Source organism: Fundulus heteroclitus, chromosome 21 (assembly GCF_011125445.2).
Source record: "Fundulus heteroclitus isolate FHET01 chromosome 21, MU-UCD_Fhet_4.1, whole genome shotgun sequence".
Taxonomy (NCBI): Eukaryota; Metazoa; Chordata; class Actinopteri; order Cyprinodontiformes; family Fundulidae; genus Fundulus; species Fundulus heteroclitus.
The window spans coordinates 34,872,678-35,016,856 of record NC_046381.1 but is presented as its reverse complement, the minus strand read 5'-3'; the positions used below and the strand labels follow the sequence as shown (position 1 = coordinate 35,016,856).

Sequence of the window (144,179 nt, the reverse complement as noted above, 5' to 3'; positions counted from 1 at the left end):
TCCCCCAAAGTGCCTGCTGGCGGTGGTCAGAGGGTCCGGTGGTGTCACTGGATGGCCCAGGGCAGCTGTGGCTACTAACATAGCTCACCACCGTCAGGGTGTGAATGACTGTAGTGTGAAGCGCTTTGGGACTTGATAAAGCGCCATACAGGTACAAACCATTTACCTTTCCTTTCAGAAAAATACAAATCTGATTAATTAAAATCTAAATCTGAAAAGGGGTCTGAATATTTGTGGACTTAAATATATGTTGCTTAGTTTATCTCGTAACCTGGGTAAATCTAGGAGCAAAATACAATAAGGGCTGAGTTTGAAACAATTTTCAGATGTCGCCACAAGACACAACTTTTTTCGATGAATGTTCTGCCGTTGTTTAGCGGTTAGAAAGAATCAGCCAGTTCATTTAACTCAAAAGGTCTTTTCATTCAGAATATAACATTATTATTACCGTTAAAGAGAATGGTCTGCCTTGATATGAAAATGCACACAGCTTGCACCATTTTTCCATTTAAACCTTCAAGTTGAACTCTGAAATTCAGCTGAAAAGTAGTTCTACGTTTTTCGATCAACCCTGGACCTTGGATGGGTTAATTAGGCATGAGTTCATGCAGGGGATTTCTGGTACTTGAAAACATTAGCTAACAGACTATTTGGTTGATTAAAAAATATATATCAACTTCTCTTCAGGTAATTCAGACAGATTTTTTGTTGGGCCAAATCTGCAGTCAGTAATAGCGGTTAAAAAGCTTTTTCCTGAGGCAGTGGCACAGCCAGAAGTGTCATTACAAATCAAGAACTTGGAGCTGAATCGATGGCTGCAGACTTGCTGACAACGGCATACCTACAGTGCTGTACTCTATGAACTACAACACCCGCTTTCCTCTACGTTGCTGTTGTGCTGGGTTGAATTGCTGAAACTCTGTCCTGTGACTTCTCAGGGACCTCCTGGAGCTCTTGGAGCAGAGGGCAGGCAAGGAGAGAAGGGCGCCAAGGTAAGGAAATCCATCCGCTCTTTGCTCGGCAGAGTCAACTCAGCTGAATGGTTTAACCTCCATTGCAGAGTACATGGGAATGTACGGATACGTCTTATTGCAGTAAAATGAAGTTCTGCTGGTTGCTCTTTGGTTCTGTGCCCTGAGCAAAGAGAAACAATTTTACGGGTTTTTAGTGTAGCCGTCATTCTGTGTTATTTTGCTCCAAAGTTAGGTGACATTGAGCTGTGATTTGTCCAAGCAATGTCTTATTTTCATCAGGGTGGAAATCTATACATATGTTGTTTTCAGAATCAATTACCGTCAGCTGGCACAGGCAGCACAATCCATCCCCTTATTGCTGCCGCCGTGGCTACTTGAGTCTGAACGTAATTATTTCCAGCAAAGTGTAATTAAAATGGGAATAGTTTTGTGATCCTTCTGTACGCTTACTGGTTAATTTAATGCTTACTGGTTAATTTAATATTTGCGTTGCGTGAAAGCCTCTCAATATGAAAAGGGTTGTAGATATTGAAATAATCTTAATGATCTGAAACAGAGAGCTGTGCAGCTGTATCCAGCCGGAGAAGGAAAACCTGTGAAACCGTGTTTAGAGCTTTGCTGTAAACCTCTAATCTCCACCTACTTCTCAGCCAAGACTTGATTTACTGTGACTTTTGTCCACGTACTTTCTTTTTATTCAGAGCTAAAGCATCTATTATTATGCCTGTTCTGAGCCGTATTTAAAGCAGATATTCTTTTAGACCCTCGCTTACATGATGGCAATTGCCTTACATGCAAACTGCACTGCTATTTCAAACTCTGCAGGCTGCGACTGAACTGATAAAAAGTACTCTGAAGCTCTGAGAGGCTACAATGCACAGTTGACAACAACATACCGAAATTGTTAATGGGTTGTAGATTTCTGAGGCCATCACACACGCCGTCTTTTATCTGCATTGCTTCATTATCGTCTGTTATTTTGTTCCACCTTCATATTTAGATTGAACATTTTAAATTCCAGCTGTTTAGCTACTTTATTTGGTAAATGATTTGAGAAGTGAAGACGTTATAGTTGTGTCCTGTTCGCTCACATTAAAAACATTTATATACATGTTTACATGTCTTAGTTTGATTATTTTCCCCCATATCCACATAAAGGGTGAAGCAGGTGCTGAGGGCCCAGCTGGTAAAACAGGACCTGTTGGCCCCCAAGGACCTCCTGGGAAGCCAGGTCCAGAGGGTCTGCGTGGAATCCCTGGTCCTGTGGTAAGTCACTGCAGCATCATGATGTTTGCAGGCTAATGATGCCTTGTAAAACTACTCATGACCCTTGAATGTGACTTACATTTTGTCATGGTACAAATGCAAATTCTAGTGTATAAAATGGGGATTGTGTCTAACAGACCAATGAAAAGGTATCGAAATACATATAATATGTTTTTAAACAATTTTACAAGTGTATATGGACCCATACACCCCAATCCTCCAAAGCATAATCCAGTAAAACCAGTCCAAGTGTGTGCCTCACTCTTTCGATGTCTTAAAACTTTTAAAAACCACACATCGTTTCTCTTAGCTAGTTTCTCCTGTGAAATGCCAACAAAACACATTGAAGTTTGTGGTTGAGACGTGACAAACTCTGGGAAAAAGATCTTTTCCAATGAAAGCTGTTGGAAGGCGCTGCAGACGGCGAGCGGCACTCTCACAGAGGCGTGCACAGGCCAACTGAGGCACACACCTACAGTGCACACACACACACATAAAATCACTGCTAAGGTATGATGATAGACTTCATGGAATAATCAATACTCCCATTTGGCTTATACTTTAGTTTTACTTGTTTATTCCAGCACACTTTTTCTCCCTGTTTGGGCTATTAATCATCGAGTTGCTCAGAGGAAATCAATGGCGGAGCGGTGAAAATGCAGCAGCCCATAATGCTCTCTACAATTTAATGTTTTTTCACAGGGTGAACAAGGGCTGCCCGGTGCCCCAGGACAGGATGGTCCACCAGGTCCAATGGTAAGTATTCAGAGTCAGTCCTGCCTTCTCTCCCTGTCCGGATTTATTTATTACCAGACTTCTTCTCTCTCTTTAGTGAACTTTAGAACCCAGCGTTCGCACCGTACCGCAACTCGCGCAATTTGGCCCCTGCTGACGTCATATTTTATGGATGTGTCTTGTCTCATTTTATTAAATTAGTTTTGTCACACTCCCCTTTTCCATCTGCACCTTTTCTTCTTAGAGTGCTTTTCTAATTGCTCTGATTGATTTTTCTGAGTGAAATAAAAATTTCAACGCGTCTGTCACGCAGGGCCCTCCGGGTCTTCCAGGCTTGAAAGGTGACCCTGGCTCCAAAGGTGAAAAGGTGAGTCTCTTCTCCCCCCCCCCCCCTTTTTATTTGTGCATCCGATTGCAAGCTTGTTGCATTTTTTGAATCCGAGAAAAGCCCGGCATTATTTACAGGACCCTCTATGCAGCAGTGTGGCTCAGACTGTAGTCTGCAGGGTTACATCAGGCGAACAGCACTGGTGCTTCTGTGTTTTATTTTAGTATAATTGTGTATTATTTGAACAATCTCGAAAAAAAAAATGAATTCACTTTTTGTCTTAGCTCCTGAAAAAGAAAACGTTCTCGCTGGGGATGAAAAAGCAGCGGAATATGATGTATCACTCCAATCTGTCCAATCTTTCTATTTTCTTTGCTCCCACTGTCACATTTGCTGGTGAAGAATAACTGCTAAGGATATTCAGACAGGGCACATTACTCTATCTAAATTGCCTCCCACGCCCTGACATGATGGCTTGAGAGAAACTATTTGAAAGCACGCAACAGACTGTGTGTGTGTGTATGTGTGTGTGTGTGTGTGTGTGTGTGCGCGTGTGTGGGCTACATTTTTAATGCGGCTGAATCTCGTCGCCCGGCTGGAGATTGCTTATTTCAAAACTCCTTACATCCGTGCGGTGAAACGACCTTTGCATTTGCTGAGAGGTTCTTTCGTATGAGTTGCAGAAGCGACCCTCCCAGTTGACCTGCTTAAACTGGGATGGCAGGTTCAGATAAATCCCTGGCAGCGCGACGTAGATGTATTACTCTGCTGACATTTCTCGTCGATTTGACTGTCTTGTGTGTGCGCATGTTTGTCTTCACCCTGCAGGGTCACCCGGGTCTGATTGGTCTGATTGGACCCCCCGGAGAGCAAGGAGAGAAGGGAGATCGAGGTCTTCCCGGGCCCCAGGGTTCTCCTGGTGGCAAAGGTGACTCTGTAAGTGCCGTTCGGCCTTCACCTCATACCAATGCTCATCCCATTTGTCCTTTCGCTGTGGCCAAAGGTGTCGCCACGGTCGCTGTTGTTTGAGCTCGTGCTGCATAGCTAAGCCCTGCTGATGCATGGCTAGGCTCTGCAGCCTGCATCCTCTCACTTACTGCTGTAGAAAACAGAAGCAAAAGCTTCGATTGGTTCAACCTCTGGTCAGGTGCGGCTGAAAACGCAGGCACTGCAGTGCTTTATTGTCTCTGTCTCTGCCACTGTTTTTGGACCACCTTCAGAGTGAGTATAACTATTAAAACCAATCAGAATTTATAATCTGCAGATTTTGTAAAGCTTTGACCTGCCGATATCAGTTTTAGCCAATACAGATATTTCGCTTTAGACGCCCTAATACCAAAAGAAATAAGGACAGCATTGCTGTTATTTTTCTTGCCATCCTGCTTACAAACAATCGTTAATCTTTTATATTTTAAATAATTATTTTTTATTACCGTCTAAAAAGTTATCTAGCTGACATTTTGAACTGTCTTGAGTATTTTATGTTAGCGAACAGTACATTTAGCACAGCTAGGATTATTTAAACCACAGTATGGGTGTTATCCCGCCAACAAAAACGTAGATTTCATCTTAACGCTGAGATTTCCAGAAGGTTGCAGACATTTCCAAATCCAGTTCGTTCCATGACAGACGCACGTTATTTCTCCTTTGTTTTTTGTTCTGGCTTTTTCACAGCCAGAACGCACTGGACCCATGTTGGAGAAAACGGAATAAAACAGAGAAATAATTCTCGCATCTCTGGGCTTCCTCTGACTTTAAAAAAAAATAGCTAACTGTGAGTCTTCAGTCGATAATGACGTCTGCAACAAAGAGTCTCGTTGTCAGCGTGGCGTGGTAGCCCATGGTGCATTCATGGATCACAAAAGGATCTGACTTTTGAGTTTCCGAACATCCGGTCACCACATGAGGGCAGGGCTTTGAACCGATTTTTTTCCCCAATCGGTTCGTTCCGAACAGAAACGAAATTATAACGTTTCCGATTATGAGTTCCACCAATAAATGGACGTTCCCGAACCGGTTAAAACAAAAAAAATACTGTTCCCAGAACGGTTAATTTCGCGTTCCTTTAGTTTGACAAATATAGATATTGATATTGTGTTTGGAATGAGCGTTTTACTTAACGATGGATCGTAATTTACCTCTTATTTAAGATGTGTAGCTCTAGTGGAGACACCTCTCTCTCTCCAATCAGTCAGCGAATGTGTGATGTGATGTCACACAGGAAGTGAACCTCAGCCGTCATGGTAACGTGCGCAGGAAAATAATAACTTTTTTTTAGTTAGTTAATTAGGCAACGAAAACTTTGAGGAACGAAATAAAACCGATATTAACCTGTTACCATTATTTTTAAATAAGTGTTCCAGTTCCAGAACATAAAAAATAAAAAACGTTTCAGGTTTCATTTCTGTTCCCTGTAAAATACAAAAAGTTCCCGGTTTTCGTTTTCGTTCCTTGAACCGGTTCAAAGCCCTGCATGAGGGCCAATGAAGCTAAAAAAACATTCAGTTTTGGAAACCTGCTTTTCTTTCTGTCCTTCACTAACTTACTTAGCTAAAGTTTAGCTCTGCATAGTTTAAATAATTAATGTAAATGTTTACTTTATCATTTTTCTATCCTCCAAGCTGTTTATTTTTCTTTTGTCTTCTCACAGGCTTGCCGATTTCTCTGTAGGCAACTCTGTAGTCCATATGCTCCTTTACAGCATGTGTTATGATTGTGAATACTTTCTGTCTGTTAAATGTTTTGCTGAAATATTCTCACACCGTATGGATTGCTTTAAACTAGTAATAGGTTCTTTCAAAGACACAGCACAGAAACTGACATAGTTTTTTTCTCCCATCCCCTTCAATGAGAAGTGACGCTGAAAGCAGGCAAACCTCTGGTCTAACAGCGGCCTTGGTCCATTTTTATATAAACCTCGCGTAATGACTGAAAAGGGAACTTAGTCTGGCCTTTCTCTGTTATTTAAAGCGATGTATTAGACTGAGATGTAGGTTTATGAATGCAACATGTTCTCTTTTGTCAAAGGGCTGGAGGACCGTTTATTCAGGTGGTTGTTTTTATTTTCGAACCTGATAGAAAGTCCTGTTTTATTTGGGTTGACTTGATAAGATAATGACCTCAGTGATTCACATAAAACCAGCATGTCATTAGGGTTGCTTTTGCCTTCTTTTTACGAGTACTAACATTCATTCATCGTCCCCGTTCGTGCTGTTTTTCCGTAACTAGCTCTTGTTATAAAAAGCCTCTGAAACCTGTATTTGTTTCACATCCACTAATGAATCTTTTGATTTCGTTAGGGTATGGGTGGAGCTGCTGGTCCTCTTGGTCCTCCCGGTCCCCCTGGTCTACCTGTATGTATTATACCTAATAAAATGTGTTTATGTTTCCGTCCCTGATTGAATGACCTTTCTAAATTTCTAAATTAATGCATGTAATACAGGGTCCTCAAGGTCCTAAAGGAGCGAAGGGTTCAAGTGTAAGTACAAAAATGTTACTTATAACACACACACACATATATATATATATATATATATATATATATATATATATATATATATATATATATATATATATATATATATATATATATATATATAAAACCAGGTAGTTTTCAATCTAGCTTGGATAAGACATTGTACCTATGTTGTTGCTTTTTTCTCAGGGTCCTGCTGGTCCAAAAGGAGACACTGGTTCAATAGGTCCTCCTGGTCCTCCTGTAAGTGTTTCTTAAAGGGGTTTAGTACCTCCTGTGATTGCATAAGTTAAAATGATCCCATCCACACGAGGCGAAGATGTAAACCTAACCATTTTGTATGAAATCAGGGCCCACCGGGTGAGGTTGTCCAGCCCCTTCCCATTCAGTCGCCCAAGAAGACCAAGCGCTCCAGTGACATGCAGTCGGACGCCGCTGGCGCCTTCATGGATTATGGCGAAGGCATGGAGACCATCTTTGGCTCGCTCAACAACCTCAAACAGGACATCGAACGCATGAAATACCCCATGGGCACACAAAACAACCCAGCCAGAACATGCAAAGACCTCCAGCTTTGCCACCCTGAGTTCCCCGATGGTAAGCTTAAATCATGCATCCAAGCCATGGGTTTTGGTATAAAGCACCAATTAAAACACTGGGTTTAAATCTTTGCCTTAAGTTGGAGGAGGAACACAATATTCTATGTTGGACCTACATGTTCATATCAATGTGGATACATGCCTGTTTTAGTAGCTCTTTGCTCTTATGATACTTTAATTATAAGAACGAAAATCTTCCACGTCAGCTTAAAAAATATGACCCTGAAACCCAAGTGTCTTTTCCTTGGTATTTTAGGTTTTTCCCTAAATCTTCTGGTAAAATCATCAGCCCCATTGTTGTCAGTGTTTTTGATGTTTTTTTGTAGTTGTCAGCAGCAACTGTGCTTATAGACAAAGCCATATGTAGGCTATGGATTGGTTGAATTATAGTCATTCTGAATAGAACACTAAAGCTTTCATGCCCTCTGAACTTTTTCACGTTGCATCACATTACAACCACAACTTTGTAGGTACTTTACTCGGATTTTATGGGACAGAAAAGCACAACGAGGCTTATACTTGTCTATTACACTTTTCAATACAGCTTAAGTTCAATAAGATCAGATGGAGAGCATATTTAAACATTCAGGATTCAAGTTTTGTTACAGATTCTTAATTGGATCTAGGTCTGGACCAATGTAGCACATACAAATGCTTAAATTTAAATTCAGACATTCTATGTTAGCTCTGGCTCTATGGTTCACACTGCCGCCTAAAGTGACCCAATTCCAATTTTTTTGTCCATATGCGACCTGTATCTGATCTTTTCATGACAATCTGAACAACACAGATCGGATTTTTTCAAATGCGACCCAGGGCGCTTGGATATGTGGTCCTGAATCCGATACATATCTGATCTTTTCAAATGTGACCTGTGTCTGTACGCATTTATCCGACCTGTACATCACCGATACTCGACAAACGTCACTATTCTGCGTCCTGCTGTGCAGTAGCGGGAAGAAAGACGACACCCATAGCGGACTACAATGAGGAGAGCAGTCAATGGAGGGAAAGCTCCGGTTAGAAAATAAATTAATGACCCCAAAATGAGTGCCAGCATTATAACCCATGTTTACTTCCGCAAACACTGAGCATAATTGTTACGTGTTACGTAATCGTGTCCTCGAGTGCGCATGCGGGACACTTAGGTGGAACGCATTCAGTTCCCACAGGAGATCACATACAAGTGGCATACATTTGGAAATGTGAACGGACACGCATAAAAAATCCGATTTCACAAAACAATCGGAATTGAGCATCAAGACCTGCAGTGTGAACGTAGCCTAAGTTTAGTGTCATTGTGATCCTGGAAGGTTCACAATGACACTAAAATATGCAAGAAATCCCTTCATACATATTTTTACTATCCCTCACAGTTTAATGTGGGCTAAATTGATTTATCATCATTATCTATGGAGATGAGATGAACGGGATAGTTAAGTATTCTTGGTTCTCTTCAGGTGAATACTGGATTGATCCGAACCAAGGCTGCTCTGGGGATTCCTTCAAAGTCTACTGTAACTTCACTGCTGGGGGCGAAACCTGCATCTATCCAGATAAAAAATCCAACGGGGTAAGTGATTTTAGCTTTATAATGTCACTAAGCTCATCAAATAATAGGCATTTGGGTGTACATACATGTCATACAGTAGTTATCAGAGAAGGATTTGTTTTAACCAGGAGAGATTTTTATTTTATTTTTTGCAAACTTCCGAATGTTTCCTCTTTTGCATTGTGAAGATTATTAGAAAGCAAAACAAAGACACCTTTATTTTGTTCCTGCATAATACAGTCATATTTTACCCTAAAGGCTGTGCTATCACACAACAAATTATTTTCATGTTTTCTTGATGATTGATTGCAAGTTCTAATACCCATGATAATGTCCACATTCTCCACACACTGATGTGTTTTGTTTTGTTGCCTGCAGGTCAGAATATCCTCGTGGCCTAAGGAGGTTCCAGGTTCATGGTTCAGTGAATTTAAGCGTGGTAAAATAGTGAGTGTTTTTAGTCTTTCATCCGTCTCCCCCTGCTCTCAGCACACTTCAGTCTGTGCTTCATCTTCTGTGTTGGTCTTGCATTCTCTAAGTGCCTGCAATGGTACTTCGAGTTTATTAGCAGCTTCCAACTGGTTTTCACACAGTAATATCCCCATTTTCATTATGAGCCAGTGACCAAAGGTTGCTATGCTTCAAGGGAGCCTAAACTTTGCATTTTTTTTTTTGCCATTTTTCATATTCTAGACAGAGGCTGAACATGAGATCTGGACAAGAGGCAATTTGAAGGGTTTATGTGCTTTTATCAGTATATTTCCAATTATAGTTAAAAACTGGCCTTTTGACAGTACTTTCTTCATGTAGTATGAAAGTCAGAGCTTGATATTCCCCTTCAGGTTGGCATATAGCTTCATGACCATAGAGAAATTTATATTGTTTTTTTGTTTTTTTAGTACAATGTTGAATGTCAACCAGTTCATGCTGTCACTGAACTGAAAGAGTTTTTCATACCTATAGCATACCCTTACAAAGGTCATGTATCACTCAGAGGGAGGCGTAGGGTCAGTTGATGCACTGGTTCTGTAGAAGCATTCAGAGACAAACATGTGCTGTCATACGGTTTATTTTTTTAGATAAAATGTTTGTTAAAGTGAATTTCATTAGAGCGGTTGAGGAACTATAAGGTCAAATTTATCTGCAAATGTGATAATCTTGAGTAAAAAAAAAAACAAAAGAAAAAAAACAGTGTCACATTATTTCTAGAATAGTTTATAGATTAAAAACTAAAACGGATGGATTGTTGTAATTAGAAACTTTGTAATTATTCCTACAGCTATTAAAATGACATAGTATTGATTATTACAAATGTAATAACTGTATCTATAACAATAATCAGTTGTTTCAGTTCTGACACATCAACTACTAAAATACAGAATAAACACCCATCAGAACAGCAAAAATATAACCTAGTTTTGCTGTTCTGCTACCTATAGATTAACATAAGCATAAAAAGCTGGTATTAGCTGGTTGATTGGCTGAGCATGTAAGTTATCTGTTCAGGTAGCCAGACTGCAGTTCGCTGCCTAATAGACATAATGCTTGTATTATCAATTAGTGATGGTACTTTTTTAGTTCTACACTGACTGTTCTAAATATCTGAAATGTTTAGAAACAACTAAATTATTTCTAATTATTGTTTGGTTGTGTTTGATTATAAAAAAACATGGTATCTTTTTTTATATGTCTACTTAATTACTATATTTTAAATGTCAGCCATTAGACTATAGTTATTCATATTATGAAAATCAAGATGTGGACCTCTACAGGCCAGTCAGGGCAAATTAGCAGATGCAGTCCTGAATGAGGAGTTTGGATGCCATTCTCTTAGACCAGGCATGTCCAAAGTGAGGCCCGGGGGCCATTTGTTGGCCCTGCACTGATTTTGGGTGGGCCCCCAACTGCATTTCAAGGAACATTTGGTCCACCAGCACAGGTGGCTGATGCAGATGGAAGCTTTTAGTTTTTAATTAGGGCAAAATTATTACAGAAAATGTAAGATCTCACGAGTGAAAATGTTAAGTACAACACAAAGTATTCACTTTTTAATAAACACACTTTTGACATTCTCTTTAATTTAATAGTAACATCTATCCAATGACATTTAATTACTCGAATGCAGACTTTGGTGCTTTAAAATCGGCTCAAATAATGTTCTTTCATTGCTAGACCAAAATAAGTTCAGATTATTATTGTTAAATAGATAAGCAAAACCCTTTTTTATTACTTTTGGATCTACAATGATTTACACATTGATTTCCTACAGAAAATCTGACTCATTTATTTAAAATGATCAAATTTTGTAGAGCAGGTAAAAAATTACAAAATTTGTTTGGTTCAAAAAAATTTGATAAATGTTTTGACCCTTGAGCTCCTTTGACTTGACAGTTTTGGCCCAGGTACCAGTTTGGACACCCCTGCCTATAACTCTCTATGATGTTCTTCAAACCTCTTTAAAACCATGTTTGTACAGTGGCACATAACCCCTAAGACCACTACCAGGTATATATCGATCTCCATGTGCTTGGTTCATGCAAAAGCAGCAACCTCAGGGGTGTTAGGACCTATAAACTCATTATTTGTTAGCCAAAGGCACCTTCTCCAATGGTTTTCCAGTCTAGTTGTGAGATCCATGTAAAAACTGTTGGCAAAGTTCTGGGAGTGCGGCGATCGTCTGGGGTACCCTGACTGTTCTGGGTCTATACAGCCTCTTAGCGCGCTGATTGTGTTGGCAAAACAAGACAAAGAGCGGTGGACTAAATGATCGGAAATCTTTCTTTAATATTCATAACAAGCAGTTTATTCTCATCAATGAGATTGTTCTCTATGTACTTCACTGAAGATCAGATGTCATGTTCCTGTCATCAAATCTGTGGTTGTCTCTCACCGGAATACTTAGTAGATACTAGCCTTCGTGTACAGAAAAACCTTGAAAAGTTTCAGGAGAGCTTTATGTTTTATTCTAAAGGGCACTTAGGCACTCAGTTTGCTCTTTCCAACAAAGAAACTTTTAGCAGATGCGATGTTTCATCTGATCTGCGTGCAGAAGTCAACGGGGAAACATTTTTTCTATATTGCCAGTTTAAATAAAGTCGTCATTGAACCTTTTTTTTCATGAAAAACAGGATGAATCCAAGCTCTTAGATGTTTTGTTTTACTGGTTTCATTTCACGGCTAATGTGCACCCTATCCTGCACTTATGTGGTGCTTTACAGACAAGACAGACGTGGCCTTCGTGGCAAGCAAACATCGATCTAAAATATTGAAACACTTTTCTGCATTGATGTTGCAATTGCAGAAGACTAAATAAGGTTTTAGCCAAACAACTAAAACACAGTCACAGAACCTGGTGGTGTGGATGCATTCCAAGTGCATCTCAATGTTTGAGAATACTGTCTCATCTACAAGTTATTTCAGTCATTTATTTCAGAAGTGACACTTGTGTGTTATATCCCTTCATTAAAAACAGAGTGACATCTATCAAGAGAATATCCATTACTATGGCTTAACAGTAACGCAACCCCTCATTCACTTTCTCAGGAAATAAGAATATTAGTACATTAAAATAAAATACAGTTTTACTGACTCTGGATTTGAACACCAGCAGATGACATGGCTCCCAAAATCTGTCTCTATATTTTTAATCCAGACTTTGTGACATTGATTTCTAAATTTAATAAAGATTCCCTCCCATCTGAAAAGAGTTGGGGGACTTTTTTTTAACCACACAGTTTTCGTTTCAAACTAAATCAAGGGTATTCATGAGCTGTTGACCACCATCTTACAAACAGAATTAAACACTTAAAGTGGAGCTATTTAAAATGAGTTTCAGATTTATATTTTAAATCAATAAATGTACTGTATTGTTTTTCTTACTCTTCCTTTAAGCAATCAAAGTCAAACTGTGAAAATCCTTAAGCTGATATTCGTTGTCTTATCTTGTTTCCTTGTGCTCCCTGGTAGTTTTCCTATGTGGACGCTGATGGAAACTCGATCAACATGGTACAGATGACCTTCCTCAGACTACTGACAGCCTCAGCCAGGCAAAACTTCACCTACAACTGCCACCAGTCTGTGGCGTGGTACGACGCGTCCAGCAACAGCTACGACAAGGCGCTGCGGTTCCTGGGCGCCAACGATGAGGAGATGTCTTACGACAATAACCCTTACATTCAGGCCATCTCAGATGGATGTTCGGTAAGCAGTGTTCATAAATAAAATTGTCGTTCCTGAATGCAGAGCAAATAGAATTTGTGTTTTGGGTAGTAGTGACACACTGCTCAGTTTCCAATCCTAGTTTCCAAGTTTTTGGAAAGCTTTGACTGGCCGATTTCAATCTTAGCCAATTCTGGTTTCTCTAAAAGTATTCTCATATAGGAAGACAGAACAGCCTTCTTGCCATGAGCGGTCATTAATTTAATATACATTAGGAAGGGAAGAAACCTACTGTTTGAGAGAGCAACCACTGTAAAACAAGGTTTTCCTGTTATTTTAAGACAAACACAAAAATTATTATATTTAGGCAACTTTCTTTGAACCGGCAGAAGAAGAAGAAGATTCCTTGTTGGGTTTTTTTGCCATCACCAAAGAAATGTGGAAAACAAGTGAACAGATGTGCCATGTTTGACCGCATAATACCACCATAGTTGAACAGGGCAAATACTGTGTATTGGTTCAACATATGCCTTAAGAAACATGTCATCTCAAGGCACTTTACAAAGTCAAATCATATTATACAGATTGGTCAAAATGTCCTGATCCAATCTGTATAATCAGATTGAATTTGACTTTGTAAAGTGCCTTGAGATGACATGTTTCATGAATTGGTGCTATATAAATAAAATTTAATTGAATTGAATTGAATTGAAACTGTAATATCTAGTCTTTTTCTGTTTGGTGAACACAGTTTCCTTTCCAATTAACTAATCCCATTACCCAGTCAGGCCAAATCAAACAGAAACCTTCCATCTTCCCGATCCAGCTCTAAACAGTAGTATCGCCTTCATCAGTGTGGTTTAAAGCAACTAAGTAACTCAAAACACAAATTACACTTTGGACTGGGTCCTCTGTTAATTTGTTGTTCATACATCATTTTTCTTTTTTGTAAGAATTTTACCCTTTTTCCTGAGTACTTTAAAAACCCAGCAGAAGCAAAACATAATTAAGTCATGCTTTTACCATGAGGTGAACATTTGCCTTTCAAATAAACATTAAGGGGCTCGTAAGTGTTTCATCTTGTCAATGCCAGCCTAACAGAGCTATTATTCCTGAATGAATGGAATAGCATGGAAAAGCTGTGTAGCTAATGCCGGCTGATAACTGTGAAAAGAACTCTTTGTCTTGTACCTTTTTTGGCAGTTTATGTTCTTGCTCAGGTATGTTAGACGTGAAGAGATTGCTCTCTAATCTTGATTTCCAAGCGAAAGGATTTGTGATTATTCCTGTAGATTCTTCACAAATCAGTTGGCGTTAAAAAGTTTTTTTTTTTTGTGTCATTTTCTGTCTTGTTGCAGACGAGAAACGGCTATGGAAAGACTGTAATGGAGATCAACACTCCCAAAATTGATCAGGTTCCAATCGTCGATGTCATGTTGACTGATTTCGGGGACCCGAACCAGAAGTTTGGGTTTGAAGTTGGACCCGTCTGCTTTCTTGGATAAACAAAGAAAAATAAAACAAAGGACTCGATGAGGACAGCAAATAAAGTCAAGCCAGGACATCCTGGGTGCCACAAAACCCCCCATTTAAAGCCCCCCCCCACCCTTTTCTATGCCACATGCAAGTTTTGAATGAGAGTTGGCGTAGCAAACATGTCTTTCCATGTATGCGCGTGTCATCCAGGAAAGGCTTGTTGCCCTTGTAGGGCTCGAACCACATGACTAAAGCACGTTACGGAAAGAAGGTGAAGGACATCGGAGCGCGTGGCAGGGGAGGAGGAGTCGGAGGTGACCAAGAGGCAGGGTCTGGTGACATGAGGTGAAACAGAGCTCTTCACTCAATTCTCCAGGTGCTGTACGAAAACAACAATGGTGCTTGATCAACAAAGAAAAAAAAAAAACACACAAAAGTATATTGTGGTGCTAAGAAAGAAGGTGTATTTTGATAATTATAAAAAGTGTAATTATTATTTTGTACAATACTGTTATTTCTAAATCCACTTTCAAAACTTGCATGTGTATCAGAACCTTCTTTGGGCTCAAACATATACAGAGTAAGTTAAATCCATCATTGCTTCCGGTTTCTTGTCATTTCACCTCTACATTCTGTGTTTTTCATGAAGCAAATAAAAATGAGCATTTAAATAATCCATTGGCAAATTAGACTGAATGCCCCATTGTATATACTGACTTTCCAAAGCTTGAGGTTTTTGTTGTTTTAGTCTTGTGATTGTAGATGAAACAACTGCATATATCACACCAGCACAAATACGGCAACATCTCCCACTAATGTTGTGATCCTGTGCTCCTAGAAGGCAATTACGTCCTCCATTTTCCTTTTATTTAATTATATTTTTGTTTTGTTTTTTTTTCAGTTTCACTTTTTTTGACTGGCTTTTGCTTTGGTTGCATACCTCAGACTTTCTCGATAACCTTTAAAAAGCAAGGATTCTATGCCCTGTATATACCCTGATTAAGCAAATAAATTTATATATTTTGGGTGGGGATATTTTTTAAAACAGAGAAAAGCCTAAACTGTTTAACATCCACTGTTCAGATCCTTCTGTGAATGCAATGAGAAGCCCTTGCAGCAACCAATTTTTGTTACTAAAACGAGAAAATGTTTTATTGTGCTGTTTTTTTTTTAGTTCATTTAAATATTAAAAATGGATTTTAAACAATAGTGAGCCAAATGTCTCAGTTGTGTGTAAAAGATTTAGAACAACTCCTTAATTTATTTTATATATATATATATATATATATATATATATATATATATATATATATATATATATTAAAATGCACACACACACACACATTTCTTTGCTACAGGCTGGATAGCCAATTGTAATATCCACATTTGATTTAAATATCCTTGTATTTGATGCTTATTTTATGTGTTCTATATAACATGTGCACAGAGACCTCCATGGACATCTTATTCTCCCATTCAGATTTAAAAGAAATCCCCAAGGCTCGTCATGTACAGAAGGTACAAAGTTTGCAGTAAGTGTGGTTAAGTGTTGTGAGACAATTCTGGAATATTTCACAAACTTTCAAGTCACTTTTTTATATATGAAAACAAAGAAAGTTTTAAGCCAAAACTATATCTGATGTGTGGGTTGGAAAAAGTAGAGAACAAATCTTCTGGGAATTACTTCAATAGGGAACAACAAAAAATAATAGGCACAGAAGGCAGATACTTCTTGTAGATGTCTTAAATAAGAGTGTTTGAAGGGAGAGAGCAATGCAAACAGTGTGGGAAACCTGTTTGTGATTAAATTCCTGCTCTCCTTCACTTCGTACATAGGAGGCCAAATCGTCATACATATTACTGGAGCACTGAGCGTGTACAGCAGTTCGCAAGCAGCCTCCAGATTTGCTTATCTTTTTCCAACATTCTCTCACATTAAACACAAACTTCAGAGTATTGTATTTAGATTTGATGTTATTTAAAAAATTGCTCATCTGCTTGGGTTTTCACACACAAAATCGCGCTGGTTTAAAGTGGGTGGTTGCAAAAAGAGAAAATCTCCATTGCGTGCATTAGAATGTCTCATAGACATCAGAGGTAATGCAAGACTGTGCACGCAGACACAGGCAACTTTCAACCAAAGAGTCCAGACTGGCTGAGAACAGGGACTGGTAGAGGCAGAGCACATGACGACGGATCAGATGAGAAGAGACGTTCTGACAGTGAATGGATGACAAAGGCAGGTATATGTAGGCAGGTGAACAGGTGTGCAGGGTTGACAGTGATTGCTGGAAGCAGGTGGAGCTGATGTGGGCTAATTGACTGGTGGCTGAGCTGATTGGACAGTGGCTGATGGCTGAGAGGGGACAGGCTGATAGGATGATGGCTTTGAGGTGAAGGTAGATTAAGAAAAGTCCAAAACAAGACAAATAAAAACCTAAATCATGACACAGAGATCCTTTCTGTGATAAAAAATATAAGGTGTCACTTATCTCCCACTTCACATTTATGTACTAAATGTCTTGGTACATTAAATACAATCCCACTAAAAGATATTAGTTTTTGGATGAAAGTATTTTTGCAAGTTCTCACATACTATATAAGAGACACAAACGAACCATTTCTTTGCTTCCAGTCATCGCTAAACTTGAGTTTTAATGAGCGGTATTTCACAGGAAGAGGTTAAATGGTCCTGTACCACATTTGTTTATGCGAAAAGATTTGTGACCATGATTCTGAGACCTGCGCAAATGTAACAATGAAGTGAGTAAGTAAAGCTCATAGGTTTACGTTTCGTATCCTTTTGGTAATTATCCGGGCAAGCAGTGAAAAGGAGCATCTGCATTTATTGGGAGTTGGTTTGTTGATTCCTCAGCAGTGATTGGTCCTTGAAAGTCCAGGCGAGATCATTTAGAATATTTATCTGCAGTCAAATCTTGTAAATAAATAAAAAAGAAAGACGATTTCTCATTAGATACCACACATGCACAGCTGCATTTCTGCTGAGATTTATTGACACACACCAGCTATGTTTACATGCACAAACATTCACGATTGAATTGAAATGTATTTGGATTAAAAAACAAAAAATAATCGGATTGTGCCATTTGTATGGGCACATGATTAATTAATCTGATCATAATGTGTGTTTATATACACCTGACTTTTTTCAGAATACAACCACTCTGACTTCCACAGTTAGCAAATTTCCCTAAAAAACACTCAAGAACAAAAAATAGTAAACAAAGTAGTATCATTTTTTTTTGTGTCTTCCGAGCACCATCACTGGACTTGAACCAGGTTCTAATTACAGTTGAAATGTTACTGAACAAAACAAATGTTTTAGCTCTTTTAATGTTTCAAATAGAAAGGTTGTATCGGGAGCCCCAACAGTTTAGCTTCCTGACGTATTTCCGCCACTCAATAACACGGAAATATGTAACGTTTACGTTGGGCGCGCATGCACACTCAGGTCAGTTTGCCACATTCGGAATAACTTGATCCTGACAAGCGTTTACATGTAAATCTATGAGATTATCAATCGGCATAAACCATTTTATTCGCAATACAATTTTATTCCGATCGGCCCTTTATTCTGATAATTTTTGTCCATGTAAATGTACTACAGACTCTATTGACTATCTACAGTATGTGGCTTCTGAGGGCAACAGGGTGCACTATATATATATATATATATATATATATATATATATATGACATGGCAATTTTGAATATAATGTTTACATTGTTATATATATATATATATATATATATATATATATATATATATATACACACACATACTATTTAGTATTCAGTTCTCCTGAGTCTCCTGAGAGATATCGGTGGTCTACGGCATCTTGAAAGGACTGACCACTATCCTTTCATTTTCTTGCTGAGAGACTGAGAAGACGTCCGGATAATGGCAATCGGCATGTGTGTGTGTGTGTGTGAAGCCAAAATATAATAGAGGCTGCATTTTCTTTTATCTGCTGGGCTTTGCAGCAAAGCAACGAAGGAGAACGATTGTGTGGAACGGCACACACAAAGAAAACAATCAAGAAAAGGCTCGGCCGTAACTTCACAAGAGAATCAATCAATCTGCAATCTACACTGCTTCCAACCTGCTTTGGAGTCCTTTTACAAACACCTTGTTTGACTCAAGAGATTACTGCTGTCTTTTATCTTTGTTTTTATGCACTCAGTTCAATCAGTTTATTAAAATGAGGCAATCAAACTTCCCAGAGTTGTTCTGAAAGATCGTTGTAATGATGTCCTGGATTATCATATAAATGCAACTTTTGTGACATTTGCTGCTGTAAACGCTGTTTGGTAGGCTACACAGACAGGATGTCCTTCCCTATTACCAAATGAACAGACCACCCACCCCTCACTGGATGACCCTTAAATGATTATTTGGTCCTCTATTAAAGAAGGTTCCATAACAATAGCATGAAAGGCCACTTTTTTATTCCTTTTATGAGCCATAATAAGGCGTTATGGAGAAAACACTCCACTAAAATCTGAAAAGGAGTCCTACGTTCTCGTAATATAGTGTTTTTTTATGCAACAATACATTGTGAATTAGTTTTACTTCTTGCTGGTTACCATGCGAATCTCTGTGCTTCATCATTGAAGCAATTTCTTTTTTAAGCTCTACAACCGACACCATCAAGCTCACTTAAGGTGCTGTGGTTGAAATATAGCCAAAGTGTAGCTACAGCCAAGCTCCCAATTATTCAAACAACTTGTAGATTTATATCAAATGTAACCATTTAAATTCACCCACAGGTTTTTTTCTCCCTGGAAGTAATATTAATGTTTTAGAGCGACCCAAAGCAGAGTCCTGACTTGAATCTGATGGAGAATCTGTGGAGAAACCTGGGAAACGTGCAAAAAGCTGCTTGGTGATAATGAGAAGGGCTCAACTGTTTTAATGCTAATAAAGGTTTTTCTATTGATTTATTGAGATGGGTAGACATAATTTCTGACATGACAATTTTGAATATAATGTTAACATTGTTGTATCATCTCTAGATATAGATGCCTTTCCCATCAGAAACAAACATGTCAAGCAGGAAAATCATTTTGAAAGTTAATCTGATTGGGAAATGAGGAACTTTGGGCTTAACGTTAGTTAATTTCTATAGAATGGGAAGCCACTTTATTGTGTATCTCCTATTGCAGAAATGAATGGGAAGGTTGACTGAACAGCAACTTTATTCCTCTGCAACACCAGACAAAAACAGATCGCACACCCTCACAAGGATGACTTACAAACCCCCTTTAGGTTAATATCTATGTAATCCTAAGTGATGATGGCAGACATACTAAGGGTTTTACCTTTAGGTATCCTTTATCATGGGGAAAGCACCAGAAAGACGACATCAAAATGTGTTTGATCTTTTAACTTATTAATAGGTTTGTGTTTCATTTGTTTTTTTTTATCATGATTTATGGTATACAGTTCCAATCAGACTTTTCAATACAGCTGTTATTTGGATCCTTGCAGAACTTTAATGTTGGCCTTCCAAATGTTTTGATGTGTGTTTGAGATCGTTGACCTGTTGAAACACACAGTGGTGTCTAGGTTTTAACCGCTGACCAATGAGTTGAGGGAATGTTTAGGAACATGTCATTTCACCCATATCACTCATTACGATACTGCCACCACCATGCTTATGAGATGGTGAAGTGTTCTTAGGTCTGACAGCATCACCTCAACATACTTCTTCTCAGGCAGCTCAGTCTTGTTTGCCCATTAAACAAATGGCTTGTCCATGTAGGCAGCAGCAAGGTTCACTCATACTTGAGTCGATCTTTCCTTGGTTGGCGACGGCACACCCTCCGTCAACGGTAGAGAAAAACTCACTTCATTGGGAAAAGTGACACTGGTGTTTGAGTAGTTTCCAGTTTGTTGTTGAACATCTTAACCGGTTTCCTCTCATCTGAATATGATGGATTTGGGTCAGATGGATGACACAAACACAAAATTGGATCTTCCAGCAAGATAATAATCCTAAATACACCTTATATCCTTGAACAAACTCTTTTTTTGGTTAAGCTTTTAAATTGAGTTCATACAACTAAAGTCAACTAATTGGAATGAGCTTGACCATTTCTGACTGGTAAAATGGTCAAATCTTGGTATTTATGCACAAAAAATACATTCATGTCCATTTTCTGGCACTTATTAAAATACATTTGACAATTTTTTTATAACTTTCAGTCCCATTAACTTTGCAGGGTGGACAATTGCTTGAATCCATGCTTTATCTCACAAAAACGGCAAAAAATAGATGATCTGTGACCTACAGTTTGGTCATACTGAAAGGTGCTTTTCATGAAGATTTCATGTTTTTAGAACTGCCACTGAGGTAATGGAGAAATCACTGTGCTGACACGTCTGCACGCTGGCTCCCAGCCTGTTTTTCACTGAAATAATTAGCATGTCTGTATTTCAGTGTCATCCATGCATGATGTCATTTTGTCTATTCATAATTAGACATAAGCAAAAGCTGAAAAGGGTCTAAATGTCAGGAGCACACACACACACAGCTCGCGGAGCTAAACGCTTGAGGTCGAAGGCCCACTGAGTCACACCAAGTTTGCTGTTAATTATGCTCCGCATACTTATTTTGTTTTTAAGGTTTAACAGGATTAATGTCTTTCGTGATGGGCGGTAATGAAGGCAGTTTAGGTAAAGGAGCACTATTAGAGACATTTAGCAGACTGTTAGTCAGAGTAGCATATTCTGATTGGAAGAAGTCATTACATCCTCACAGAGTGGTCCGCTTTGCACAACAGACTGCAAAGGAAGACGGACAGATGGATGGATGGATGGATGGATGGATGGATGGATGGATGGATGGATGGATGGATGGATGGATGGATGGATGGACAGAAGATAAGATAAAATAAGATAGTCTTTATTGATTTCACAATGGAGAAATTCACTTGCCACATCGGCTCATACAAGAAGGTGCAGAGTAGGAATGGTGTATTTAGTTATATACATTGAATCTTCATATATACAATGGATCAAAAGAATACAAAAGAAATAGGAATGGGCATATTGTGTCTTATTTACATTCATTGTGATCTATCTATATATATATCAATATATATAAACATATATACATACTTATATATATACATATACCTATATGCCTACATACATATGTACCTACACGTATATATGTGCATATACATACATGCATACATGAAGGACATTCATCTTTCTAATCAGCTTGTTTCTTATGAAATGTTCATATTTATCATGTATTTAATTGGACCGGGGAAACTCTGTTACCTTTTCCATACTTATCCAGACCATAAACACACTTGAATGAAATTCCAGGCTTATTTTACAGAGCCACGGTGAAGCACCTTCAGTGACATTAAAACCACCGTACTCCTGTGCCGTTAGGAACACTGTTTACCTTTTGTTGACCACAGTGCTTCTGATTGAATAAAAACCTCCTCACACCAACCCTAGGATCAGCCAGTTCCTTCAGACACACAAATGTTTCCCCACAACACTCTCTCTCATAGTCTCTGCTTTCCATATTTCAAACTCCCTTCTATGTAATCCCCTTATCGTCCTCCCCTTTACAGAAGCAACTCTTTCTCCCAGCTGGGAGCCCCTCCACTCGCCGCCAGATGTATTCTTCATTTTTCTATTCCTGCATGATTCGCCAAGCCAAAGCAGCATATTAGGCATGCAGGCAGAGTGCTCAGTCAGCAAAACCTAGGAATCGAGAGGTAATCATTTTAAACACGATCTTGACTTTAAGTTCTGTGCGGCCCTCGGAGAGGGACCGAGCCAATCTGAACAATACTCCGTATGCCAAGTAAGCACTAAAGAACGATCCTGCTTTCTGACTCCATGGACAACCGTGTGTACGGATGTAATCGGCTCCGAGCCCTTCTTTGTGTTCCAGTTAATTAGCAGACAGCGCCGTGATGTTGCCCAACCCTCCAGAGAAGATGAAGGGACTGATGAGCTGCTGCAGGGACCCATGGAGCCGAAACTGGTGCCAAGAGCATCTGTGCATCTCGTTTGTCTTCAATGGGAGTTGAGCTTTCAGATGCAGTCAGGTGTTGCAGTTCATTCTCTCTTAGAACAGGGAAAAATTGGGCGTCTAATGGGGAAAAAAATAAATCGTTAAGAAACGCAGGCACGTGCGCAGAAATTAGTGAGGGCAGGAGCCCGAACGAGATAAAGGGAACCCATCTGCAAGTTTATTCATGAAATAAAACAAAAAAACTAGGGTATATTTATGCTTTTGTAGTCTCTTCTTGGCATCATGCTGCAAAATTTGTAAATGAAACAAACCAATGTTGTGCCAGGCATAACAACCTAGAGTGACTTACTGAATCTTCAAAAAAGCTGCACGCAGCATCCATTATTTTTCTGTTTTCAGTCGAAGATTTAAACGAATAATACACCATTTAAAAAAATAATATACCTCACCAAACCATAGCTCGACTTTTGACCTACCTTTTATTTCAAATTAGAAACCTACTTTGGTTAGTTAATGTTAACAACGGATCTATATTTATGCTTAAAAAATTAAATAGACAGGTAAATAACATTTTCTCATTTATTCATCATTTTTCGTTTGCTGCTCTATATCATATCATTATGTTTTGCCTCCTGCATGTGTTAGTTTGTAATGTTAATTACCTAGCAAAATGAATCCGCACCTGTTAAAACTGAAATGCTTGAACTCCTTGACTAGAGATGACTTTTCCTACACAGAAAAGAGTTTTGGCCCGGAGGCTGTAATTATATTTACTGTATGTTTGATTCTGTTTTCAACACTTTTTTTGTGAGAGCTACTTGACATTCTCCTGCAAAATGTTTGTGGTCAGGCTCTTTGTGGTGGGCTTTCACATCAAAATAATTAACATTGTATTTGACAGGAAATGGGGGGCCCGTCTATCCTTTTCTACTCTTACTGAGCCTGCAAAACCCTTAGGCAATGTACATTAGGCATCACATAAATGAATACATAAACTCTCATGATTATCAATAACTCTGAACTCATCTGTAATCTATCCTTTTGCTTACCTCTTAACCGAGGTTATCTCACCTGCTGCAGTTCACTCTCGAGCACAAAGGCAACTGTGAACAATGTGTGGACCTAACACCACAGATCTGAGTTATGTGAAATATAATTTACATACCATATTCGTTATTTGTCATTGCAAAATACATTCCAAATTGTCCTCTGCATTTAATTCAGGAAGCAATGGGGCTAAGGGTCTTGCTCAGGGACCCAGAGAGCAGTCTGTGGAATCAAACTGGGGAACCTGTACCTGTGCCCTGCTCTAACCACTAGGCCACCAGTCCCCAGGTTCATTGGGGAACATGAAGTGTTTATACATGTATCTCACACAAAGAGTGACAGACAGGCAGAAGCTCAAAAGCCGTTCTAGTGTGCATGAATAATGAGCCTGGGAGGCTCAAATATGAATCATTCGCCGGCTGTATCAGTGGAGGTGGAGTTGTGGTGGGAGAGCTGAAGCAGGTAAGCTTCTGATATTAAAAAAACAGGCTCCAAAACTGAGGAAGCTTGTGAAAAGACAGCCTCGTTCTCATTGGCAACACAACATGGTGGAATATGAAAACCTCTGTCTGTCTTCATTCCTTTTACCATGAGTGCTTGTTTGCACTTTTATTCCACCTCTCTCAGGTGGAGTTTAATCTGACCTTGACACGATGTACACAGCAAAGAAAAGCTACGATGTGGGATCCTTGACCTTAAATATGCATTAATTTTTAAAATGCACATAGAAAATAGAACTGTTGATATGAACATATTATAAGACTTTTTGCATGTCAACATTTCTGTGATTGTTAGTGATGACTGTATTGCGTAGGAAAGATTAATTCTGACTTTCACCTGCATAAAATACATATGCAGATGTTTATACATCAAGCAATTGCCAATTTTGTTTTCATTTACAATTATATTGATTTTCTAGTGTTGCTGTTGTCTATCTGTCCATTCTCCGCACTTGACTGATATTCATAGCGTTGTGGTTAGGCTAATGCCTATATCCAGACGTTATTGGTCCTCAAAAATAGGGTGCATTGTGCCCAGGATAAAGGAACAATTTACATAGATAACACAGCCTAAGGTCAGATACACAGAACCATCAACAAACATCGTCATGTCACAGATCAAAATGGTTCTAACTCCCACACAGAAATGCTCCGAACTTGATCGGACATAAAGGTTGCCTTTCACCAGCTCTCACAGAGGGATGGAAAAGCTGTGAAATCAGCTTCTTACCAATACCAACTAAACTCTCAGACTTTTCCTCTAAGCCTCAAACTTCAGACGACAGTCAGAGAACAGTGTAAAAAGACGCCAAGCCTGCCTCTGCCTGCTCAAATGTTGTGTTGTTGCATGTTGCTCTCAAGTGCATCCAAAACTGGGAGGGCTGAAAGAGAGGCACCTGGCACAGTCCACACCCCCCCCTCCTGACAACAGAACCTTCCGTGGCGCACTGAGCCTTCTTGTATCCATTTCCTTGTTGGTGCAAGCCACTGATCTCTTCTCTGAACGTTTTGGATGTCTCTCAGGACTTTATCACATTTTAAACATATAGAGAAGCATTGCCTTCGACAGTAATCACCCCAAGTGCAATAATGAGGGGTGAAGTTGACGGTTTGCTTTCTAAATGAGCATTCATGTCTGAGATGGAATCATTTTGATATTTTGGCTCTAAATGATAAATCGACTGAACTTATAAAGCATTTTTCCAGTCATAGTGACCACTCATAGCGCTTTACACTAGAGACACATTCCTAACCCTAACCCAATTAAACATACATTCATTCACTGATACACCAGTTGACACCGTTTATCTATAGATGACGCAGTTTGGATATGTACGGCCTTTTTATGGGTGTTAACCTAAACTCCTTTATAATGTTTGAATGATGAGCAATCGGGGCTTCTTGCCGATCTAGAGCCCATCAGCGCTGATGTGTTTGTAACCATTTCTCTGACTGTGGTAGATTAAATAATCTGAAATATGCTTTATGCTTTCCAGAGTTTTGCATCTTAAGTGGTCTCAAAGTGGTGGTCGCCGATTAAGGGTAAAAACGGGCCGGGTCCATAGAGGATTTAACAAACCAATACGCAGATGTGTAGGCAACCTGGGGTTGAGTGCCTTGCCTAGGGACACATCGAAAGGGGCAGCTGGAATTGAACCCGCAACCTTCCGATTGCAAGACGACTGCTCTACCCACAGTCGCCCCTGTCGCCTATAGTAGACTTTGAACGTGGAATTTAGTGCTGAGTTTGGATAAAATCCTTTTGACCCTAGTTTTATAACTTGTTTATTGCAAACACGTGAACAATTATTGATGTTTCCAGTAAATCTGGTTTGCAGTAGTCAGTTCTGAAGGTTTGTAGTTGCAACTGTTCCCCAAACTGCTGACAGACTCATAAAACGATTGGGGTAATAGGGGTAATACCTTTTATTATCGTTAAACAATCATCTATCACTGATCAGTTGGGTCATCGATGACTAAAATGAATAACTGAGGACCTGCAGCAGTGATTATTTCATAGACGAAGACTACCATGAGGAAGCCATGTCTGACTTTCTTTTTTTTTTTAATCCACAATCATCTCCATCAGCAGTCAGAGGACTCCAGGTATCATTCACTTAATTTCCTTGGAGAAAACCCCTGGCCTGTTGTTAGCGATTCCGTGGACAACGCCATCCTCCAGTGGCCGCCTTATTTGCTCCTCTCGCTCCTCTTTTAAAACCCTCGAGTGAACTTCAAGGTCATAATTAAAAGGGGAGATAAAGAAGCAGGGAGGGTGATCAGAGAGGCTCACCAAGTGATTGTGAATAAGCCCTAAGGCACATGCCACGGCTCCCCTTGTTAGAAAACCTCGGAGACTGTCAGCGGCAGACCCGCTGGGACTCGTGACAAAGCTCCCCCCATCCAGCGCTTCAAAGGCCCGCTCTCATTTAAATAAGTTCGGCTGCAGCCCGGCCCTGCACTCTCTCATCTGACTGCACTCGGCGGCGGGGCGGGATCGTGATGTGGAATCTTGAGCAGGACAGCACACTCGCGCACCTTACTATCAATATATTTTAGTGCACCTCCAGGGAAGCGGGGGGAGCCGATGCGCTCTTAAACATCAGGCGAGGAGGCAAGCCTGAAGACTGTGTTTATCTGCCAAGGACAAGAGAGGCAAATCTCTCAGCGAGGCGAGGACATCGTGGAAAACATCTTGGCAGCACCTGTTAAAACATTTAACAGGCTGACTTTTCAAAGGCCAATGCTTTACTTGAAAGGTTGAGAACAGATCTGAGAAAAAGGAGGAGGACGGAGAAGCAATACAATGAGGAGACAGGTCCCTGTGTTCATATTTAATTGATGAAGCGAGAGGAAGGATAAAGTGAGGCATCCTAATGAAGCGCCATCTCATTACAATTGTCGGACCAATGATTTAAGGGTATTGCTTTAGATAAAGTTTTACAGTATGAGTGCAATAGCCAGAAAAAAACCTCATTGTAAACAACATAATGCATGCTCCACTTATCTATGTGTAAGTTGGTGAGTTTTTGTCGCTCAACGTTTTGTGGTTGATCGGTTGATTATCGTAACACTATGTGAGTGCCTGTGTATGGGTGACTGTTAATCTCACACCATGTTCAACGCATTTCTGAAGAAATAATAGTAAACAGGTATTAACATTTGGACAAACAGTTTTTTAAACTTCAAGAACGCTAAGGATTTTTTTTTTATTTTAGATTCAAACCTTTCAATGCATTTCTGCAAGTGTAACTGATCAAATTACAGAGAAATAAATTGCGATACCCCCCTCAAAAGCTCTATTTTTAACTTGTAAAAGAGTTTGACTGTTTAGGTAGCGGTTGGGTGATTGAATAATTATTAGTGCATTTTTAAGTATGTCTTCCTTCTACATCTGTAACCAAAAACTCATTAACTCAAGCTATGGTGAGAAAAAAACATCACATTTTACCCCCTTGTCTTCAATCCAGTCACTATGATTCAACTCAAATTTCAATTCGCTTAGTTTAGATATAAAGTGTATAATAGAATAAAATGACGTTTCATTGCACTAATATTTGAGTTCATTTATTTTTCAAATGTCTAGAATCTGTCAAACCTGACATCATCAATGATTAATCCTCATTGGTTAATCAGTTTTTGCTATGAAATGTTATTGGTCATTTATCAATAAGACTTCAGCTGCTTAACTTGTTTCATGGCGGCTGGGCGTGTGAAAGGAAAATGTTAGATTGAGCTATGCTCTGTGATACAGACAAAAAGAGAGACCATTCTTTTTTCTATTTAGTCAGATTTACAGCTCATGTTGGGAGGCCATTGATAACTTTGCCATGACATGATGATTGGGAGAGTGATCTTTGCGTGGGTTATTTGGTTGCCTGGTTGCACATATTGGGGATATACTGTACGTGTATGAAGTTCGTACTCATTTTTTTCTTTCAGTGCTATTGTGAAAATACAATTGTTTCCAGTTAATGACATAGTGTTAATCTCTGGAGCAGGAGACCAAATGCAAAATTGAACCAGCAAACAGCTTAAAGATTCGTCTATAGACTCACTTTTGTTGTCAAAATAATAAAGCTTAAATCTGTATATTTATGCAGAAGCCTGACAACCAAGATCTACACGCTTTGTTTTGCATTTCTACTTGACTGGTTTATAGATTTTGTGCCAAATCCTTTCTTTAAGCTGAAGATTGATAATGTCACACATCAGTGCTTTGACCCTTTAAGCTAAAAAAAAAAAAAAAAAAAAAACATGCATCTGAAGCAGACAATAGACATTATTCAATCGGGCCTGGTTGTAGTTCTCCCTGATGCATTTGTCTTCAAATTCTCCTGGAAGTTGGCAGTGCTGTCACTAGGAGTCATAAGGAAATACAGATTAGATTTGATCTAAAACCCTCATCCAGCCTCACCCCCTCAATCAAGAATCTCAGCTTATTATAGAGCTCTCTTTAAGGGTAATTTAAAAAAACAACACCGGATATAACTGCTTATAAACACTTTATGAAATGTCTCTTTAAAACATTTTCTTTACGTTTTCCTCTTCATCTGGGCTCACTTTGAAGAAAAGTTAAACAAAACCTGTTTTTACTCGAGCATAAATGAAGACGCTGGAAAATCAGTTTCAGAAATAAAGACAGACATCCACCGAGGTAGGGGAAAAAAACTGCCTGTTACCTTAAAGCTTCGACAGCCGAGAGATGAATTAACTATTATCGTGCAGCTGACCCAGAAGTTTCCAGGCTGACACTTTAATAACACACTTCTGGGGTAATTTTATATCTATTTGGCTCGGTCAAAGACAGAGTCACGACATGTGTCTCTGCTGAATGTTTCGGTTTATTTATATATAGCACCCATTCACAACACATGGCACTTTATAGAGTCAATTTAGTCACATCACACAGACATATTGGTTAAAAGGTTTTCTATCTAAGGACACCCAGCAGATTGCATTGCGTCATTGAGTTACAGCATTCACTCCTCCTCAAACAGCGTAGCGCCACAGTGGACGGTCTCTTGCATTGTGTCGTTGCTTTGCAGCAATCCCTCATACAGAGCATGCATGTAGCAACACTGGAGAGGAAAACTTCTCTTTAACAGGAAGGGAAGTTTTGTTTCCACCAGAACCAGTGTGAACATCCTTCTGCCACGACTGACTGGGGGTTTGAAAGCTTAACCAATAGCTATGTCTAGCAGAGAAACAGGTTTAGACTCTGAATGACATGCCCGACCATCATCTATAGAAGGACTACATGAAGTTTTGGCAGTGGTAGCTCACCGATGCTCCCCACAGCTAAACAGAACACCAGGCCAGATGTAGTTGCTATAAAGAAGAAGAAGAAGAAGAAGAGGGAGAAAAAGATGAAGCAGAGAGAGGAAATAAAGTTAGAAGTTGAATTAGTGTGAAACATTGGAGAGGAGTAGGAGAATAGAGTGAAGGAAATGTGTCATTATGTTCTCCAGCAGCTTAAGCCTTTAGCAACGTAACTACAGGGTCAGCTCAGGATAACCTCCGCCACTTAAAGTACCTATAAGCTTTATCAAAAAGGAACATTTTAAGCCTTGTCCTAAAAGTAGACTTCCCCCCTTCAAGTAGATACCACAGGCAAACAGAGACACTTGTGAAGTTGAAACTTCTATGAGGAGAAAATAAGGAAAAGGAACATTTAAGGACTTTAGAAGCAGTCATCATTGGGCAAAAATGTCAGATCAATTTGGGTCTTTTGATAAAGTGTTCGAACCTCTCCTTTGCAAATGTAGACACAACACATAAACCCAGTAATTTTACAAAACAAGCAACATATTTTTTTTCCATAGCAGGGTCAAAATCAGGCTTAAAAACAGGTGCGTGTCGATACATTTGTAAATCTTTAAAATGTTATTTTATTTCAGTAATTAAGTTCATAATATATACCATAGAGATTTACTGATGCATTTCCAGGTGTTTATAGCTTACAGCTAGTGATAACTCAAAATGCATCAGGCTTGCACAGTGAGGTTTAGTCTGGGCAGTTTCCTCTCCTACCAGCATGGTGATACCAGGGTCATTAAAGCAGGTACTGGGACTTTTACCAGTGTGAGCTAGTATCTATTTCTGCAGGAAAATGAAACCAGCATCTCCATAAAGCTTGGCTTTACAAATTAAACGTAAAAATCATTTTTCTGGAAAGAGGACCTTTGGCTACTTGGCTTTTGTGCTTACCTGTGTAAAATGCCTCTTATGTTGTTTATGTTTAAAATATAACTCACCTCAAAATTAACGTTTGCAGATAAACTGGGCCTTAGGGTGCTGCCTTTATGTTACTGTGCATTTTTTTATTTTTATTTTTTTTTTTTTTTTTTGTTATGTGAACCTGTTTAGTTCTGCAATTTGTCTTAAAACTGTCCTAGTGCTCCCCCTCTAAGTTTGAATGATTGGCTATTGTAGTTCATTTTTTTCTACTGGTTTAAATGGTACATGTGAAAAAATCCTCCACCTTAAAAGACAGTTCTGCGGCAAAACCAGCAGAGATCGCCCTGATCACAACAGATTTCAACAGGTCACTTTCCTTCGCCCTGACCGCCGCAGCAACAAGCCCACCACTCAACCCCACACATTTCTCGTGTCTCTTGGAACTGCTCACTATGGTGGCACTTTCCAAAATGGGTCTGGGTGTGGGGTTGTCCCTTAACACAGCTGCACTTTGAAGAGGGACTCAACAAGAGAAATGGGAGAGTTATGGCTTATGTCCAGGATAACTGTTGGCTCTTGAAACAGTGACCCCAGCTCTTAAATCAAGCTCCTAATGGCCTTGCTTTGATCATCTCACGGCTGAGGTTGTCCTTATTGCTTGTGCATCTTTTTCTAGCACACTTTTTGCTTCCAATCAGCTTTCCATTAATATGCAAAATGCGTGCAACCCACTGCAGGCCGGTAAACCAAATGTAAGTTGGGGTGTATTTATGTACTTTTTAGAATATGTGGTTTTAAGAAAGTTAAAAGCCATACCTTTTAGAGTGATCTGCATTTTAATAGTAGTCTAGACAAATTCTAAGTTGAAAATCAAGAAAATCACAAGACATTTTTGAAAAATCTCATTAAACCTGGATTTTGTATAATAAGGAGCTTTGAATACCAGATTGGACAACACTTATCCTGTTCACTTTTAACAGTAAGGACCCTGATCTCCATTCAAGAGTCGACAGGCACCAGCATAATCCCTTAAAATTGGTTCAAGCTTCCATTAAACCAAAAAGGCCTAAAGAATGCTCAAACTGAAATTTTAATCAGTTTGGATTTAACAAAGAGGTCCACATGAGGCAGATGTTTACATTTATTCTGCAGTTTGTTCTCTTTTTTGTCCACTGTTGGCACCAATCTCCTGTAAATAGGTGCCAACTTGTTATACCCTGCCTCTCATTCAGTGGTTACAATCAGAGTCCTAGTCTTTTTTTTTTTTTTTTTTTTTTTTGTAAGGAATGAAATGGTCCTCACTGTGTTAACACACTCGAATGCTGCCGAGAATACACTCACCAAATCTGCTGGAGATGTGAAATTCAAAGGATAATGGTTTAAATCTTCCCCGTTTTTAAAACTCAGAATGTGGCTCTGTAGGAGCAAGCTGGCATTTCCAAAATCTTTTCTCAGTCATCCAAAGAGGTAGGTGAAATGTCCTAGCCACACTGCTCTGAAGCATTTCAGGCTGTTTCTTCTAAAAATGGGAAAACTCTCCTCTTTGAGATGAGTTGAGTCCATTGAGGGAAAAGAAGGTGAGAGCAAAGACAAGCCTCTAATTTGTTATGAGGAGTAGGAGCCTTGTGAATCATGCAGGCTCGATGCTTGGCCACTCATTGGGAAAATTGGTATCAAATACTGTTCTCATTACATGTGTTGTTCTGAACAATTGTTGACAGCAGTCGGTCATGGAGATGCACAAGTCACCAGCTGTGTTTTAAAAAAAAAACATTTTAAAGAATTTTGGTTTACAGCTGCTAATGATGAGACCATAATGGCATAGGCTCATTACATGAAGTTAGGTTGAATGTTAACACAGAAGTTCAAATAATGTATCTTATAGTGAAAGGAAAAAAAAAATACACTTCTACAAATTTCACTGATATTGTTTAGGCATAGAAAGCAGTTATATTAGAACTAATGCTTGTTTTTTTTTTTCAAGGGGTGCACATGTTAAGATAAGAACATAAAACTATCTAAAACCCTCCATTGGTCGAGCCCGGAACCTTCTTAAGGTACTTGTTTCTGCACAGGCCTCTTTTAGGTGACGGACCTGGACATACGGACAAGGTAAGTACGAACACAAAAAATATTCACTAAAACCCTTTAAGATGCAATAAAACACAAATCTTAAGGACTACATGGAAATATTGCACAAATGTTGACTTTGTTGGTACTCTAATTTCTGTCGCCCTTCTTCTCCAGGGCCCAACTACTATTAAAGTGTTGGATCTAAAACCAGGAAAAAGGAAAGTCAATAATCAATAAACACTTATAAAGTCAATTGTGTACAATTATTTCTGAAAGGTGTAAATATGCTTCCTTAAAGTGCTGCGTGCAATCTATAGTGTTAAATATGCAAGTTAAAGTGCTCAAGTGACAAGTTAAAAGTGTTTCTTCTTAGACGTAACAAGCAGCTGTTTGTTACAAAAAGTAACAGGAGCAATCCTCTCATCACTACTGTCTCTGCTTCTGACACTAAATCACATTTTAAAATACGGCTGGGCCTTTATTGTATCGTTATCTTGAAAAGTTCCTTATCATGATAAGAAATTGCATTTATCTTGACATATGCTACAACCAGTGGTGCCTGGAAACCCCCCAAAACTGCCAGCAATGTCAGGATTGTTATTTTTGCCATTTTCTCCACTGTTGGTTTATTGAGAGCATCAATTAATATCCATAAGTATAATTAACTGCAGTTACTGTGTGCAGATTGGTAATAAAAAAAAATCACACTTAACTGTGATTTCTAGAGTCCTGTTGAAACATATTTAAAATTTTGTTTTAATGTCACATTTTTAAATGTTTTCACTGACAGTATTAGTGCTTATAGGACAATAATTGACATGCAGTAACAGCCAGTTAACTGAAAGACTGCAAGTAATCTTTTATCATCACTTTTATCGTTTTCACAACATTACCACAATATATTGTGATAAAATTTAAAGTCCATCGCTCACGCTAGTTTGAAAATAGGCATAATGAAATCACTCCTTTTTACAAAGCCATCTAATAAATTCAGGTCAGTTTCATGAATGTAGTCCTGAATCATCTAACATCTCAGGGTACTATTCATACAGAACAGCACCATACTCTTCATTATATTAATTCTAATATTCGTTTAATGAGTAATCCTAAGTGCCCACTCAGCACTTCTGGGCTCATGGCTGGTTACTTGGTGCTGTATATTGCTTCATACTCTGAGGGACTACAAGACAAAATTCCCAGTTATGTACGTTGCATCATGCTATTATTTTAACTATATAACAACATTATGAGCCACAACATCACAAAAGTCAGTGACTTGGTAATTAACTTGTACAGTGGTTTGCAGGCATAGTTCAACATCTTTCCTTCCCAATTTCGTCATCATCATGTATCAAATCGTGTGCTCATTTTATCTGCTAATTCTTGCACATTTAGTGTCTGTTTTCAGAGCTTTCCTCTATATTTCTACCTTTCTCCGCATCACCCTGCTTTTTCTACTGTCCATCTTTCAAACACCATTGACCGAGATCACTGACATGTTACGTGAGGGTGTGTCAAAAAATAAAGAGGTGGTATAAATTCATCTCATGGTAAACTTCTGAAATTCAAGGAAAACACAAAATAGCACTCATTATTCTTATAATTAGCAACAAGAAATATTATAGATAACCCTAACATAACAAAAACAGAAAAGATTTATGCTGATTTGATGTCAGAAGATGAGGAAAGAAACATTGTCATTTTATACACTGTATGTAAATAACTGGGTCCAGCTTCATGTTGCAGTGTAACTTCCTCAGCTTTTTGTATGTTGTTCATGTACACTTTGTTTCTAGTAAATACTGTGTTATCCACAGAGGTCTATTGCTGTTATTTAAAGTTGGAGAACCAAAGTATATTTCCTCTCCAAGCTTGTTTCCAGTTAACTGCGCTAATCATTTTTGCCTGGTTAGCATAACCCTATAAATGCCGCATGCAAAGGAGTCAGCAGGGGTTTACACTCCCCATCAGATCGTTACCTTCTTTAATATTACACACAACTAATGAGCAAAAACACATTTTATTGTGCAGGCTTATAAAGAAATCCATATTTGGTTCAATTTAAAGGGGAGTCATACTCAAGAGGCTATTCAGCACTCAAGAACCAATTATTTAGGCTGAAGCTAGTTAGTGCACAGTACAATCTAATTAGCTGTGCATGCTGGGATCCATGTGTTGTTGTTAAAAGTTCTCAGGCTTCTTTTGGAAAGTCTCACCATAACAGAGAGTAAATAATTTGTAATAAATTATACATTCATGTTTTGAATTCAATATCCCCAGTCAGAGATCTTGTCGAGTTGATTTAAAAGTATTATATTATAGAGCCTGTCAATGCCACTATAGTCCAGACTATAGTATATTTTAACATGTAGTTTTCAATTAGTTTTAAACAGGTAGCTCTTAAAAATAAGACTTCATGTCGCAATGAGAATGTAAGTTAAAAACAAAAACAACCAAAAAACAACCTTTTACACACATAGTGAGGTTTTTATGAAAAACAATGTCTCCCCCACATCGTTTTTAAAGGTGCATTGGACAAGTTCCAGGATTTTGCTGACGTCTGCCCCTTCTGGCAAGAAGTTGAAATAACACCGGTGTTGTGCACGCGCATGGGAGAAGAGGAAAACAGCTAGTTAGGACTTCATAGGTTTTTGATTTTTAGAGGCATAATGTCTTTTGAGGTAAGAAAGTTAGAAATATTATTTTGTTATATAATATCGTATAGAAATATTTTATTTTGAACGAAAATGTTTCATATTCAGTCAATAGTAAAAAAATTTGGGGGGGGGAAACATAGCTACCCTTTTAGTTGGTCAATAGTGGAAGGGGCAGAGCCACCAATGGTGGCTCTCTCTCACAGCAGCACTGTTATCAGTGATGTTTCAGAACCCTGCCCCACCCATTTATTAATTTTCAAAAAAGCAGCTTCTCATCTATTTTCTATTTTATTTTGCGACTTCACTGTGCAAGCATTTGTTCTCCAGTTACGTGAGGGAGCCGTGATTGCCTTTCTACTTCTGGAGTCAGTCTCACAGACACCATTGTCTGTGAGAGCGCAGTCCGCTGTCTATGCAGCCTGAACGAGGCCGCCCTTGTCCTGGCTGCAAACCAGCTATGACCGCAGGCAGGTATAAGCTTCATGGAGGGGTTTGCTGCCAGAATGAGGCAGCATCACCTGTCTGTGAGACTAAAGTGGAAAGGGAATCACAGCTCCCCGAGGTCGGCAATAACACAGAAAAAAGATGAGCGAGCTTGCGCATGAACGGCATAGACTGTTATCAAGAGTTATCAAGTAGCTGGTTGGCAGTGAGGTGGAGATGACGGGATTTGCCGTTTCTGCTGAATGCGCACTCCCGACGCAGCAGATACAAATTTTGTCAGCAGTAAAAGATCTTTGTCACAGCATCTTATCTTCTTAGCAAAAAGAGCGCCAACTTCTGTTCCCTTTTCAGTCCCAGGGCAGAACTTGAGACTCTCAACAAAGTAACAGTTGAACAGACTTGTTTTAAACCTGCCAGACCCATAGGGGACAGTATGTCGCAAAGCAAAAACCTGCGTCATCCAGTCACCGTCCTTCAAAACAACGGTGACGTTGAATGGCATTTAGTCTCCATACTAGGAGGGAGAGGTAGTGTAAAATAGCTGACCCCCAAACGTCCTTTCTCCTTTGCACCTCAACATATTAGAGCATCTGGGCTTGTGAAAACAAACAAGCAAAATGCCCCTGAACCAATTGTAATGATTCTAACCTTCCATGTAAGCTTTTACTTTGAAGTATTCATACCGAGGTGAAGACAGGAAATGCTGTGTGGTTGCAAAGAGAAAAAAACATACAACCGGCAATGCCACTGATTTCGTAGCAGTGAATTTGTCCAGTTTAACATTGATTATACACATATTGTAAACAATCAGAACACCTGCATAAAACTCAGCACCTCTCTGATGGCATTTGTTTTTTCCTCCACTGTCTGCAGGTGTCACAACCCGCATTATTTGTCGCCATACTTTAATCCGCCGGAACCTAAAAACTCTGCCATGTCATGTACACACAGAGGCTCAAAACTAAGGTTTTAGAAAGAGTTTGGTTACATTAGTTGCTGTTAATTCAACTTTTAACTTTTTGTTCTCTCTGGGGGTTTTTTCTCCTCATAGTAGCTACGTCCGGGTTGCCATTCTGTGTAGCAGTGATACTGTTCTGGAGGAGGCATCAGCTGAGCTACACATGCCAACAACTTCATGTTCTCCTTCTACAGATCCTGGTTTTGCCTGTCTTTCAGTGTTTCACCTTATCTCTCTCCTGGACACGGCTATTGGCTAAGCCTTTACTGCGACTAACTGAATGCGCACTCTTCCATCCTCTAGACTTAAAAACTGGCTCAGAGCTGATCTGCTTTTCTTTCTTTCTCTCCTACATGAAGCAAAGAGTTAGTACTGCTGCTGCATTTTTTTCCCTTTTGTTTCACATAGCAAATTATTCCTGATCAGTGCTTCTGTGTTTTTTGCCTGTATGCTTTGTCTTCTCTGTTGCAGCCCCAAATCTGTGGAATGATCTTTGACTCACTGGCCAACAATATGACTGATTTTAAATCTTTTTAGAGACTTATCTTTTTAACTTGGCTTTTACCTCCAGTTGACCAGGAGCAACAGGACAGTTTTATTGATGTTTATTGCATTAACTGTTCCTATTCTGTTAGTTTTTACTACAGATATTGTATTTTACTGTTAATGTTATGTTTCTATTTCTTATTTTTATAGACCTGTACAGCACTTTGGTCACTTGGTGTGAAAAGCACTTTCTAAATAAAGTTTGATTTGATTTGACTCTAAGTGTGCTTTTGTGCTTTTTGTCTCTCTTGTTGTGTCTCTGCTCTGTCTTCTCTAACCCCAGTCAGTCAAGGCAGATGACCGTTCATACTGAGCCCGGTTCTGCCGGAGGTTTTCCTTCCCGTTAATGGGGAGTTTTTCTTCCCACTGTCGCTTCATGCTTGCTCAGTATGAGGGATTGCTGCAAAGCCATGGACAATGCAGACGACTCTCCCTGTGGCTCTACGCTTCTCCAGGAGGAGTAAATGCTGCTTGTTGGGACTGTGATGCAATCAACTGGGTTCCCTTGTATAGGAATTTTTTTGACCAATCTGTCTAATCTGATTGAATTTGACTGTGTAAAGTGCCTTGAGATTACATGTTTCATGAATTGGCGCTATATAAATAAAATTGAATTGAATTAATTCCTATCCTGTCTTAGCAGATGGCCATTCACACTAAGCCTGATTCTGCTGGAGATTTCTTCCAGTTAAAGGAGAGTTTTCCTCTCCACTGTGGCTACATGCATGCTTGGTATGAGGGGTTGCTGTAAAGTTAACACAATGCAAGAGACTGTCCACTGTGGCTGCTCGCTCTTTCAGTAGGAGTGAATGCTGCTAATCAGTGACTTGATACCAATCTGCTGGATTCCCTTAGATAAAAAAAAAAAACATTTAACTTTTTTGAATAGTAAACTGAACCTGTCCACATTGTGTGATAATTAGGATCAACTGGAATTTAGATGCTTGACCTTAAATCTGTCTATATGATTTGTTAGAGGTTTTCTTGAGACGATTTGTTGTGAATTGGTGCAGTACAAATAAACTGAATTGAACCAAACTTCTATAAAAGCAATAGTTTTGGCAAGCTGGTGTCTTTGAGGGTGTGTTAGCTCTATGTCTGGAGGAAAAGACATCTTCAGTGTGTCAGGATTCAGTTTTTGCCTGCTCACCCTGGACTGTTCTAGATCCTTCCACCACTCATTCAGCCCAGTTCTCCACTCCACCCTTGATCAGTTCCACCGGTCATCCCTAATCAAGCCTGGACTCAGCCCACCTGCCAACACTCCTACATAAACCTCCCTCAGTCTGCTCTTCCCCACCGGATCGTCTGCAGTATTCCTCTGACAGCGTCATAACTGCATCCCACCAAGTTCATTATTCTATCAGGAAGATGACTCCCAAAAGAAAAACGTGTTTGACTCTTGACAAACTTCCCAGGAATGAATGTCTCTGAAAATTCATCTCAAGATCATATCCCACAACACCTGGGGCAAAGGCAAAAAATTTAGAGCTTCATCTGACACTCAGCATACTTCAGTTGGCATAGAAAATGTACATCTTTGTGACGGTAGAAGAAAGATCAAGCATGACTTGATCAGAAAGGAGACCAGGAGGAGGCCTCTTGTCTCTAAAACAGATGAGGTTTTCAAACGTACATCTAAATTAACCTATAGACTCCCGGAACAATGTGCTTTGGACCGATGAGAATATAGTAGATATTTTACCATATTACATACATCCATACATCCATCCATCATCTATACCCGCTTAAGCATGTAGGGTTATGAGTGTAAGTCAATCATAATGCTTCATCTCCTTTTTCATTCACCATTCACCATTGCCTGTCTGGACCCGTTTCCTTTTGGTTTGTGTTCCCACAAACCAAAAGAAGCTAAGATATTGAAAGTAGGTTCAGTTTTGTTTGCTTTTTGATCCCACAGATAAAGATTCTGAAACTTGTCATGACATTTTTGTGAGTATAGTGTTCTGGATAAAGATGAAAAATGCTGATTGTTATTAAAACAGTTCCTGATGACTCGAACAGACTTACTCAAATATCTGGAAAAAAAATCTACAAAAAATGAACAAAGATCAACTGAGCTCAAACCACTGAAGTCGTGCTTTTGCTTTACTGATTATGAATAAATTATTCGTCATTTTAACAGCTTGATTGAAATTAATACCTCAAACTGTCCAGCAAGATGGTGGAGTGAGGTTGAGCGGTGCTAGCTAAGTATTCTGGATCAAATCTGAAGCCATCAATCTGACAGCTTGACACTACCCTGAGATTTGTACAGTGCCTTGCAAAAGTATTCACCCCTTGACTTTTGACCTATTTTGTTCAATTCTAACCTGGAATTGATTTTTTAAAATCTTTTTTATGTGACGCATCTGCACAAAATAAGTGAAATGAAATTGGGAAAGATCTATGCATAAAAGAATTCATCCATCCATCCATTCATAAAACTAAAAAACTGAAAACTGGCATGTGGATGTGTGTCCATCCTGTTGGCTATGAAGCCCCTAAAACATTTTTGAGCAAGCAATTACTTCCAAAATCCCATTATTAGTGAAATGAAGTCCACCTATGTATAATCTAAGTGTCCCATGATCTGTCAGTATAAACGGCCCTTTCCTGAAAGGCCCCAGGCTGCAGAACCGCTAAGCTCGAGGGATCACATGAAGACCAAGGAGCTCTCCAAGCAAGCCAGGGACAAAGTTGTTGAGAACTACAAGTCATCCAAATCTTGGATGTCACCACGGAGCACCATCAAATCCATCATCATCAAGCACATGGTATCACAACAAACCTGCCGAGAGGGGGCTGCCCACCAGAACTCACAGACATTAATCAGAGACCAAAGGTAAGCAGTTATGCCCCCTGTAGTATTCTGCTATTTTGTCCTATTTGTTGTTTGCTTCACAATATCAAAGTAAATGAAATGCGGAAAACCCTCAAACAATCCATCCTATTTCCAAGTTGAAAGGCAACAGAACATGAAAAACGCCAAGGGGGTTGAATACTTTAGCAAGCACTGTACATTAAAAGAGCCATGATAACAAAAACAGCAGCAAATCTGCAACAGAGCTAAAAAAAAAGAGCTAGAGTTGCAATGGCCCAGTCAAAGTCCAAGCTACTCACTTCTGCTTGACTTGTTTTCTGATAGCAAATAAACAGGCTGTATTTAATATTTGCTCTTTGTTCTTCTAATCAAATCGATTTAATATGAATGTAAAACCCCAATACATATAGTTCAAACATATTGTGTTGTTTCTACAACAGTATCTTCAGTTCAGTCCTTGCAGTTTTTTTCAAATTTGAAATCCTTTGCATATATTATCTTGAAGTTTTTCTGTTAAAAGAAATCCAGTTTTGACTGGTAGCCTTTGTAGATGCCTCGGAGGCTTTCAACACACAACTGCAACAGATTTGTACAAGCACAAATTCACTGCTGTGCTCTTTTTTTTTTTTGTAGAAGTTCCTACAGAACTGAACCGAAGCGGGGAGCTGCCAATAAAACAAAAAAGCTCAGATGGAACCATCATTTCTGGCTACAATTTTATGTTATTAGTAGCACAATGTAGACCGGCTATACAACAAGACAAACAGAAGTGTACCCGTGCAAGCTTTTCAAACCCACCATCTTTTCAACGTGACAAAAGACCTCACACACTGAGTGTACTGCTTCTTCCTCGCTTTTTATTTTTTTTATTTTATTTTTTTTGCAGCAACTAAGGGCCTACACCTTGACGTTTGTGAGTAGCTAATGTTGGAAAAGAGCTAGGCAGAGAATGAAAGCGGAATAACACCGAGGATGTGAAGACGGTGGAAGGACAGCACAGTGAGGTTTTTGAACAAGTGCAGGACAAGACCAGAACTGCAATTCTTAAGGAGACAGAGGGGGAAAAAAAATCTGAAGCAAATTGGAACAGATTATTGAAAAACAGACAAAGCCTGGCAAAAGTTTTCATGAACAGATTTCAAGGGCATATACCATTTATTATGTTGTGGCTGAATACTCTCCAATATTTTCATGATAGTACAGAAGAAGATAACATATTTTTTTTGTTGTAGACAAGATCCAACCTTTTGGATTTAGATTTCTAAAAGTTGTGTAAGTTTGTAATGGTATGTTGTTCTCTTTCCATTGAACAGCTATGCATTACTTTTGACCACCTGTCTAAATAAATGTTCTGTCACATAAAACCCCAATAAAAACGTCAAATTCTTCTGGTTGCAGCGTGACAAAATGTGAAAAGGTTAGGAGGATATAAATCCCTTTTGCAAAAGCTACACCGGATCTGCATTTTGCAAGAAAACACGACTCACTGGACAGAAAATTGTTGCCTTGGGATTGAAGATGTGCTCACCGTGGCAAGGGTATCTTTCACACACACGTGTGTATGTCTGAGTTATTGCTATGCTTCATGTCACAGAGGGGCACTTAAAGGGCTCTTGAGTGCAAACCTCATTTTGAGCCTTCCTCAAAGTCCAAGTGCCCCTCAGGGTGTTTCTCTATTTGCCCAATATGCCCCTCCAGCTTGTGGCTTATCACTGCTGCGGACACCTCTTGCATACATGCCTTTAGTTTCTCACCAAGGAGCCTTCTGAGGGAGCATACGTATTTTTATTTATGCCCTGATAACTTTTCCTTGAGCGCAGAGCAGGATTTGAACAGGAACGCCTGTATCAGTATATGCTGCAGTCACCCTGGACTCATTTTATTATAGTTTATATTTCCTGGTGTTTTCATCTCCGTGCATAGGTTTCTGCGTATGAGTGTGCCCTAATATTCTTCTGTTCCTCTTCATATCCTGGTAGACTCCCGCGTCCATATCTCACATGGAACCTCTTTTTTTTTTTTTTTTTCATTTTAAAAATATGCTGCTGGGATAGCTTTTCTTCTGCTCCTGGGAGGGTTTGCTGGTGCATCTGTTGTTTTTTTTGTTTTTGTTTTTTAAGGCATGCACAAATCCCATGAGGCCAAGTGATTCGGCAATATTAATAGGAGTTGAGGATTGCAATTTTCTTTCTCCCAATTTGGAAAAGTTGGTTGTGTTATATTGACTTTTGGCGGATATTTTTTATATATATATATATATATATATATATATATATATATATATATATATATATATATATATATATATATAAGTTTTTTTTGCATTGCACACTCATTTAGATGTGAACTCCAATAGTGGGATCTGACCAATAACATGTCCCATAGTTTAATCTCTAAGAACTTTTATGGATGGACTAGTCAATCTGTTTGGCCTGACGATGATTAAAAGCAAGGAGTTAGTTTATGAATATATGATGAATTCAAAGTGATGATTGCTTCCCTTAAACCTGATGACGCCATTATCACCTCACTGCCTTTTTTCCACAGCTTCACATTCGAGTCCAGGACTATTTAAATCTCCTCAACGTCTTTACACGATGTCACAATGACAAACTTCATTGTATTTTACGGGAATTGTATTTAATCAATAGAAAGTAGTACATGATATCATGCTGTGATCTAAAGCTAGGGTGTCCAAAGTATGGCCCTGGGGCAATTTGCAGACCTCTGATTGAGTTTGTTTGGCCCCGAAACACAATTCAAGAACGGAGCAAATCTGCCCTTCAAGCCAAAGTGGTTGATGCAGCTTATTGCTTAAATTGAGATTTTCATTGACAAATAAAATCTTCTTAACATGTTTAGTATATTACTGAGGAGGTAAAAATAAAAAATCTCTCTAGCAAAGTCTCTTTTCGTAATTGTTTAAAAACAAGATTTTTGTGGCCTGTGAGTGCTTTCAACTTTAATAAGTTTGGTCATCATGGATTGGACGTTTAAACATCTCTGCTGTATGTTTTAGGTCACTGTTCTGCTGGAAGGCCAACCTTGGCCATGGCTCCTGGAAAACAAAATTTCCTTCAGTATCGTCCTCTATTTAGTTGCAATCCTCTTCACCATCAACCTCTGCCAGCTTCCCCGCCCCTGTGAAGGAAAAACATTTCCACAGCATGATACGGCTGCTGCCATGTTTCAGATTGCAGATGGTTTATTCAGACTGATGCTTATTGTTCAATTTCCTCCACAAAATATTATTTATATGTATATCAGAATGTTACATTTTACTCATGTGAGTAGAGCGGTTTCTTCTACATGTTCAAAAATATTTACCACATCACCTATGGCAAACTCCAAACGAGACGTCTAAATGTTTTATTTTTTTCTTCGCCATCTTCTACAAAGACCAAACTTGTGGAGAGCATGATTAATGGTTGTACATCAATAAAGTTTTCCTCTTGAGCTGTTGATCTCTGCCGCTCCCTCAGAGTTACTATTTCCTTCTTTGATTAATGCGCTCCATGAAAATGAAAATAACACAAATCCATGTGGTTTTTACACCATCCTTCATTGACATACTTATTTTAACTGACATACCTGATGAAGTACAAACCCTTAACTATGTTTATGTAGACAAAGCGCCCATATCAGCTATATTTTTTACAGTTCCATATGGCTAACTGAATGATCTCAGTAATATAAAAAAGTCTTGAAATGGGATTAAGGGTTTGCTTTGAAGATTGAAAGCGGGGAGAGATGACGGATCCTTTAAATAAGCAAAAGCAAACTGAATTGTCTGTTTAATGGAAGCGCTGAATAATGCAGAAGCATCTACTGTCTATGGATCTGTGCTAATAGCTTTACACATGATTTAAAGCTGAGCCTGGAGATCACAAACACAATTTTCTGAAAGAATATAGAAACGGGCCAATTGGTCTCACAGCAGTAGCTGTCTGTTTAATTTTAATTACCCAAAATTCTCCATCTAAACTGGCTCTATCAAAATGGACTCTATTGAAACTCTGTTATACCATTGTGAATAGGCATTGCATCGTTCTTGGATTGCTTTTCTCTTTCAGTAATCTACTTCACAAATAGGATTTAATTATTTTAATCTTTTCAGGACTAGAGGTTACTGTTGCCTAATTAAGATACTGACATGGAGCTTTTTCTTGCCAGTCCATTTTTTTTTACATAGATTAATACCTATATTTCAGACTAAGAATGGAGAGGAGGGGGAGAAAAGCCAGGGCTGGACGATAATTCAATAACAATATATATATATATCGATTGATAGATTTATATCAATGATAGAAAAAAAAGAATAAATAAAAATACAATAACAGTTTTTCTTCCTTTTGCTTTCTAGTCAATAGATACTACAGTCATTACATCCTCGCAACAATCACTAACGCAGACCCAGGGACAAAGTTTTTTCTTTTATTTTTTTAAACTTGCAGTTTAGGTAAAAAAGTTGGTTGAATAAAGAGTTGAGTTTGAATTCAGTGTTTGTGTGTTCTTTATCTATAAATAATTGATGCTGTTGTCACTAAGCAACAGCATAAAATGGGCAGGGCTGCACTTAAAATCTATGTTTTGAATTTGTTGATAATTATCGATATCGATATGATTTCTATTTTATCGATATGCTTTTTTTTTCCTATATCGCCCAGCCCTAAGAAAAGCATACAACTGTATAGCGAACCAGGCTGCCATTCTGATATCTGATTTGAGATATCTGTGAATAAAACAACATACAGAGTCAATTATCAAGAGTCTTTATTGTCATTATGTATCAATAAGGAAATTTTGGATGTTATTTCAGTTATTTCAGAATTAACACATAACACACAGACACAGATCAATACATAATGTTCAAGCTGAATGGACCAACAACACCTCCTGAGAAGCTAAAAGCATGCAAATGGTACTTGGCATCTGATTTAAATTTATTTAAATCAGATGCCAAAGTCTCCCAAAGAACTTAAAAATAAGTCCTTAGCAAAAATTGAAAGTAAATGTGAATGCCCAAGAACTTTATGCTGTCCTCCACGCTCCACCACCTCCCCATGTATTTGGAGAGGGGCTTTCTTCCAGTCTTTCTGGACCACCTGTAGTCCACTATAACCTCCTTGGTCTTGCTGGTGATCAGGATCAGGTTGTTCCTGGAGCACCATGGTGTCATTATATGGAATGCCTCTCTGTAGTGGGTCTTATCGTTGTTGCATATGAGCCCCACCACAGTTGTTTCATCCACAAAATTCATAATCATGCTTGTTGGTTGGACTGCAGTTGTGGGTGGAGAGGATCAAGAGAACAGAGCTGAGGACACAACCCTGTGGCATTCCACTGTTGAGGATCAGTAAGGTAAATGCGAGTTTACCTGTCCTCACCACCTGGGGCCTGTTCGTGAGGAAGTCATCGATCCAGGAAGCAGAGTGGTAGAGGTAATCCCAGGTTGTGGAGCTTCAGGATCACCATCTCCAGAAGCATGGTGTTGAAGGCTGAGCTGAAGTCCATGAATAGCATCCTTACATTGATGTTTGGATGCTGCAGGTGAGCCAGAGCCGTGTGAAGTGCCAATGAGACAGCATCCTCTGTAGAATGACTAAGAATGGTTAATTCTTTGCAAAGCAAACTGCAAGCTGTCCAGGCCAGCAGGAATGGCATCTTCATGATGACAGGGGCAGAGCAACAGTACGGTAATCGCTGAGGCAGATAATTGTTTTACTGGCTGCCCCACAGCCCTCTGTACAGGGGGAAGAATTGAACCTTTTATTGTGGATACATTACTCTAAGTTCTGTAGTTAAACATATACACATTTGGTATACACAGAAATGTTGGCTATTTGTTGATAACTAATTTTTATGATCACCAAACAGTTAAAAAAAACAATCTAATCAGAAAGTAAACAAATTTGAAAAGAATTACATCACTGAAAAACCAATGCAGACCTCCCTCTCACCAGATGCCTTACACACACACAAACAGCACAAACAGCATACAGTATATACTGAAAGAAGAGAATCCACAGGCTCTAAAAAATATCAGTTTTACCACAATCTACCCTTTGTTTATCCAACCAGAAGCAAAAGAAGACCAACATATTCACTTGCATTTGGAAATCATGATGTAAAACCTTGCTTTGTCTTCTTTTGCTTTCTTTTTTTTATTTGGAAGCAAGCCATTTAACACATGCAAAATATGTTTTAGTTTTGCAAGTAAATAAAACAAGAAATATACAGTTTTTAGATGGTGCCATAATGTGCTCAACTGTGCTCATCTGTGCCAAAAGGCATAATGCCATTTTTGAATAAAACCTATGTAACTTTGGTATAATTTACCTCAGCTGCATGAATCTTTGCACGTGTAATGTTTGCATCTAGGCTTTCCAACAGTTTTTAGCCTTATTTACATTCAATCTAAAAGGTTTATATGGTAAATGGGTTGTATTTATATAGCGCTTTATCAAGTCTGACAACTCAAAGCCCCATCATTTACCCATTCACGCACACATTGACGCCCTGATGGTGGTGAGCTATGTTAGGAGCCACAGCTGCCCTGGAGCAGACTGAAAGAAGCGGAGATATATTCTTTATAATGCAGAAAAAAACGCAGAGGAAAAAAAAAATCCTCTTTTTTTTCTATGTTACGTCCTCATTTTCTCTTGTACTATAGTAGCTGCTGCGATAATTACACTTCTGAGGAAATCTGCTATATGTTAGCAATTTCTGAAACCAAAATTTATTTAAATGTAGTTTGTAATTGCTGAATAAAACATGATTGGATTTAAGCATGTAATTTTGAGCAAAAATTCTGAAACAATTCAGAAACATTGCACCTCTGGCTGAGGAAGATGTTCAGATCTTCTGCTGCTTGGAGAGTCAAAGCGTGCAAGGAAGCTGTTTAAGGTGTTGGGGAGAGCTGGGTCGTTGCTGAGCTGCTGGTCACTGTGCTTATAGTCCGTGATGGTCCTGATGCCTCTCCACATGTCGCGTTGGTTGTTGCTGCTGCAGTGGTCCTCAATGGGCTGCTTGCATCGGTGCTTTGCCTTCTGGATGTCTATTTCAACTCATTTCTAGCCCTGCTGTAGGCCAGTCTATCTCCTGATCTAAAAGCTGCATCCAGTCCCTCCAGCATGGACTGCACTGTGATGTCTATCCATGGTTTCTGGTTTGGCAGCATTCTGATTGTATTTGTGTTTAGGACGGCATCCGTGCAGAAGTGAATATCGGACATCACAGCTGATGTATAATCCTGCAGAAGGTTCTCTTCACCAATATAAAAAGATTAGTTTGATAGCACCCTTTAGACCTGACCATATTCAGAGCCATGGATTGAGGTTCACCGAATTCTGCGAAGGTCTAAGTAGGAAAAATGTAGATTGATACAAGTAGGGAGTCTTTTGGAGCCATTTCTAATCCACTGCATGATCATCTTTTTGAACATCTGCATGAAAGTATTTGTTAAAGAAGCAACAACTTTAACAAGACCTAGAAGAATACTCAGTCACCCTAGATGAGGAAATGTGTTATAATGTTAAGGAGACAACCTAGGAACTACCCATGAACCACCTGGGTTTATTTTTATTGTGGACTGCAAACTGTTGAACACCAGCACCAGTGTCACTGCCCACGGTACAACATATTTTACATCACCGTGCATTGAGAGGATGTCAGGCAAGAAAGATTCATATATCAAAAAAGGACTATTTTAGCTCAAATTAAATCTCCAATTTCCCCATGAACAAGTCCAATTTCTGCAGGAGCAGCTAGTTATCATCAGATGAGACAAGGTGTAAGCTACAATATGTGGTTACAATGACAAGAAGCAAGGTTGCAGGACTTAAGGTGAGACTTTCAACACTAAGAGCACTGTACCATATAGACTGAATTCCTATAGCTCATTTCCAGTCATATTGACTATGTATAGCACTCTACACTAAAGCCACATTCACCCAGTCGCACTTACTAACACAAACACATTCATACTGCACATCAATACACAGATTGTTAGGGAGCTTGGGGTTAAGCGTCAACAACAACAACAACACATTTTATTTGAAAGTGCCTTTCAGAGCACCCAAGGACACTGTACAAATTCAACAATATATTGACAAAAGATGACACAGTGGCAGCCCTCTTCTGCCAAAGGGATGGATTAAATCAAAATCAGAATCATCTTTATTTGCCATGTTTGTATGTACAAATAATGGTGTCTCTTAGGACCATCTCAGGTCCCAAGAGAGGGCGGTTCCAAGGAACCGGAAGCGATCCAGTGGAAACAGTATTGTTGAGAATAATGCTGGAGCAAATACAGAAGGCAAATTTCATTGCAAAGTAAAGTTGCAAAGAAAAATAACTATGATTATTATATGTTTAAGAACCCATTTATAACTAAGTAATGAGAACAAACACTGAGTTGTAAAGTAAATAAATAACTGTTTTGTCCTTAGTGTTTCCTTATTTGGTGGGCCAGTCTTGAAAAACCTTAAAAAATTCGGGCAAAAATCCCAATACCTTGAAAAAGTGTGGTTTTTTTTGTTTCCATTTTCATAACGTGAATTTTCCAGACAAATCCTACACTTGTGCTCAGAATGTTGCATTTGTTGTATCAAACCACTCCTGAACCAGAGACTGTGTCACAGGCATCTTACCTGGGTTCTAGAGAAAAATAACTGATGACCTGAGTGAAGTTTAAAATATCCATTTAAAAATATATCTATATATATATATCTGTATATATATCTATATATATACATATATATATATATATATATATATATATATATATATATATGTATATATAAAATATTTTATATTTTATATTTGAAATATACATTTTAAAATTTTATATTTTTGTATAGCAACATTTTTCATTTTTACTGCTATCATTTTCATTATGTTAATAATAGTTTGTAGAGGTTCAGTGAACATCTGTTCATGCTGAAACAGTGAATTTCATATAAATTCTAAGTTGCTAACCTATGAATATGAATAATTTAATTTTAACCTGGAAAAAATGATAGCGGCACAAACGAAATTTTTTGCTGCACAAACCAGCACAAACGTAGCACAGTTGATTGACACCAAATGTATTTATTTTTTCAAATGAGAGCAGGGCCACATGAGTGGTTGACCTCTGATGACCCCTGGAGAACATTTTTCTTTATATCTTTAGAATGATAGGAGCAAAAATGAAAAGTTTTGCTCCACAAACCAGCACAAACATAGCCGAGGTGATTGGCTCCAATTTTGTCTGATTTCATAAAAGTGTGTGTGTGTGTGTGTGTGTGTGTGTGTGTGTGTGTGGGGGGGGGGGGGGGGGGGGGGGGTTAAAGATCCTCTGGTGAACTGATGTTGTAAAATGCATCCTTATGTTGCCATTGCAAAATCTATTCCAAAGAAGTTTATCATCTGCATTTAACCCAGGGATTCTTCTTCTACTATTCTGATACTGTCTAACAGCAGCATGACCCAAGCTGTGGAAAAAGGCCTGAACAGCTCCACAGGAGGTGGGGCTTGGACTGAGCTCTGAACGGGTCACTCAGCCCATTCAGGATGGGAGTTGTTATTTTGCAGGGTAACGAATGTTTTCTATGTCGTGTGTGGGAGTGAAGTCAGGAAAATGCACGTCTCTCACGCTCAATGCGTGAGGCTTGAGTGCTCTGCTCTTGTCCAGTCTGCTGACAGTGTAAGAATGCTTTGTTCAGGCAGGTAAATCATGAGTTAGAATAATCCAATCTCAAAGAAATTAAAACACGACTAACAATTTCCACTTCTGACTGTCAGACAATAGGTGGACATTATGGAAGTTGATGTCAAATGTAGTCTGAGAGCAGTAGCTTAGAGCTCAGAAAAACTCGCACCTGTAATTCACGTAGCACTTGTGACAAAAACAGCAACCTTAACCTTTACAATTCGGGCAGCATTTAAGTAGATCTTGTGAAGCCTGTTCCTGTTCTGACCATTATTGCTAATGCTATGCACACAGGCGTGAGCTTGCCTTCACTATTCTGCTAACAGCTGTCACCACAATAGACTGCGTTGTATTTGTGAGCCGTGCATTGATTGGAAAAGTCTCACTTTTCTCCACATAACCAGGCAGTCTTACTGCATTATAATAATGTCGAGGTCAACAAGTTTCTCAAATGACATCTGCCACGACGCTCAAACTCATTACGTTATCTGCCATTAATTTTCTCACAACGTCGTTTAAAATTTTAATAGTCATATCAAGCTAATGCAATGGATTTTGTGGACGCAGGAACGTTAAACTACTTAGATGATATCCTGTACATCATTTGGCTCAGAGACAGAGAAAAAACAACTGCTTAGGATGAAGCTAATTATTACAGCTACACATACAGCAGGGTCTGGTCCTGATTTGTTGCAGACGTAAGGATTAGAGGAACACCTCAACTGACCCGCTGGTGACTCATTGCTTTAGCTTTGTGTTAAAGGCATCGGGTTGCAAGGTGATAGAGTTGAGTTGTGGGCTGTTACAATTCCAGGATCCCAATAGTTTTTAGAAAGTCAACAATTTCCCCGGGCTGAAAGTGTTTCCTAGAGAGGGGCTGTTGTTGGTAAATGAGGAGTAAACAGGCCTCTTCACTTCCACAAAGTTCACCCACTCTGTATAGTAAAAAGGCTTTCTTTCTGTTTCTGTGCTTCCCTAAGTGGGCACATCCATTCAACATTTTTTTTGTTAGTCTGTAATGTGATAAAAGTGAGGATGCTGTTATTTACACTGCACCATTCTCCAGCATATCCGGTTTTGAAGAAGGTGTTACTCAAAAGTTTTTTGCTTCAGAAAATGCTATTTTAAAATGCACTGTTCACTTTGTAAAACAAAACAGAAGTCAACCAGTTCAAAGGTTCAAGAGTTTTAAATATTTTGGCCTTAAAATACGATGATACTGTATTTGGCTTTTAAATGGCTGCCTTTTTCCAATTGCTTTTTTAAAAAATGGCCCCCTTTATTGTCTCTGACAGCAAAACAACAGGAACATCAATTGCTTTAGCATCTGTATGTAATGATGAAAGGATATTATGAACAACCAAACTTCCAGTCATCCAGAAATGCAAGATAATCAATTCAAAGCAAAACATGACAGGAATATCGTGAAGCATTATTTCACATCCAGTTAAACAAGCCTAAAAACATGTGGAAAAGCCACCCTGCTGTTGAACCAAGAGGGAAGAAATGTGCTTGTATTAACAACCAAGCAAAAGAAACAGAGACCAAAAGCAATAGACAGGTTTTGGATTATTATGATAGATTCAGATCAACAACACAATATTTTTCAGACTATAGACAGTGCCACTTCAGACTACTGCATCTCTCAGGCTGCATTTCATGGAAGCCTACACACGCATCTCATCCCCCTTGCTGCTGCTCCACTGATGACTGGTTTCATGAATATGTCACACCTGAGATATTCATGAAACTATACGAATGTAACCACAGAGCTGCAGAGAAACCAAGCGTGAACCTTGTAAATAAAAGCCCCTCAGCCCCAGCGCGGAGCGAGCGTCATGAACAAGCAGGTGTTCTTGACTGCCTTCCCCTCCTACAGAGCAGAAAGGAACGCAAGGTAAAGTATTCTTTTCTCTCCGAAGGATTTTTATCGGTGCCAAGCCTGTTTCACATCTGCTTCACATCCGTATGGTTTTTACGATTGAGTTACGGGGCGTGCGTCTTTCAATCTCTGCAGCAATATCTCCAGTAGTGCATGATGGTTTAAAAGCATGCTTTAAATCGTAAGGGTCACCTCTGGACAGAAAACCCAGCTAAAACGCGAGCATCCCTGTTACCTGCACATACAGAAAATATGTCTCCAAATATTCTAAACGGTGCACACAAGGATCACAAGCTAAAACATTATTTAGTTGTTAGATATTTGATAGTGTATTATAAATAAATGCACATATTTGGACCATGTGGTATGTGCCTTCTGAGTTCATGGTAGTTGTCCTTATGTTTTTTTAGGAAATCAGGTCTCTCCCTTTAGATATTTATTACTGCACTGCAAAAAGGGAACTAAAAATAAGTAAAAAAATTTCTTGAAATTAGTGTATTTTTCCTTGATTTGAGCAGGTAGATAAGACTATTTGCCAATAAAATTAGATTTTTGCACTTAAAACAGGAACAATTCATCTCTAAAATAACATAATTAGATATAATGCACTTGAAATAAGACAATGGAGATGAATTGTTCCAATTTTAAGTGCAAAAATCTTATTCCATTGGCAAATAGTCTTATTTACCTGCTCAAATCAAGGAAATTTACAATGATTTTAAGAAAATTTCACTTACTTTTAGTTCTGCTTTTGCAGTGTGGTTGCAGTGCGTGTTGGTTCAGTTGTTTGTAGTGTTGCTTTGCTTTAAGAACATCCAGGGTTCATATCCTGAACTAGGGTCTTCATGCATGTTCTCTATGTGCATGCATGGGTTCTCTCTTCCTCCTCTTTAATTTTCTTTTTGGAATGTGTGCGTATGTGCATGGTCCCGTGTGTCTCTGTGTTAGCCAATAATGAACTGGCGACCTGTCCAGGGTGCACTCCGCCTCTCGCCCAGTTACCACCGGAGAGTGGCACCAGCCCACACCCCAAAACCCTTCGAAGGAGGAGTGGGTACAAGTGAAAGCTGAGTTATTATAAATTTCAGTGTGGAATTAAGTCAGTAGAATGCAACAACAACAAAAAAATATAACAGGCTGGAAGTTGGGATCAGACAGAGACCAACTTAAATGTAAAGACCAGTTATGAGCAAATATATTAAAGTAGCTGAACAGCTCATAGAATGCAGGAGAGATGATTCAAAGATAAGGATTTGCCGTGTGAGGGGAACGGAAGATCGACTCAGAAAAGAGAAGGCACTTACAAAACAAAAACACGACATGAAACAAAAAATGTACATGCCTCTCATGCACATTTCAATGTATTTATGCAGAATATTTCGATGATGAGCACCTATTAAAATGATTAGCCTGTTTTAGCTCCATACACAAGTATCTACTGTGTATCAATATCTGTACTTCATCTTGCAGGTAAAGTATAATGCATTTTGGCTTTCTCCAAACAAATGACTGCCTTAGAAAATGTTGATCAAAGATAAGCTATCAAAGTACACATTGATGTTATTTTTAGTTTCATGGCTGGTCCTGATATTTAGAGAGGGGAAGAGTTGGTGGATATATTATGCTGATAATAACCAGGAGATGGGGCCTGTAAAAAAATAAAAGGATTAGCTGGTAAAGATGTTAATGTTAGAGCTACTTGTTCTGAGACCTGCTGCTGGTCAGAACTCGTTGCGGTCAGGTTATGTTTGTTGCTGCTTGACCACAGGTGTGGCATCACGTGTTTTAACCCTTGTGAACAAAATGGTAACTGCTATATGATCCCAGCAGGGAGCATTGAAATATTGAAATGCATATGGAAACCTGGGTGCCCTACCCTGGGATTAGTTACCCGACAGAAAATGATAGGGATGATTTGTCCCTCTTATCATGCCTGAGAGCAGTCAATGGAAAATATTTCTGCTGCTTCTCTGTTGAATCCAAATAGGGACGATGAATTCATTTAGCTCATTAAGATATTTGGAAGAGAAAGTTTTCATAAATAGTCCACACATACAGCGCCCGGTACCACAGAACTTCTCTCTCTCTCTTTCTCTCTCCCTCCTGGAAAAAAAAACAAGCTTATCTAATTAGTCAGCTCTAAAGCAACAGAGGATGAGCTTCTCAGGGAGGCCAAAAATAAAAATGGAAAATAAATACCAGAGTAAATATTGTAATGATGAACAATATGGCATACTCAGGTAAAAAGATCCAATATTCCAGTTAAACAGTGGGAAAACACCGGCCTATTTACAGAACAATGTGAGATAATATGCAATATGCATGATAGTAGCTACAGCAGTATATCGAAGTAGCTACTGTGTGTGAAAACTGTACCCTAGCATCTGAGAGGCTGTAAAAGATTCATGAACAGATCAGAACCCGTGTAAAAGTCAGCATGTTGTAAACAGTTATTGAGAATATAATCTAATATATAATATATACACATATATATATGTGTGTGTGTGTGTGTGTATGCATTAGATAGATAGATAGATAGATAGATAGATAGATAGATAGATAGATAGATAGATAGATAGATAGATAGATAGATAGATAGATAGATAGATAGATAGATAGATAGATAGATAGATAGATAGATAGATAGATAGATAGATAGATAGATCTCTAATCCAATCAGGTGAAGTCACTTGGTGCGCCTCCTCTGCAGTCTATATAAGGACTGAAATATTTAAATATTTCTCCTCTGCTCCAAACTTTTTCTTTTTTCCCCCCCCCTCCTCCTCGGCGCTGCCCCCAGCCAGAGCACCGGGGAACGGTGGGTGTGATGCCGCTGAACGCGTGGCTGCCGTACCGCTGTCAGAGCTCTCCCTCTGCAGTCCCCCAGCCGTAAAGCCAGAGACGCTGCGAGGCAGCAGCTCCGCGTTCAGGGACCGAGGCTCCGCGGAGGAAAGTGGCCGCCCGGAGTCAGTCAGCATGCGGGTCCTTCTGAGCGTCCTGTACCCGCTCCTTTCCCTCACCGCGTTCGGACTCTATCCATCCATGGTGAGTTTGCTCATTCATTCCCATCTTTCTCCATACTTGTTCCCTCCTGAAGAACGCTGCTATGCCGCACATATGTACCATTTATTTTTTTTGTAGTTTGATTTTTTGCAGATGCGTCGTTCTTGTTTCTTTATATGGATTTTACTCTGAAAACTCCTGATATAATATAATGTCCTCTGTTTTACCATCACAGAAGGCAATCTGATTGATAAAAAAATAAAAGGAGCGTTTTTTTGTTTGTTGTCAATACCTCTTTTAATCTACCATACGGGTTGATTTAAAGTTGGAAAATCGGCATCAAAGAATATGGATTCTATTCTGTTCTACAAAACGCGCTCTAACTCCGCGATTCTTATATTTCTGTGAGAACTAAATATGCCAGAATGCACTTAGGAGAAGCATATGCAACAAGCACGTCAACTATGGCTGCTTTCATCAACGGTGATGCTCCAGCTTCCAACATAACCTCTATACTGCTAAACATGTCGGTAAAGATGAAAGTAAAGGTACAATTGTTAATTGATATTATAGATTCAAACACTTTAATATTTTCTATCCTCATTTATGTTACAAGACATTCATTTATACCATAATTTATACAAGTAGGTAAAATGATTTTGTTTTATATGATCAAGACTTTACGCCCATCTTCATTTGATTACAGCTGTAATCAGAGTTACAGATGGGTTTTATTTGTAATATCAAAGAAAAATAAGCTCCTAACAATTGTTTGCTCTCGTATATAAAACATTGCCTTATGACATGCAGTCTGTTTGGACTTTTACTGGGAATCTGTGGCAGCCACAGCTTTCAGTAATTTAGCATTAATTCCACTGTTTGTCTGTACGATGTGCTTGGACCTTATGTGGCTTGTGTGTATACTCTCTGCACAGTCATGTCTCTGTGTCATAACCTCAGCACCCTGCACAAAAAGCACATTCAGCCTTTTTTGTTTGGCTTCAATGCTACTCCTGCCAAGAGTCTGGCTTATTGTTCGAGCCTCACCTTGAGCGTTTTTTTTCTTCTTCTCTATTGCAAGCAATAGAGATGCATGTTCAGTTCATGGCAAGGATAAAGTCATGGATGAAGTCACGGGTGATAAAGGTGCGGAACAGTGGGCTGCTTGGGGATGAGGGTCTCTCTGTGGTGATAGTGGTGACGGTGCTGCCCACTCTGTGGTGCTGAGACATCATTGCATTACTTGTCTGCCTTTGCAGAAAATAGGGGAGCCTTCAAAATAATCCACAGGCAGTTTTCTAAACCTTTTCTGCTCCGAGTGTAAACCTCCTGCGCAGATGCAGTTGCTTATTCGTGCAGTAAAATGAAATTCTTTTGATTTTAGAAACAAGGGATTAATCAATCACTGAGCCAAGGGGATATCAGTCAGTGCCAGTTTTTTTTAGTCAGCTTATGCTTTGTCATTTGTTAAGAAATAAGACAGGTTTCAGTGCAGGGCTGTTTTTATTATTATTTTGTTACAAATTATTTCACTTGTCATCTCCACAGACGCACTGATCAGGCTGCCAATTAAAAAAAAAATGATGCAAGGATAAAGAAAAACACTGAAAAGAGAAAAGAAAATGCTGCAAGTTCTTTGATGGAATCCAATGGAAAAAAAAGAAGAAATGACAAGATAGATGAATTATAAAAATGTATCACAGGATATATTCCAAACTTTCATTCGATTCTTGTTTTTCGAAAGGTACATCAAAATATCTGCTGTTGGTCGGCTGGAAGTGGAAATGTGTTTATTGACCAGAAATGGAAACTGGAAATGGAGTTCTCAGTTTTTATTATTTACACAAATAGGGGGGGGGGGGGGGGGGGGGGGGGCTGATTTGTAGCGTTTGACCCACTGTTCCAGATCAGAGTGAATTATGATCTCTAGCCAACTGATTGGTGCATTTCCACCTGTTACTGCCTGGTGGTTGTAGAACGAATTTAGATCTTGTATTTTAGAAGGGTTTATCAAGTAATCAATTCACAAAGAATCATGGAATTACTTTCCATGAATAATCCCTGTGCAATTATCTGTGTGCATATTGTTAGTTCTAAAAAGTATTTTTTTTTTTTTTTATCTTTCATCGGCTTCTGATAATAATTGCCAAGTTGCCATTAATGCAAAAAGGAGACATTATTTTATCAGGAGCTGCATGCAAATTGCTTCAGCCTTTCAGCCTCAGTGTTTTCGATTTATCTAGGAAGACAAACCTTTCATGGTATTATACCGAGCTGGAAATGATTAAGCTGTCAGTCTCGGGGCTGTCAGACCTGCTACAGGAGGCTTTGTTCAGGAGTGGCAGTCATTACTTCTTGGCATTTAACTGTATGTGTTTGCGAATGCCCCAGAACGACCCCCGCAGTCCATCCACAAGCTTTAGTTTAGCAACTTTGGGAGAACCTTTTAACTACCCGCTTTCTGCAATAAAGCCAGCATATGTACAGCTAATGGTATGGATTTTGCTTTGTTGTGGTGATTCAGTTTGGCAGCTATTGCTGCGGTTGTATTCATAAAAGATCCCTTAAGAGCTTTTTGTAGAAGACGAAATAATTGCATGGAGATGTTTTCGCCTATCGTCTGTGCCAGTCAGATAGTTACACAGTGACTGCTAATGGGACCCAGTTACTATTATCATTATGACTACAATTAATGTTTTACTTGCACACATAATACTCCTGCACCTAGAAGACATGAGGTTAGAGGAGAAAGATAATGTTAATAGGGTCTAAAGTCAAGGTTATGACAAAAAAAACTTAACTGGCTGCTTAATTGCAATAAAAAAAATGTTCTGTGTGGTTCCACTGGTTTTATTAAAGTTGGGAAAGGTGAGTGTGACTACAAGGTCATCTCAGAACATGAGTGGGTTCACTAGAAAAAAGATCCCCGTTGTTGTGTCATTAATATGAATTATGATGTTTCATTAATTGTCAGATCTTGTGTCATGGCATCACTATTTGGTATTGTTGTTTTTCTCTCATTTTACAGTATCACAACTGTTAAGCACATTTTTAAAGCTAATGATCACACCTTTCTGTACAGTCTATAAAGTTCACTTCTGAATTTTTAAAATTTTTATCTTTAGAGCAACGTGTCATGGTCAGTTTTTCAGTTTGCTTTTATTCTTTACAGCTTTTCAAAAATATTTGGGCAATAAGAGAACAATGGCAATAACCATGCCAAGTTATTATTGCCTGACAGCAATACAAGAGAACAATGGCAAGGCAAGTTTATTTGTAGAGCACATTTCGGTAGCAAGACAATTCAAAGTGCTGCACGTGAACACAACATAAGAAAAGAGAACATGCAAAGGAAAGTACATTGCAGTGGAATAGTAGCAGCAGGGCAAGATATAAGAAAAGTTCTCCGTGTTTGGTTCTGGTTCTAGGTATGCAGAGTAGGCTGGAGCCAGAAGACCTTAGTGGTCTGGAAAGTTGATACACTGATAACAATTCTGTGATGTATTTAGGTGCCATTTAGGGATTTATAGACTAACAGAAGTATTTTAAAGTCTATTCTCTGAGATACAGGGAGCCAGTGTAAGGACTTTAGAACTGGGGTGATGTGCTCTACTTTCTTAGTCTTAGTGAGGACGCGGGAAGCAGCGTTCTGGATCAGCTGCAGTTGTCTGATCCACTTTAGTAAATACTGATACGTGATTAGTATTTACTAGGTTAAGCAACTGAAGCTGTGTACTAACTGTTGATCGCTCCTTCATTGGTTAAAAAATTCTTATTTAAATTTTTGTTTTTTTTCAATTGTAGAAAATGTTGGCACATCCATGCATTGATTTCTTCTAAGCATTTACCCAGGGTATGGACCCGGTTTTCCCAGTTTAGGGTCGGACGGCCCTGGTCTCAGTGTGTGGCTCGGGTGTTCTGCTCCTCAATGGGATAGGGGAGGCAGCTTTCCCTGTGCTGGTCCTTCTTTGGCTCCCATGCACTGGGGGCCCTTTCAGATGTCTGGGGCTCTGGACTATATGGTTTCCCTGGTGTCTGCCTTGGCGCCAAGGAGGGCAAGTCTTTGGCTTCTCGCAACCTCTATTGAGCATTTTTCTTATGGAGAAACCTTACATATAAAAGCGCACTCTCACAAACCCCCACAGATACACGTCTATAAAGATGAACCCTTATAGTTAGCTTTGGGTGCCACTAAATACATCTTGCATTAAATAATACTGCTTATTTTTTCAGTGATGCTATCAAAGGTGTTGGTTGTTTGTACCTTTGATACTTTTTCTCTTGGTCTCGTTTTCTGCAGGTGTAGAAGCAGACTCGGGCCATTTTATCTTGCACTCTCTTTTTCCTCTACTCTACTGTTATCACCATCTCTCCCTTTTAATGTTTTAACTCACCATTCTCCCTTCCCTTCTTTCTCGTTTCGGTTTTTTGTGTCCATTGAATTTGAAATAATGCCAAAATGATGTCCAATAAAGTTTCTTTGCAAGAGTATCAAGCGGAGGATTATAGCCAAAGCAGTAATGCTCCTCTTGTGAAAGTAAATCTGTTGGGCTCTCTTTGGCATTAAGATAGCAATTCTTAGTGCAGCATTGCCAGAAGGGACATGTTAGGGAATAAAATCTTCCAGTTCAAATCAAACTCACATGTTTTAGAATATCTGATGAAATTTCTCCTCCATAGTTTACCTCTACCAGCTGATCAGCCCTATTCTAGTGACTGTTGTGATTTCATTAACTCATGCATGTCACAGACAAATACACAGAAAGCAGAATTAGCTTTTTACACCAAAGCATTCTTTTTTTCAAATGTGACAGAATAAATTACTTCTGCCCTAATGATGACTTTGAGTTTTGTGTGGAAGGGCTGAAGTAAAGTACAAATCATTAATTCATTCAGATCAGAATTAATTCATCTGTTATTGTATTTTATTTTATTTTTTGCTGGGTTAGAGATGCTTTCCTTTGGCAGATTTTTCACAGACTAGCAGAATCTTCCTTCTGACCTTTAACTTCTAGAAAGAGAAATATGGTTATTATTATGCACAATATATAATCAATAGGTTCATGCTAACATGACCTTTGTGCAGCAAAGTAAAGCGAGATCAAAACAATTTCTTATACTGCGTATTTTACAGGTTCCTTATGCAAAAGATATGTTGAATGCTTGTTGATTACTTTGTCAAACCACTACAACATCACTGCATATCTACCTTGCATCTCAATGGCGTGGGAAGATAAGCTTTGTTCATTAAATAATGTTTTGGAATTATCTTCCTAAGTATTCAATAATGCAGCATACATAATTTTTTCACTATGTAAGCCAGCCTTACCAATGCTGTTTTACTCAGATGGTAAAATCCAGCAGCTTGAGTGCCAAAGTTTTTATATAATTTTATATGAACACCTTTTTATGTGTTAACTGAACATAAAGTGTTAACATCAAGTGTTCCCAGTGAGTGTTGGACTCTGCCAGGGCTGCCCGCTGGCACATATCCTGTTGGTGGTGTTCATGGACGAGCTCTCAAGGCGTGGTCGTGGAGAAGAGGATGTCTGGTTTGGGAACCTCAGGATATTTGTAGATCATGTGGTCCTGTTGGCTTCTTCAGGGAATGATCTCCAGCTTGCACTGGCGCGGTTCGATGCTGAATCTGAAGCGGCAGGGATGAGAGTCAGCTCCTTCAAAGTCAGAGGCCGTGGTTCTTCGCTGGAAAAAGTATATTGTTGTCTAGTTCACAAGTGATGATAGGATGGAACAAGAGATAGACAGACAAACTGGTGCTACTCCGGTCTGTTGTGGTGAAGACAGAGCGGAGGCATAAAGCAATGTTTGCCAGTCCATCTACATTCTGACCCTCCCCTATGGTCATGAGGTACAAGATACAAGTGGCCAAAGTTAGATTCCTTCAGAGGGTGGCTGGACTCAGCCTTAGAGATAGGGTACGGAGCTCTGCTATCCATGGGGAACTCAACGTAGAGCCACTGCTCCTCTGCACTGAAGGGAGTCGGCTGAAGTGATTTAGGCCTTTGATCAGGATGCCCCCTGAGTACCTTCCTTTGGAGGTTTCCGTGGCACATCCCACTGGGAGGAGACCTCAGGGAAGATCCAGAACTTGCTGAAGGGACTAGATATCCCGTCTGGCCTGGGAAGGCTTTGGTGTCCTCCAGAATGAGCTGGAGTATGTTGCTGGGAAGAGGGATGTCTTGGGTTCCCTCCTGGACCTGTTGCCCCTGCAACCCAATGTCGGATAAGCGGAAGATAAAGATGGATAAAGATTTGTCTGAGGTTTGTAATGTTTTTTGCTGCAAAAAACAAAACAAAAAAATAATTTGTGTTTCACTGGCCACATTTTAAACAGATTAATTAAGGGCTAAGGTTATGTCTTCAAGGGTCAACCTTCTTCAAAATACTTAACTCAAATAAAACATGTCAATAATTTAAAATTATTATTTTTACTGCGAAAACATTTGACAGAGCCACCATAGCTTAAAGATAATGAAAGAAAAGACTTCTGGATTTGACTTCGCCATTTGTGTGTGACTTTTGAAGGACATTTACAGTATACTTTAATATCCTCTGCGCAGATAAAAACATTTGCAGGACAAACTGGCACCAAAAGAACCTTAAGCATAAACAGCATTTTTGTCTAAGTTGGGTAAAGTTAAGGGCACTGGAATCGTTGACCTTTAATGCCTTGCCTTTAAATTTGTATTATTATTTTTAAAATGTCAGTAGTAAAAATCTAAATATTTGCTGCGCATTACAGCACTAACATTTTTTTAATTTACATATTGAAACTTGGCACACACACATGGCTGGTTCTGGCCAATTCTGAATGCTCAGAATTGGCCAGAACAAGTATCATGAGAGAGCAATTCCATCATGCCATCATTCCACAGCAGGGATTCTGATGATTTGGATCTCCCGCCAAAGAGAAACCACTTGCTTTACAGACACATCTGGTGGAATTTGTAGCCATTGCTGTGGATTTAGCAAGCGCAGCAACATAAAATGCTTGTGGCTCAAGCCCACGAAGCTTGTGGAATAGGCATCATTGACTGGTCTTTTACGATGACTCTACCCTCTACTGTTCAGTGATTTCTGTTTTTGGCACAGAAACACACTGAATAAGCATCTCAAATGCGCAGAAGCAGTGTTCTCTCTTACAAAGTCCTTTTTTGTAAAATTTAGAGCATGCGCTTGTGGCAACTTCATTCAGGTGTCCTGACGCTGTTGAACACTAGGAATGCCACACTTCTGATCCCATTACATATGCACTATTCAAACAGGAGGTGCATAAAAAGTGACACACGTATGCCAAATACCTGAAAGGATCCACTTCATTTTCTCACTTTTAGACTTGCGTGACACATGAGTATCTAGATGTGACAATACATGGCAAGACAGGAAACTTTGTGACAGCTGTATTAATATGTAACGTTCTTTCTTTTTGTACTTCAGATCATATGGCATGTTTATGTGATGTCCTATTGTCAGGATTTGTTTATTGATGAACTCAGAACACACACAGGACAAAAGTTTGAGAGGTTTATTGAAGGGTTGATGACTGATGGAAGATGTAACCAGAGGTGCAGGAATACAACGGCTCAGGGGTGCAGGTGAAGGCAGGGGCTGACGGCCAGGAGAGAGAGAGTCCAACAATGCTGAGTGGAGTGGCACTGAGCAGAGCCTTCTCAGAGCGGCTAGTCAGGTTAGCAAATCACTGGGGACACTAGAACACAGAGCAGAACTTCCCAGGAACAACGGTGAGGCACAAAGTCTTTCAACGAGGCAAACTAACCTTAAATCTGAAAACTGAAATCGACCTTCCAAGGCGAGGACGAGGACTGGCATGGAGTGGATGATTCAGAAGACGGACCGGCACAAGAGTGAGACAGAGGGAGGCTTAAATAGGGAGACATGGAGGTGAAATGCATCTGACTGATTAGCAACAGGTGTGACTAATGGCTGTGGGAGGGAGAGCTGGGTGAACTACAAAACAAGAAAGAGGCCAGACAACTTAAACCATGACACTACCCCCCCCTCAAGGCCGAACACCGGACGGCTCAGAACCTCTTACCCTGGGTGGGGGGAGGGGGTCTCAGGACGGTGGGCACGAGTCAAAACAAGAAACCAAGGAACCAAAAGGTCAAGAACACTGGGAAACCAAGGGGTTAGAAAACCCTGGGGAAACCAAGGGGCTAGAGAACACTGGGGAACCAAGGAACTAAGGAACACTGGGGAACCAAGGAACTAGAGAACACTGACGTGCCAGACCACAACCAGTGCGCGGCACATCAGGAAAAGGCACGAGCGCTTGACAGCGCCGGGGGAAAGAGTGAGCGCTTGACAGCGCCGGGGGAAAGAGTGAGCGCTTGACAGCGCCGGGGGAAAGAGCGAGCGCTACACAGCGCCAAAGGGAAGGAACGGGCGCGACACAGCGCCAAAGGGAAGGAACGGGCGCGACACAGCGCCAAAGGGAATGAACGGGCGCAACACAGCGCCAAAGGGAAGGAATGGGCGCGATACAGCGCCAAAGGGAAGGAACGGGCGCGACACAGCGCCACAGGGAAGGAACGGGCGCACGACAGTGCCAAAAGGGAAGGAACGGGCGCACGACAGCGCCAAAGGGAAGGAACGGGCGCACGACAGCGCCAAAGGGAAGGGACGGACCAACGGCAGCGCTAAGGAAGGCAACGGGCGTACAGAAATGCCTACGGAAGGAACGGGCGTATGAAACGCCAAGGGGGAAAGAACAGGCGGACTGACACGTTAGAGCTCAACAGCGCAAGAAAACACTGGAGCACAACTAACGTACAGAGACACCGGGGGAAAGGAACGGGCGTGCGAAAACGCCAAGAAACGGGCGTGTGAAAACGCCAAGGAACCGGCGTGTGGAAACGCCAAGGAAACACAACGCTGGAGCGTGAGAGAAGCGCTGGGGCCCAAGGGACGAGATTGCCGGGGCGTGAGGGAACCGCCGGGGCGTAAGGGAGAAGTTTGCCGGGGCGTGAGGGAAACGCCGAGGCAAAACAGACGCATGACAGCGCCAAGGGGAAAATATAGGCGTACGAAAACGCCACAGGGAAGAACAAGCGTACGACAACGCCAGAGGGAAGAACAAGCGTACGACAACGCCAGAGGGAAGAACAAGCGTACGAAAACACCAAGGCTCAACAACTCCTGCTGGAACACGACTGGTGTACAGAAACGCCAGGGGAAAACCCGCCGGGGCGTGAGGGAAACGCCGGGGCTTGGGAAAGAGAACGCCGGGGCGTGGGGAGAACGCCGGGGCGCGAGGAAAGAAAACACCGGGACGCGAGGAAAACGCCGGGGCGCAAGGAAAGAGAACGCCGGGGCGTGAAGGAAGCAGGAACATCTAAACGCCAGGGAACAAGAACGGAGGGCGTACTAACACGCCGGGGAGCCGAGGGCATCCTAACATGCCGGGGAACCAAGAGTCAGAGGGCGTCCTAACACGCCGGGGAACCGAGAACAAAGGGCGTCCTAACACACACCAGGGGAGCCCTGAAATCTAAAAACCAGGATACAAAGGCGTTCTAACACGCCAGGGAACCGAGAAACAGAGGGCGTCCTAATACGCCAGGGGAACCGAAAATCAGAGGGCGTCCTAACACGCCGGGGAACCGAGAATCAGAGGGCGTCCTAACACGCCAGAGAACCGAGAAACAGAGGGCGTCCTAACACGCCAGAGAACCGAGAAACAGAAGGCGTCCTAACACACCAGGGGACTAAGGAACTAAGAGGCCAAAACAAAAACCAAGGAAGCTCGAACCAGCCAAAGCTAAGGAGCATGAAACAGCTCAGGGCCAGGGGTCAGAAATCTAAGTGAGTACTAAGACCTAAGGAGCGCTGGAAACTAAGAGCGCAGGACAAAATAAAGAATCAAACCAAGAACTAGAAAATAAGGCAAAACTAGAGTAGGGATAACACCACAAAGAAAAACTAAGGCAAAACATAAAGTCAAAACACCAAAGCAGAAAATGAAACTAAAGCTAACTACAACTAAAAAGGAAAAAACAAGAAAAACTAGGACTTGAACAAGTACACTAACGTGACAACCAGAGAGCTAAAGCTAAAATGACAAAGCTAAGCAAACCTAGAAAACTAAGGCAAAATCTAGACTCCTAAACAGAGCAGGAAAAATCAAAGCAAAACAGAGACTAAGAACTCTAAGAAAACAAAGAACCCCCTAAATAATTCTAAACTGAGGAATTCTAAATCACTCAAAACTAAAGCCGAGCTTAACAAAATAAAACAGAAAGCACTGGCCTTAAGGGCGTAGGCAAAGACGGCTGCTAAGCCGCAAGAGTTCTCGTGGAGGTCGTCCTGGACGAGGCAGGCGGCGGAGCAGCATTGCCCGACCAAGCCCTCGAGGAGGGCGGCCCCGACGAGGCAAAGTCAAGCGGCCTGGAGACCGCGGTCGGCAGCTCCGGCCGAACAGAAAAGTCAGAGGCGGTCGCCGTGGTGGGCGGCCCCGACGAGGCAAAGTCAAGCGGCCTGGAGACCGCGGTCGGCAGCTCCGGCCGAACAGAAAAGTCAGAGGCGGTCGCCGTGGTGGGCGGCCCCGACGAGGCAAAGTCGAGCGGCCCGGAGTCCGCAGTCTTTGGCTCCGGCCGAACAGGAAAGTCTGGTGCGGGCGTCGTGGAGGACGACCCCGGCACGACGAACTAGAAATAGGAGTAGCATCAACTAAGGCCTCATCCTGAGGCGAAACTACTCCCTCGGAGGCCTCATCCTGAGGCGAAACTACTCCCTCGGAGGCCTCATCCTGAGGTGAAACTAATCCCTCGGAGGCCTCATCCTGAGGCGAAACTACTCCCTCGGAGGCCTCATCCTGAGGCGAAACTACTCCCTCGGAGGCCTCATCCTGAGGCGAAACTACTCCCTCGGAGGCCTCATCCTGAGGCGAAACTACTCCCTCGGAGGCCTCGGCCTGAGGCGAAACTACTCCCTCGGAGGCCTCGGCCTGAGGCAGGGCGGCTCCCTCGGAGGCCTCGGCCTGAGGCAGGGCGGCTCCCTCGGAGGCCTCGGCCTGAGGCAGGGCGGCTCCCTCGGAGGCCTCGGCCTGAGGCAGGGCGGCTCCCTCGGAGGCCTCGGCCTGAGGCAGGGCGGCTCCCTCGGAGGCCTCGGCCTGAGGCAGGGCGGCTCCCTCGGAGGCCTCGGCCTGAGGCAGGGCGGCTCCCTCGGAGGCCTCGGCCTGAGGCAGGGCGGCTTCCTCGGAGGCCTCGGGCTGATCTGCGTCGGCCGGCGGAGCGGAGCTTTCAGCGGCCGGCAGATCGAAGCCTTCAGAGGCCGGCAGAGCGAAGCTTGCGGTGGCCGGCAGAGCGGAGCTTACGTCGGCCGGCGGAGCGGAGCCTTCAGAGGCCGGCGGAGCGAAGCCTTCAGAGGCCGGCAGAGCGGAGCCTACGGTGGCCGGCAGAGCGGAGCTTACGGTGGCCGGCAGAGCGGAGCCTACGTCGGCCGGCGGAGCGGAGCTTACGGTGGCCGGCAGAGCGGAGCCTACGTCGGCCGGCGGAGCGGAGCTTTCAGCGGCCGGCAGAGCGGAGTTTTCGGGTGGAGGCGGAACCATTTCTTCAGCTACCTCGGACGCTGCCGGGCTACAGGCTTCAGAGGGCGGGTCCTCCTGAACCCCCTCACGGGACCTGAGCGGAAGCGAGTCTTCGGAGGCCTTAAAGCGTCGGAGTGCCCGGCGTCCTAGCCGGGAGGAGCCAGACGGGGGTACAGAGGCTGTCAGAGGGGTGGCTGCAGGCCCACGGGGAAGAAGGTCGTCCCGGTCACCGTAATAGAAGCTCCACAGCTGGTCCTCCTCGACATGTGGGGCTCTGATGGATGGAACATTGAGCTTTACTCGGGGAGCCAGCTGCGAGTCATAGAGGTGATGACATAGGCGATGAAGGGATCTGCGGCTTCTCTTCTCGTGCCCTGGGGTAGCGGCAACAACGCCCACGTAGAACACCTGGGGAGTGGAGTCGGCCTTGATCGGCGGCGCAGGGTCCTGGGCAGAAGCCATCCTGGCGTACCTCTCTTTCCTCAGGCGTTCGCACATGTCCAGGTATGCGCGGATCTCCGGGGTGTCAGCCCCTGGAGGTAAGTTCCATGTGGTGTCTGAGTTCATCCTTTGGCCGGTCCGTACTGTCAGGATTTGTTTATTGATGAACTCAGAACACACACAGGACAAAAGTTTGAGAGGTTTATTGAAGGGTTGATGACTGATGGAAGATGTAACCAGAGGTGCAGGAATACAACGGCTCAGGGGTGCAGGTGAAGGCAGGGGCTGACGGCCAGGAGAGAGAGAGTCCAACAATGCTGAGTGGAGTGGCACTGAGCAGAGCCTTCTCAGAGCGGCTAGTCAGGTTAGCAAATCACTGGGGACACTAGAACACAGAGCAGAACTTCCCAGGAACAACGGTGAGGCACAAAGTCTTTCAACGAGGCAAACTAACCTTAAATCTGAAAACTGAAATCGACCTTCCAAGGCGAGGACGAGGACTGGCATGGAGTGGATGATTCAGAAGACGGACCGGCACAAGAGTGAGACAGAGGGAGGCTTAAATAGGGAGACATGGAGGTGAAATGCATCTGACTGATTAGCAACAGGTGTGACTAATGGCTGTGGGAGGGAGAGCTGGGTGAACTACAAAACAAGAAAGAGGCCAGACAACTTAAACCATGACACCTATATTATGTTTTTTAATCGTGAAATAATCCTCTTACCATTTGTTTATTATATTGTAATTTCATAATTTTTTTGGCTGCTTTTTTACTTTGCTTCCGCCTTAAGAGCAATTTCTTTTTCCAGCAACCACTATTTTTCTCTCAAAAATGCCATTTATGAATTTCTCAGTTTATGCTAGTTTAAATACACTTGTATTGTTTCTCTCTCCATTCTTTAACTTATGTTTGGTATGGAGAAATGTAACATAATAAATTTGGGACTTGGTGGTAGTATGTTAATGCATGGCCATACTATTACACAACTTGTTTTGAAAAATCCAAAACACAAAACTTTATAAATGTATTTTTATATTATATACTTTAAGTATATTTGTGCACTGTGTAAATCACACAGTACATTCCAAAAGTACTCAGACCATTTAGACATTTTCATATTTTTGTCTCATTACGAGACAAAATTTCATGTGATTAACCAAACAAATCTAAATGTAAAAAATGTGAAATAGAAAATACAAACCTCAAAACTGTGGTGTTCTTTGGGACAAATGCTTTGCACATGTGGACTATCAGCTATTCTTTGTAAAAACCTCTGTTTCAATCAGAATGGGTCGAGAGTTTTTGTGAAAAGTAATTTCAAGTCTTTCTACAGATTCTTATTTGGGTTTAGGGCATGTAAATTCTAATATAAAAAAATGCTTTGATCTCGATTCCTTTAGCTCTGACTCTGTTTGCAGTTGATGTCTGGCTGGAAGGTGATCCTCTAAAGTCCTTTTCAAACTCTTACAGGTTTTCTTACAGAATTACCATGGATTGTCACGATACTAAAATTTCAAACTCGATATTGATTCCCAGGAAAATAGTTGATACTCGTTAACATTTTCAATACCATGGGGATAAAAAATGACAAATAATTAAAGGCAAAAAGTTTTTTATTAACATGAAAAAAAATTCACCTTTTTCAATCTCGATATGGAACATGCTTTCTCAACAGAATCACAGATGCTAGTTAAATAAGTGTCAAAATAAATGAAAAATGAATATTGAGGTATTATCCTTTTAGTGTCTGAGGTAGTGCAAAAACACAAAAAACAAACAAAAATTTGTTTTCTGAGGTAATGCTAACTGCAAGAATAAAATTAGCAACACTTGCAAGATTTTTAGCACATTTTTAGTAACAACACAAAAACAAAACCACAATCACAACAATATTTTGAGGTATTAAACTATACAGGTAGAGAACAACCAGTTAAAGTGAATATGACACAACTGAAATACTGTTTTCTCAGCTACACTTTAAAAAAGGCTCAAAGGCACATAAGTGTTAAGGCACACAAGAGTTTTTGAACTCAGCTCAAACACCAGCTCTGCATGTCCCAGGACTCAGTTAAAAACTGCAGGGTTGCAGACGAGGCAGCAGCTCTGCTGGTCCATAAGTTAATTGTACACATAGTTTCCCTGGAAGCTGCTGCATGAATGTTTGTTTTGTTGTATTGTACAACTCTGGGATTTCAGTGTACACGAAGTCAGTGAAAGTGGTTTCATGAAGGAAGTTGTTTGGTTTTTCCACCATTTAAGATACTGTTTAGTTTCACAGCTTCTGGTGACTTGGGGTTATATTTTCTTTGCTTATCAAATAGGAGCAGAAGAGTTGGCTGTGTGTGCTTCTTCTTAATTGTTGCAGCAGAAGGACACGTTTTCTCTGCCTCACTCTGGAACTGAGAGGGAAAACAACATGTTGGAGTAATGTTAGCTAGCTAACTTTGTTTCAACCACTTTAAAGCAATGTTTGCACACAGGCTTGTCGAGATCTTTGGGTTTCCCTTTGCATACCTCATATGCCTTCCTGCAGCTACGCTCACGACGGGCGGTTGAGTATCGATACCATGCCAAGTTAGTATTGTATCCGGATACAACATTTGAGTATCAGTACTTTTCGGCGTATCGTTATTTTTGACAACCCTACCATGCATATCTCTACATCTTCCCACCCACTCTGAACAGCTTCTCTGTACCATTTCCCCACAGCATGATTCTGCCACCTCAAATTACCACGGTGGAAATTAGAGGTCAACCGATATTATCGGCTGGGCGATATTATTGGCCTATAATTCCGTTTTTGTCTTGTATCTGTATTGATATTGGCAGAGAGCGGCTGGTAATGTTGTAATACTTATTTCCAACAACAACAAGAGTAAGTTTTCAACTTTAATTCTATTTCAAGCATCTAATTTAGCTGTATTTGCCCTTTGAATGTCTGCCTCTGTCACTGTGAGCGGGAGTGGATGGCTCAGTTTCTCTCTGAGAGCGGAGGAGCCGAGCGGTGTGGGGTTTTTACTTTCACTTTCACTCCCTGAAACCCGCGTGTCAACGTTGGTTTTTAAATGGTGGTTGAGCCGCTTAGAGTCGATATAGAACTCCTTTCCCACTGTCTTAAAACCCATGTCTGATCTCCAGCTGTCCATCTGCCACAACTGCGTGAGTGCGCATTGCCATGAAGAGTCGTGTGTGCGTGTCTTCCTCTGTGTGTACATCTTTGACAGTTTCCCTCAGGCCAGATAGAGCATAATGGATTGGATAATAAAACGGTCATTTTTTTAAGTAGAGAAAATAAGTATAATATATAAATCAAACAGAAGATGTTCTCAGGAAGGTCATTTGCATTGATGACCTGGTGTAAAAAAAAAAACACCAAGATTCAGATTTTTCAGATTTCTATAAAATTTGTTGTTATATTGCTGTTTACAAATGTTATTAGGAAGGTAATTTGCACTACAAAAGCCTCATGCTGCTACCTGAAGTGCACACACAATTGTTTATTTTTTATCGTTGTGTGTTAAATGGGGGCAGTACAGTGGAGTAGTGGGTAGCACTGCTGCCTTGCACCAAGAAGGTTCCTGGTTCAAGTCCAACCCTGGGTCTTCCCTGCATGGAGTTTGCATGTTTTTTCAAGCATGCATGTTGCATGCTTTGGTTTTCTTCGGGTACTCCGGTTTCCTCCCACAGTCCAGAAACATTACTGTTAGGTTAATTGGTCTCTCTAAATTGTCCTTAAGTGTGCGCAAATGGTTGTTTGTCCTTCTTGTCTCTATGTTGCCCTGCGACAGACTGGCAACCTGTACCCCGCCTCTCGCCCATTGAATGCTGGAGATAGGCACCGGCACCCCTCGTGACCTCATGAGGGATAAGCGAGTCAGAGAATGGATGGATATTTAAATGTTCTACATTGTTAATGTTATGCGTTTTTTAAAGGGGCTTTGCACAAGTTAGAAGCTTTTTGTTCTTTCTCATACATGCCTGACATGTAAAATGAGTTTTCCTCCAAATGCTTTTCCACACTGGTGTGATTTCAACATATGGCCAGAGGTTTACAAAAACTCTGGAACTATTCTCCTTTTAATTCATGTTTCCTTTTTGATTTAAATTGACACTTGTGTAACATTTGTTATCATTGTGTAATTTTTCTCATGTAAATGGAAGGATTGGCCCCACATAGCGGGTATCGGTTTGCCTGGTGTCAAAATAATCGGTATTGTATCAGCCTTAAAAAAACGGTATTGGAAGATTTCTATTGGAAATAGTGTGTTTGGGGTGATGTGCTGCATATATGTAGCTTAACAAGTACAGATCTGATCTGAGCATCTCTTCCTCATGTGTTCTATGTCTCTTATATGACTTGTGCCACACTGCAAGCAAAGTTTCTTATCCCTTTCTAACAACAATGGTGTTCTTTTTGTGACTCTTATGGCTAGGTTTGTGCACAACTAACAGTTATCAGCAGCTCCTCCAGATGTACGACAGGGTTCTTTTGAGCAAGGACGACATCAGAAGCAGCAGAGTCCCAATTTAGGTGGATGTCTATTCTTGGTAGGAAAATGGATTGAGGAGTGCTCTGTCGGATGTTCAAAGCTTGGGATATTGTTTTGTGACCTCTATCTGCTTTAAACTTTCTAACCTCTCTGTTCCCTGCTCTTCATGATGCTGTTTGTTCACTAATATTCTCTAACAAATCTTACAGAACTGTATTTATATTGGGTTTATATTACACGCAATTGGTAATTGGTTGTATGGGATTTTGCTTAGAGGGTATCAAAATAAAGGGTATCAAAATAAATGTCTTTCACTTTACAATTATGCACTACTTTGTATTGCTCTGTCACATATGATACAAACAGTTCTTAGAAGTTTTTGGTTGTAACACAGAAACACGTAAAAAGTTTAGGGGGGGAATAATTTTGTAAAGTTATTTAATTTAGTTCATTTTACATATTTTCGTGTAAAATATTTTTTGCTGGTCTGTCGTGCTTTCATTAGGAGCTTGCTCATTAGGAGTAAGCTGAAAATCGTCAACACTAACAAAAACCAAGACATGAGTTTGTGTTTGAACAAACTATATGATGTGTTTCACTATTAGAAAGGAGTTAGTGAAATAAACCAACTTTTTCTGGTTTATTGAATATGACTATTCATATAATTGTTATAGTTGCAGAACTGTGAAGACAAAAGAAACAGCTTCATGTTTTTCAAAATTTTTAACGAACAAAAAGTGTGCGGTACATATGTATTTAGCCTCCTTTGATCTAACATCCATTTCTAGCTGTCTTTCATTTCATCCCAATATCAATCCAGCTTCAGTCCTTTTAGAGAAGAGTAGTGAACAAACATCATGAAGACCAAGGAACAAAATAGACAGGTCCGCGAGAAGGTTGTCAGGACGTTTGATTATCAAACAATGTCCCAAGCTCTTAATACCTCACAGAGCATATTTGAGTCCATCATCTGAAAACAGAACGAATATGGCACACATGCAAACCTAACAAGACTTGGCTACCCACCTTAACTGACAGGCCAGGCAAGAAAAGCATTATTCAGAGATCAGTCAAGAGGTCCACGGTAACTTTGGAAAATATACAGAGATCCCCATTTATTAGCCATGCTGTCCACACATGTGGCTTGTATGCTTTTTTGCTCAATTTGTTGGTAAATAATGCCTTTTGTGTTTATTATTTTAACTGAAATACGTACTGCGCATGCAGAGCAAAGGTTAAAACAAGGAAGCGGCTAACAGCTATTAGCATCTCCAGGTGAAACAATGAAGAATGGTCCAAGATCTAGTGGGAAAAAAACTCAAAGAAAAATATGATTCCAGAAGGGAAAAGACTGGAATGTCGTTGGGAATACAGTATGAACGTTGTTGTTCACTGAACCGCACGCTAAACCTGCCGAGTCTCAGATGTGACCGCAGAGTTGACTGATGTGAGTAAATGTTCAGATTTAAAGCTGTTAAAGTTGCTGTTAGCTCTTTTATTTAATTAATAACAGCTGGTCTTCGACCATGCTGAGCTGACACTTTATTGGGAGGCAATTCAGAGGATCAGGCTCTGTCCAACATCATTTAATTTAGATTTATTAGTTAAGCAAACCGGCATTATGATAGTTCTGCAATACTGTCACTAGGTGGCGCCACATCTCCTTATATCTGCTTATCATACCCAGCACTGGGGCTATATTTATCCACTAAAAGGACCATCAAAACATTATCAGCATGGAGGCTTGGTCTATATAATCTTATTTCATCATGATCAAACGGTTTTTGGTCTTTTTTTAAAGCATGAAATGTGGCTATATACCTTATAGACTGGGAAGAGGTTCATCTTCAAGCAGAACAATAGTCCAAAAAATACAGCCAGAGCTTCACATCAAAATATATTACAGTTTTTGGAACGTTCAGGTCTAAGCCTAGACTGAAATGTAGTTGAGAGTCTGAGGCAAGACTTGAACATTGATTCACACACCAGCTATTCATCCAGTTCAACTGAGCTTGAGCTATTTTGCAAAGAAAAATGGAAACGCAGTTTTGACCATGAAAAGCTGAAAACCTTGCATCCTTTTCGTTCCATTTCACATTATTTTCCGCTTTGCTTTGGTCCATCACATCTAATCCCAGTAAAATATGTTTACCTCACCACTAAGCATAACTTCTGTGTAGATGGGTTGATTCGTTTGCACAGTTTCCCTCACAGATTCAGTTCCAACACCTGTAGGATGGAGTTATTTGCGTAGGTGCTTGCTCTCTTTGTTAGCCAATCTAAGTAGGTGGCAGGCACACATACGGTACACACAGAAAAACACCAAAGGCCATTTGGCAACATGAGGTTTGCCACTTCACAGTGTTGCCGTTTTGTACCTCCGCTGCTGTTGAAAAGTTTTAGGCAACATAATGAGGCTCTGATTACTGGTAAAAAAAAAAAAGAAGAAGAAAAAAACAATAAAACATGAAATGAATTGTGATCATGACAGAAAAGTTTGGGGAGGGGATAAACCACACAGAGAAGACGTGATGCCCTGTCATTGATGCAGCGTCCTGTTGCTTGTTATTCATTAGAAACATACAGGGTGTTTTTGAAGTAATTTTCTGAGGGGGATCGCCTACCTCGAGCGGCTTCCATTTCTTGTATATTTGATGTTCTTTTCATTTTCACATTAGCATTTATCTTGATAACATGCCCATGGTAATTTGTCAGTGTTTACGACAAATTAAAAGATGCTGAAGGTTTCATTTCTCACACAACCATTTCTCACCTGGAGGTAAACAAAAGATGTCACCTTTTAACTATTTGTCAACACAGTTAGCCACAAAACTGACAGAAAAATGATTACCTGAAAGTAGTCATCTGAAAACTGATCCATCAACATCTGTAATTATAAACAGCAGCCTCGGTTTAAATGACAAATACGATGCTTTAAAACATTATTTAATTTTTTTTAGCTCCTTTATATTCCAATGAGTGAACGTGGCTCCGATAATAACACATCTAACCATAATTACAAGAGTTGAGACGTGATGTTGAAACTACCAGGGGCACAGTTACCGCTCTCTCCCTGTTCCATGATGACTGTAATTACAGCCCAAGAAGTCTCTGTATCAGATAGATATCACTTCAAGGGAGCTAAAAGGCTGTGAGGGGAAAGCCATTTGTGATCTCCATATATTTATCCAGTACTCTCACAGCAGGAGACATTTTAATTTGTTATTATATTATACTGATGATAAAATGTGAAATAACCTACTCAGTAGCTGTAAACCCACAAGATTACACAGAAGCTTGGAGAATTGGGTTTTTGTAACTTTTTATATAAATTAATCAAGCTTATCGGCAGTCTCCACTTATAATAACCACTATATATATATATATATATATATAGATATATATATATATATATATATATATATATATATATATATATATATATAGATAGATAGATAGATAGATAGATAGATAGATAGATAGATAGATACATAGATAGATACATAGATAGATACATAGATAGATCTATCATTGACTTTGCAACTGTAGAGAGCAATACTCCCCTTTAACAGGAAATAACCTCCAGCCGAACCAGACTCAGTGTCAACAACTGTCTGGAGGTTTGAAAAGACACACGGCATATGCACACAAAAAGAACATAGAAGCACTGATACAAGAGTACTTTGTATGTTAAAGAAAAGTAAAGGCTTAATGACAATACAAGCTCCTTTAGGGACATTAGTGCTAACCTTGGTGACAATGAATTATTGTTCTCTCTCTGATGATGGTATGTGTGACTCTCTCTTTTTCTGTTTAAACACGTCTCTCTCCTAGGAAAAACAATTGAAGGAACTCTTTTTGCGACTAACTTTTTTTATCCTATAGGTTTTCCAACCACTTTACAGCCATTAGGTATTTACTTTTACTTTAAAATAGAGATTACTTTTGGACTTGTCTTTATATACGTCGGCTCTGTCTTCTCAAACTTCCAGTTGATCATGGTAGATGGCCAGCGGCCGCTCATACATTGGTTTGTTCTGCTGGAGTTCTCTTCCTGTTACAAGCGATATTTCATGTCTCATGACCAAAATATTATCCTAATTTGAGATATATTAAATTATTTTTCAGGTCAACATCAAGTCAACATGCACTTGGTGCATATTGAGGCTTTGTGTGGGTTATCCGTCTCAAAAACTGGCCTTGAGAGGGTCGGAATGACCCATTGCTGAATGGGTCATTTGACATAGAGTGCCACATTAGGTCACATGACCCATTCTAGGCTGCAGCAATCTGAGTTCAGACTGCTGTAACAACAAAAACAAAACAGATATGACACTTACCTGATCAGATATATTTTTGGTTCTCTGATGTGGATTTAATCTAGTAGGGGTGAATGTGGCCTTGTCTTTACAAGTAACTCCATGACTTCTCAATCTGCTGGACCAAAGTGGTCTGCTATCAGATTCCACAACACGGAAGGAGACTGTTTAATATTGCAACAGTGCAGTGATGCCAGTGGCCTTCAGGGGCGCTAAACCTGGAAGTTACTGGTACAGCGCCCTTGGTGACTAAAAATTACATGGTGCTGCTTTAAATAACTTTTCACCAACTGGTATAATAAACTGAAATTGTTCGTCTTGTTGTACAACTAGAATCAAATTGGATGTATGTAGCTGACTTTGAATCTGTCTGTATGATTGTCAATTTTCTACAACGACAGATCTTGCCTCTAGAACTGGGAATAGTTGGGATATTCTTTCCAGAACCTATCCCTGCTTTAAACTTTTTTTCACAACTTTGTTCCTGTCCAGGTGTGTTCCCAATTCTAAGTGATGTTCAAAGAAACCTCTGAGGCCTTTACAGAACGGATTTGTTTATACACATATTAAATTACTTAGAGGTGGACTCCATTTAGCCATTACGTAACTTTTTAAAAGCTGCACATTAAAAATATGGAAAAAAAGCAAAACTACCTTTCTTTTTTTATGTGTGACATCAATAAGAAAGTATTCCTTCTGATGTTCAAAGATCAAACAGCACTCTTGAGGGAGCAGCACGTGCCACAACCAGGAGCTTGCAGGTTTACATGCTACACATGTTTTACTTGCAACTGCAAAGAAACCCTCCTTTTATCCACGGTATAAGGATTAGCAGGAAAGAGCAGTTGTGTAGTTATGACTACCTTGTGCTGTGCTGTGCAGTCGCTGTCTTCAACCACAACGCGCTCTGTGCATACTCCCACAGCTCCATCTTTAAAACATGCCATCCACCACACTCCATACGTCAGTCAAGGTTATACTTATCTTCACTGCCAACTGCAAAAAAGTACTGTATCTAAACACAAATCCAAAAAGTCTGTTTTCCTGGTGCAAGATAAGCTACTGTTGTCCAGTTCCAGGACCTGTACTGTGAATCTAACAGCTTTCCAATTGTAAAATTTTAATTGACAATTTTTTTTTTACAAATACAGATAAAAAAGATTCATTGTAGTTATATTCACATATTAAATGAAGTTTATACATACTATATTTCTGATTTGACTATGTTTTGTTTGTCATTAAAACACATTCAGTTTCCATGGTGACAAAAATGAAAAAAAAAGTTTTTTCAATGTCCATCAAAGCCATCATATCAGAGACAAGCAAAAAGCAGTGTAAGTAATGAATATTTCAAGTACAACACAGCGCTAAATGTTTTTTTTTTCTTTTGAAGATGTTTCCGTCACTGCATGTAAAAGGGAATGAAATGACTTCCCCTCTGCCTGAGGCACTAGCACTAGCCAACCGCTATTACTAAGATAAAGTATTTCCAGATGTATGTTGTCTCTAGAATAGTCTGCTTTGTCGAAATTTAAAATAAAATAAAAATATGTGCAAAGTTTTTAATTAAGAATGAATGTGAGCTATTCAAATCAGTCCACTGTAACCAATTTAGCAGCTTCATATTTTATTTAGCTACTCTTTAAACCCATCTTTGACTCTTTTTCAAAAGTTTACTAACATCCGCTGGAGTTAAAGGAGACTTGTGTTAACAAATAGAGTTCTTCTTTTTCTCATAAAGCTGCTGGTGCCGTGGGCCACTCCCCATTCTGAAGCACTCACAAGCTGCCTAGTCCTCCTGCAATTGTCAGTCTAAACTACTGCACCTTCCAGACTGCTAATAAAAAGTCAGAATGACTATATCATTGGCCACTGTTCCACTATTGATTGCTACAGTCATTATTTAGGACATTACAGCAACTTTTAGAAGAACCGTTATCTGCTTTTCTAACTAAGAAGTTGGTAACGTTGCATGAACCTGCCTATTGAAAGGTTATTGTTTTTGGTGTACTTTCCATTTACTGTATTTTCCGGACTATAAGTTGCTCCGGAGTACAAGTCGCACCAGCCATAAAATGCATAATAAAGAAGGAAAAAACATATATAAGTCACACTGGAGTATAAGTCGCATTTTTTGGGGAAATTTATTTGATAATATACAACATCAAGAACAGACATGTCATCTTGAAAGGCAATTTTAAATAAAAATAGAACGGAGGCAACAACAGGCTGAATAATTGTACGGTTAGCTTACGCTACATGACACAACTGAGAACGTGCCTGGTATGTTAACATAACATATTAAAAGCTATTCAGATAAGTATAGCATAAATAACATGCGAAGAAGTTAACCAAAGCGCCCGTGTCACTCCAAATAACTAAAATCCAGTGAAATCTTCATCCTCGGTGTCACTTTCAAATAACTCCGTTAACTCCGGAGGTAGAAGATGCGGCACTTCCGCTTCTATGTCGTTTGGTTTGGTGTGAAAATAACAGGTGTAATGATATACCGGTAAAAATGTGTAATAATTTCACACATAAGTCACTCCAGAGTATAAGCCGCACCCCCGGCCAAACTATGAAAAAAACTGTGACTTATAGTCCAGAAAATATGGTACATTAGGCTACAATTTAGAAGTATGGCAATGGATAATCATAGTCAGCCACACAGTTTCATATTTCTACATGATTTGAGTAGTTGTGGATATATGTAATAAATTGTAAACTGCAGTTTTGGATTAAAAATTCTCCATCACATATAAGGTAATGGGTGTCAATTTCAAATTCAATTTGTAGTTCTGATGAGCTATTTACCATTTTGTTAAACCTATTTTCATCTACTGCTTGTTACGTATTTAAACTGTTTTGCAAACCCTATTATCATAAATGCAATGCTGAAAACAAGATCCTGCGACTTTGTCAACATGTAAGCAAAGCATAGTCTCAGATATGCTGACAGAACACATGAGCTAGTTAGTAAGCTGTTCTGGAATTTAAACGACTGTTTGAGGTCATATTTTTTTATTTTTTTTGTTGCAACACATTTGTGCAATTTCAGGGAAGGCTTTTAAGGAGCCATTCAGTTCTCTTAAACTGTTAGGAAGCAAAGGAAAGTAGTTAAAGCAAATAAATTGCTCAGTAACTTCAAAGAGCCTAATGGAATGCACTAGTCATATTAATGTGATGGTGTTTACTAGTTAAAAGCAGTATTTAAAGGCCCACACATCGTCTGGCTTTCAGATCCAGACGGAGGTGTAGTCAAAAGGCACCAACCCTCTGACACCACTGCAGAATGTAATTAGAGAGGGAATTTCAAAGAGATCTCTGTGAGCCAAAAATGATTAGGTGAACAACCTTTGATACAGAATTTTATGAAACCTGGCCATTTCTGAATCTACACATCCTCTAAGATTGACATGGCAGCATTGTCATTTTCCAACATCTTGTGCTCTCACTTTTCAAACTGAGATAAACTGCAATGACACATGCAAGATACTCACGCAGATTTCATCGACTGCACAGAGTAAGTTTTACCATGAGATTGAATTGTAAATGCAGAACCTAATATTTTAATGTAAAGTTGCACACATAAATCAGCTGTTGACTGGAATTGGCTGATTTCCAGCCTGAACAATCCTGACAGTTTGAAACAAAATCAGATCTTTTTCTAATCAGTAAACGCCCCATACAAAGCACTACTACGCCGTTCTAACAACACCATTCTATGTGGAGGCTGTTAATGAGTGAAGAAGCTCAAGCTGTGTCAGTAAGGGGTTTACATCAAGTCAGAAGAAGTACAGATATGTAGAAAGCAATTGAAAAGGACAAAAGGGTATTTTCTGTAGCCTATTGTGACATGTCTCCAATTGCTTAAGGCTGCAAGAGAGGATAGGTTGACAGAGAGTAGAGGTTAACAACAACTCTGAACATATAAATAAATAATTTGTTTTGTCCTTTTAAGTTTACAGCCAATGCTGTGGAACATGCTGGATTCGGAAATCTTAGGAGCTTTCTGGAAATTCTTGGAGAGGAGCTAAGGATCTACATTCTTTTGAGAATAGAAAATTGGGATAGGGATTTTTTCCAATGCCAGCAATGCTTAGTATAGCATAGCATCGCAGCTGTTCCTTCTTCCCTGTTAGGAGGGCTAAGAAAACCAGTCTTAAATCTTTGGTTTTGCAGCTGCTAAAGAAAAATCTGAATTGTTCAAATTTGGTAACAGCAGGTCAAAGTTTTACATAAACCGGAGATTTGAAATTGGCCACGAAATTCTGATTGGTGCATATCAAATTCTAAGTGATGCCTAAACATCAGTGGTAAAATGGAGCTAAAGCGGAAATTCAGACTGAAGAAACTCATTGCTTACCTCCAACAATCAGGGACTCATTCGCCTCCGACGCAAGCAATCAGCTTTGAACTGCTCCTTCTCAAAGCCAATCAGCGTCCTGGATCCGTCTTAAAAGAACTTCAAATCCAGCTTAGCTTCTACCCAGCAAGCAAGCAGTTGCTGTGCGATGTCTGATCTGGACTCTGATGACTGGATTCAACCCACCTCCATCCCCTTCTACACCATCATAGCAGCTCCATCTGGCTTTCCTATGTGCCCCTACAACCTTATCCCTATTAGAGTGTAATTCCTCCTGGACTCTACAGAATTCGCTGTCATATCTCAATCGGTCCGGCAGAAGACCGCCATGTTGAGCCTGGTTCTGCCAGAGGTTTCTTCCCAAAGGGGAGTTTTTCCCTCTCCACAGTCGCTTCAAGCTTGCTCATCGTGGACAATCATGCAAACCTGTGTTTATCAAGTTGGACATCTAGCTTAAACAGATCATCATATGGACTGAACAAACTTCTTCTATCCCCACTCCACCACCAGTTTCAGGCCCGGGGGATCATTCCTATTCTCATACACCTGCTTAGCGTGAATGTTTCCTGTCGAGGTCTGAGCGCCAAAGTCTTAAAATATTGTATCAATAAATTCTTCTAATTGTCTCTTCTTTCCGTGTGAGTTTTTCAGATTGAAATTAAGTTACATTAAGTTTTGTAATGGTATTTATTATTTCCATTTATTTACTTCCCCAAAACGCTTTAATGCAGACATTTAACCCATGGCAAGAAGTTGAAGCAAAAAGAAACTCCTCGTGGCTTATCTTTGTTTACACCTTAATAAGTGTGCGTCGACAGCTACTTAGTATTCCGCTTTTGTTTGCGTGTGCCACTCGGCGTGGCCTGGAGGTGTCCACTGACTTAACTTCACCGATAACGTTTGATGACTGTTTCATTATCATCCTTCGAGGTGCTTATGACTGACATGTCTTCTTGTTCAAACCCCAGGAACTCATTGAAGCGCACCCTAGAGAAGACGCGCAAGGGTGTGAACAAGATAATACGGCAGCTCATTCAAAGTCTGTCTGGGGCAGAATGTGCCGAGTTGCTGCAGAATTATCTATTCAATCTCCTCTTTGGCGAGGTCAGAAAAGGCAAGAAGATGGCACGCCTCTAGGAAATTAATCTCCCTGCATGCCTTTCACAAGAGTCACGTCTGACAGAGAGGATAGCTTTTTCTTTTTGTCCCTCCCCAACACACACACACACACACACACACACACACACACACACACATGCCACCACCACCACCCACCCACCCACAGAATTTGCTATTTCTTTGTCAGTGCCTTCCTGGGGCTTTTTCGGCCTTGGGATTATTGCTGCTGGGATTGCTGCTGCTCCTCTGCTCCTGGGCGTAACTATTTGTCACTGCTGTCTTAGATGTCTGCATCATTGTGGTTACAGAGCTGGCTGCACATGCAAGTTCATCTTCCCCCTGCCATTAGAGCTAAAATGTTAACTCGTTTAAGTGGTATGATCATCAGTTACAGTACCGGCTTGCACATTCTACTTCACTAGCCTCCGATTCCCTGGTGGCATTTTGTTTGGACAGCTTGATAGATGACTGAAGAGATAGCATCTGTTTAGGGCCTCTGTCTTATGGCAGGCAGCATGGCAGCATTGTGATCAAGACTTAGCTTTGTTTGTGTCCTCACTATCCTGATTTGTCTTTAAGTGTCATACCTGCGACTGTGAAACAAATTTTAATATCCCACAATTTCAGCATTGACTTGCTTATTTAAACTCGATGGTAGAAAAAGGGAAATAGGAAAGCACACAATTCCACCTAATTTGGTTAGCCTGTCAGAGCACTATTTTGCTAAGATGCAGGTATGGAAAATGACACGACTGATTATTGAGATGGTGATGAAATGTAATTTATGCCAAAGTGTAACTAGAAACTAGAATAAAGCTCCCCTCATCAGATTATTACACATTTGCGCTAAATGTCAATAGGATAGGAACTGCCATGACAGTCAGAATTGCTGAACCAATGATAGTTCGGCATCACCTTCTACCAATCGGTTACTAGCATATACCATTGTTGTCCAGTTAAGTCAGAGATTTTTTTTAGACATGGTGAAAAATTCCACCACAGCATGAGCACTACAACTGTGAGACATAGCATATGCCACACATATGCAGTACTGCTACAAAATATTTGCAAGTGCTACTGACATGTTAGTTAATGTTATGCTACGATATGCAGATGCTCTGTCTGCAATGGTGAAGAGTCACTCACCTCTGTATGCAGGATGTTTGGAGTGGCTCCAACTTTTTGGAAGTGAAGCTATTTTCTGATTAGTATAATAATAATAATAATAATAATAATAATAATAATAATAATAATAATAATAATAATAATAATAATAATAATAATAATAATACATTTTATTTAACAGCGCCTTTCTGGACACTCAAGGTCACTTTACAGAGAATAAAAATGAAATACAAAAATACAAATACAGGAACATAAAAACTGGGACAAGAGCAGTGTATTTACAAATAAGCGAGCTGGAACAGGCGGATTTTGAGTCTGGTTTTGACTAAGGGGAGGGAGTCAGTAATTATAATCATACTATAATTGTCAAACAATTATAGTATGGCTATAATTGTTTGACCACTTGAGGATACTCACAGACAAAGCTCCTATGCAGTCTGACAAAGTATGGAATTTAATTTGATATTTTCAAAGTAAGTAAAAGAAAAGCTGAGCACAAGAAAGCATTTGTGAGAAAGTATTTGTATGTCCAGACTTTATTTCCTGTCTCACTGTCTAAAAGTGATATCCATCCATCAATCCAGCCAGCAAGCCATCCCCCATCTGGAGCTTTCAGTCTGGAGAAAAATGAAATGTGGATAATGTGGATAAACACTTTATAGAGCATTGATTGATTATTGTTGAACCTTGCTTCCATACTTTAGAATGACAAAAAAACATAGTGATGTCACAGCCAAAGGCAAATTTATTTGAATAGCACATTTCAGTACAAGGACAACACAAAGTGCTTTACATGATCAAAACATAAGAGAATGAAAACAGAATAAAAGCAGGTTGGAATAAAATGTAAGAAAATTGAACATGGGAAAATGTAAACTAAAAGCAACTATTAATGACTTTAAAAACAGTTGGACTACAAACTTGAACTGATAATGTTTCAGTAAAACAGTTTAAGTAGGACAGTGGTTCTGGGTATGCAGAGTAGACCAGAACCAGAAGACCTTAGTGGTCTGGAGGGTTGATACACTGATAACAAGTCTGTGATGTATTTAGGTGCTAAGCCATTCAGTGATTTATAGACTAACAGAAGGATTTTAAAGTCTGCTCTCTGAGATCCAGGGAGCCAGTGTAATGACTTTAGAACTGGGGTGATGTGCTCTACTTTCTTAGTCTTAGTGAGGACGCGGGCAGCAGCGTTCTGGATCAGCTGCAGCTGTCTGACCCACTTTTTAGGTAGACATGTGAAAACACCGTTGCAGTAATAAATTTGACTAAAGATAAACGCATGGATTAGTTTTTCCAGATCCTGCTGAGACATTAGTCCTTTAACCCTGGGAATGTTCTTCAGGTGATAGAAAGCTGATGCTCCGTTGTAGACAGGCATGGACTGGTAATCGGGCGTACCGGGCATTTTCCCAGTGGGCCGACGTGCTGTTTGGGCCGGCAGACCCGACATGTATATTAATAATATGTATTATTATTATTATTATTATTATTATTATTATTATTATTATTATTATTATTATTATTATTATTATTATTATTATTTTCTATATCGGCCTCGTTATATTTGCACAATGCATGAACAAAAATAAAATACCACAGGCTACTGCAGCCCATTGGTTATCATCCCTGACAGTCTAAAGGGCTAGGCCAATCATAAAGTAGAAAAACACCTTCACGCTCCATGTGGAACTTTGTGCAGCAGTGTTTACAGTAGTAATGGATAAGAAACGCAAGGGAGGCGCAGAGAAACTGCGCGAAAAAAAGAAACGAGTTCTTCAAACGGACGCTGCGAAATGTGTCAAACTGATTGACATGTTCCCAACAGCAGGCCCTTCATCTGCTCCGGTGTCTGATGTAAAATATGGTGGTGGTGGTGGTGGTGGTTGTAGTCAGTGACGTACGTGCGGTAGGGTTCATAGCTGGTGAGGCACTGACGTCATCAGAGTCAGATTTACTAATATATACACTCTACAGAATAGACTCATTGCAAAGTGCTGAAGGCAACTGATTGAGCCAAATTAATTCACCAAGAGACATGGAAAAATATTGATTATTTGATGAAAAAATAAAAATAAATTATTTGTCATTTGACTGTAACAGTTTATGAGTTATGATGGATTTCTGCATTTGTAACACATTCTAAAACTATAACCAACATTACGCACATTTTATCACAAAAACAAAACATGAATAAGTATCGCTGTCTTACCTCTACTTATAATTTAAGTCCCTGCGGCGCTCTTTCTGCACAAAAATATCTTCATTTTCCAGTAAAAGTTATCTTTATCTTCTTCAGTTTTAAAAGTCTCTCAGTCTCAATGGATTTCACTGCCAGGGAGGAAAGCCTTCCTTGATCAGTTCTGTTCCAGCTGTATGTTTACAGTCTTTTTAGTGCTTTACTTGTTTAGCAAAACTCGCCTAATAATACATCCATAACTTGCTGTCACTCTACAGTTTTGAATCAGGAGCGGTGCCCCTTGAGCGCCCCCTGCCTAGAGGCCAAGGAACTGCCGGCCTCACCTACAACCAGTTCTTTGCCTTTTATGATCGCGCAGCAGCACAAACATGTTACCTGCACACAGTTTGATGACCATCGTAATCCACATATATTAAATTGTGGAAAATCAACTCATAACTGTTTGAACAATTGAATTTATGATCTAGAGACAGGAGGATGCATCACAGAATGGAAGCCAGCGCAGTTAATATGGGATTGCGCAATCCCAGGGGAGGCCAAGCGCGCCTGTTTAGGAACCATGACAATGTGGTGGGCCAGTCTAATCCAAAATGCCAGGGCCGATTTTTTGTCCCAGTCTACCCCTGGTTGTAGATGCTTTTGAAGGTTCAGGTCTGAGTCCATCACTACACCCAAATGTCATGCCTGATCGGGGGTTCCTAGCTGAAGCAACTGAAGTTGTGCACTAACTCTTGATCACTCTTGGAAATCCGAAAATTCAGTTTTGTTTTAATTCAGTTGAAGAAAATTGGTGCATCCTTGCATTGATTTCTTCTAAACATTTACTCAGTGCTTGAATGGGTTCATAATCACCCGGTGACATGGTGATGTAGAGCTGTGTGTCGTCTGCATAGTTATGGTAACTGATGTTTTTTTTTTAATGATCTGAGGTAGAGGGAGCATGTAGATATTGAATAGAAGGGGACCCAGGTTGGACCCTTGGGGAACCCCACATGTGATTTTTATCGTCTCTGATGTAAAGTCACCTACTGACACAAAAAAGTCCCTGTCATTTAAGTAGGATTTAAACCAGTCGAGTGCTGTACCAGAAAGGCCGACCCAATTTTCCAGGCAATCGACAATATCAAATGCTGCACTGAGGTCCAACGGAACCAGCGCTGTGGTTCTTCCACAATCTGCATTTATATGGATGTCATTAAACACCTTGACAAGGGCGGTCTCTGTACTGTGGTGAGCATGGAAACCTGACTGGAACACGTCAAAGCGGCTGTTCATTGTTAAGAAGCAGTGGCGTCTTTGGCATGATAAGTTTATATAAAATCCATTTTATATAAGCTAAATGTAATTCAATTTTCATACATAAATTACAAATGACGGCTCACTCATAATATTTATTTATTGTTGATGTTAATTTATTCAACAGAAAAGATTCACATCAATCCTTCAATGAGCTAGCAAGGACAACCAACACTAGATTAAGATGTGCTTTTAGTTTTCATTTTCCTGTTTTATTTTGTTTAAATTTTCCTACATTTTATTCCAGCTGTTTTTTTTCTTGCTTTTATTCTGTTTTTATTTTTCCAATGTTTTAATCATGTAAAGCACTTTGGATTGTCTTTGTACTGAAATGTGCTGTACAAATAAATTTGCCTTGCCCGGGTGGTCGCACACTATCCAGCAGAACATAAATGTAACGTGTGCAATTCAAGTACTTTGATTGGACGATCAGAGCTTGGGGCTGTAGGATTTGTGTCAAGTTTTTTTTTTATTACTATTATTAAATTATTATTGATCTATTCGCGGGCCGCACTGAGGGATGACGAGGGCCGTGTGCGGCCCCCGGGCCGCCAGTTGCCCATCCCTGATTTAAACAAACGTTGGTGGACCGGCCCCAATATCAAGGCGCCTCAAGAGGATTTAGCCTACTGAGCTTGTCAGTATTCTGGCAGACTTATATATATATATATATATATATATATACACAATTGTTTCTAACAGAATTTTATTCCTAAGGGAATCTGTCTTTTTTACAATATTGCTCCTTAAAGAACGATTATGTCCCACTGATTATTGTGAACATAGAGCTCCACAGCGACATCTGGTGGGGCCTGGCCCCACTGGCCCCAAATGTAGGGACGCTGCCTTAAGCAGGTATTTAATTGTTTAAACACAGCTTTTTCAATAATCTTACTGACAAAAGGGAGGTTTGAGATGGGCCTGTAGTTCTGCAGTAGTAATTTGTCTAAATTGTTCTTATTTAACAGTTGTTTGATAATTGCTGTTTTTAGAGACTGGGGGAAAACTCCTGACAGAAGGGATGTGTTTATTATACGAGTCAAATCAGATGATATGCAAAATGTCTTTAAAAAAAAGCTGTGGGTAGAACAGCAAGGCATCAGGAGGAGGAACTTAGCTGGTGAATGATTAGTTTATTTGGCTGATTTGGGACATTTTGTCAAGATAAGTTTTAGTTGGAAACAGCTTAGGTTCTGAACTTGATATAGATGTACAGACTGACCCTTTGATCTTTAGGATTTTCTCAGTAAAGAGTTAGCAAATTTGTTGCAGGCCATGGTGGAGTGAAGTTCAGAAGTAACAGGCACAGGAGGATTTGTTATGCTGTTGGCCATTGCAAATAAGGCACAAGCATTATTAATGTTTTTGTTGAGAAAGATTCCCTTGCATTTTTCAGTTTTAAGTTATATTTCTAATATCTCTTTTTACAGTTGTCATAGTGAACCTGTAGTCTAGTCTTCCTCCACCTGCGTTCAGCTTTTTTCACTTCTAACTGCTGGAGCACTTCTCCGTAGAGAATTTTTCGTCCCAGAAACAACCTTCATGGTAATTGGCACAACGCAGTCAATGATGTCTGAAACTTTAGACTGAAAATGATCTACTTGTTCATCTACAGAGTTACAGCACGATGTTGGAGTAGAAGAGTAAGCTTGAAAAAATGTTCTGTGCCATCGTCCTTAAAGGTGCGTTTTATTATGATGTCCCTTTGGTTAAATGAGTCATTAGAAATGATGCTTTCAAAGGTAACAGAAAAGAGATCAGATAGGGCAACATCAGTTACATTGACCTGGGAAATGTTTAGAACCTTACTAATGATTAGGTCTAAGATATGTCCCTGTTTGTGTGTTGGTTGTTTAAAATGCTGAGTTAAACCAAAGTTTCTAAGTGTGTCACACACAAAATGTGTCTGTCTTGATGGAGTACAACACTGTGACCTCTGCATCATTCATCCCAATATACATGCTCAATGTAAAACAGTAGTGCATCAAGAACAGTGTTTTACAAAATGCTTGATTTTTTTTTTTTTTTCATTTTTAGCTCCCTGTAACATTTCTGTGATATCCATAAAAACATGGCAAAATGGGAAACATTGTGACAGTTGCTGTAAGGCATGTCATGTTGTGAGTGTGGCTGTTTGAGTTATTCCCAGAATACCTTGTTTCTTCTTTAATGATCTGGCACAGCCACAAGGAAAGTGTGACAGTTCGGCTAGTCATAATTTAATATTTTACACGGCCATGACAAAACAGTGACCAAGGCTTATCTAAATTGTATGGATTGTTGTCTCTCTGTGGGTTACACCATTACTGCAGAGGGAGTCCTTTACCTGTCACCGTTTATCAAAGCTGTACTTATAAGAGATAGATTTTTGCCAAGGCCACTGGCATTCTTATTTTTTCCTATTTCTGGAATCTCATCTGTGGTAATCCTCTGAGAATTTCCACAAATTGCCTGACTGATCCTGCCGCAGAGCTGCAGATGGAATTGACCATAGATAAAATACCTGAAGAAATAATATCAGCGGGCCAAGGCTGTGCATGGACAGCAGAGATTTGTTTAGAGCAGAAAGATATACAGTTACACTGAGAATCTTGATTATAGCTACAGAAAAAAATCAACATATAAAGAATAATTCCTTCGCTGGTTTTGCAATGAACAACATTGTTTAACCGTAACTCTTAGTGCTAACTAAATAACTTAAACTTAAATAAAATAACAAACTTATTTCATGTCATGCAATTAGAATACAATTTACGGTGCCTTGCAGGAGTGTTAATTTTTCTTGAATTCTTCCATATTTTTTCCTGTTACAACAACCCAGTCTCACTGGAAAAATATGTAATATCCACATTCTTCCACAGGTGGAAACATAGTATTCTCACAATCAGGCCTTTTATTTGGCCTATTCATTTACATTGGCTTGCAACTAAGTCACGTGACCATCAAGTTTTACCCAGCAAAAATAAGAACATGGCTGCCGTTGCCGGTGGAAAAGTAAACATTTAAGCTAAACAATTGTGTCTATGTGCATATTGATTACATTTCTAGCAAGAAGTATGAATAGTATTTTCATAATCTTCCTTCAGGGAAGGTAGATAACCTTTGCTTTATTAGTTTTGCTGAAGGTTTTTTCAGAAAGATGTGAGAAAGTGACATTTCCTACCTACATCAGCGAGTGTCAATGAGAGTGGGTCCCCTTTTTTGTAGAAGTTTGCGGTTGTGGGGGCACTGGGGTGGGAATGTGTCAAAGTGACCGTGTACATGGTTTTCTTTTTTGTCTTTTTATCAATTTGGGTTTGAACTGCCCCCTCTCCTGGGACATCTCAGGTCTCCACAAAGTGTGGAGCCCATCGCCCCGCAGCCTGCTCTCCTCTGTTGGCTGTCACCTTGGCCCGCTGGTGCGTTGGTGGTCCTCGGTGTCCAGGGCTAGGTGCTCGGGTGGGCGCCTGTTCTCTCCTGACAGCTGGGCCCCCGTGGCTCTGTCAGGGACCCTGTCTGGGGGTGTGGCTCCCCTGGGCTCGGGTCTCTGGGCCCATGACTGGATCTGCTCCGGCGTGGCTGGCTGCATGCAGAGTCCCTGTGGCTCCTGGGGGCTTCAACGTTGTGGCTGTTGGAGGGTTTCCATCTCTGTTCATCCCTGGGATGGGGGAGGCAACGTTCCCTGTGTTGGCCACTCTTGGGCACCTTGCTCTGGGGGTCCCTTCGGGCATCTGGGGTTTTGGTTCCACTGGCGTCTGCCTCGGTGCTCCGGGTGGCCGGGCTTTGGCTCCTTGCAACCAATATTGAGCAATTTTTCCTCTTCTTCTCATAAACTTTAAAGACAGTTGGCTTCTTGCAACTCACAGCAATTTTCAAAGTATGTGGTGAGAACAGTGGCGCTACAATGAAGACCTGGAGCTGGAAACTGGAGCTTACTAGAAGTAAATATCAGAAGTGTGCATGCGCAGCAAAGTTAACTAGCGAGGCATGAGCATGTACATTGGCTTTAGGAGAGCACGTCACAATGATTTGCATATGTGATAACCAAAGATAAGTTTCCAGCTGACATTACCAAAAATGAGGAAAACGAAGAACGCTTTGGACGACGGTGCATTTGTGCACTTAGAACACAATCCATCAGACTTTCTCCTGGGGATGGATGGATGGATTATTCAGCCGCAGAAAGAACGGCAGAACACGCAACTCATCGGACATGAGCTGAGTTTGAAAAGTTTAAAAAAAAACTATTATGATGCATCATACTGAGATTAAAGCTGTGTATCATTAAATCTTGTATTTTCAATATCCAAACATGATTTAAGTGGCACATTTGTTTTGTTAAGTTTTTTTTAATGTAACACAAGACTTAAATATATATAGATTTCTCCTCTTTTAACGGTAGGCTTAGCTCAATAGTACAAAAAAATATAGTGTGTAGGTGTGAACATCTCTATTCATTCCTGTATAATCAGCAGACACACACATCACCAACCCCTAAACTCTGATCTTTGAGCTAGAAATGCACAATCCCTTCTTTTGTATGATTGATTGCTGCTAAACCTAGAAGACTGCTCCATGCGATTATTGTTTTATTGTAAGGGAATGAGAAATGTTATCTTAACAAGTGCCCATAAAATGCTTTTTGAAAAGTTCCTTTAAAAAATAGAACGAGCAATTAAAGAGCAACGATACCATTCTGCATGATGCAGCTTGCAGACACAGAAACATGTAGAGATAAAAAACTTGAAAATGGAGCGGGAGATCGACAAGCGGATTGGTGCTGCGTCTGCTGTGAGGCGGGCGCTGGAAAAATTATATTGGTGTCTAGTTTACAAGTAATGATAGGATGGAGCAAGAGATGGACAGACAAATTGTTGCTACTCCGGTCCTTTGTGGTAAAGTGAGAGCTGAGCCAAAAGGCGAAGCTCTCGATTTACCGGTCAATCTACGTTCCTACCCTCATCTATGGTCACGAGCTTTGGGTCGTGGACGGATGGAAAAAGACTTAAACTGCTTAACATTTACCAATTTTGTAAATTTTGTAAATTTTTGCTTGTATGTCACCATTAAATTTCGTGTTGTCATTCCTTGGACAGTTGAAGATGTTTGTTCAATGCACAGATCTAATCAAATATTGTAGTGCATAGCCGTAAATTATCTTAAATACTGCTGTGAGTTGATTTGGACCCTCTGTTGACAGGCATTGAAGGGGTAGGAGGTGTGGCTGCAAGGTATGCAAAGTTATGCAAATCAACAGCTTTTGTTAAACCCCCCTGGCTTGGGGTGATTCTAAAGAAACTTCGAGGCTTGTTTTCTCCCAAATCTTCTTTGCAGAATGCCAACATTCAAAATGTCAGATCTTTTTCAAATTTTTATTCATTTCCAAGTTTGACTTTGTTGGAAAGCTTACAGTCCACTCTCTCTGAATCAGTAAATAACTCAAAATGGCCCCGGGGAGACTTGTTCATGGTTTTGCTGTGGCCGGTCACATTTGTTGACTGAGTAATTATTAAATCCCTCAGCTTTTCCTATGCATCTCTCCATCCCTCATCAGCCTCCTACGTGTTTAATTCTGTCAAAATAAAATGTTCATTTGGACACAATGAATCGCAAATCAAAGGGAAATAGAGATTGGTGCTGAAAGGACAAACAGGAAAGGATTAAGAAATGTGTGTAATTGGCAGAAGAAGAAGAGCACAAATCATATCTTCCACAGGGAGGCATTCATTATCATTACTTTTCACGCCTTTGAGGTGCGCTGCTGATTTGCATGTTTTTATTCAATTATCCTTGATCAGGGAAGTCGTGCCTGCATTTGTTCAGCATGCCATCTGAGAGAAAACAAACTTGTACAAATGAAAGTAACATAAACAAACATGATTGCTGCCATTTCTGATGGGGTCCCATACAAGCATAACTGAGATAAAAGAAAATACTGTACCTAGGCATGGTGTTGTAAGTCGACAATCATTACTTTTTCAACCAAAAAAACACATCTGCTATTCTCTGTTGGTTTATTTGATTTCACCCTGTCCAGAAAAGTAATACGATGAAAAAAATCTGTTTTGGTTCTGCTTTTATTACATTGCCATATCCTTGTCATAAATGTGTTATGCTTACCTCTAGTTCACCTATTTATAGCCTGTTATCCTATTTTCTGCCTTTGCCTTGTGTGAAACTTTGCTTTGTTACCCTTTGTCGGGTATAATCGATATAAACTGAAAAAACAAATGAGATCCTCTTTAGTGACAAGACAACTTGAAAGTGTTGTTTGGAGGAACTTTCCTAAAAAAATTTTTTACACTGACCAATGTAAAATGGTCAGTGAGCTCAAGTCTCAGCAGTGAATAAACCTTCTGAACAACAAGCTAATGCTAGCTGTTATTAGCTTAACGGACAGCTCAGTGACAGGGTTCTGTCAGTCTCTGAGTGACACAATTCTTCTGCGGTACAAGTCAACGTAGGAAAACATCAGTGAGCTGATGGCTCAGTCAGCTAATAAACAGTCAAGTATGAAAATAAACCAGCGCACCCCCTTCAATTACTCCTCAGTTTAGCTGTAAAGACATTTACTGCGAATGTGACTGAATGTGACCACACAAGTTATGGTGGAGCCAGAATGAAACCGTCAATTAGAGGAATCCGTAACAATCAACTATGCTGCTGTGGTTAACCACTAAAGAAAATGTTACGCAAAATGACCTGAAGGACAGAAATTGTACAAGGCTGCTGTTGAATAACCAGACCATTAGTTTCACTGTAAAATAAATTTGGTATGTGCCAGATCCATATTTGTGTTTTAGTTATTGCATAAAATAATGGTTGTTATCTGTATCCTCAGTTAATTGACAGATAGATTAAAGCACAGTGGCACATTAAAGATAAGCAATTATAATAAAATAATTGTATTACTAAATCACAAGCAGATAACTTCCATAAAAGATAATAACATTAATTAGTCTTATCTAGTTTGCTGTTTTACCAAGCAAGGACGTGGCACCTAAATTATATGTATTTTTCTAAAGGAGTGCAGAAAGTATGGAGGACCAACACTGACAGAATTAAAAATGAAATTTGAAATATGTAAATTTCCCCACAAATATTTTACCACCTTTATCTTCTAACATGACCAAGCAGGATACCATTTTGTGTGTCTAAGCATGAGTGGTCAGTTGGGTTCTATTGAGCTATAGCTTTAATCTCCCTACTTAATTGAAATGACATTTGGGTGTCCAGGCATAACTTTCTCAATGTTCCACCTAATGCCACAAGCAACGAATAGTGGAAGTGAGGCTATATTATTATTATTATTATTATTATTATTATTATATTATTATTATTATTATTATTATTATTATTATACCTATTATTGTACCTCATTGAGACTCAAGTTCTCATTTACAAGAGAGTACAGCATGTGTTGGCACATGCTTAAAAACTCATACAGAACAATACGAGACTATAGAACGTCTGTGAGGTATTTACCTGTGTCAAAGACAGTAGATACCTATTTGGATTCTGTACCATTTTAAAACATAAAACTGACAACGATTAAAAATAAATAATAGTTGTCATTGGAAGGAAGATGCCGCCAGTGTTGGGCTTGGTCGCTCCGTTTCCTCTGCGTCGGGTTTTTTCATGTTTTATTATAATTTTTGCAGTCATAGCTTTAATATGCCACGATGGTGTCTTCACTACTCTCTCCTATGATCCTCGCACTTTGCTGAACATCAGAGTGTCAATGGAGTTAAACATGCCAGCGTCACTGCTCCAGGTGTTTGCTGTCAGTTCCTTCAATTTGGATCGCTCTGCTACACGTTCGCTCTGTCACGAACAAGTAATTTGCTCTGAACGAGCTCTTCACTACTTTCACGTTTCTGACAGAAACATGGCAATATATATATATATATATATATATATATATATATATATATATATATATATATATATATACATATATATATATATATATATATATAGTGTTGTCTTATGGTTGTTTTTATTGTGAAGCACTTTGTGATCTTTAGAATGTGAAAGGTGCTATATAAATAAAGTTTACTTACTTACTCACTAGTTAATGTCTTACCTGTGTCTTGCTGAAAAGTAAGCTTGGGCTACTGTATTTTTTATCTCAATCATTGTGGAGGTACCTGCAGAGTGCAGTACTTTTTATCACAGGGTATTTAACTTTAAGAACCACTAGTTTAAAATGTTTGTCTGTCGTTTTTCATCAGCGCACCCACCACCACCACCCCATCCCTCCCCATCCCCATTGCAAGGAAATTATCTCACATTTCCATAATAATGGACTGTTGCTGACTCGAGAGTAATAGGAGAACAAGAGAAGTAATTTTTTTTTTTTTTTTTTTTTTATTAACATTTTATTGAGTGTATTTCAAAAAAAAATAAAAATGTATACATCCATCATATCCATTTCTGACATAGACTTAACATAGCCAAATTAACTTCACAACCTTCCATACATGAGCTAGGTGACAGTTATGCTTCAGGTAATCTTACCATTTTATCCTGATTCGCATACCTTCATGTAGAAAGAGAAAAACTCCCTTCCCCTCCTCCTTAATCATGGATATGTCTACAAATGTTCATTCCGATAGAAATACACTTTTTTTTTTTTATCTTAAAAGAAAAACAAGACAAAACAAGAAAAAACATCCAAAGAAAAGAAACCAAAACTGTACAACAACACTAACTGTGTGGCACTAAGAGGTTCTCAGCCCTAATTTTATCACATGACAAAGTCTGATCTCACAGGCGATATAAATTTCACCCAGTTTTCCCACTGTTTCTTAAACTTGCCAGATTCTAATCTAAAGGAAAAGGTTAGCTTTTCCATTATATAAATATTGTGCATTACTTCAACCCAATCTTCCCTTGTCGGGGCCTCAGTCTTCAGCCAGTTCCTAGTTATAGCTCTCTTACTGGCTACCAACATGATCCTGAAAATATATTTATCCTCTGAGGTTGTCAGCTTATCAATCCCTCTTCCCATGTATAAAGTGTCAAATGTTAGAGGAAGTTTCACTTTTAGAATTTTCTCCATACATTCCTTCAAGTCTTGCCAGTATGTATCCAAACTCCCACAACCCCAAAATACATGGAAGTGATTAGCTCTTTCCTCTCCACAACCTCTCCAACATCTAGTATCTTTGTATTTCATTTGCGCTGGAGTAAAGAAATACCTTATAATACATTTCCAGCCAAATTCTCTCCACGAGGGGGAACATGATGTTTTCCAATGTTGCCTAAATATCTCCTCCCATGTCTCCACCGTCCACCTCCCTCCCGTCTCTTTTTCCCATCGTTCTTTTATATATAATGTGTTTCTTCCTTTCAGGTTCTCCACTCCTGAATATAATTTTGATATTACTTTTTTGCCTAAATTTGATTCAATTGCTCTGATAAACATCTGAATTAAACCTGTTTCTAATTCATCAAAGTTTATCTTTTTTTTAACTTCCTCTATAACATGCCTTACTTGCAGATACCTAAAGAGGTTTCTATTTTCAAGGCCAAATTTTCTCTTTATATCTTCAAAGCTTATTACTTTCCCTTTTTTAATCAGTTCCCAATATGTCTTCGGACCCCTCGCCCACATACCAAATGTTTTATCCATTGTATTCGGTTTAAAATCTGAATCATGGGCTATCCATCTTAATAGTCTAGTCTGTTCTGTCAGGCCGTGCTTTGATATAATCTCATGCCATGTACTAAGTGACAGTTCTATCCATGGATTCAGATCGTTCTCCAATTGTAGTTTCAATTTATTGTCATTAATTATGGCTTGTAAAGGAATTTCGGGTGACATGGAGCATTCTATGTCTTTCCACCTTGATTTATATTGAGGGTCACAAATATTCAGGAGAGGTTTTATCTGTGCCGCCTGGTAATAACTTTTCAGACATGGAAGGGCTAAGCCTCCACGATCCTTGGCCAGCTGTAAGGTTCTAAATTTAACCCTCGGTCTTTTCCCTTGCCAAACGAATCTCGAAATTAATTTATCCCATTCTATAAATTCTTTATCTGTCACCCCAACCGGAAGAGAAGCGAATAGAAACATTAGTCTTGGTAATACATTTGTCTTAACCATTTCTATTCTAGAGGAAATGCTTGTAAATGGAATTAAACTCCATCTCCCCATGTCCGATTTTATTTTGGTAATTAGAGGGTTGTAATTACTGCTCATTAAGTCAGGTAAGTTACGTGGTAATTCTACTCCCAAATACCTCAGAGACTTTGATGACCAGTCCCAGTTAAATTGCTTTTTGATCACTTCGTCTGGAGTATAGTTATAGCATAGAACCTGGGTTTTCTTTACATTAAGTTTGTAGCCCGACAAAAGGCCAAACTCGTCCAGAATGTTCTTTAGGGCTGGAAGTGAGCTGTCTGGTTGTGAGAGGTATATTAATACGTCATCAGCAAATAAAGCTATGTTTTGTTCCCCCCCTTCCATATGTATACCCTTTATATTTCTATCCTGTTTTATCCACTGGCTTAGTGGTTCCAAATATATTGCAAATAAGAGTGGACTGATGGGGCAGCCTTGGCGACAACCTCGTTCTAGCATAAAATGGCTAGATAAACTCCCATTAATTTTTATCCTAGCTGTCGGTTGGTGGTATAATGATTGTATAGTTTTGATAAAGAATTCACTGAAACCAAATTTCCTCAGTACCCTAAACAGAAAGACCCACCTGACAGAATCAAAAGCTTTTTCTGCATCCAAACCTAATATAACTGCTTCAGTTTTCATTTTAACTATATTTTGCATCACTAGTAGTGTGCGCCTAACATTATCTTGTGTTTGTCTCTGCTTTATGAAGCCTGTTTGGTCTAAGTGTATTATGTTTGGTAGAATTTTTTCCAGGCGTCTAGCTATTACAGCTGTAAATAACCTATAATCCAAATTCAACACACTAATTGGTCTATAGTTGGCACATTCCAGCTTATCTTTTCCGTCCTTAGGAATAACAGAGATATAGGCTTCTCTCCAGGAGATCGGTATCTCCCCACTCTTCAAAACCCAATTAAAAGTATTTTTTAGTAGGGGAATCAATGGTTTCCTAAGTAATTTATAAAATTCCGAAGTGTATCCATCCGTTCCAGGAGCTTTATTGGTCTTCAGTCTTGAGATTTCTGAGTTTAATTCTTCCTCTCTAATTTCCCCTGTCAACATTTGATTTTGCTCCTCTGTTAACCTAGGTAACTTTAATTTTGCCAATAATGTTTGGATTTGGTCTTCATTTTTAATTTGTGTTTGTGAATATAATTTTTTGTAATATTTTTCAAAACACTTATGAATCTCTTCTGTTTTATATTTTACGAGATTTGATGTGGGGTCCCTTATTCTGTTGATATTACTCTTCACCTCCTGCTTTTTCATTCTATACGCGAGATACTTAACTGACTTGCTTCCGCCTTCATATAACTTTTGTTTTGTATATAACAACTTTTTTTTAATCTCTTCGTCCAAGATGCAATTTATCTCTGTCTTAATTCTTTTAATTTCTTTGTTTTTCCCCTCATCAAAATTATTTTTTTGTTAGAAGTAATTTTTTAGGTTTCCAGATGTACTAATTAATCTGGCATTGTTCCATCTTTGCTGTTGGCTAATGCACTAATTGTTGTATTTTGGCATGTGTAACTGGGGCCTCTTTTTCTTTTTGAACATTTATGCTACAGTTTATACAGTTTGATAGCATACAGTGTGGCCCAGTACTCAAGGGGCGATGTCATGCGTGTTTTAGTTTTTTATTATTGTTTTTTAGATAGCACTCTCAGAACTTGGTGGGAATGATTAAACTGTTTAATCTGGTGTGATGGAGCAGAGACACATTTCAAGATGGGCACTCCAAGAACCCACCTGCCCACCTCTGAAGGCAGACTGTAATAAGTCTTTAGTTGCTAGAAAGATTTTAAGTTGGAGAATGAGTCATCATAAAAAAGGCTGTCTGTTGCAGCACTATCTAGGTGCCTTCATTGTGTGATTTTGTCTAGCGAAGTAACTCTAAGACACTATTATGACCACCTGATGAAAAAGTAAATGCAATTATCTTTAATATAGTTCTTGTTCCATGTTTGAGAATCTTATGTGGAAGCAGCAAAGAAAGTTTTCTTGAGTTTCCTTGTGTTAACAGATTTGATGAATAAAGACATGTCAGTTAACTATGCATTCAAGAAACCTGTGGTGCTTTTAAACATGTGTGAGCATGTTTTACTTAGTAGAAATTAGAATACAAAAAGGGACGTTTTCTATGTGTTTTTGCTTTTAGGACCATTTTAGATTTGGATGAAATAAAATGTACTAAATGAGAACATATTAATCAGTCAAATTTAGACTGGATAATTTCACACAATAAATACATATTCTGTAAAAACAGTTTTTGATTTGTGAAGCTTTTACTCAATAAAGAAAATGGGATTCTAGGTTTTTCTTTTTAAAGGTGCCATGACATCACTGTATAAACATTTCATGTAGTTGATATTGCTGAATATTTAAATTCTCCAAAATATTTTATTACACAAAATAACATGCTTGTTGTTTTGTCAGGCAAAACAACGTTAATGAAATGCAGTTCTACCAAGTTGAGTTCAGTCTTACCATATTTGGAAAACTGGCCAAACACGATTGAAGTGTTTGTGTTGCAGGATGTCAGACAGGTAAGTCCAAGCTAACCAAGGGCTTTAACCTGGCGGCGTGATTCTTAGACACATAGACCACGGTGCGGCAGGGAGCTTGCTGCGGCAGTTATGCAGCTGGGATCCAACTCCACCGCGGTGACTGAGGCGGAGAGCTCACTCTCCAGGGCAGCGACAGGAAAAGCATGAGTGGTTTAGCTTCTGTTAGACAATCGAATTTTCAGTTACAAACTCTTTATAACATTTAGAAATGAAATAACCTTCAGGTAATGACAGCGTTGTGGTCACCACCTTCCGTGTTGGTACAGAACCTTTAAAAAAAAATCTGACTTGAATTCCCCCACACGAAACCGTCTTCGGTAACGTCCCCATAAATTAACTTCAGCCACTCTTCTGTGATTCTCTCATCCTTCAGGAGAGAGTGGAGGGGGAGTCTGTTTGCTTGATGGTGTGCTCTGATTTGAGAATATGAATTATGTAGAAAGACAACCTACATAGAAAGTCAACTTGTTTTCTGATCTGACTGTTTTTGAGCGAAGCAGCAACGCTGACTGCCCCTGAGCAAGACGTTTGGTATTCACTCTTGATATTCATACCTCATCAGTGCACAACAGATTATATCATATTCCTCAAATGAAATTTGTTGTCATGGCCCCTTTAAGGATTTTTTTTTTATTCCGGGTTTTAATTTCCTATTTACAAATTAGGGCCCTGTTTTTTTTATCTCTTACCACTATTTATAAACTTTAGCATTTGCACTTACATATTCAGTTTTTTACGCAATAATTCCATTAATCTGGCAGACTTCTCCCATCTTCTGTTTACATTTTTTTGAAAGTATTGACTAAGCAGTATTACCTGCAGCAACAAAAAGGGATTTGCTAAAACAGTACAGTAGGCTAATAAAGTTATTTTGTCATGTCAAACAGGTGAAGTTATGTCGATATTATACTTTTGGTTTTTACATATATTTTGTCATACAACAAAGACATCATTCAGATGAAAAAATATTGTAATGTAAAATATTTCTCTGTCATGTTCAGCAATGAAAAGATCAGCACTGTGACTTGAACATGAGCCGGGATTAATTAAAGTTGGAATAAAAAAGTTCCTATCCTGAACTTCATTTGAATCACTGAGATGAAGTTTGCTTAATATCAGAGTTGACCTACAGCGCTCTCCATCTCTTATTTGCAGTAATATTGAAAGTGCCTGTCCTCTGCAGAATTTTAATTTCCAGGCCCATCCTATTTTTGTTGTGGTTTAGGATTTATGATTACTCCAACCCCTCCAACGTCACTCACGTGTGCGCGCACGCACACACACACACACACGCACACACACATACACACACATACAGGTCGATATTTTAGTGGCACTTTATAGTAACTACACCTACAAAGACCATAACCAAAAAGTATGTTTAGGCTAAGTTCACACTGCAGGCCTTGATGCTCAATTCCGATTTTTTTTTTTGTGAAATCTGTTTTTTTTTTTTGCGTGTCCGTTCACATTTCCAAATATATGCAACTTGTATGTGATCTCCTGTGTGAACTGAATTCCTACAACTTAAGTGTCCCGCATGCGCAGTTGAGGACGCGATGACGTCACACGTAGCAAGCGTGCTCAGTGTTTGCGGAAGTAAACATGGATCGTAATGCTGCAGCGTATCTTGCGTTCTTTAAGTTCCTCTCCAGCCGGAGCCAGCACATTACCGACACAATCTTTTTAAGAAGATTGAAAAGAAAGAGCCACATTTTTGGCAATAGCGTTTTGTGGGGCAGTAACGTCCATACAGAGAAACATACGGTTGCGGAGTCGAAGCCGGGGATGTTGGGATAGCGATGTGAGCAGCTTTACTGATACGGACTTCATTCACAATTTTCGAATGACAAAGGCAACCTTTATGTGCTTCTGTGAACGGCTCTCTTACGTAAAGACACACATCTTCGGTGTGCCATAGGATTGAGTAAACGCGGTGCCGTGGGGCTGTATTGGCTTGCAACAGGTGCTTGTTACCGTATCAATGATAAGTGTCAGTGACGTACAGGTCGGATAAATGCGACCTGGCCGTACAGACACAGGTCGCATTTGAAAAGATCAGATACGTATCGGATTCAGGCCCACATATCCAAGCGGCCTGGGTCGCATTTGAAAAAAATCTGATCTGTGTTGTTCAGACTGTCATGAAAAGATCAGATACAGGTCGCATATGGGCAAAAAAATCGGAATTGGGTCACTTCTGGCTGCAGTGTGAATTTATTCATGTGTTTTTCATACTTGAAAAACACATGAATAAGTTAACTACTAATCCTGCAGTGCATGCATAAATGTTGTTGCTAGAAGTTACTTTTGTGACCCTTGAAGTCAGGAATATTTGTGTTTTATTAAGTATTTGTTAATGTAGACAAAACCTCATTTTCACTGTGGAAAACAGAATTAGTCAAAATTAGATGGTACATAGAAAATGTAGTTATGTATTGAAATTTTTAATAGGTAAACAAAACATATATATCCCTGAGTTACAGTGATTTCATATCTATCAAGTCTGAAGGGTTCATAAAAAGATAACTTCTTGCAACTGCCTGAATTATTCATGCACTGCAAGATCAGGTGATAATATATTCATGGTTTATCAAGTACGAATAACCAATAAGGATTTTGATTATCAGTTGTTATTAGTAAAACATTTACCAGCGATTTAATTTATAGCTTCTTAAGTCATGGATTTTCTCCAGACTACTTAACTTTCTATTCATGATTAATGAATACAAAATAAGATGTATTTACTATAAAGTGCTGACGATATGTTATAAAACATAACATGCTGGAAATAGGATCATAATTCTATATAGACATTGTTTTCCTTACCCTGCTGTCCAAAGGTTTTATGATGTGTTTTCTCATTGTGTTGCTATTTCCTATTTTTTTTTCTCATTCCCTGGTTGTGTAAACTAAATGATCATAAACACAAAATCATGGTCAGATTAAGTATAGTCGTCATGGCCATTGTTTTCATCATTTATTCCTACTAAGAGATAGTCGTAGTTTTCAGTAATGTAAATGTCCTTTTGCATTTCGGTGAAGCATAAGCGACTGGAAAGGAAATTAGCAGAGTTCAACATTAATAAGGGAAGGAATAAAAACTGGTGGTGTGTGTAGCAGTAAAAGAAATGAGGCAATGAACATTTGTAATCATAGTCAGATCATTTTTATGAGACAACCATATAAAACTGTTAAATTAACAGAAAAAACGAGTAATAGGTTTGCAAAAGTGTTTCAATGAATTTATGTTCATACTAAACTTGTGGCTGAGCATGAGAACACACACAATGTGTGAAGGTGCTTGTGTGCGGTATGGATACATATGTCGACGTTTTGATGTTTCCGTTTATATATGTATATATCAATGTATGTTTTATAAATATCTAAGTATATTCTTTTATTTGACTGGTATTTTTATAGTATCTCAAAAGAAGACCTCTGATAGGTTATGATAAACGTCCTTTCTGTTAAATTTAACATGGATTTAGACCTTTAAACCTTTAGGTCTCTTTCTCTGCACGGCTGTTTGCTTGTTGCTTTCTGTCCCCATAGTGGATAACCACACTTGGTATCCATGTATTAGCAGGCTAGGCTACCATTAGCGTTGGATTTTAAATTAAACAAATACAATGTAATTGAAGTGCAGACTTTAAGGTTTAATTCAAGGGGTTGAACAAAAATATATGATTAAACATGTAGCAATTGTAGCTGTTTTTATACAAGCGCTCCTCATTTCAGGGGCTCAAAAGTAATTGGACAAATAAACGTAAGCCTAAGTAAAATGTTACTTTTCAATATTATATTGAGAATCCTTTGCAGGCAATGACTGCCTGAGGTCTGGAACCCATGGACATCACCAAACGCTGGTTTCCTCCTTGGTGATGGTTTGCCAGGCCTTTACTGCAGCTGTCTTCAGTTGCTGCTTGTTTGTGGGACTTTCTGCCTTAAGTTTTGTCCTGAGCAAATTAAATGCATGCTCCATTGGGCTGAGGTCTGGTGATTGATTCGGCCATTGCAGAATATTCCATTTCTTTGCTATAAAAACTCTTGAGTTGATTTTGCAGCATGTTTTGGATCAATGTCCATCTGTACTGAGAAGCGCCGTCCAATCAACTTTGCTGCATTTGGCTTAATCTGAGCAGAAAGTATTTCCCTATACACTTCAGAATTCATCCGGCTGCTTCTGTCTTTAATCACATCATCAATAAACACAAGTGATCCAGAGCCATTGGAAGCCATGCATGCCCATGCCATCACACTGCCTCCTCCATGTTTTACAGAAGATCTGGTGTGCTTTGGATCATGAGCTGTTCCAATTCTTCTCCAAACCTTCTTCTTCCCATCATTCTGGTAAAGGTTGGTTTTAGTCTCATCTGTCCAAAGAATGCTGTTCCAGTACTGGGCCGGCTTCAATTCTGACCTTTCTATTTTTGAGGCTGATTTATGGTTTGCACCGTGTGGTGAATCCTTTGTATTTACTCTCATGAAGTCTTCTTTTTATGGTAGACTTAGATACTGATACACCTACTTCCTGGAGAGTTCTTCACTTAAGTGGATATTATGAAGGGTTTTTCTTCACCATGAAAAGGACTCGGCTATCATCCACCACCGTTTTTTCTGTTGATTTGGCCACTCCTAACATTTCTGCTATCTGTCTGATGGATTTCTTCTATTTTTCAGCTTCAGGATGCTCTGTTTCACCTCCACTGAGAGCTCCTTTGACCGCATGTTGTGTGTTCACAGCAACAGCTTCCAAATGCAAAAGATACACCTGGAATCAACTCCAGACCTTTAAACTGCTTAATTGATCAGGTTAACGAGGGAAGAGCCCATGCAGCATGGTTATTTATTTAGCAGTCTTCTGAGTCAGTTGTCCAATTACTTTTGGTCCCTTAAAAAAGAGGCTGCTACGTATTAAAGAGCTATAATTTCTACTTGGATGTGCACACTCTCAAATTACAGCTGAGAGTCTGCACTTTAAGCGCATATTGATTATATAATTGTATCCTGAATATGTTTTCATAAACAGCTAAAATAATACAACTTGTGTCACCGTCCAAATATTTCTGGGCATAACTGTATTTAAATAAACCTTGTCTTCTGAAAATTGTAAGGAAATGCTACAATTGTTTAAAAAAAAAAAACGACAGTGGGTTAAAAAACAATTTACAACGTGGCTATTCCAGTCCAGCAGCTTCCAAGTGTGTTTTTGTATCAAAGTTATTCAGAAACATAGTGCGCTCCACATGGTTACTGTTCCAAGTAAAGCACATCTGAACAACAAATGTGAGAGAATCAGTGGAGAAACACAAACCGCACTACACTAGCAATACCCGACTTCGTTAACTAACATTTCCTATGAATTATCTTACGTGCACAGAATACTTAACTTATAAGAGTAGATTTCATCTAGTTAAATGATTATTTACAAAACATATTACAAAAAACGTTTTAAAACTGTGACATTTTCTCTCTTACAGGATAACATATGTTTATTCAATTCAAAAATACTTTATTAATCCCAAAGGGAAATGAAATGTTTGTGTAACTCATGTTAGTTTTTTTTTAATGAGTCGTTGTAGATGCTGATGGCGGCATACAGGAAGGATCGCCTGTACCGGTCTGTGTTACTGGCAAATTTATTTATATAGCCCATTTCAGTACAAAGACAATGCAGTGCTTTACACGATTAAAATATAGGAAAATAAAACTGAATAAAAGCAAGTTGGAATAAAATGTAGAAACAAAATAAAAACCTGAAAAAATAGAAACTAAAAGCAAATATTAAAAATAGTTGGACTACAAAGTTGAACTAATGATGCTTCAGTAAAACAGTTTAACTAGAAAAGTCGAAGGCAATCCTAAACAAATGTGTTTTTAATCTTGATTTAAAAGAACTCAGGCTTGCAGCACTTTTACAGTTTTCTGGGAGTTTGTTCCAGATCAGTGAAGCATAGGAACTAAATGCTGCTTCTCCGTGTTTAGTTAAGATAAGATAGTCTTTATTGATCTCACAATGGAGAAATTCACTCGTCACATCGGCTCATAAAAGAAGGTGCAGAGTAGGGAAGGTGCATTCAGTTATATACAGTGAATCTTCATATATACAATGGATCAACAAGAATACCAAAAAAATACAAAAAGAAATAGGAATGGGCATATGATGTCTTATTTACATTCATAGTGGTCTATATATATATAAACATATATATATATATATATATATATATATATATATATATATATATACTTATATATATACATATATCTATATACCTACATACATACGTACCTACACGTATGTATGTGCATATACATTCGTGTATACATTTGTACATACATACATACATACATACATACATGTGTACTGACTTATGTTCAGGTGTTGATAGCAGCAGAAGTCACTACATCAGGATTATTGCACGGGTTGTAGTACAGTGTATTAAATAGATTATTGCACATTAGTTATTGGACATTACTTATTACAGTTATGGTTACAGTTATAGTGCAGCATTGTATAGTCTGATAGCAGCAGGAGTTATGGTTCTGGTTCTAGGTATGCAGAATAGACTGGAGCCAGAAGACCTGAGTGGTCTGGAGGGTTGATACACTGATAACAAGTCTGTGATGTATTTAGGTGCTAAGCCATTTAGGGATTTATAGACTAACAGAAGTATTTTAAAGTCTATTCTCTGAGATACAGGGTGCCACTGTAAGGACTTTAGAACTGGGGTGATGTGCTCTACTTTCTTAGTCTTAGTGAGGACGCGGGCAGCAGTGTTCTGGATCAGCTGCAGCTGTCTGATCCACTTTTTAGGCAGACCTGTGAAAACATCGTTGCAGTAATCAATTCGACTAAAGATAAACGCATGGATTTGTTTTTCCAGATCCTACTGAGACAATAGTCCTTTAATCCTGGAAATGTTCCTCAGGTGATAGAAAGCCAACATTGTAATTGTCTTTAGATGCTTTTGGAGGTTCAAGTCTGAGTCCATTTTAAAAAATTATCACTTCCGTTTTGTTTTTATTCAATTGAAGAAAATGTTGGTACATCCATGCATTGATTTCTTCTAGGCATTTACTCAGCGCTTGAATGGGTTCATAGTCACCTGGTGACATGGTGATGTAGAGCTGTGTGTCATGTGCGTAGTTATGGTAACTGATGTTTTTTATGATCTGAGCTAGAGGGAGCATGTAGATATCGAACAGGAGGGGACCCAGGATGGACCTTTGGGGAACCCCACATGGGATTTTTATCGTCTCAGATGTAAAGTTACCTACTGACACAAAAAAGTCCCTGTCATTTAAGTAGGATTTAAACCAGTCAAGTGCTGTACCAGAAAGGCAGACCCAGTTTTCCAAGCACTCTGACAGAATGGAGTGATCGACAGTATCGAATGCTGCACTGAAGTCCATTAATACTTTATGGTTCTTCCACAGTCTGCATTTATATGGATGTCTTTAAACACCTTGACAAGGGCGGTCTCAACGCTGATCACATGTTCCCCTGCTTAGTATACCTGCCTCTTTCATCTACTCACTGCCAGAACGTCTCGTCTTGTCCCATTGCCGGCGAGTCTCGCCCAGCCCATTCTGCTCTGTTTTACTCGTTTGCTCCGCCTGGTGAAGTACAATACTGGATTCTTTGTGCTGTGCTTTCTCTGAGAAAGAATCACTTACGTTTTTTTGTCTTATTCTACTGATTAAAAACAAAACAAAAAAACATTTCAGTTAAAGGTCTGATTATTGTTTTGTTTATGTTAGTAACGGGTTCTTCTTGTTGATGCTATGGGTGGCCAGAAAGACAATTTTTGTTCCCCCTCTCTTGGGCAGATAGTGTTTTTTTGTTTGTTTTGTTTTATATGAAAATGATTTATGATTTGTTTTTGGATATTGTGATTTAGAAATAAGGACATTTCATCTGAAGAACGGGAAGTATGCAAGTTGATGTATTTGTGCCATCTATTTTATTAATGTGTTTATATTCAGGCCCAGTCATTTTCTAATATAGATCTATTGTACCGGAACTATTTGAGCGGAGGGATATGTGTGGTGTGTCTTGAAGGGAGTGGTTCGGATCCACGAGGGGAGATAATGTTGCTTAAGGACTCTGTAGTTCAGACTAGTCTTGAAGTTAATAAAAGTTATAAACTCCAATACTGTTACCTCTCTTTATGCTGCGCTCTTCACCCATGACCTTCGGACTTCTGAAAGGTCACTCCTGGCTGCTGCTTTGCGGGGCCTGGGACCCGTGGCTCTGTTGGTGCCCCGCCCCCCGGGGGGATAAAAAGCAATTTGGGTAATGTTAACTTTCCTGTGTTAACTGTAGGTTCCAGTCCAGTAGGACCTAACCGCATCATCAACCCAGCATGGATTGCGCAGGTGAAACAATGACGACCTCCATGGGTGAAAAATAAAACAAAGAATATACAATTTTTTTTATTAATTATGACTTTTTACGTATCACAAACAGCAATTTTTAAGTTAATAGGAAAATTACAACATATTTAGGCCAACATGTTCAACTAATCATGGATCCCTTTAAGACAGCAATTCTTAATGCTGCATTGCCAGACTGCATTTAAAAAAATGATAATAAAAATTGTAGATACTACAACATCTTTGTTGCTAAAGGTAATAAATCAAAAATAATGGTAGGATTTGTTTTTCAGTTTTGACACTAGATCTATTGATCGCTGACAGAATATGACCACTAGAAAATATGTTGTTTGTCATACATCAGCCTTTAAAATAAGCTCTGTCAGTCAGACTATGGCTAGCAAAGGTGGTGGTGGGGTTGCAGGACAGCAGACAAGAGCAGAGGAAATGGGAATCCATCTTGGCGACTGTTTATATTTGGGTCTGTGTCTCGTGTTTGACCACTGAAGCGGGTCGGTGTGTGTATGTGTGATGCCTGTGGAGTGTGCACAACTCTGAGCAGACAAGTGAGGTTGGAGGCTTTGAGCTGGTCGATGCTGTTTTGTAAGGATGATTAATGACCAGTCTTTGGCTTGGGGCTTTGTGAAGCCATTGTATCTCTGAAGCCTGATCTTCTTCCATTTAAAATGCTTAGAGATAGAAAATGCTGACAATTTAGGGGTCTGCCTCATGAGGAATGTGCTATACATTCATAGCCAAAACACTGTCATAGGACTGAAGAAGGTAAAACATCACATGAGCCTGGCTTAGTCAGAAATAGGTTGGACAGTTAGAGTCAAGAATATTTTATTATTTTATTGTCACCGCATGTTCCCATAGACAATGCTTATAGTACAGGGCTTATATATATATATATATATATATATATATATATATATATATATATATATATAGAGAGAGAGAGAGAGAGAGAGAGAGAGAGAGAGAGAGAGAGAGAGAGAGAGAGAGAGAGATTTAAGCATGCAAAAAAAAAAACACTAAACAGTACAGTCTTGAGGGTCTTCTTGGACTCTCATCGAGTTCTGAAAGTTAGTCCTATTTAAATATGAAAGTGTGCAATGAAACAGTCCTGATGGTTAAGATTGTGCAAAAAGCATGCATCCACAGTAGTGATATTGTAATGTGTACAGACTCAGTCTTCTCAAAAAGAGGGCGATAGAAGAAGCGAAGATGCTGTTTTTCGGTCTGTTCTTGTTGGATTTAATGTTCCTGAAACATTTGGATTTGGGGCAAACAGTGCATTTCCCAGGTAGGTGGGATATGTGGAAATACATCTGGCTCTTTTCTGGACTCGTGCAACATAAACTGAGTCCAGATCTTGCAGACGGCATCCCACAATTCCCTGTGCTGTCCTCACCACAGGTGCAGCTCCCATACCACACAGTTATGCTAAGACATAAAACACTTTGTATTGTAACAATGTAAACGTTTTTTAACAGCTTAGTGGAAAGTTAACATGTGAACATAATCACAGAATTTTATATTGGTATATTGGTGCAATATTAGGGGCTCATTTTTAGTTGATGGATATTTAAACTGGTTTAGGTATAAACCAAGGAGATGCATTACTGGCCTACTTTTCCGAACTTGTTGGGGCCTATCCAGTTTGTTCTGCAGCTCAGTGCTTGCTGACTTTGTGCTTCTCTGCACTTCTTTGTCAGCATTGTCCTATTTTCTTTGTTTATTTCAGCAGCTGTTTACCTACATAATCATTCATTCAAGAATCTGGTCTATTCACAACCCCCCTTTTTTCTTTCTGCTGTATCTCTTTTTACTCAGAAATGGTTTTAACCACCTCTATCCCACTTACATGATACACGTATCTCTTAGAATCATCTTTTCCCCTTAGTGCCATGAAAAAGTATTTGCATCCCTACCTGGTCTTATTTTTTCTCTAATGAATATTTCCAATCTCAAAGATAATCTATGTAAATATACAAAAACATAATTCAAGTGATTGTATAATTTATTAAGGGAGATGAAGCTATTTAAATCAACATGGCCTTATAAACAAGTAATCACGTCCTTGTTAAGTTATGAATCCACTGTGATTAACCGCATTTTTTTAAAGCTAAATGAAGTTAAATTTTGCCAGGCTTCCAAAATTACTGTAAAAAAACAACATCAAATCAACAACTCATCCAATAGGTAAGACTTGAACCCAGAACAGCATCCAAGGAACTGAAGGTCTTGCTTGCCTCAGTCAAGGTCAGTGTTCAAAGGGACCGAGCAAAAATAGCATCCATGGGAGAGTTCCACGGTGAAAAACACTGTTGACCAAATGGACACAAATTGCCATCTCATGTTTGCCAAAAAGCATCTTGATGATCCCCAAGACATCCAAATACAGTCAAACACGGTGGTAGCGCTGAGGGTCTGAGGGTGCTTTGATACTTTAGGAATTGGAACCCTCAGTGCTGCTCTATACCAGAAATTCCTGAAGGAGAATGCCAAGCCACCACTTTTTGATCTTAAACTCAAATTAATTTGGGTTTTTTTGCCTCACAATGATCCAGGTGACACCAGTAAGTCCTAAATTAAGTTTTTTTAACTGGCCTTGTGAAGATTTGGACTTAAATCCAATTAAGATTATTTGGCATGATCCTAAAGTGTCTGCCATTACACTGATGCTGGAAAAAAGTATTTATTTACTGAGATGATGCTTGTAAATGTCAGAGAAAGATTCCTCTAAGCCCTTTAGAGACCTGACAGTTTAAGATTCTTAGTGTCTAGAAACCTCCTTTTCCTGTCATAAAACAAGCCCAGAAGCGTATGTTGTGACAGCCCAGCGTTATGGTAAATGTGATATGAAATTAGCAAACTGGCAGCTACTGGAGCAGCGCTGAAATCAAAACCAATTTCCTCAAGGGGACAATAAAGTACAGTCATGCTAAAAAAATAGGACACCCAATTAAATGTGGAGTACTTTCAAAAGAAATGTTCACATCACATCATCAACAACTAAGGGCACCCCACCCCCTTATACTGTAGCTACTCTTACCCCATTGGTTGAAATAGCTTTAGTGGGATGCTTCATCTTAGTCTCTGATATTGGTCTGAGGAATGTTTGTCCACTCCTCACTTTCAGCACTGAGATGTTTGAGGTTTTTATTGAATATACAGTCTGTTTAATATCACCCCAGATATTTTAATGAGATCAGGATTTGGGCTGTTAATTTGGCCCAAGACTTTCCATTTTTCTTAATTCTTGATAGATTTACTGTTATGTTTTCAATGTCTTGTTGCACTGTCCAGTTCTGCTTCAGGTACAGATAATTTCACATTTTACTCGGTAGAATTCATAGGGGGGATTCTATGATGTTAACTAGCTAGGTCCTGCTGCAGCAAAGCATTTCCAAACAAAGACACTTCAACCTCCATGCCTCATGTCTGGTATGGGTCTTTTTTTTCCCTGAAATGCTGTAATTAGTTTAGGTCAATCATGTCCTCTTTGCTGTTTCCTAACAATTTAATTTCAGACTCATCTGTCTTAATAACATTATTCCAGAATTCCTTGTCTTTGTCCATATCCATGTCTTTGTCCATCAACTCTAGGAAATTTTGGTTTGGCCTTGTCACGCCTCATTATGTAATAATGCCGCTATATGTGTTAATGTAATAAAATCAGACTTCAAAATGTAATAAACCATTATTGAAACTGCATTATGTCATAATAGATACAAAATGTAATAAAATCCTGGAGCGCATTTTGTAATACGTTCTGCCACATTATGTAATAACATTATTACATTTTGCACAGATTATTACTAAATGCAGAGGTAGCTCTTTTTTTATTTTTAGAAATGATCACGTAATAATGTGGTGCATTCTGTAATAAACCATCCTAATAAATACACTTATAATAATGATCATGTCCCAGAACTACATATTAAAATTCAACTTTGTTCAGTAAATGCTAATCTCATTAATGGTTTTCTTCAACAGGCATAAAATGCTGTCAGTGGCAAGTTCATTAAGGCCGCTGTGTACTTTTTAAACTTCCAGCATTAGTCGGTGACTTGTTGCATTATAAGTACAGGCTGTGTTTCATTTATCAATCTTAATTTTGTATCAGGGAAAAAAAAAAATAAACAGAAAAATAAAATACACACAATGACAGAATTTATGTGAAACTCCAGCTGAGTGTATTCTGCACATGTTTGTGCTTATAGCACTGCTTAACTTCTCTCTTGCTCTCTTTTTCTCTCTCTCTGACATCTGTTCTTTATACCTCATGTGACATCTCCTCACAGTTTACTCAGGAAGCTACAATTTCTGAAACTGTCAGCATAAAACAGGGTCCCTTTTACTGATTTTGTATCCTGAAACTACATTCATAGAACGTCTGTGTGTTTTTAAAATACCGTATTTTTCAGACTATAAGTCGCACTGTTGGAAGAATGGGCCTATCCTGTTTTACATCTCCATCATTATCAGGGGGCTAACGTGATAGAAGGTCACATGGGATCCTGTCTGGCAGGGCATCATCTTGGACTTCTTCAATGAGATGTTCATACTCTATGGTTTTGTATGGTATGAGCTCCTTGTTTTCATGTTCCTGGAGTTATTCAGTATCCAATACCATTTTTTGTTGTGCTTCCAGGATATATTCAATTATGATATTGACTGACCCTTCCAGATTTAGGATATCCATGCCCTTCTGCAATGTGGCCAAGGATTAACAGTGGCAATATTTCTGAATATATGTTGTACATGAAAAATTCAGCAGCCCTTTGTAGACTTATGTATTCACCAAAGGTTTCATTTTGTGACATGTGATCTACATATGCATGCCTATCATCCCCATCAACAAACTGTGATAAATGTAGTCCATTGCTGGAAAATGGGTTAGATCTTAGGTCTTGAATAATCTCGTTCCTTACAGGTGCTGATGATCTATAAATTCCCAGTGAAGCAAGCTGATCATCCATGGCACTGAACTGGCAGTTTCCATCTTGAGCATGGGTCAAACTGTAAACTCAGCACCTAAGAATCAAATTCCTCCAGCCTATCTTCATGGGTGACTGGTTTCAGAAAAGGATGTGCTGGTTTCACAGATTTGTAAATTCTTGATCACATATTTTATTTCAATAGTGTTGTACCTGTGACATCAGACACAGAACCATTTTTTGTGTATTTCTGAGTCAATTTAACTTTGTACTTTAACAGCTTTAAATTTCATTTTAAGATTTTACCAGCCAGCACTTGCCATGATTTGGAGACTTGATGAGCATGATCTCTCACCCTGACCAAAAGATCATCATTAACATCATATACAGATGGTGGTCTTTTTTTTTTTTTTTTTGGCTGCACATTTGATCATCTGTTGATGACTGTGTTCAGTTGCTTTCTCTGCCAATTTTCCCTGTTTTTTCGTTTGCTTGCAAACTTGAGTCGATGTTTCAAGGAGGGAAAATGCACTTGTGGGTGGCTCACAGGTTATTCTTTGACACTGGATGGAGCACCCAACAAATGGTGTGTTATCCAATTACTTTTTCTCTCATAGTACACCTCAAATGGAGACATCCAATTTAAAACTTTTTTGACATCCTCATTTAGAATTCTGGAGTAAACTGGTAGATGTTTAACCCAGTTAACCCCTGTCTGATGACAACCAACAAGGTCAGATATTATCTTTTTCCTTAGAACTCTATGGATCCTCTCTACTTTTCCTTGACTCTGGGGATGGTATGGTGAATTTTCAATTATTGTGACATGCAGGGACAGCATCAGCTTTCTCACTGCTCCTTTAAACTATCTTCCTTGATCATGCTGGAGAACTCGAGGTGGGCCCTGTTGGTTATAGATGTTATGAAGATACTTTACAATCTCTGTGCTCTCCTTAGTCTTTAATGGTGCCAGCCATGTATATCGACTGAATATGTCAAGTACAATGAGTAAGTAGCTCTTTGTTTGACTGTTGTTTTTTTATTTATTCATGTCAAGGAGTTCAATCTGATGCCGGTCCTGTACTTCATTGGCTCTAATGGGTTTTGTAAATCTGGTCTGGTGGAGTTCATAAATGTTAGACCTGTGCAGGATTCTTTGAACCTTTCTGTCACTGATTCCATGGAACTGGTAATTTAGCTGCTTATTCAGCATTCTTGCGCCAGACCCCATGATTTTACCCAAGCCTTCTCCGAAAATACGAGCAACTTCTGATATGACAGTGATTTATTTCCCACTACACAATAATTCTTCTCCATCCTGGCTTAGTTAATAAAGATGTTCCTCCACAACCTCCACACCAAAGCATTTCTTTGTTTTCTGGTGCACTCATTAACAGAGACATTGAACTCTCCTCTAGTTTTTTTTTTTTTTTTTTTTTTTTTTTTTACTATTATATTGTAGACTTCTTTAGTAATTGCTTCATGCTGTCCATGTCCCTTGCATAATCTCTAAAAAGTATATATCACTACAATGGTTAGTTGTAAATCTAACTAAAACATTACCAAATATATATGAATAATATAACATAATTGTAGAAAACTTATATTACACTTGAAATAATAATTTATATATTAATTGATACACATTAACATTTTGGAATTCATATTTCTAACACTATCCCTTTTTTAAGATTTTAAAATTTGTAAAGTCTCATTGTGAGCGCCGACAGATGTAGTCCACCTCTGGATCTGGCAACCATTATTTTTACACTAAACGTCATTCCTTTAAATGTGTTTAAAGAAAATGTTATGTGGTATGAGGCGGGAAAAACGTGCTACAGTTTGATTCATTGTAGTCGTTTGCTAATCATGACATTAGCAAAATTGTTTCATGGCTTTCAAGATAGTATTTTCATCAATTTATCTGATATTCAACTCTAAGCTATTATACTAAAAACACATTAAACTATGCCAATATCGTCTTACTCAGAGTAGTGTAAATGTATCCTTCCAGAGTAAAGACATGAACATCCCAGGATAGGGATTCCACACAGGGTCAATATGACTGCTCAACAGCAGGGGCTGTTTCTTTAATGCAGACAGGTTTTAGAGCACAGATATGTATCTTCCAGACTAAATGTTAATTAAAATAGTTAGATGTAGTGTCAGAGGCGTGAACTAAAGCCTCACCTACAATTCCCACTTCAATAAAGCAGACTTTTAGATTCTAGATGCAGTCTAGATATTGAACTAATGTCTGTAAGTAACAGGGATCTGTCAGGATCTGGGTTTTTGATGATGTTCCTGGGCTGTTTTGGACTGATCTTTTCCCCTCCATACTCATTTCTCCTCCCAGCCATCTCCCACCATAATTAGTTCCACCTGTTGCTGCAGCTAATTGGTCTACTCAGCTCACCTGTCCCGCCATCTACTTATACCTGCCTCATTCTACCACTCCATGCCACACTGTCTCATCTTGTTTCGCTGCCTGTATGTGTTATTCCCCAGTGTTTTTCTTTTGTCTCTCAGCCTGTTGTTCCTTTGGATTTATTCTTGCCCTGTCCTAGCTAGTTGGTCACTAGTGCTTTTGTGTACCACCTGCTTCTGGTTGTTACTAAGGACTCTGTGTCTCTCTCTTCTCACACTGGGGACACATCGCCTGCATCGTATGATCAAGTCAGTCTCTGCCTACATCGTATGGTCAAGTCCACTTCTACAAGCATCACCTGGTCAACCGTTTCAGTCATCTCCAGTCACCTTCTACTATTCTGGCCTGCCTGTCTCTGCTGCCACCATTCACCTAATTTAAATAAACTTTTAAACGCTACTGTGTTCAGCTTAAATGTTGGGTTCTTCAAGTAGATTTATTCCAGGATCAGGGCAATACATGTGAATATAGGCAAATAACAAAAAGTTTAGCATTTACTGAACAAAGTTTCAAAGATTTTAATGTGTAGTATTTCGGATATGACTTAATTTGACACTTAATGACACCTGACTTAAGTTTTCAGCGTTTGTGGCATTACAGTTTTAGAGACCAAAAAATAACATTTCTAAGTTTAATCTCTAAACATGACATTTACAAATATTCTGACAAATTGCAGTGGGCCTGACACACTGAGAACCCCAAAAGGACAGCATCTGTCATTGTCTTTAAAGAGAAAACAATCATTTATTTTTTATGACAACACATATGTTTTGGAAGTAAGGGTTACTTCTTAACTGTAGTTTTGCTTAGTTCCTCTGCTGAAAAGACGTGCTGCAATATTTAGAAAGAGACAAGAACAGTCTCTGTATCAATCCAGGAAAGAATTTACTGCTCAAATTTAAGTCGTGCTGGAATGATGTAATTAAACTCCTGCTGTTTTATTCCAGCATTAGTGGGCACATCTGCTCTCTGCTGCAGGACACCCAGAAGACTCTGTTAATGTCTTAGTTTAGGTTTAAAGCATAAAACTTGGAAAAACTACAAAAAGGCATTAACTTTTCTTAACAATTACTCTGCAGGATTCAGCAAAAGCAGTGACACAGTTTGCATAGTCAAGACAGTGACCATTACTTTACTTTAATAGACTGGGACATTTATTTCTAAACATGATATGTAAAAATGCTACAAAGTGGACTGAAAATTATGGTTGTCAATTTTTTTTAAAAAAATCTGCCAAGAGTAAATAGTGTTTTTTTTTTTTTTTTTATCCTCATGCAGTTACAGCTGCAAGTATTTTTGGAGTATACGTTTCCCAGATTTGGTAATTTAGACTGAAAGGTTTGCCATTCAATTTTCTTTATTGCAAAAGGGCTCAAACTGAATCAGATCAGAGGAAGAGCACCAGCAAAAACAGAAAATGTCAACTCCTTCAGTCTGAAACTGGTTTTCTCACACATTGGCCTGTTTATAAGTCCATGGCTCTTTCTCTCAACTGTAACCAGTGTCTCTGTTGCTATATATATATATATATATATATATATATATATATATATATATATATATATATATATATATATATAAAAATATATATATATATATATATATATATATATATATATATATATATATAAAAATATATATATATATATATATATATATATTAGGGCTGGGCAAGTTAACGCGTTAATTTCGCGTTAATTCATTAGACTATTAACGGCAATATTTATTTTATCGCGCATTAACGCATGTTGCTCACATGCTTTCAGTCAGTGTCAGTCAGCAGGCGCGCTGACTGCAGCGCGCTGTCTCGGCAGCACTCTCCCGCTCCCCCTCCCCTCTCGTACATGGCTCAGCGGCACCAGCCAATCAGCACGCAGGCTCAGCCTGGCCCGCGCACTCAGCTCTCACACAAACTTAATACACAAACAGCTGAGAGAGAACGCAGCAGCGAAAAAACATGAACAGAGGAAGTAGCACCGTTCGGCTTTATTTTAATACCGTAAATGAAATCAAGCTGTATGTTTTGTAAAAAGCCGGTTCATTTCAGTGGAAACACAACAAATTTATCTAAGCACGTGAAAAAACATGAAAACGTCGAGCCACAGAAACGGAGAGAGGAGACGAAACTTCTCTCACTGCCCCGACAGACCCACAGACGTCTCTGACTGAGGCGTTTCAGTCCTCCAGGGAACATCCAGGTAGATCAGTGGATGGATGGATGGATGGATGGATGTTACTGGAGCCCACACATAACATGTAATTAAGACCTTGAAAGAACCCAGTACATATATTAAAAAGTGTTATTTAAGATAAGATAACATTAGCTAATCCTTTTTTTATCCCACGACGGGGAAATTAATAGGATTAAAGCAACAGGCAGGTGCACACAACACAGACAAAATTACATAAGGATTGAAATATATAAGAGGTGGATTAGCAAAAAAACACTGAACATAACATTATTATTGTTAATATTATTATTATTATTATTATTAAATTGTAATAATAAAATAAAAACCGCAAAACCCAAAAGGTCAACAGTTTCATGATACATCAAGCTTAGGGACTGGCTAATATACAGCAGGTCAAAAAAGGCCATATTTTGGCTGCAGTGCTTGTTCTCTTATGAAGAAAAGATCAACTAGTGCACTAAATTCAATAGATGGGTTGAAAATATCCAGTATAAAATAAGTGCTACAAATGTTACAACACTTTTGTTCATATGGCAGCAGAACATTAAAATAAAAGTGCTCTTTACACTACTTTTGAATTCATTCTTGGAGTTTGTAAATACAATGCGATTAATCGCGATTAATCGCGATTAATCAGGGCGATTAATCGCGATTAAATATTTTAATCGTTGCCCAGCCCTAATATATATATATATATATATATATATATATATATATATATAGTGAAAGTAATATGCAGTATTATGCAGTATTCATGTGTTCTTCACACATAGTGTTTTGTATGAAAGTTAGATTTTGGTTTCATCTGACCAGAGCGCTTTCTTCCAGATGTTACCTCTCACTTCTGGAAATACTAGTAAGGTAACAACTGCAAACAGCAGCTTCTTTGGATTTTATTTAGAGGTATAAGAGTAAAGGGGGCTGAATAAAAAAAGCATGTTATACTTTTTAGATTTTTATTTGTAAGGATTAAAAAATAATTATTTTCGTTTGTGAAAGTGTTAGGGACACATGATTTACTGGCATGAACATCTGTATCGGCCAGTGTTAGTAATTACATATTGTTAATGGTATGATAAGTAAAACCGTGCCGATATTTATAACCATTGTTTATGTCCATGTTTTTGATGTTTGTGCATGTGTTTTGGGAGGGTTTCAGCAGCAATGTCTGGGGTGTGGTTGTATTTTTTTTCCACTGTTTCAAAATGGTAAGGAAATATGTATTATATGTATATTGGTATATATAGTCTATTTTAATATTGAATACGTATATTGGCCCACAGTCTGATTCTGATTTTATATCAGTGCATTTTTATGCTAATTTCATTTAAAATAAATATAGTACCTGAATATTACCTTTGAAAATGCTCAAAAAGAAATCCCATTTCAAGTGACAAGGCACTCCGAGATCTGTCCTTTGTGGAAATAGAATAGACACGCCTCTCTGCTTACATGACCTTCCACATTTCAGCCTCAACACTGGTCTCCTAATGTGGCGCAGAGGAAAACAGACTGTGTTTATACCTGCACTGAAAACACTGCATTCTGAGAGAGGCTTCGTCCAAGTCTCTCAGAATGAAGACACTGCCTTTGAATTATGTTCATAACCCTGAGTGGAGATGTTTCCCTCTTCTCCTAACCTCATGACAATTATTCATTTCTATGTTAGATCTTACTGTTCAGTTGTTTCTGCAGCGTAATTATGTTTGGAAGCACAGTTGTTTAACAGTTTGCTTTCAAGGAGACTAAAGATGATGATATTGTTTTAGACACAGGTAGAAGCAGTGGCTTTACTGCTGTTGAGCTAGTTTGTGCACACAAACAAGTAATTTGACATATTTCCACTTTGCATTAAATAAAGACATGTTAAACATATATAGACAATGTACATACAGAAAGTTTTTTTACAAAGCAGGAAGACCCGGTTGGATTGTTACATGGTATCAATATGGGTACTCTGTGAAGTGTTCATTACAGTGAGAGCTTGGGGAAGTTTTTCTGTGGCTGTTGGTTTTATGACGTAGCGCTGTGTAGCACTGACCTGAAGATTAAAATCAAAACAGCCTGTGCGTCCAAGATGTGTGGGGTCTGCAGAGATGTTAGCTGCCCTTTTTCTGACCCTACAACTGTACCAGTCCTGGATGGAGGAAAGATAAGCCCTGATGATCCTCTCTGGAGACCTAATTGTTTGTTGTAACGTTGACCTGTCCTATATCGTGGATGAGCCAAACCACACAGTGATGGACGAACACAGGACAGACTGAATGATGGCGGTGTAGAAGATGGCCAGCAACTACTGTGGGACATTGTACTTCTTGAAAGTACAGTCTCTGCTGGGCCCTCTTTCAAACAGTGTCTGTGTTCGAGGACCATCTAAGGTCCTGAGAAAAGGCGTTTCGTACGAGCTGGAAGTGATGCACAGTAGACACAATGTTGTTGAGGATGGTGAGGGGCGGTAGTTTGAGGGGTGTTCAGCAGAAGTCCACTCTTTGTTGTCCTGGATCAGAGAAATGTAATTTGCTAATTTTCTGGAGTTCCACAGATAGGTTCGCTCAGGCGCAGTCATTTGTGTAAAGAGAAAAGGCGAATGGGGAGAGAACACAACCCTGGGGCACCCTGGTGCACGATGTTACCTCAGACAGCCCCCTAGACGTCTTGGGATGTCTGAGTAAAGATAGGGGCTAGTTGGTCGGCGTAGGCTCTCAGGCATTAGTGGAGACACTGTCAGGTCCTGGTGTGTTCCTAGTCTTCTGCTGAAAGAGCCTATTTACGGGGGGTCTGGGGAGAGAAAGGTGATTGGTGCATGGCAAGCATTTATAATAAATGATCTAATTTCATAGACTGAAGCAGATTATCCTATTTAAGATTGTTTCATTGTTTGATCTGTTCTGTATGTAATTTAGAGTCAAATTCAATGAATTAGAATACGCATTGTAATGAGACTCGTTTCCCAGATAAGAAGTACGGTAACTTTTTAAAATAACACTTAGACAGCTATTAAACCTATGTTTCATTAAGCCCACATTTACGGATTAAAATAGTTTTTGCATTGGTCTGATATAATACTTTTGATCTTAAATCGTGTTTTCATTGGCTGTGTGCCAAAAGTCATTATATTTAACAGAAATAACTGCTTTAAAAACTGTCTGGGTGCAATTAATCTGTATAATGTGACTCAGTGATTTGAGTTACTGGGGGGAAAAAACTTTTCAATAATGTTTCAATTATATATTCATATTTATTGAATATGAATATATATCAGTCTTAAGTTCCGCTGATGAATTCATCCGTTATTTTAGTGGACCTTTATGTAACAGTGTGTCTTTGTTGCTAGGCTTAAAATGACTGCACTGCTAATATGCAATCATTAGGTGTGCAGCACGTGGTACATCAGTCCAGCTTCAGTGTGTTCCTGTGTTTGTTTGTACCTGCAGACTATTGGCCCTAAGGAGGGCTGGCAGGTGTACAGCTCAGCCCAGGATGCTGACGGCCGCTGTATCTGCACTGTGGTAGCGCCAGAACAGAGCCTATGCTCCAGAGATGCAAAAAGCAGACAGCTCCGACAGCTGTTAGAGAAGGTAAGCACATTGACAAAGGGATATTTACCTTCCACGGTGCAGCATGCACTAGCACACATACTAAAACCTGAAGTCCCTGCAACCACTGTTTGTTGGTGTTCTTTTGTAGAGTATTTCATCATCATTTTTCACTCTTTTTGTTGCTAAAGAACTAAGAAGCAGCTAAAACTACATTTCCAATAACACACTAACTGTAATCAAATAGTGCTTTAAAGAAGACATTCAGTACCTGTATTATTACTTCAGCTTACTTGTTGAACTAAAACTAAAACAGGTCAATATAATTTACTAGTTTTATAAGTAACAAGTAACCTTTTAAAAAAAACAGTTTCACCTCCTATTGGAATAAAGTGCATAATTATTTTAATATGTTTTGGGAACATTGATGAAACATTTGGACTCTAATGAAACACTTGTAAACACGGTACTGAAACTACACAATGTTATTTTATATTTAATATTTAGTCTATTTTATTAGGATTTTTGGTGACAGACCAGGGGTTTAAAACTCCAGACTTCGAGTTTCAGTTGTCCTGCAAATTTTAGCTGTATCTCTGTTTAGCTGTATCTCTGCTGTAACACACCGGAATCAAATAATTATGTGGTTTGCAGGACTCTGCAGAACCTGAATGCATCCCGAGGAGACGGTTTAGTCATTTAATTCAGTTGTGTTGCACATCGCGACGTTGCGGGACACTTGAGGACTGGTGCTTGACACCCTGTGATACCGTGACATAAAGTGATGCACAAATGGGAAGTGGAAGAAAAATTGTAGGTTACATTGTTTTGTATAACAAGTAAAAGCCTGAAAAGCGTAGCACAGATATGCGTTCAACATCTTTACTGTTATGCAATAATATGGTTGCTCGGACTACGGCTCCCAGCATGCAACACGGCTTGAGACCAACCCCAGCAAACCTCAGTTCCAACCTTTTAAAAAGAAAATGCATATGCTTGTTAAGCATATGTACCCTTTCCTGCACCTGCCTTGTTCCTTCATTTCTCAGGTTGTTGTCTTCTCCTCGGCACCTGAAATGTGAGTAAACACAACCCTCTCTACTGTTTGGTGTTGCAGCGACAAACGTCCAAAGGTTAGACCCCCGTAACCCTTCCGCCGTTGTTCATCCCCTCCTACACACAACAGACTTCTGTGTGGAAAAGCTGCACACCTGTATATAAAGAATTAGAAAATGTTTCTGGAAAACTGGATGATTCCTATTATTTCATAACCTATGAGACCTCAGTGATGTTTGCATGAGCATGAAAAATGTTGCAAATAAGAAACTATATTCTTCTGAATGTTTCAGGACAAAATTCTGGATTAAATACATACCTGTGTACACTATCCATATATTTTTGTTTACTTGGCATCAAAAAAAGACTTTAGGGAAGAACCAGGATTTAACAGTGACATTTTCTGTGGAAAATAACGCGTGTTGAACATAAGAAACAGACAACCTATGCTAAGCAGTGACAGCAGTTTCCTTCCATTTGTGCAAATTATTATGCTTCCCTGTTAGTAGCTCAGCACGTGAATAGAGACTTTCAGGTCATCTCTGACCTTGACCTTTTTCATTTAAGGTGCAGAACATGTCTCAGTCCATTGAAGTGCTGAACCTGCGGACTCAGAGGGATTTCCAATATGTCATAAAGATGGAGAACCAGATGAAAGGCCTGAGGACCAAGTTCAGACAGGTTGACGATGACAGGAAATCCATCATGGCCAAGAATTTCCAGGTATTCCAAAGCATTCTTTTATCACAAAAGTTGAATTAAACCCCTTCTGGATCTACGTCCTTTTTTTTTTTTTTTTTGCCTAGCTTGATTGCATTTATTCAGCACTCGTTTTATTCCTTTTTAAGTACAACACATGTATGGGAGATTGTGGGTAAAGAAGATGACTGGCATCAGAGTTGAAATGAATCATTAGGGCTAGCAAAGTATGTGTTCTTTGATTTTAATGTTCTTAAAGGGATGTACTGATTAGGATTCTTTTGTCCCTAATATTGAATGTTGTCAAGATTAGTAATTTACCGACACGGAGCCACAGTGTGACACTGTGTTAAACCAAAGTTAAAATGAAATACATGAACATTCTTGAAGACACAGTAGCTTCAAAGTGCAGCAAAATCCCACACAGTGTTTCATCACTATTTCATTTCTGCATTAACATTGCAATCATGTCCCCCTTAACTTAATCATCACTGATTTTGGTCAAACTCCTCGTTAGTACAGGGGTGAGTATCCCCGCCTGATGTGGCCTAGTGGCTAGAGAGCTGGTTGTTTGTGTCCTGGAGAGGCTGCAAAGGTTGATGGTTTGAAACTCAGTCTGTCACTCCGGGCTCCTGTGCAAAACCCTTGACCATAGATTGCTCCCCGGGTGCCACTCAGCGTCAGCAGCACACTGCTCCCTAAGGGATGGTTTAAATGCAGAGACACATTTCCCCTCTGTGAAACTATAAAGGGAAATATTAATCATCTTTATTGCGTATTCAGATTTGCGTCATCAAACATATCTGGACGAGATTTTGTTTGCTCTGGCTCAGAAAAATTGGTGCAAAACAGCAGCATCGTTTTGTATATGAAATTAGCAGGATTTCAACATAAATATCCCTAAGAAAAGTAAAAAAAAAACTGAAAAATGTGTAGAAAAAGATGATGCCAAAAATACTAAGAATTGTAAACATACTGTATGTTACACATTGTGATATTATTGAAAATTGTCTATATTGCATATAGACCCTTACCTGATTACGCCAGATGGATTTGCTCCGCATATCCATCTGGAAACCTTCCGTTGAAGTAATTTTGGGAAGGGGCGAAAATACTTGTTAGCTGATTGGCCTATGTTGGTGATAGACGGGCCAAATAAACCAATCAATTGGTTTATTTGTACATGATGTACAAATAAACCAATCAACGATATGACGCATATGACGTACTCGTCAACATGCTTCGTCGTCGCTCGTAACAGAGCGACGACGAAAACACAACCACAAGCCAAGCTACTCTTGCTGCTGCAGGTAAAGCCTCGTTAGCTCAGCAAAGAAATACTCTGTAATTCCGATAAAACTTGCTCGATAGCCACGCTAACGCTAGTTTCATCGGCTGAAGCCGCCATCTTCTTTAGACTGAACTGCCGCGCTTCCCGTTGCGTCACACCTCAACCCGCCTCAAAGCCAACGCTGATTGGACGTTCGTTTGGTGAACGGCTCCAAATTTTCTTTAACGGAGAGTAGCCAGACTGATCTGCGAGTGAAACCTGGAAAGCTCGCGAGATCAGGATGGTCTCACGAGGCTATATAGACCCACCCCTGGAGCAAACCTGACCAGTAAAGCCTGGTTCACATGGCAAGATTTTTAAATATGTCGGCAAATTTTCACAGCCTGACTGACAGCACATGTAACAATGAAAAATCGTTGATACAACAAGTTTACTTGTACAGCATGTGGTGTCCGGTCAGACGGCGAGCACATTTCATTCAGGATCATTCAGATGTCAGACGGGAAATCTCACCAAACATCTGGAGATCAAACGTGAGGTCAGAGTAAAAAAAAGATGGACGACGAGGAAGGACGATGGCGATAGTTTGTGGACTAATTTTAACAGAAAAAGAAAAGCCTTCGGTTAAAGGAGCTGTATGCTCTCCTTGACACCAACAGATGTTTTGTCCCAGCTGGAGCTTTTGCAGATCAACCTCCACCACATCCTGTTTTTTTTTTTTTTTTTTTTTTAAAGAAAGCTACTGTTTTAACAATGCAATGGCTGAAAATATGCACGATTATATTTTTAATTAGAAATCTTACTCGGCACATACAACCACAGACAAAATACTGGCATCTCACTCACTGCTGACCATTTTTAATGTGGAGGAGTTTGTTTCAGTGCTTTGCTCATGCTTGTGTTTGCTCTGTGTTTTGATATGACTCATTGATAACTGGCTCCTTGAAATACTGTATGCAGCTTCGGAGTGGGGTGGAAGCCCTCGTAGTTGTTCTGTGTCATCAAAGTCATGTTTTGCTTTAAAGGGTGTAAAATATAAGGACCAGTGTTTTAGCTGTGCTCTCTGCAGCTCGCCCACATATTGACAGAAGTTGGTGTGAGAGTGGTGACAAGGCTTGCTGGGGTGTGGGCAGAGGTGTGTAGAGTAGCTAAAAATTGAACTCAAGTAAAAGTAGCAATATATTTTTTTACCAGAGAAGGATGCAATAATCATCCATAGTCATCCAATAACTGGTTTGGTTAAAAAGGCTAGTAGCTGTCACACCACATCTGATTTAATTTGTGAAAATAGGATCATCAGAAAAACAAATTCCCATATTTGAAAGAAAAATACTATATGAAAATAGTAAGAACACACATTTTAAAAGAGCATAAAGCTGTTAAACCAAAACTTACAGTAGATACATTTAAATATGGCAAAACAAGGCAGAGTATCACAGTGAATATACAATAAACAGATGACCTCCAAATGTTGGAAGTTATTCTGTAAAACTTTTTTTGCTGACCCCTGGACAATGTATTTATTTTTCAATCATTTGCAATTAGAGTTTCTAAAGATCTAATATAAGTACGTATGTATATATATATATATATATATATATACGTACATACGTATATACATATATGCTATATATAACATAGCACGGTCATGCATTAAGATGACCGGCAGTCGGCTCCTCTTTAGCTCCGTCTTACGAGCTTGATCAGAAGCAGGTGTAATGCAGCACACCGCAGCTCCTCCCTGCAGCTCTACGGGAGAAAAACACAACAAATGCAGATCTCTGACAGTTAAGGGTATTCATATTTTGTGGTTGTTCATCATACTAAGGATTAGGGTTATAAAAACAGAAGCTTTCCTCCTGAAACAAAACCATCCAGGCCTCGTTTAAATCTCCTAAAACCTTGTGGGAGAACTTGAGATGTTCTGATGAAACCAAACTTCAACACTACGTCACAATTTCCAAAGCTTTGTTTGGCATGAAAACAACCCAGAACTTCACAATAAAACACCATATACACAGTGAAAGACGGTGCTGGTTGCATCATGATCTGGGGTTACTTTTCTTCAGATGTACCTGAATATTTTTTTTCCAGGTGAATGAAACTATAAGCAAGGTAAAACAGTAGTCTGTTTTGACCCACAGCCTGAGTTGTCTGCTAGAAAGCTGGAGAAGAGAGTTTTTATTTTTCAGCATCACAAACATAATTTAACAACAGTCACTCCATGACTAGAAAATTAGTTTTGTGTGACAGATCTGACACAAGGAGAGTACTGTGGACAATTGATATCCTCATGATCTAACTGATTTGGTGAACGTCTGCAAGACAGAATAATCAACTATTGATGATTAAAGATGTGGGATCCTGATAGACTTCTACTAACAAAACAGCCATAATGCTCAATATAAATCAAAGCTCTTTGAACTAAGCATTAGTTTAAGAGTGTGAATGTTTTACAAATGAGTTATATAGAGTAAATATTACATTTTGTGTGGATTTTTTTTCTAAATTATTCATCATTGCCTCCTTTTCTTTACATGCCAAACTCTGACTTTAACAGTAATGTATAAACCTTAGAGTCATTATGAGTGCAGCAGCTTTTGCCTCCCAGCACACAGCCCCACTGTTTTGCCTTCACACATTCATCATGTACTGAAGTAGGTTTTGATCCTGTCAAACAGCATGTAGTCTCCTCCTGACTGCAACATCAATCTAAATTCTTCCACCTTTCTCCCGTCCTCGCCATCTCCCATATTTTGCTGCTGTCGCCGCTATCCCCACAGGAGCTTAAAGACAAGATGGACGAGCTGAAGCCATTGATCCCCGTGCTGGAGCAGTACAAGATGGACGCTGCGCTCATATCACAGTTCAAGGAGGAGATCAGGAACCTTTCCGTGGTGCTGACGGGTATCCAGGAGGAGCTCGGGGCCTACGATTACGACGAGCTGTACCAGCGAGTCCTGCGACTGGACACCAGGCTCCGAAGCTGCATGGGCAAACTAAGTGAGTGCTGTTTATGTATGTTGCTCCCCACTGGATTAAGTCAGAATTTTAATCATATGTCAAGGAAGCTTATATATTGTGAAACCTGCATGAGCTCAGCATTTTCTGAAGTCTTATTAAAAATAGCCCTGGCAACGCACTGGAAAATGAATAACAATAGCGGAAGAAATATTACACGCAGCCAGAAGTTGTCAGAACCATACCTTCTCTTTCCTCATTTTACACCGCTGGGTGCCATATAGAAAAACAAACCATAGGGGGTACAAGAATAATAACATGGATTTTATAAAGCTTTGTTGTACTTGTATACAGCTGGTCAAGTTAGTATTGAAAATGTTCATGTTTTTCTCTGTTGAAATATTTCTAATTGACAAAATTCTTTATATATATCCTATTTTTCTTCTGGGTTGTTACGGCACTAGTTGCTCGTTTTTTCTCCAAGTAGGCTGATAGGAAGCAGAGGGGGAAGACATGCAGTAAAGGAACTCAGGCCAGAATCGAACCCAGGTCATCCACTTTGAGGATTAAGGCCTCCGTATATGGTTTGAGCTCACTACATAAAATTATAATCCGTTTTCTGTAATAAGTCCCGATCAACCCACACCTGTGAAGAAATCCAAACTAATTAATAAATTTCTCTCTTCATTCCTCCATCATTATTTGATGTTTTCCAGTGCCATTTGCTTTAAGACAGCCGACAGCATGATGTTGTTTTTTGGGGTGCAGAACTGTTTTACCTCCAAACATGGTGCATGCAATGGCATCTACACTGTATTCTCCCAGTATTCCCCCGACTTGCCCAAATCTTCAGCAGCAAATTTTAAACAAGCTTCAGTGTGCTTTTTCTTCAACAGTGGAGTTTTGCGCAGTGAGTGTGCAAAGAGACGACCATGGTTGATTGCATGACTTATTGTTTTCATGGGAAAAACTGTACCTGCTATTTCAAGATCTTTCTGAAGCTCTTGTCGAGTTCACATTTGCTCCTCTCTCAGAAGTGTTACTGAGGGCAAATTAATGTTGCAGGTTTATGGTGAAATGGTGTTCTTTTCACTTATAGCTCCCATTAAACTGAATGGAGCCTTACAAAGTGTAGAAATCCAGCTGTAACTATTCTGACTAGCAAGCAAGACTTGTTTTGTGAAGTGAACTTCGCCAATGGGACCATTATGTCCCATAATTGTTTATATTTCTGTATTCATTTGCTCTGATTTCTCTGACTTGGGCTGTTACCGTCATCTGCTGTGAGTTTCATGTCAACAGAAAAATTATAAAACCATTTACTTGGAAAAACATTGCCATGTTCAATACTTTACCCGCAGTATATAAAACCACATTTCAGATTTTTAAAAGATAAGTTATTTGGTCAGACATAACCTGGGAACATAACCAGTCACTGTGATGAAAGTCTCTGCTGTTTAAGAACGCTGAAAATACAAGTGGTTGATGGTCAATTCTCTCACTTTCATTCAGTACAACAAAAACAGAAGGGAATTGGTGTATGCCCTTGTCGGATGTTTTGAATTGATGGCTTTTAAGAGCAAAATCTTCCGAAATCTCTTGAAGACGGCAATTAAGAGTAACATGTCGCCTCCTAAATGAGCAGAAAACGAAGCAGCTTGTGGTGTTAATCTTTTTCGACTGCTGCGCTGCTTTTTCAGAGAAGTTGCAATGCTATGAATTAGTCAGAGGGTCGGGGTTTGAATTACAAATTAACCCTGGCTTTTAGGGCTCTGTTTTCTTCTGCTTAGGAGGAGGCAGAGAGAAAACTGTGATTTATTTAAGAGACAGTTGTTTTGTACAAGTAACTGTGCAGCTCATTCAAACATGTTTTTGAATTTAAGTCCTGGGTCGCTCTGATAAAAACTGTGGAAACCTGTGAATGCTGAGTAACTTTTAGATGCAAACAACAATTGGACAATTAAGCTTTGAGTTAAATAAAGTATTTTCCTGTCGTGCCGTCTTAGTATGCACAGGGGGCACACTCTCTGGTGATGCAGGCATGAAATTGGCTTGAGAAATCTAGTTAGAGACTGAAACCACCCCAGCACATCTTATCGCTGCTTTTCTGTATCAACAGCGTGTGGGAAATTAATGAAAATCACTGGACCCGTTACAATAAAGACATCTGGAACCCGGTTTGGGGCTTGGATGACTGATCCTCTTGCAACAACCCGAAACAACAGGGTGAGTTATGAAAACATTGGGGTTCTTTCCAAGAGTTGTACGTTAGCAATCACATTTATGTTGTGTACTGAGAGAAGGAAGTTAAAAAAAGCACTGTTGCTCATGGAGGGCATTTAGATTCTAGCAGTAAAACAAATACTAAAGCGATCATTCAGGATGTCTAATTTCCCATTTTCAGCTGCAACGTTTGACATAATCACATAGAGAATCTCAAAGTGTGATAGCTGAGGATAGCTGATGTTGAAATACAGAGGGTTGCAGAGGTATTGATAAGGGCGTTTTCACATTTTGTCACATTGCAATAATGTTGCTTATTCAGATTTCATGTGATAGTCCAACACCAAGAAAAAAACAATTGTGAAGTAAAAAAAAAATTATCCAAGTTTTTAAAAAACGTTTCACAAATAACAACCCAAGCGTGTGATATACAAAGGAATTCAGCACCCCACCCCCAATCAGCAATTTGCAGAAACAACTTTTGCAACAATTGCAACAGCATGTCTGGTGGGCTTTGGTCTTAAGTTCTTTGCATTTTTCCTTCAAGGCTTGCCTGAATGCAGACTAGCTATCTCACAGCATTATGCTGCCACCACCATCTTTACAGCGGGTTGGTGTATCCAATGTAATTTGAAGTAGATAGATAGATAGATAGATAGATAGATAGATAGATAGATAGATAGATAGATAGATAGATAGATAGATAGATAGATAGATAGATAGATAGATAGATAGATAGATAGATAGATAGATAGATAGATAGATAGATAATTAATTAATCTTGGCCACATTAGATAAGAGCACCTTCTTCCAAAGCTGAATGGCTTGTGGTCAACAGGAAGTGGCGCTTCTCATAGCTTTCAACACCGACTTTCTTCCTGCCACTCTTCTTTGATGACCACAATTACTGTGTGCATATATAACAGTTGTCCTGTCAGCAGATTGTCCCACTTAAGGTGTGGATTTCTGCAGCTCCACCACAGTTGCATGGTCCTCTCTGAACAATGGACAATTTTAATCTTGATCTTTCGGGTGTGTTTCTTGGTTTGTTTCAAGCTGACATTAATATATGTTGTAATGTAGGTAATTTATTTACCTTTTAATTCTTGCACAGGTGCAAATATTCTCTCACAATCTTCTGAGACCTTCGTAGAACAGCTGTATTTAGACTGACATTTCCCACAAGTGGATTGTTTTTCATTTCTTTTTGTTTTTTTATTCTGGAGCATTTGATGTTGTTTGGAGGTATCAGCGCTAAATACAAATGCAATCTGCAGTTAATACCTGAATGTGAAAGGTGACGTATCATGCTTTTTAATGCCTTACTTTTCACATTTAAATCATTCAGTTGTGATCTATATAAAGTGGAACTGCAATGCTTTGGTCTGAAATCCTCGTTATTGTTGACCCACAGCCCCTCTTTTGCCCCTGCTCTGAGGTGCATCTGAGAACAACTCGTTTTGGTGCTGTCTCTTTAAATGCAAAGGAGGAGCTTCACTCCCCGCTGCCCTCCAGGTTGCAGAGCATTCTACTCCACCATGTTTGGCCATTTTTGTAGTATGCTGGGGGACAGTGCAATGAATTGTGTGGTTTAATACAACCAACAACCTAACATTTTCACTTATCCACTTGTGGCCTCGGCACCCTTGAGCATGAACTACAAAACCAAAAACATTATGAAATAAAGACGGCGGATTTGTGACATTAGTAAGCCGGAAGTCTGTGACTTTGTTCAGCAGTTCTGCAGCACATACTGTAACATAATAGTTATAAAAAAAACATGTGATCAAAAGACAAATCTGAATGGCTTGAAGAATGAGAACCATAAAGAATATAAGGAAATCTACGCTGCACCTGGACAGACTACATTCACATTTTCTGCACTCCTAGAATACACAACAAAATGTATTCAGGAGCTAAAAAGTGGATTTTGCATGTAATGTTCCCCTTAAGGGATACAAATAAAATTTAATATTCTTGTATTGATGGTATCAGTGCAGTGGAGCTGTCCATTAGCTGTCTGACACTAGCTTTTAATTCAGGGTATTACATTAAAGGGAGCTGAAAATTATTTTCCTTCCCCATCCCAATTATCCACTACTTTAAGTTGGTCGATCACATAAAACCTCAATAAAATAAATGACGGTTTGTGTTTGTAATGTGACAGGATGTAAAAAAGTGGAGGAGGTGTGAATATTTTGGCAAGGCACTGTAAAACCAGATGTGATCCTAACTGATTCCTCCATCCTCTCTCATGTAGGTTTGGTATATGGACAGTTACACCAACAGTAAGATTGTGCGTGAGTACAAGACGACAGACGACTTTGTGACAGGCGTGGTTTCTCGAACCTACAGCCTACCGTTTAAATGGGAAGGAACCAACCACATTGTCTACAATGGCTCGCTTTACTACAACAAGTACCAGAGCAACATCATTGTCAAGTACAGCTTCGAGACGGGCACCGTGCTCGCCCAGCGAGCCTTGGAGTTCGCCGGCTTCCACAACATGTACCCGTACACGTGGGGAGGATACTCCGACATTGATGTCATGGCCGACGAACTGGGAATGTGGGTCGTGTACGCCACCAATCAAAATGCCGGTAACGTTGTCATCTCTCAGATAGACCCTGACACCTTGCAGGTCCTGAAGACTTGGTACACTGAATACTCCAAAAGGAACGCAGGTGAATCATTCATGATCTGTGGGACGCTTTATATCACCAACTCTCATCTGTCAGGAGCTAAGGTGTACTATGCGTACTCCACCAAGACTTCCACCTACGAATACATAGATATCCCGTTCCACAACCAGTACTTTCACATCTCCATGCTTGACTATAACGCTAGGGAGAGGGCGCTGTATGCCTGGAATAATGGACACCAGGTAATCTTTAACGTCACCCTGTTTCATGTCATAAAAACTGAAGACGACTCCTAAATGTGATCCTTTGCCAACCGCAACTGAAGCACCACTGTTTGTGATACAAGGACAAGCTAACTAACTGTTTTCTTTCATCAAAATTGGACTGTGCTATCTCTACTTGAACCTTTTACAATGTGTGGCTCTATATTCTTGGCAGAATTGAGCATGGACACAATTGACTTTACAAAAAAATAGGTAAAGCATTTTTTTTTTTTTTACAATTTCCCATTGCTGCTGATTAGTCTGGTATGCCTTATTTGCAAAGTGTTGGGTTTTCCAGCCAAAAACTCTAATCTTTTGCATGAATGTCATAAATTTGTCTGTTGTAATCTGCTAAGAGGTAGTTGCTTTTGTTGCAGATTAGATATTTGCTTCCAGTGTTTGCTTTGTTTGGATATTTAAAGTCTATTTAAAGTTGTATTTAACGTTTGAAAGCAACCTACGGGATATTTGCCACAATGTAAATAATACAAATGTTTAAAGTTTTTGTTTGGGATGACCCTGTAAAATTATTAATGCTATGATGTCTCTGTGAAAGAAAGCTGTTTGTATTTTTTATAAACAAAACCATAGAAGAACGTCTGTGCATTTTCATTGCAAGTGAACGTGGTATGTTTAATTTTTTTTTTTTTTAAATGCTAAGAAAAATCTTCTCTGATGTGATGAAAAGACAAAGCAAGAAAATATAGAAACGGGTCTCTCAAGTTTGCAGGTTTCCCAAAGAATATGAAATATAATAGCAGCAAAATATAAGAACTGAAAGGGAAATGTGTTCTTTAAAATATGTGCATTAAGTACGTTTTAATTTCTTTATTTCAAAGGTTTGGCATATAATAATAACAGTATTGCACAAAAGACCACCATAACCATAAATTAAATTTGGTGGGGTCAGCATCATGATCTGGGTTCACTTTTCTTCAGATGAAACCAAAATACTTGGTCACGGTGAATGAAGTCATAAACCAGTTAAGTTTTCCCCCAGTCTCTCCAGGCACTTAGATTGTATGGGGGGGCGGGGGGGGGGGGGGGGGTCACAGGTCGGTAGCCATTCAGACATTAGACATTAAAGAATAGGGACTGTTGTAGCTGCTTTAAAGCAGGCTGGGATGTAGACAGCAACATGTTGTAGACTGAAGTGAAAACATCCGCCAATGGTTCGCTCAGTGTTTCAGCAACCGACCCAGCACCCCATCAGATCCGGCTTCTTTCCTGGGGTTGATGTTTCGCAAAGCGCATCCTGAGGTTGTTGCAAATGTGGTTTCATTGTTAGATTATTCCAATCATGAACCCTGTTGCCTGTGTGCTTGCTAGATTGCATTCAGAGCCAGCTGTGACATACAGTATTCAAAATACACAGAGGATCAGGACCAGCTACGAATACTGAGCACAACCTCTTTTACAGAGTTTCCACCATAATAAAGCTGCATGCCACAGGTTTGCTTTTTTTGCTTTTTAATGAGCTCTCTGGAACATGAATGACTTAAAGTCATAACCTTTCCACTGTCCAGAGAGAAGGCAACGAAATATGGCATTGCATGTAACCAACATCTGAAGAAAGTTACCTTTTATGTTTAGGCTACATAGTATGTTATACAGTATGACGTGGATTTTGTCTAATCCATACAGGTTCACAATTATGCACAAATCCTTAAAAATATACGTAGCCCTCCACTAATATTCAGTTAAATCCCTGAAAAAGTGGTCCAGAAACCACAAAGTTTCTGTTGCCATGAGCAGAGCTCTGTCAACATCTAGATATGTGATGTTATTTTCATAAATGTTGTTTTGGAGCCAACTTAAGAGGTTTGGTTTATTTTCCTGGCCTCTAAGTATAGTTCATAAATCTTCAATACCAATGGTCTGTTTCACTGCTACTGGTTCTGATCCATTGCACAGAGAGGGTGGAATTGTGAAAAAGTAACTACCGTTAAAAGTTTATGATGAGCACACAAGTGGGTGTTCTAACTTGACAATGATCCCAGAGACACTTCAGGACAGGCTTAGGAAAGAATGAAGTAGGTAAATGATAAGCTTTTGGAATGGCACTGACCTCAAATCAATTGGAAGTTTATGCACTATGCTTAAATGCCAGAAGCAGACCCAGTTCAAATGGGCTAAAACTTATGACAAGAATAATGATCAAATATCCAACCAGAATGATACAAGTAACTTGTTGATAGTTAAACAAAGGTGCCATTTTAAACTCGTAACTGTTAGTAGTGGTGATTGTATATATTTATATAAATCAACACTGAATTCAAAGTTGTGGACTCAATTCTAGTTTTAGAGGTCACTGGAGTTGAAGAAATCAGTCTAATGCATCATCAAAGGGTCAAAATTGAGATGACATTTCTAGTGCTGAGGGGTGCATGGCAATCAGCACTGCACATAATTAACTTCCCAAAAACAAATTTAATACAAGCCACTCTAGCAGGTACAGCCATTGATTAATCAAGTCCAGGTTCCCAAGGGAATAGCTAGTCCTCATCTTTAGCAGTCAACAAGAGGTGTAGTACACTCTGGAAAGGTTGCAAGTCCATCACAGGTTAAATGCACACGCAAATATAGGATGGATGACCTATAGGCAATAAACTGCATTTTTTCGGACCAACAGAAGGAAGCCAGAGAAAACGCACAGGAGGACATGCTCCCCACCAAAAGGCACCAGCTGGGATTTAAAACAACCTTCCTGCTATGATGCAACAATGCACTGCTTCACCCCTCCTGCAGTTGCCATTTATGGTAAACAATAAATGGAAGTCGTGCCCATAAATCAGGCGATCATGGGGCTCAGAGAAATTTATGAAGATGCCTCAGCTCTTTCTTTTTATCATAATAAGGGTAAAGATGAATGGATATGATGACTGCAGTGATGACAGCCTTTTTCAGAGAGCCAAGAAGGGATTTTCATGCACTCGGCATGAGGCTCTCTGAAGGCTCGAGACGTATCGTTTGGCATTTCCATCAGCGCACGGCGGTGATAAGATGATGGAAGGATTTAAAGCAAAACTGCCATTTCCTCCATCTTGCTGCTGCCGTTCTGTCTTCAGAAACATGTCTTTAGGCAGGATGTTTACTTTGTGGTCCTTGATGCTGAGTTTTAGATATGTCTCAATCTAAATAAACTGTTTTTTATTCAAGTATTTTTACATGCTCACCCATACTCAGTCAACTTAACAACATGTAATTGTGGTTTTAACAGTTGGAGGTAGATTAAAAGATAACAGCTAAATTGATGTGTCCCCGTGATCCTACCTTCTATGCATTTGAATTATTCATTATAATGTCTTGTAAAGGTTTCCATACCCCATTTTTTTTTAACTCTTTGCTGCATTTTGGCTGCAGAGTTCAATGTGTTTAATTAGAAGTGCAACATACTTGTAAGGGGGAAGGGAAACCATAAATGGTTTAAACATCTGAAAAGTGTGTTTAGTCCATACTTTGTATTTTGTTGTATGTCTTTGCACATCTAGAGTCTTTGCACATCTACTTTTCAAAACAGCTCTTGATCAGATCGACTAAATAATGCATTAATTTCAAGTCTTGCCCCTAATTTTCAACAGGTAATGGGCTCATGATGTTTGACCACAGGGCCTTTCACCATAGGTAGCTACGCTTGCCGAAATTACTGTGTTGGATTACTGGAGATCCTTGGACATCAGATGTAGTGTAACAGTAATGTCCTTAGGCAAAGAGCTCATCACTTACCAAAGGGCAATGTTTGAGGCCAGAGACGTGGCGTCAGGTAGTGATCCGATGACCACCGGAATTGGCGTTATAGATCCACCCACCAGTTCTCTGCTCAGACGTTGTTTCCTCATGTCACAAGCAACTATCTGTCGATCATCAGCCTTTAAATCTCTTCAGGTATTGTAAGCGCTGCCTTTTTTCCTTCTCCCTGCCATTTCGGTTGTGTCTCCAGCCCACTTGTAGCGCTAGTCTCCTTTACGAATCGGCATTCAGTGTTACTAGATCAAAGTGCGTGCTACTTCCACCCACCGCCAGTTCTCCTTCGCGTTTGGGTCTAATCAGCGCGCTACACAGGCACATATATTCCATTCTCTGTGCGTCCCGCTTTCAGACTGACACATGGAGGATGCATGGAAGACTGCTCATTTTTGATATTTATTTGGAGAGTTTCTCACCAGCATTGACAAAAACTCATGGCTCATTATCTTTGCAGCTAACAAACACTATGGTGCTTTAATGTGATGGTAAAAAAATAAAGATTGCTTCACAAAATGATGACTGTCTTGAGGATGTATCAATATCTCACAAAATTGGAAATCAGACATATTGATTTACATAGAAAATCTATAAACAGGTGTTTATTACCTGTAGTTATTATTATTATTATTATTTTATTTAATGACTGTCACCAAAACTTTAAGAAGTCCAGTAAGGTCTGGATCACAGGTTTAGTCTTAGTCAACAATCTCTTATGGATTGAAGCTGTTTAAAAATCCTCATTTAATATTAAAAATCCTCATTTAATACGTTAACACAATGTAGCCTCTTGCATGACAGCAACCGTCATTTGGCTTTTCTTTTGATATTCTCTTTTCCAGTCACTGTGTCTCTGTTTCCCTGACTGATGCCACTGTTCGCCCAAACTGAGAGGTAGCCCCCATCGATCCTAGAATGCACAGTGGTGTCTGTGCCTTGGGCATTATTGATTGGATTTTGGTCTGAACTTTGACTGGGCCATTTTAAAACATGATCTAAACCAGGAACCACTAACCTTGAAACTGAGGGGTACTTCATCTGTACTATGTTATACAAAGGGCTACCTGTACTGACCTCTGAACTACAAGAATCCAAGCTCGCCTTAACTTTACGTAATATAAATATATAGTGTTGTGCCATATTACAGCCATGATCATCAAAATAATTGAGGTCAGATTGAATTCTGACCACACAGCCACAAAGGAGAGAGAGTCAGCTGGGACGGCCCTTCTCCCAGCAGGGGTTCCCTCTTGCTATAAAAGTTTTCCTCCCACAGACAAAAGCTCTCTTCTGACCGGACGCTCTCACACTCCTGACTTCACTCAGACCACTTTCTCCTGGAGCCTCCCGGGGGAAGTGTGCTTCCTCAGCAGCCATGTGACTCAAGGCCGAAAGCCCACAGACCAACCGTTCTGTGGAACTCATCCTCTGCTTCAATGGAATGACCAAGAGGAAGCGGAGGATCTGAATAAATCCAGATTAACAACACACTGACCGGAGCTAAGTTGCACTCTGACTGCTGCGCGAACCAGCCGCTAACTACAGATTGCCAAAACAGCTTTGTTTATTCTTGTCAGCCTTTACAGGGAAGCGAACCCCAGATGGAGCTGAAAAGCCGGCAGAAGGACCCACTTTGTATGCTGAGAGAAAGAGGGAGCTGACATAGAGACTGCCTGGAGCGATGGCTCAAGGCCTCCAATCCCTCCACATGCTGTTGCAGAACTGAACGCTAGCCTGCCAAGAAAAAAACAACAACTTTCCTGCTTTCCAGTGCTCCTTTCTTGAATGGCCAAAGTGGACAGAACTTACACGAGGCAAAAGACAGGTTTGGGCAGAGAGCTGAAGGAGAAGTTAAAAGGTTTATTGGGAAATGTTTTGTAAATCGTTTGGACACATGGTTGCTTTAAAACAAAGGGCTAATGGAGGTAGCTCATTGCTAGCATTTGGTACCGTGTCATTGTCAAGTGTGTTTTTATGGTTATAACAAAGGTTATCTCCACAAGGGTTTCATACATTGATGGGACATTAATGTTTACGTTATCCGGCCCACTCACTATGACTAAAAATAAAGCTAAAATCTTTAAAGTCAATGCCGAAAACCAGCTAGCCAAAATGCTATCAGCTTCTGTTAACATCCGGTTCCGGACATTCAAAGGAGCTTGTTTTAAAGCATAACGGTTGTCTTTTCTGCTCCGTCGTTAGATAGAGCTATGAGCCTTATTCCCACATTAATATGGAATATTAATGCGGGTATTAATGCGGGTTTAAAGGCAATTCTGATAACTTTAGACTTTAACCAATTTAGCCACCGATCGCAACAGCGACCCCCAGGCGCCCAGAGGGAGAATCGCATTAATAAGATCGACAATGAGGTTTAAATTATTTTACTGAGCAAATCAGTCTTTAGAATATTATTTACTCAAAATAATGTTCTGGTTAACTTGGGCATTGCATTGTGAATGGATTGAAACACATGCCAAATGTTTTTTTTTTAACTCCATTCCATGTTTTTTAATCAGATCTGCAGTGAACGGGATTCCCTGAAATATTCTGATTATGATCAATCACTTTTGTTTTGTCTTTTGTTTGTTGTGCCTTAGCTTAATGTAAATAGTGCCTTAGCTTAGGTTCTCTTTAACTTCATTTTGCTTAGTAGTTTAGTTAAGTTTCACAATCCTAGTAGAGAGGATTTGTTAATCGAAATATTGTGTTAAGACAATACTTAACAGTCAGAGGGTTATTTAATGAACATTAAATAACTTTAAAAAGTGTATAATTGCACAACAGTAATGCTTTTGTCATTTTTTAAAAGCTCCCCTGTCCCTGCTGAAGACTTTGGTTTATGCTGAGATTAAATTACAAAACAGGTGAACTTTTGAAAACAGGTAATTGGTTGTACTGTATTTTATTTAAGGGTGCCAGAACAAAAGGGATAAATACAAATGCACACCACACTTTTCAGATTTTCTTTCATAAACACGGTGAAAATTATGTGGTCTTTTCCTTCCACTCCTTACAATTATGGACTATATTGTGGTGGGGATCTATCATCTACAATCAGAATTAAATAAATGTTTGTGGTTGTTAAAAACATAATATAAATATATTAAAATGCTGTGCACTGTATCTAACATTTCAGAAATTGAAGGATGAAGAAATTTACCAATATGGGATAAGAATTTGAGCCACAAAAGATTAATTAAACTGCTGTTGATAGAAACATACCAACATATGACTTTCCATCAATAGCCTTTCTTATTTTATTTTTTTATCTGATGATGTGATTTGTTTTGTAAGCCTCCATTCCTTCTGCCTTTTGCAATTTATCAATTACACTTCTAGGGATCAATGCTATGAGTGACACTCAGTAAGTGCTCATGCATCACCATTGTATCCCAACTCTTCTACCATCCCATCAGTGTGACCTAATTGAATCAAAATGGCCCTGTGGAGAACCCCATTAACATTGATTTTCCCACTCCTCCTCTGAACACAGCATGTGGTGGTTTAGATGACTGCCTTCTTACACCGGGGTGGAAGCAGGTGATCAAAGTCTATGTTTGGCAACACCTATGTTTATCTAATCTCAATAGCAACTCTGGGTTATTTTACCCCTTCACCAATTCATATTCCCTATTTTCTATGGACGCAATGCCATTTTGCCACTTCCTGGTTCTATTTCGTACCTGTAAAACCATGTTATAACCATGTACTCAAATTATTCATTGTAGTTGAATATTTTCAGGAATTATATAGGCAAATGGTCATAAAAAATACTCAAATTTTACAAATAATCCTATCTTAGCCCAAAAATTCCTACCCAGGAGTCTTAGCTGTGTTTCCATCCAATTCTCATGTAAACTTTGAGCGAACTATTAATGTATTGCAAAAAAAGAAAATGTGCATCAGAGTTGTTTCCATTTACTGGTTTGTAGCAAATTAACCAGAAGATGTACAACGTAACTTTGTCATACATTGAGGATGACTTTAATTAACAGGAAATAGATGTTGCTAACTATACGGACCACAGATCAGTAATGGAGCGAGGCTTTAATGAATATGCCGAGCTTTTTTATTTATTTATTTGTTATTTTACGGATGAGACTTAGGCTACATTCACACTGCAGGTCTTGATGCTCAATTCCGAAAAAAAAAAATTCTGAGGTGACCGTTCATACTACTATTAAATGCAGCCGTCATTAGACTTCTGCCTGAACAGTTGAAGACCGCAAAGTGACCCGCATGCGCAGATAACAGAAGGACACGTCACACAGCAGCACACCACAGATATACATACCTAGAAGCCTCAATGGGCGGAGGTTTGCACGTCGATGTTACCGCCATATTGTATGTGGCAGAGAGTAGTGAGATATATATAGATTAATTAGTTAGAGATTGGCAGAACAGAGAGCTGTTGATCGATGTTTTTAGATATAGATGTGCATATATAGATTTTGACGTATTATAAAGAAATAGGTGTGTGTTTATTTATAATTATATAATTAGAATTTATATATATATATATATATATATATATATATATATATATATATATATATATATATATATATATATAATTGTTATAACAATCATCTGTATACTATGCTATTGTACATATCTGTAAAACTCTATTTCTAGTACTATTCACCTGTATATTATATTTGGTACATATCCAGCTGTAAATTTAGTTCACAATACTAGTTACCTATATATTATATTCATAGGACAAATCTATCAGTAAAATTCTGTTTATAATTCTGTTTGTTCAAATATTTACTCATTTCTGTATGAACTTGTTACAATTCCGTAATATAACTCTTTTTTTCAAGCAGAGACCCTATGCAGTAAAGTGGGTAAGTCATAAAAAATAACAAGTAAAATTTCTGAAAAAGTTTCCGTTTTAACATTTACTGAGCAATGTTAGAGAGTTGCTGCATCAGGAAAACTAAGTTTGGTAAAGAAGTTGCTCCTTCTCCTGCAACTGTTCTCACTGTCCATTTGTTTGACAGCCAGGTCAGCAGAAAAAATAAGAAAAAGAACTTGCAGCGTTCCGGTCATTTTTCAGGTCACCAAAAAACCAAGCAAGTACAATGTTTCCACTCCGAAGGTAGTTTAATAAAATATTTAAGAAGAAGACTCCAGTTTGGATGACAATGTTTTTAAAGATAGAACCATGAAGGATTAAGACAACAGTCTTCAGGTTATACTGGATAGTGAGTTTGTGTCTGTTGATGGACGCTCACTGTTCCGAGTTTCTAAAGCAGGTGAAGGGATCAGATAGAAGGCTTCAATTGACAGCAGGTAAGACAGCACAACAACAGTGAAAAAACTATTAAATCCTCCCCCAGGTGGTGGAATTTGCTGACATGACGCATGCCAATCTAGAATCCAACGAATCTGGCCATTATGGAAGAGTGGTTCTCTAGGCCGACTAGGAAAAAAGCCATTGTTAGAAAAAAGACAGAAGAAATTCTGTTCTCAGGTTGTCACAGGCTCTAAAGAGGACACATCAAACATGTGAGAAAGTTCTCTGGTCGGATGAGAGGTAAGTCAGACTCTTTGCCCTACATGGAAAACACAGCTTGACAAGAAAATGGAAAATTCACTCAACGCACACTATCCCCATGGGGAAGCACAGTAGTGACGGCATCATGCTGTGGGAATGTTTTTATTGGTAAGAGTTGATGGGAAGATGGAGGCCGCTAAACACGGGCCAGTCACATAGGAAAACCTGTTAGATGCTGCAAAAGACATGCAACTGGGGCAGATGTCCTTCAAGCAGGACAAAAGACCCAAACACAACCAGAATTACAATAAAATGGTTTAAACCAAAGCACGTCAGCTGCAGCTAGAACAAATTTAGTTCTATAAATCATCGACTCTCGCAGACAAAATGCTGATTTACAGAAAACTTTTTAATATTTTCATTGGTAAAAAGGTTGGAAACCCATTGTTCCTTCTCCCACTTCGTAGGTATGCATTATTTGTGTTGGTTTGTCATATAAAATGAAACTGTTGCTATTAAAGTTAGTGAAAACTAAAATGCAGCTCAAAAGTAAAAATCACCTGTTTTTGAAGACTAAGATTTTTATTTTGCTGCTGAAATTAGGACTTGCTGCCTGAAACTGTCTGTTCACAGATTCTGATTGAGAGGTTATGTCTGGGCAGAGAAAACAAGTTCACGAGAAAACATTTTAAATATTGCCTTGTTTCTTTGCGTTTTACTTTGTTTGATACTTAAAATGTGTCCGGCCATAGCAGGCCTACGGCAAGCTGAAGCTGGAGGTTATCATTGGTCCAGACTTTATCTGAGTTAGTGGTTGAGCACTGATAGACCAATAAAGTGAGATTGTTCTGTTTTATCGGTGTTTCCCTTCCTCTTCCCACATTGAACTACATAGAATATGTCTGCGTAGTCCTTATAAACGTGTTCAATTGTGTCTCCTTCATCCCAGGTGCTAATGCTAAAGCTAATGGTCTGCTGATGCTAAGACGGTGGCCACCATTAATTCTGCAGCATAGCTCATTCTGTTCACACAGCGATCAGACATAGCACGCTGCCTGTGCTAAAACACGCATTAATATTTGTATTATTGGTGCTTAAACATAAATTTCTGACTTAAAGGTGATGCTAAATACGGCGGCATTCATAGTTTTCTTTATGGTCAGCTGAGCCACCCGTCCCAGGCGCGACATCCTCACTCCGCCGTTCATCCACCAAATTGTGAGGCCATAAAGATTTGTCACCCTCATCTTGGTAGTCCATCACTCCATGCAGTCTACTGTGATGGCTGGTTAAAGTGACAATAAGAATATGTTGTCTAAAATGTCACTGGTTGCTAATTCAGCAAAGGATTTTTTTGAAACATTTCATTAAAACACTGTTCTTCTGCTTGTTATACTGGCTGTTTGAACACTTAACTGTTGAGCTTATCTAGTCAAGAACAATACTCCTCAAGACAAATTTTGGTCCTTAGATACATTTTTCACACTGAACTATGATGTCACTGTATCGTTACAATGGTTTTAATTTGTATTCATTGGTTGTTGTTTTTTTAGACACCCCATTCTTTCTGTTTTTACTTAATAGTTTAGTTGAACATCACAGCCCAAGTTAAAAAGCTTGTTTATTAAAGTATCTTGACTGAAAATTTGAATATGTTGTTAATAAATTCTTATATTTTACAAAAATAATTTTTCTGTGTTCATTGCATGTGCGGTACTGGCTGTTTGAGAGCGCCTGTGCACAAATCCACCTCTTTATCTATTGTTCTATAACGCTACACTTCATCAGGCAGGTATTCTTAAAATAAGAACTGACAGAGGCTGAGAGCTGCTTGGCTATTATTTCTTGGTAATCAGGTGTTGACCCAACTTGGCTATTTTGATCAAAATTACTAACTTTCGTAATAACTGCCTGTGGTAGTTATTAAGTATTCATAGCCAAACCAAAGCTATTGTTGCACAGCAATAGTTTTTTGCTAAAATAACATGATTGTGCTTTTCTGAAATCATTGGCTTCTTTTTCTACATATTCCCAGAATGGTGCATCTTTGCACGACTGTCTTTTTGTCTTTTCTGTAGCATGAAGGATTCCTGGAATCCAAATCTATCCCATTATCTACCATAGCAAAGCTTTGAGTTTATTATAGCTGAGGGGGTAAATTGATATTTTGCTGTCATTCCATTGCATTGACTCAGATGTGGCTTTGTGGAGCTGCTGCTCAGTGCTTTGTTACAGCTAAATTAATGGCCGTTCCTGTGAAGAGTAATTTTGCTCACCTGCAGTATTGATTATGTGGTAGCTGTCAATAATTTAATTGGCCTCATAATGAATTTCAAATGTATGCCATGCTGAATTAGGCCCATAAAATTGGGTGCCTCCAGCTGGCTCTCTGAATTCTGTGTATGTTTATTTCCTTGTGAATGGCTGCACACACAAGATAATTGTTCCCTTTTATTTTCTTTGCTGTCGGCCCAGATTTGACTGCTCACTTTTCAAATGCAAACGTATGCAGTCCTCTTGAACATTGTTTCCTATCATTGTGCTTTAACTCCACCAATCGTCTCTTCAGCTTTGACCATCTATATAACATTCATGCTGAAGAAAGCAACCCACACCATGATGCTGCCACCAGCATGCTCCTGTGTGATGTGTTATCTTCAACATTATTTTGCCATGTCCTCCTAAAAACTACTTACAAAAACTACTAATTTAAAGCTTTCTTTCAACTAATGCTTTTCTCTTGCATCAAAGGGTAGATTTGTAGCGTGGATGGCCATAGGCCAGATGAAACATGCAAAAAGAGCTACACGGGATTGATTTAAGATAAAGCCATGATCATTTTCACAGCACTTTTAAATTACTTTTAAATTACTTTTAGTCATAATTTAATCTAATAAATCCATATTAGTTGAAATTCAGCTCACTGTATAATCAACTACAATTAATTACATTTAGACAACAGAATGTACATATTTCCAAATATATAAAGTTGTAGAGGATTGCTGCAACATTTCCTCAAGGATGGGATGGAGTTAAAGTAACATTGTGTAATACAATGTAATATAATTTTTTTTAATCTCCTTTGAGTATCTAAAACTAAAAATACCAAACAGCTTCTTCATTACAAATTACATAAAACATAATTAAAAAGGAGTGCCACTGATGCAGCAATCCTGAACTGCAAATTAGCAGTTATCATATCAAAATGTTAAATTATCAGATTAAAAACAGTGTACAGGCACCATTGTCATAATACGTACTCTACCTGAACATGAAAGATTAATATGTTTTCTGCAGCTACCATATTCATGCTAAAAACTTCAGATTATGGTGTAACTGCCTCTCTGGCTGTTAATTCCAACTTTTCCTGCCTTTCCACACAACTAAGCTCAGACCTTATTGGATGCATCTTTCCCCAACTTTTTTAGTTGTTTTAAACAGCTTGCAAAAACATAAATCATTTTCGGCATTGTTATAGTCGTTGAAAATGGGGTACTTCTATAGTTTTCATTAGGTAAAAGGATGTTGTTTAAATCTGTGATTACACGTAAAATTTAATACCCTCAATCCAGTCTTCTTTATCTTGAGTTATTCCAGACATTCCCCAAAGCATTTGCTGCTGAAAAATAAGATGCTTCCATCTTGTATTGACTCAGGGAGGCTAAATAAAATGCACCATATATCTGATATTTGATCATCTAAAAATTTAAAGGGACCCTCCCAGTTTTAAATACATTTGAGAACAACATGCAACAACACAACATTTGAGCAGGCGAAGGCAGGCTCTGGGTTTTTCCTCACACCCTTGTTCTCCTATTACCATCCAGAGTTTGGGGCTTGGAGAAGGAGTGGGCCACGTGGCCCGGGGTCTGGACTGGGAATGGGCATTGAGTCCCAGGAGTCGGCTGGGACTGGGGCTGGTGCTTCTGCTCTCCCCCGGAATATGGGGGTAGGGCTTAAGTATGGAGGGTAGGATGTGCGATAGGCAGCGTGAGGGTTGACTCTGGTTGGCTGGTCCGTTGGGCTCATGTTGGCCACATCTTCTGGAGGATGGGCCCATGGGTCACTGGGCTGGGATGACCCACTGGTGCATTGGTGGTCCTCTGTGTCTGGGGTTGGGTGTCCATTCAACATGAAATAGTCCCAGCATAAAATCTAATAAAGCTTTTTGCATATATAATCAAGCAGACCACTATAGCAAAAGCAGTAAGGCTCCACTCGTGAAAGTAAAATCTGCTGGGCTCTCTTTGGCATTAAGACAACAATTCTTAGTGCTACACTGCCAGACAGGACACGTT

The 144,179-nt window shown here is 39.3% G+C and overlaps 2 protein-coding genes across 5 annotated transcripts in view; both read left to right on the top strand.

Moving 5' to 3' along the window:
* The window catches only part of col11a1a (collagen, type XI, alpha 1a), a 114,973-nt gene extending 99,201 nt beyond the window's left edge, over positions 1 to 15,772 (top strand). For all 4 annotated transcript variants that reach the window (XM_036125466.1, XM_036125464.1, XM_036125465.1 and 1 more), the window contains 13 exons: positions 939 to 992; positions 2,133 to 2,240; positions 2,943 to 2,996; positions 3,289 to 3,342; positions 4,132 to 4,239; positions 6,603 to 6,656; positions 6,746 to 6,781; positions 6,968 to 7,021; positions 7,129 to 7,375; positions 8,838 to 8,950; positions 9,308 to 9,376; positions 12,896 to 13,129; positions 14,446 to 15,772. In XM_036125466.1, coding sequence (XP_035981359.1) covers positions 939 to 992; positions 2,133 to 2,240; positions 2,943 to 2,996; positions 3,289 to 3,342; positions 4,132 to 4,239; positions 6,603 to 6,656; positions 6,746 to 6,781; positions 6,968 to 7,021; positions 7,129 to 7,375; positions 8,838 to 8,950; positions 9,308 to 9,376; positions 12,896 to 13,129; positions 14,446 to 14,592 — 1,332 coding nt within the window. In that variant the 3' untranslated portion in view covers positions 14,593 to 15,772. The remainder of the gene's footprint in view (positions 1 to 938; positions 993 to 2,132; positions 2,241 to 2,942; positions 2,997 to 3,288; positions 3,343 to 4,131; positions 4,240 to 6,602; positions 6,657 to 6,745; positions 6,782 to 6,967; positions 7,022 to 7,128; positions 7,376 to 8,837; positions 8,951 to 9,307; positions 9,377 to 12,895; positions 13,130 to 14,445) is intronic.
* Positions 15,773 to 54,125: 38,353 nt separating this feature from the next.
* olfm3a (olfactomedin 3a) lies at positions 54,126 to 131,227 on the top strand. The gene is made up of 6 exons (XM_036125383.1): positions 54,126 to 54,440; positions 119,395 to 119,538; positions 121,120 to 121,275; positions 125,326 to 125,545; positions 127,623 to 127,729; positions 129,987 to 131,227. Exons 1-6 carry the CDS (start codon positions 54,372 to 54,374, stop codon positions 130,662 to 130,664), a joined length of 1,374 nt encoding a protein of 457 aa, XP_035981276.1. The 5' UTR covers positions 54,126 to 54,371; the 3' UTR covers positions 130,665 to 131,227.
* Positions 131,228 to 144,179: the final 12,952 nt, after the last annotated feature.

What these genes read in the sequence shown, in the direction of transcription:
- olfm3a (XM_036125383.1), top strand. Translation starts at nt 54,372, where the DNA reads ATGCGGGTCCTTCTGAGCGTCCTGTACCCGCTCCTTTCCCTCACCGCG. An exon ending in TCGGACTCTATCCATCCATG is followed by an intron (nt 54,441 to 119,394) that starts GTGAGTTTGCTC and finishes TTGTACCTGCAG; the next exon opens with ACTATTGGCCCTAAGGAGGG. An exon ending in TCCGACAGCTGTTAGAGAAG is followed by an intron (nt 119,539 to 121,119) that starts GTAAGCACATTG and finishes TTTTCATTTAAG; the next exon opens with GTGCAGAACATGTCTCAGTC.